The following is a 144,179-nucleotide window of genomic DNA, read 5'->3' as shown; positions in this document are numbered from 1 at the left end:
AGGCACGTGTGATACATTTTTCACTGTGTTGTTGTGAGATGGAGAGGATACACAGCCGTTTACACTGTATACAGGACTGTTTTCTCCTCACACCAATCACACTATTATGTGAGTTTGGTGTGCACTGAGCGCATCAGCAACTCTGACATTACACCACACTGGGTCTACAACTTGCTTACTATATAGCAAATAATAACAGTAGTTATTGATAGGTGTTCATACATATGCAACTAGGTGTGTGAGTCACGTGCAAGTTGCACACAGCTTTGGCTATTCACCATTCACATATTATAGCCATTATAGCACCCTTTCCACTGGTTATTTACCCAGCATAGTATCTACACAGAACGTGATACTTTGTATGGGCAACCTGCCGGCAGTTATTATTTTTTGGTGTAACTTCATTTGCTTCATAGTACTTACCTGGGACTTATAGTAGTCTGGCGACACTTATGCGCTCTAGTTTGGTTTTTAATGTTATTTTTTGTTTATAGTTCAGATTTCAATAAAATGTTATTATTTTTGTTTATTAGAGCAGTGTGTATCTCCAAGGGTTCTTTTCTCTTCTCGTGCTGTCCGGGACATTAGATGATAATGATGGAGTGGACGGGGATGAATGAGATGATGATGATGATGATGATGATGATGATGATGATGATGATGATGATGATGATGATGATGATGATGATGATGATGAGAGTGGGAAATGAGATGGGGGTGGGGAAATGAAATGATGATTATGGGGGAATTGAGATGATGATGGGCGTGAGGAGATGATGATGAGTTTAGTGGTGGTGGTGTGAGAGGAGGATGAGGGGGGTGAGAGCATGAGGGGGATGAGAGGATGAGGGGGATGGGAGGGAGGTTGCAACAATCTTGGATTTAGTGGGAGAGAAGCATTAAGATCAGTATAGCTCGCCATGTATTACTGCACGTATGTTATTTATAAATTATCTGACTGTTATGTCATTTTTTTTCTAAATTTCACTCCACGTATGCACCGATTTGCAATATTTCATATTCTATTTTGTAAAACATGCTGGGAGGGCGCTCAATCTCCAAACCCCTCCCCAGAATTTTTTTGAAACAGTGCAAATTGGTGCATACGTGGAGTGAAATGTAGAAAAAATGACGTAACGGTCTGAGAATTTATAAATAACATACGCTCCGACGTTTTGAGCGTGCTGCATTTTTGACCATTGTGTCCAGGATTTTTGGTGAAGCCACCTTTCAACCCTATCTAGATATATTATATATGGACATTCAATTATCACGGACTACAGGTTTATTTGGAGGGACTTATACTTCCTTCTCTACATGTGAACCGACACTTACTGTTAACAAAATTACGTGTATGGCAACACTCATGTATCTTTGCTCATAGCCATGCATGAGGTTTTTTGATGTACTGTTCCGTTTGAGACATTCTCAAACATTCTTTTCTGTTTGGGGAGGGGGGTTTATTTGTGTGTGTGTGTGTTTGTGGAGAGGGGCTTATTTCCGTGTGTGTGTGTTTAGGGGGAGCTTATTTCTGTGTTTAGGGAGGGGGCTTATTTCTGTGTTTGGGTTAGGGGCTTATTTGTGTGTGTGTGTGTTTTGGGAGGGGGATATCTGTGTGGGTAGTAGGGGGCTTATTTGTGTGTGTGTTTGCGGAGGGGGGTATTTGTGTGTGTGTGTTTGGTGAGGGGGGCTTAGTGTGTGTGTTTGGGGAGGGGGCTTATTTGTATGTGTGTTTGCGGAAGGGGGCTTATTTGTGTGTGTTTGTGGAGGGGGGCTTATTTGTGTGTGTGTTTGGGGAGGGGAGCTTAGTGTGTGTGTGTGTGTGTGTGTGTGTGTGTGTTTGGGGAGAGGGGCTTATTTGTGTGTGTGTGTGTGGTTGTGTGTGTGTGTGTTTTGTGTGTGTATTTGGAGAGGGGGCTTATTTGTGTGTGTTTGGGGAGGGGGGCTTATTTGTGTGTGTGTGTGTGTGTGTGTGTGTGTTTGGGGAGAGGGGCTTATGTGTGTGTGTGTGTTAGGGGAGAGGGGATTATTTGTGTGTGTATTTGGGGAGGGGGTCTTATTTGTGTGTGTATTTGTGGATGGGAGTTATTTGTGTGTTTTTGGGGGAGGGGGCTTATATGTGTGTGTTTGGGGAGGGGGGATTATTGTGTGTGTGTGTGTGTGTGTGTGTGTGTGTGTGTGTGTGTGTGTGTGTGTGTGTGTGTGTATTTGGGGAAGGGGCTTAGTGTGTATATATTGGGGTGGGGGTTATTGAGTGTGAGGAGGTGGGGAGAAATACATGGGAGGAGGGACAGTTTTGGAGAGGTGGGTGTAGGGTAAGAGGGGGGGAGATAAGGGTGACGGGGAGTGTAAGAGGGGGTGAGAGCGCGTAGGTGTGTGAGAAGGCTGCTGTCACGATGGTGGGGGACCCCGGTGGAAACTTTAGTCTGCTTTAGGAAAGCTGTCTGCGGCCATGGGCCCACTCATTGTAAGGGCTGCTGAAAGGGGGGGAGAGCCGGGATAAGTGTCCTAGGCCCGGTGGCTGCGGGGGGCCCTACCGGGCCCAGCTTCTTTTTCTGGCAGCCAGGCCTCTCTTTTCCACCGGCCATGGCTCTCCCCAGCTGATGGAGGGGGGTGAGAGGAGAGAGAGGGCATAAGAGAGGGGGTGAGGGGGGAGTGAGTAAGGAAGAGAGTGTGTAAGAATGAGACAGAGGTACAGATACATAGGAACAGGGGGGGAATAGAGGCGGGGCTTGTGAGGTGTGAATTGGGGGGGGGGTTCGCAAGGCTACCAAAGTGGTCATAATGCTAGTTATGGGCCCCGGGAAATCTATTGGTGCCCCTGACTGTACTGTACGTTTACCTCCTTACTTAGAAAGTAATAAATCAATTCTGTAGCCGTGGATCTATTTATTTTCTTACATAAAGTTTTCACTAAAATTGGATTTTCTGAATAGGGATCACATTCATAGCTATGTATAAGTCATGTAGGATCCCTATTCAGAAATGGACTTTGCAAACACAATGATATTAAGCCCTATAATGTAAACAACAGCAATAAATAGAAACTACTATATAAAAACTAAATAAAGAGAGTGAAGAGTCCCAGTAAGTAGCCTCCGGAAAGCACAGCAAAATTCAGCAACAAACAGGAACCAGACTGAGATGCCAGCAAAAAAGGTAGGTGTTTATTCCATAGAAAACTATATCAAAACATGGTTGTTCTATGAAAAAATCCTCTTACGCGAGATAAAGTGTATTTTATACATGAAACGCGTAGGGGGGTGTTCACCTCCTTTTTTATTATGGATCAATAAAGGAATATTTTTTATACACCATTTTGCGACCCACTCCGTTGGCTGTGCCCAGGTTTTCTCTTTTTTCTCCGATATGGATAAGTGCACTGTGCTGAGTGCTACCATTGGGAACATACAGGTAAACACTGAGTTGTATAAACATGAATGAATCCATGTATGCTTTACTTTTACAGGTGCTGATGGTAAAAAGGCAAGTGGGACATAACTGCACAGCAATGTCACAAAAGTGACATTATTGTACATATCTAGCATCTGTGCCTCACCACGTTTTTTGATAAATAATATTCTTCTGCCCTTTCCATATCAGAGAGAAATGATCACCATCCCCATTGCATACATCCAAATACAGAAGCAGATTAATCAGGGTCTAGCACACCTAATCTAGTGTTAAAACCCATTCACTTGAATGGGAGGTAGTGCCATGTTAAGTGCCCTAGCCCGTACTTGTGCTTGATGAATTTGCCCCATACGTTTCTCAACATAATTAAATACATACAGTATATACATTGCTCTCTATACATGTATATAATGGCCAGCTCCTACATACATTGCACCCTATTGTGGGGCACAAATCTTCACCATATGTGATAAAAGGACAAAGAACAGGATTTCTTCTTTAAAGCAGCAGTCCAAGCTGCCGTTTTTTATTTTTTATTTTATTTTCCTTTAATATGTGTATCAATACAATCCACACAATGATAAGTAATTCGCCAAGTTGCTGACCGATCTGTTCTCCTGTGATCAATCGGCGAAGATTCAGCTCGGTGGGTCACTAACTGGCCGTCAGTGCAGCAGAAGGGCACCAAAGATGCAAAGTTCTGTGGGGAAGATCATGTGACCAGGCAGTCACTAGATACAATTGGTGAACTGCTAGAGAGAGGGCAGGGCTCAAAAAGGGGAGTGCCAGAGCCTGTTTCAGAAGAGGAAGGGGATGTAACTTTGTAAATGGTTGCTATAAAAAAAAAATGCTTGTTACATTATAATACATTACAAATTTAATTCAGCGTTGTTTAAAAAAAAAATGCTACAACTATTTTCTCATAGTACAGAACTGATTTATTTAAAAAAAAACATACATGTAGGATATTGCTTGGTCTGCAGCTTTAATATACTTAATTTGCCTCAGAATTGTACCACTTTTGCCTTGATAATTAAGCCCCACATTTTATATATTCTGCTTATATATACATTTAAATATGTTGTTCTGCATGCATTTTAACTCTGTACATATAGAGACATTTGGTCTGCATATAGCATATCCATACAGATGCACATAGCTCCGCAGATAAGAAGACATATCTGTGCACACTAAGTGGTGCTGTGCCATAATATATGTATATCTTTATTTATATAGTGCCATTAATGTACATAGCGCTTCACAGCAGTAATACACGTGACAATCATATAAATAACAAATAATACAAATAACACATAAAGGGAAGAAGTACTTGAGACATAAAAGTAACATTTAGGAAAAGGAGTCCCTGCTCCGAAGATTAATCAGACACCTTTAGACACCTTCCATACACGTCAATGGGCTACAGCCAGTGCATGGGTGTCATCCAGTGGCAGAAGCTTTCTTATGGTGTAGCAGCACTTAGTAATATATGGCCTTACTGTGCTATCATTCATAGTAACCACTCATCAATATGTCAGAAAAAAATCACATGGAAAGTAATTGTTCTTTTTGTTTTGGAAAAACGGGTGCTTTCTTTTTCACAACAGTTACAGTACAGTATGTCTCACATTTGCGCCCAGGAGACTTTGTATATAACTTTCTTAAGTTTGAATCAACTCTGTCTAACCCCTTTTGAGTTAAATGCTACTTTTGAAGATAAGAGTAATGTCTCATCATGCACAGGAAACCCCGGTGGGGATTCCACATTGAAATGAGAACATCTGCCCCTTTGAGTTTTTAGCACTGGAAGTTACCAACTCTTTTTTAGATTTTAATCCCACTCAGTTTGTAAACTGTGTAAAACATGAGTAATTAAAATGACGAGTTCCATCTATATTGTCAATCTTACATTTCTAAAAATAGGTGCATGAGCAGACTGATAGCTTTAAAGACAGAATAACACTGCGTGTCAAACTGCCCATGCATTTCCAAGTTGTTGGTTGAGGATGTAAGACAGCAATGTTTATATAAATTGAGCCTAAGGTAAAGAGGGACTGGCAATGACTGACAGGCTGTCAGTCATGTTGACAGGCAGACCAAGTAACAGAGCCGGAAAAAGGCTGGTGCTCTGAAACACTAACATGGATAGATGTGACAGACTGCAGTGAAAAACAAGAAGTACAAGCACACATTTCAATGCCTGTTCCCTCCCGTCTTGCTCATGAATTCTGCATGAGCCCCCTTGGGCTGCCGCAGTCTGCGTACAAACCCACATCTCCCCTCCCCCAGTGGACAGGAACCACAGATGGGGATTTCAGGAATTTCCTCACTCCACATTGTTGTGACAAGTTAGCAAAAGCAGCTGAGAAGGATCGGGGACCTATTAAACTGGAGACTCAGGAGTCCAGAGGAAAGGAAGAGGCAGGAGAAGGAGGGACAGAGTTTACAGAAATAGATAGAGGGAGAGAATGAATTAGAAAAATGCTGTATAGCCCTTTTGCAAGCATGTGTGTTCATGTGTGTGAGTTACATAACACGCAAGAATTTGGAAACACAGTGGGTGCTAATGTAAACGCCAGAGTTTTGCATGTCAGTTTGGGATGCCGTGAGAGCCAGCGGGTGTGGTACTTGGCTGGGTACCTTTACATACACCCCTCACCAGCTAGAGAGAGTACAGACCACAGTACTAGCATGAAACACAATTCAATGTCTCCTTTTACATAAAGCTATGCCTCTACATGGCCACTTATTCCATGCAGCACTGTCTGCTATTCTAGTCCTGCCATCAGAACAATTGCAAGGTCCTGCATTGCATTTCATCCCTGCCCTGCAGTACTATTCCTGTTTCCCACACATACAGATGAGGGTATCATTTACTTTCATTTTGGGCGTAAGGAAACTTGTAAGGAATCTGTTCCTGGTTTTGGCTGGAGCTCACTCTTGCAGAGTTGGTGAGCTGTCAGAACAGACCTTCCCTTGGATTTGCAAGCACTCACCTGTGCTTGCAATCACTGCAGCTCTTTCTCTCTGCTCTGGCATTGGAGGAATTCCCACACACCCTTGTCTTGGGATTGGCTATCTGTCCTTCTTATACTGGCTTCTCCCTCTTACTCATTGCTGAGCATAAGCCTAGATTGACTAGGATGTAACTGTGTTTGCCACAAGCTACTTTGCCTTAGCCTTGCTTTGTTCATGAGACCTCCTGCATTCACCCCAGGTAGAGGTCTGCATTTTGGTTCCTGTACTGAAGCACTGGATCGCCAGTGCTAGTCTTGCCTTGTTACAGAGACCTGCTGCATTCACCCCAGGCAGAGGTCTGGTTCCTGGTTCCTGTGCTGAAGCGCTGGGCCCCCAGCACCAGCGTTACCTTGTTCCAGAGACCTGCTGCATTCACCCCAGACAGAGGTCTACTATCTGGTTCCTGTGCTGAAGCGCTGGTCCTCCAGTGCCAGCCTTTCCTTGTTCCTGAGACCTGCATTCTCCCTTTGCAGAGACCTTATCATGGGCCGCTCCCGCTCCTCACGCACAGGCCATTCCCATGCTTCAGCTGCTACGCTGAAGCGGTGTGTTCCTGACTTCCTGTTGCCGAACTCCAGCCTGGACATTGACTACTCTACCGTCTCCAACCCTGACCCTGGCGTGTCAAAGGATTACCCTGGCCTCTCCAACCCTGACCCTGCTACGAATGAGTACGAACTGCGCCATCCCGAACCAGCTTCGTGGTCTAAGGTCGTTGTATTCACATCCCCACCTCAGCCCCATGGTCCGGTCCCGGTTTGTGCGAGCACGTCCGTTACAAAATTGCAGCTGAACGAAGCCTGACTGCGGCCCAATTTCGGCTTCCCGATGCCCCAAAAACTCAGTACACTAATTTCCCATAATGATTATCCCAATGGGGGCCCCTGGTTCTGAATGGGACTCCCACTGCATTATTTCTGCTGGGCCACACCACTCTGGAATCTCTGCGCAGAGAGAGCAGAGCGACACGATCCCTCTCTCGATTTCTCCCTGCACAGCTCTTTAAATTTTTTAATTACATTCTTATTTTTAATAAATACAGTAGGATTGAAGCAGGGGTATCGGGAGCTTGATTGCATGACTTTCAGGTCCAGGGACCCCCTGCTTCCCGAGGTACAGGCCTCCGTATCAGGTGCCAGTATTTCCTGCAAGTTTAAATGTCCTGGTCACGTGACCAGGACATTTAAACTTGCAGTCGATACCGGCACCCCCTATTGGGGCTGTACCTCGGGAAGCAGGGGTCCCTGGACCTGAAAGTAATGCGGTTCAGGTCCAGAGACCCCTTGCTTCAATCCTATATTATTAAAATAAAAGCAGAGCTTCATTACCTTAGTGGCTAACCGCTAAGGTAATGATGGGGTTAACCACCAGTACCCACTTTGTTGGTGGTAGAGGGGTGGGTGAAGGTTGTAGTTGACCCAGGGTGGGTGGTTAGGCGTCCCAGGATTGGTGTAATTAAGAGATTATGAGGTTAATCCCCTAATTACATAAAGTAATGTAGGGATTACCCCTCCCGCTATTCCCCGGGAGACCTAACCATCCATCCCAGAGCCACTACACCCTTCAGCCACGCCTCTCTACCACCAACGAACCCCCCCCCACCACCACCCCCAACACCATCACAAAGGAATGTGCAAAAGCCCAATTAACCAAATATGGCTAATAGCGCTTTTGCCCATTCAAATATACAATACTGCACATTACAATAAAATAAAATACAATACTATCAAAAAAACCGACTAGTCATTTAATCCATTGATTGTCACTGTGGTTATGTATGCCCTCAACGGGGGCTCCGGAGACCCCCTGCTTCAATCCTACGGTATGTAATAAAAATATAATAACAGCAGAGCTTCATTATCTTAGTGACTAACCACTAAGGTAATGAAGGAGTTAACCCTCCTGCTACCCCCCCCCCCGAGCCCCAGAGGCTTAGCCTCCCACCCAGGGGCAATTATCCCCTTCGCCCACCCACTCTACCCCCAGCATCACACACAGGAATAGGCAATCGCCCTATTAACCAAATATGATGAATTAAGGGGCTAATCCCTCCCACTACCCACCTGGGATGTCTAACCACCCACCTTGGGGCAACTACACCATTAACCCACCCCTCCACCACCAACAAACCCCCCAAACACCACAACCACCACCACACACAGGAATGGGCAAAACCCTATTAGCCAAATATTCCTAATAGTGCTTTTTCTCATTCAAATATACAGTACTGCACATTACAATAAAATACAAATTACAATACAATCAAAACACACACTAGCCATGTAATCCATTGATTGTCACTGTGGTTATCTATGCCCTCAATGGGGGGGGGACACGTATTCATCAATCGGATTGGTGGATGTACCATGTGATTCCATCAAGTTTAGTAGAGAAGTCATTATCTTCCAGATGTGATGCCTGTTCACATGGTACATCCATCAATCGGATTGAGTCTGTCAAATGTGACATCACAGGCCTTATATAAGGCCTGTCACATCTCACTTGACAGGAAGGAGATGGCGAGGAAACATCTACTGTAGCTGTAGAAGAAAGTCGAAAAGAAAGATGAAAAGTAAATCTCCTCACCGGTGACATCTCTTCAAGCAACGGAGGATCCTGGATTTCTACGCATGAGCTGGACTTCAAGCTGAGGATCATTGCTCCGTGGTTCAGGAGTTGATTGGTGCCAAAATTGGATGAGGATGATTAGCCTTCATCCCGGCAAGAGTAAGATACACATAGGGTGTGTATATAGGGTATGACTATAGGGTGCCCATTGATTGCCAATGTGGTTATCTGTGACTCCGTTGAGGGCATAAATAACCACAGTGACAATCAATGGATTAAATGGCTAGTGTTTGTTTTCATTGTATAATAATTTGTATTTTATTGTAATGTGCAGTTCTGTATATTTGAATGGGTAAAAGCGCTATTAACAATATTTGACTAATAGGGCTTTTGCCTATTCCTGTGTGGGGTGGGGGTTGTTGATGGTAGAGGGGGTTGCGTAGTTGCCCCAGGGGGGAGGGTTAGGCCTCCCAGGTGGGTAGCAGGAAGGGTTAACCCCTTAATTATCTTAGCAGTAGTAACTGCTACCCACCCGGGAGGCCTAACCTCCCACCCTGGTGCAACTACACCCTTCACCCACCCCATTAAAACACCAGTAACCCCTTAATTACCTTAGAGAGTCTCCGGAGGTGAACCAATTTACGTTCAGGTCCGGAGACCCCCTGCTTCCTGAGTTACAGGTTATGGGGTACCCTTATCTCCTGCAAGTTTAAATGTCCTGGTCACGTGACCCGGACATTTAAACTTGCAGGTGATTCCAGAACCCAATACGGAGGCCAGTACCTCAGGAAGCAACGGGTCCTCAGACCTGAAAGTAATGCGGTTCAGCTCCGGAAACTCCCTGTTTCAACCCTATTGTATTTATTACAAATAAAAATGTAATTTTTCATTTGTAATAACTGTGCGGGGAAACTGTTTCTCTCTGTTCTCTGTATGCAGCTCTTTCAGACTGGTGCGGCCCAGTAGGATTAATGCAGTGGGAGTCCCAGTCACAAACAGGGACCCCCGCTGCATTAATCCTTATGGGAAATTCATCCTTTTGTGGCCAGTGTAGCCCTCTTTCCCCCCCCCTAAGTGAGATTGGGGTGTGTAGGTGTATCTGACTACTTCTCAGTGTGGTGCTATACCTGTTGGCTCACAGGAGGGCTGAGCTTCCGCCATGGGGAACCTGGGGCATTTATACTAGGGGTACTTACTTCCAACAATGCAGCGCCTCCACCTGCGATGGCTCCCACCATAGGGGGAGTGGTTCCTCGCAGGACAATCACAATAATCGATACTCACACAGATATATATATTAACTAGGGACTTTACTCAACATGCAAGAAACAGATGACAGCAATATCAACATCATAACCTGTGTCCCTCTCTAGAGGAGACACTTACTGCGTCGCGCAGGACGCTTCCCAACACTAGGTGATCCCACCCAGTGTCCCGAGAATCCCCACCCAATGACCGCACTCTAGTAGAGAACGTGGGTGACTGCGCAGTCACTAATTAATGTGTTAGGTCTGTTGGTGCACATAAATAGTGAATACCTTCCGAGCACTCCGATGCTCGGGCCTGCAACACTCTTCTCAAAGGGTCAGACGTGCGATGCATCCGTCTGATCCTTTCCAGGTACTTCTTCAGGAACCCCAACGAGGGTCCCACTGCTTCACGGGAACACAACCATCTCACGGTAACAGCAACCGAATCACGGGAACAGCAACCGCCGCTATCCCTATCTATCCCTAACTAACCCTAACGTGACAGGAACCCTAACCTAGGGCCTGTCCCTGATGAACCGCAACCTGGGGTGGCTTGGGGAAATCTCCTAGGGCCTGCGGAGTAATAACCTGCCCCACTCCCCTAACTCATCCCAGTCCTGACACTCACTGAACCCTAACACTAACACTAGCAGCTACGCACTAGCAGCTACGCACTGCAAACTTCGTAACGCGTACAGCAACTTGCTGCACACTAGCACTATGCCTTCTTGTCAGGCCTCACAGCCCTGCCAGCCGTGATCCTGACAAGACAGCACACACATACGCACTAAGGGCAGCATCCCTATCTGGGCCGTCCCTCAGCACTTACCCACTAACCTGGTGGGGAGTTGGGGCCTTACTTGGGATGTGGGGGACCTTACTCGATGCAGGAGCTGCACATGCTCTCTGCACCCTTCCTTCCCTCACAGCTCCCCAGCTCCAACTGACAAACGTGCTGCAGTCCAAACAATGTATCCACTTTCCTTGCCTGGCCTTCCTAAGCCCTATTGGCTCCCTGGTGTCACATGGGGCATACAGATACTCATGGGACTCGTAGCCCCTGCTCAGAGTCTTCCCTGGTAGGCTAGGGGTTCGCGGGCTTTCCTTACCCTCCACTGCGCGTGCGCAATCTTTCCCGGGCTTTCTCTCTTCTCCCTGAGCTGTCCCTATGCTCGCGCGAGCTATCCCTAGCTCTGGGCCTTTCCCTGCGCCTACGCGTCCACTGCGCATGCGCGAGACGGTCCTCAATGGCGGCGCCCTGCTCTGCAGCCGCCGGGACCTTAGAGACGCGATCGCGGCCTTAGCAACGGCCCGAACGCGTCCCCGGCAACCGGCCGCAGGCAGGGGAAGCCGCGCTACTCCCTGCTCCAGCCCCCACCCTTGGAAGCAGCCGTCAAGTCTTTCGGCACCCGCGATCGAGCTGATCAAGGGGAGGGGGGTCTCAAGGAGCTGCGGGAGCTCCAGGCTACACCAGTTATGCGCTTGGCCGCATCATGGACGAACTTGGGCCGCGGTCCACCCGTTCCAAGTGCCACGCAGGGTGAAGATGAATCGTGCTACATCTGTACACACCATAACCACACTTCAATTTATTTATGCCCTGCACCAACTTCTGTAATGACATAAAAATCCCACACTAACACACTTTACTAGTGCTTCTTCATCTTCTCCATGTCACAGTAATCCAACCAAGTGGTCGCTATTTAATATATTGTGAAACCATCTTCCCCATGTTGGAGAAGAGTTCAGCTCCATTCACATGAATGGGATAAAATCTCCTCCATTACAGTGAAGACAGCCGCATGGCATGTTGAATAGGGATCAACATGTGCTATGAAGCTGCTGCTTAGAAAAAGTAAATAATAGAGACCGATTTACACAAAGTCATATATTACATTATTCCCAATAATGAGCCAAGTTTCTAGAAATGTATTTCATGTGATTAATTTATTTACTGCATACTGAAATCACTAATTTCCACAAACCAGCAGACGAGAGAATAATATTTGTTTCAATTGTAAAAAATTAATCTTATCACTAATTAGACTATCGGAGTGTTTTTAGATGGGAATGGACAATTTTGTGTTAAAACAGCAGATCTATGAATAATTTCTTCAAATTGTTGAGGAATTTGTTCGTTTTGTATAATATAAAATTGTATTCCAAATTAGTTGCAAACGTTTTAATGTATTAGGACAATAGAAAATAAGATATACTAAAGTGCAAAATTCTTTGTTACAAGACCAACTTACAATAAATACTGTATATATGAATGCTCTAAATATCTCACCAAAACGGGGAATACGTGGGACTCCTAATTCGCTAGGTACAGGGTGCTGCCAAAGCTAGCTTACCCTGGATGCCGTCTCAATAGTCCATTGCACAATCCCAGTAACTAGGGATCACCACCCATGGTTGCACAGTTCTCTATACAGTTGGTCTCAAGACACTGAGACAACCAAGAACAACTGTGGAGCTCTAATCAGCGTCGGTTTGTATACTCTCCCAGTCTCCATTTAGAAAAATGGTGCTGACCAATCAGCGGAGTGCCAATGAGCCAATCAAGAGCGAGGTAATGTCTGGAACAGACCAATCAGGAGACTGGGTGGAGCCAGTGCCTTTGGACGGCCCCCAATGGGCATGGCCTGGGAGCATAGGAAATTAAAACTGACCAATGGGAGCCAGGCCGACGGATTTAGGACCGAATTCAGACGCAGACCTCCCGCTGGGTTAGACTCATTGCTGGGGAGAGAATAATGATCCGGCCTCTGCCAGTAGGTGCGCGCATCCTTCCCCAGCCTCCCATTGTCCCTTACCACTGCACCTGGCCCACACAAAGGCTATCCCTCTGACTCATTGTATGCAGGCCACTTAGCCATTTTTTTAAAATTTCAAATAGTTTTTATTAGTTTTCCGCATAGTACAAATCACAGACATCTGAGCTCCAACAAACAACTAAGCGAACTTTCTCATACATTGAGTAGGAATAGTATCAATGAAATACTATAGAATAATCATACAAACACTCTTAACTATGTACTTATATTCTCGTTATGCTTAAATTGTAGATGATTAGGCAATAAATCCACTTTAATACGGTTACTGTTGGAGACTCAGTTCTAACAGGGTGATTTATATACTATGCGCATGGTAATAAGAACAAAGAGGAAGAATACAGAGAGAAAGAGGAGAGAAGACAACCTAGGACAGGGGGGAGGAGGGAGGTGGTGGTGGGAGAGAAGGGGGTGTGGCAGAGAGGATACCTCCTCCTTCTCACGACCATTTTGATTTTCTGTTTGACTGTTTTGTATTAAATTTTGTGTTACATTTAGTGCCCCAGCCAGGGATCCCATGTTTTGTAAAATTCGTCTATAGATTGTTTTAGGAACGCTGTCATTTTTTCCATCTGAATCACCTCATTTATTCTTTCTCTACAGTTCGCCTAGAGGAGGGGGCGATCTTCTTCCAGGAAGCTGCCACGGCGCATCTGGCCACCATCAGTATAAATGATACCAGCCTCCTCATAGGCCGGCTTATATCTTCGACTGGTTTTGCCAGGAGATAAGTCAATGGGTCTATGGGAATCGAAAGATCTGTTACATCTTTAATAATAGTTTGGATAGTGGTCCAATACTTCTGAATCGCTGGACATGACCACCAAATGTGAGCCATGTCACCTCTTTGTCCGCATCCCCTCCAGCACAGGTCTGATGTTGCCGGGTAGATCTGCCTTGGACGACTTGGTGTGAGATACCAGTGATATAGAATTTTATAAATATTTTCTTTGATAGTTGTACAAATAGAGGTCTTTGTAGCAAACTCCCAGATATCTTCCCAGTCATCTCTATCAATTTCCAGATTTAAATTGGCCACCCATTTGAGCATATAATTGTGATTTGGGGTGTCCCCTGCGGCCTCCATACCCGCATATATTTTTGTGATCAGGCCTTTTTGGTAAGTGCCTCTTCTACATAATACTTCAAAATTTGAGAGAGGGGGAATTCTAATTTTAGGGACATTTTTTTGCAGAAAATGCAGAATCTGCAAATATTTAAACATAGAGAGGCCTGGGGTCTCATATCTGGTTTGTAGGTCCTGAAAACGAAGGCATTTCCCGTTATGTAATAAATCGGCAATTGTCCTAATATTTTTAGCTTTGAATTGATCAAATTGTTTGGTATCTCATCCTGGGGGAAAATGTGGGTTGTTAAGAAGAGGAATAAGTTGTGAGGTGGTTGAAATAAGTTTATATTTGCTCTTAGACTTGAACCATAACTCCCATGTACATCTCCTCGGTCCCAGCTCAAACTGTTTAACCTGTAGCTCCTTTTTTTCCAGGAGCCATAAGGACATCGGCAGAGAAGACGTTCTGGCGTACTGAGATTCAATGGCTAACCACCAATATTGGGCTGGGTCAGCATTCCAAACCACCACTTGTCATAATTGGGCCGCCTGGTAGTACTTTAAGACATCCAGGACTCCCATACCTCCTCTTATTTTTGACGTGAGCATAACTGATCTGGCTGTCCTCTGCCTTTTGCCCTGCCAAATATAGTGGAATATTTTTTTTTGTAGGTTTTTTAATTCAGATCCAGGTATCCGGACCGGGAGGGTCTGGAAGTTATATAATAACCTTGGGAGTATATTCATTTTGACTGATATTATTCTCCCGATCCACGACACCTGGAGTCCCTCCCAGCCTGCCAAATCTGTTTTGATCTTATTGAATAGAGGTGGGTAGTTTCTTTGATATAGAGAATGGTAGTACCTAGTCATATTTACTCCTAAATATTTCATATTTAATATGAGAGGAACTCCATCTATAGTTGAAATTCATTTTTAACAGTTTAACCTCAGGGTCTGGGAGATTCAAGTTTAGGGCCTCTGACTTATCATTATTGATTTTATACCCAGAGATCTTCCCAAAATCCAACATGGCTTTTAGGAGATTGGGTAGAGAGGTCTGGGGGCTCGTTAGTGTTAAAATAATATCATCTGCAAATAGAGAATCTTTGTAATTTGTTTTTCCAATTACTATACCCCGAAAATTTTCATTTGCTCGTATATTCGCGGCTAAGGGTTCAATCATTAGGGCAAATAGAAGAGAGGACAATGGGCATCCCTGTCTTGTGCCATTCTTAATTATTATTGGGTCCAACCTATTCCCTGGTAGCTTAACTAAAGCAGTTTTGGTATAATGTGCGTACTCCTTCTAGGAACGCGTCTTTAAATCCAAATTTCTGCAATGTTTTATCTAAGGCTACCCAGTCTATTCTATCAAACGCCTTCTCTGCGTCTAGACTTAGAAGGATAGCTCTGGTTCCAGTGAAATGTACATGTTCCACTATATTTATTATTTTCCGAGTGTTATCTGAAGCCTGTCTACCCGACACAAATCCCACCTGATCTATGTGGATCCATCTCGGCAAAATAGGATTGAACCTGTTCGCCAGGATTTTGCTGTATAATTTTAGATCGTTGTTTAGAAGATAGATCGGGCGATAGATACCGCATTGCATGGGGTCTTTAACCTCTTTGTGAATAGTGGCCAGATTAGCTGTTGACATAGTTGAGGGGATTGGTTTCCCTTCTAAGAATGAGTTATACATCTCTAGTAGGAAGGTGGAGAGTATAGCTAGAATTTTTTTATAGTCCCTCTGGCCCTGATGTTCCGCTCTCCAAATGTCCGTCAGGGAAAAATCTTTTATTATATCTCTAAATTGCCGTTATTCTGAGGCCAGAGTCACGTGTGATGTGTGAGTAGCCCCCGATAGCATTAACTCAGCCCCCTTTCCAAATCACTCCAAGTCCTATAATATTTCCTTCACTTTATTGGAAAAGCAGCAGTAAATACAGGCACTTGTGGATGGTGTGTTGTAGTGATTTGTAGTTAGAAGCAGGTAGAAAGAGATGGCCTTGCCATAGGAGAGTAACAGAGAGGTACTCACTCAGCCAGTGTTGAATGTGAAAAGGAAGTGCCAGTGTATTCTGGGTAACAGCCCCTGCTGAGCCCCTGCATCCTCCATGAGGATGTCTTTAGAGGTGTGTGATTTTTAGCCCCTGCATCCTCCATGAGGATGTCTTTAGAGGTTTGGGATTTTTAGCCGACAGCCAAACTGTTTTTCAGAGCGCTGTCGGCTGAAAACATCCAATCAGTGCGGAGCAGCGTCAACGTCACGGCGCCGTGACGTCGTTGACGTCGGTGCGTCGCGGGCAATTGACCCAGCGACGTTACTGCCCCGCCTCCCTCAGTCTCCCCCGCCTCCCGATCGCGCCCGCTGGCTCGTCTGCATGGGCATGAAATCGAGCAGATTTCAGCAGGCGAGCCTCAGCGTCAGCGCGGTCCAGCCCTGCTACCCCTTCTATGGCCCCAGCCTTAGAAGGATCTCAGAAGCTGCAGTAGCAACTCACTCATTAAATGCCCAGAGGCAAGAAATGCAACATTGTAACATATCACACAGGCACAGTGTGTGTGCATGCAAGCTCCATGCAGCTGAAAATAAGAAAGTGACAGGCAGAAGCTGCAAGGAAAGAGGGAGGTGAAACAGAGATGTGATTCTTGTTCCATGACAGCCGTTTTCTGTATATGACTCGTGTGAGACTGACCCGGGGATGAGGATCTATCCACCTCAGGGTTATAGACAATATTTAGATCTTCTCCTACTATAAGAGAGTCCAGAAATTTGGGTTCAATTGTTTCCAATACTGATTTCAGGAAATCTGTCTGATTCTCGTTTGGCGAGTAGAGATTAATTAAAGTAACAGCCGCACCTGAGAGAGAACCATGGATTACAAGGAATCTCCCTTCTGGGTCGGTGAATGTTTTTTCCATAGGTTTGCACTCAACTAATATATAACTCTGAGTGTAGGTATATATATATATATTTATATTAAACCATTTGGGTACCAGGAGGTTTAAAATACAAAACAAAAAATTATTTATTAAATATTAATGGGTATCACATCTATCAAAAATAGTATATCTAATTTAAAAGTAATCTAAAATCTCTAAAGAAAGTGATGACGGAGTAGGTCGGCAAACACGGTGAGGTGTATGGGTATATAGCAGTAGGGGTATATACAGTACAATCACGGTGGTCCCATATGTAAGTGACACTGCCTATAGACCCTGTAGTATAGGTCTGTAAGGTGTAATTCTGCGGTATGCTAGCTAAATTAGCCTATGTGCACACAAGCCTCTGTATCACAGGGACTCACAAATCGGCGTCACTGAGCAAATAGCAGCTAAATATCCCTCGTTTATATACTCCTCATAGTGGAGGGATAGTACTCTAATGAGTATGCTGTGTGTAAACAGTGCGCCGTATATCACCCATATCCGAGTTGTAGCTCTTAGATCACCGGGGATGCCTCATGCTCCGTCTCACGCTCCACGAAAAAAAACGGCTGACGTCATCAGTCTGTGCGTCGCCTAACACCCGACGATCGTTTCACGCCTCTTGGCGCTTCTTCTGGGGGGGAGGAGTGTCACTTACATATGGGACCACCGTGATTGTACTGTATATACCCCTACTGCTATATACCCATACACCTCACCGTGTTTGCCGACCTACTCCGTCATCACTTTCTTTAGAGATTTTAGATTACTTTTAAATTAGATATACTATTTTTGATAGATGTGATACCCATTAATATTTAATAAATAATTTTTTGTTTTGTATTTTAAACCTCCTGGTACCCATATGGTTTAATATAAATATATATATATATACCTACACTCAGAGTTATATATTAGTTGAGTGCAAACCTATGGGATCTCCTTTTGTTGGTCACCCTTTGACCAATCCTATCCACTTGTTAACAATTCCTTGCACCACTTTTTATCTTAGCATTTGATTATTAAGGTGAGCAGTGTTCATACAATCCTTATCCTGAATGTTTTTTCCACACTGAAGGGAACACCCTGTCTGATTAAGATTGCCACCCCTCTTTTTTTACTGCTGAAAGAAGATTAGAATGCTTGTGAGAAAACGCTCCTGAATGTGTTAGGGGGGTCGCGGACATCAAAGTGAGTCTCTTGTAGGAACACTATATCTCCTTTTGATCTTTTAAGTTCCTGGAGCGCCAATCTCCTTTTTTTTGTTGGTCTGGAGCCCCTTAACATTTCATGAGATCATTTTTATAGAGGTGGAGTTAGCCATAATTGATTTTGTTAGCTTGAGGGACTGAGACTCCTCCTCTCCCACTGGAGGGGTCTTTATATCTTACTGGAGGCCTTCCAAAATTGTTATCTTGGATCTTCCCACATTTATACGTGTGGGTTTTTGCAGTCGTGGGGAGAGGAGGTTGGGGAAGTAGGGAGGGAGGAGAAGGAGGAGGGGAGGGAGGGGAAAGGGGAAAGAGAAGAAGAGGGTGGGGAAGAACAAGGAGGAGGAAGACAAAAAGATTATAAGAACAGTGGGGGCATAGGAAAAGCCCCAAAATAAGGGAACCGGTCATCCTAGTGACAGGACTGGAGGGTATAATTCCCTTTGGAGACATCCCTGGGATCTAGTGTCAGTGAGGGGATGAATAAAGAGACCCTCCTTTGGCATAGCGGGGAGTACAAAACCTTGGAACTTATAGACTTTATCTTCAAAGTACAGGTGAAATACAACTTGTTCTCAACTTAGCCGCTTGTTTTAAATACAGGGCAGTGGAATAGCAAAATTTCCCTTGCTCGGTGTGCGGGTTAATGGAGGAGCGAATGGGAGGGGGGATAGAGGGCTGGGAATGGAAGGATGAGGGGGGAGAGGTTGGAATGAGGGTCCGTATTACATGTTGAGCCTAGTTTGTGGCATAAGACTTAGCGAACAAGACCTTGAAACCTATAGACATACATATCTTCATCGTGCATATTGAACACATCTGGCTCTTTACATTGCAGATAACGTTAGATACAGGGTAGTGGCATATCAACATTTCCCTTGGTCTGTGTGTGGAGTAATGGGGGTGGGGGAAGGGAGGGGAGGAAGGGGGGAAGGAGGGAGGTAGGGGTAAAGGAGAGCGAAGGAAAGGGGGGGGGGAGATCTCTGACATCCGTCTTCGTTAACTGTCGACATACATATTTTGTAGAACCGCTATATTACATTTTAAGCCTAGTTTGCGGCGTAAGACATTGCACACAAAACCTTGAGACCTATAGACAAACATATCTTCATTGTGTAGATTGAATACATCTTGCACTTTACAATGCAGATAACTTTAGACATATCAACATTTCCCTTGTCTGTGCTCGGGATAACAGCAGAGTGAGGGGAGAGGGGGGTTGGGGAAGGGGGGGAAGGGGGGGCAGGAGGGGGGGATCGTAGCGGGAGGGGGGAGCCCAATGGGGGGCAGTGGGAAGATGTAGGTGGAGGGAGGGGGGGTAGGAAAATAGAAGAAACGCATCCAATGACAACTTTTTAACAATATCTCTTAATTAATATCTCCTAACTAGTAAAAAATGAACTAGAGCTCTATCAATTAACCCCTTCGTTCAGCAACTATATTTAGCAACTTGTGGGTATCCGTCGGTGTTAGAAGACATTATTCAGTATAATAAGCTCAAAATTAAGGGCAAGAGAGAAAAAAACCCCACCTAACCTGTCGAATTTAGAAGAATTATACTGTTTAAGCCAGGCTTTAGGGCTCCGGTACCCTGGAGTCTCTTTAAACCCTCTGAACACTGATGAATCAGAACTTAGATAAACATTGTCAAACCTTAACAGCAACAGCATGGAGCCAAAAATTGCACCGCTCCTCCCCACCGGTCCATAGACCAGATAGTAAAGGGTACGAACCTTTGGCCATTCCAGAATAACAGCTTGTCATGAGCTGCTTGGCCTCATCCAGGTCCCGGATCGGTGGCAAGAGGACACCCCGTCGGTGAAGCTGCTCCAAAAAAACCCTCACTCCCCAACCCACCCCCCCATCCCCAGGAACCCTGGGAAGAATACCCGAGCAACGTCCCAACTGGACAACCGACCGGAGGGGTAGTGGTTTGGCGAAGCAAACCCGACCGGGCCCGATCCCTCAGAAGAACAACATAAGGTGGCCCAGATCATCCGGAAACTAAGAAGAAGGCCTCCCCGGACCCGTGGCTTGAATCAAACTCCGCTAATCATAACGAGTAGTCATCAGCTGGAAGGAGTAGAAGCCAGATCCCATACGTGATTCAAACGTGTCTCCCAGCAGAACGGCGGTTCCTCGGGTGATGGCTTTCTCAGGAACATTGTTGCTTCATCCTCAACAGATGAGTAGTGCTCTCCGCTCTGTCTGCTACTCTGGTAGGTTAAGCAGCGAGACCAGGTCCGGGACGAGCAGATAAATTGTAAGGCTTCTCTTTTCTCTTCTGGTTTCGTTGTAAATGGCATATTGGTCGGGATGTAGATTCGTGGCAGTGTGATCGATAGATTATCAGACCTTACCTCCGTTTTTTTGAGAGTTTTGTCCCGCCAATCTCTCCGAGGCCCGCAGCGGCTCCGTGCCGCAGCCAGCTCTCAGAGTCTTCGGGGGTTCCTTGGATTGCTGCGTCAGGGGGAGGCCCAGGGATTTTAGCAAGTGTTCGCTCCCCTCTGGGTATCTGATGCTGTGATGCTTGCCATTTCTGATGACTATGAGTTTGATTTGAAAACCCCATTTGTACCGAATATTATTCTCCTTTAATATGAGGGTTAAAGGTCTGAGTTCCCGTCTGCGTGTTATGGTCACCTTTGATAGGTCATTGAATACTTGCAGTGATTAATTTTAAATGGTACAGATGCAGCCATGAGTATTAGAACTCTTGCCTAGGAGAATTCTGGGGCAGTCTCACAGTAAATACCGCAACATTGCTGCAACATTGTTTGAACATTGCCTCAACATTTCTGTGAGATTCTTAATGGCCCATCGGATTAACACAGCAGGGGTCCCTGCAGTCCCATTCAGTTTGAAGGGGTTTTGAATCTCACAGAAATATTAAGGCAATGTTGAGACAATGTTGCAGCAATGTTGCAGCATTTACTGTGAGACTGCCCCAGAATCTCCCAGAATTTTCCAGGTAAGTGTTCTAATACTGGTGGCTGTATCAGTATGTCACCTTTTTCTCTGCATGCATTTATAATCTTCTCTTTGGTGCCATAACTATGAAGCCTCAGGATGATGTCTCTTCTGTGTTTGGGGTCTTCGGAACATGGGCCCAGAGCCTGGTAGGCATGGTCAATTTCAGCCCTCTCCTGGAGTTCAGGGCTAATTGTAGTTAGGAGCTTGTGTAGGTAAGGTCTTATGGCATCAGTGGTGACTGACTCTGGGACATTCCTTATCCGCAGGTTCTGCCTCCTGTCCCTGTTCTCCTGGTCTTCAAGCCTATCTTTAAGGTAGCTTATTTCTTTACCCAACCGTAGGATTTCATCATCCGCAGTACTCTGTAGCTGGAACGCTTCATCCATTTTTGTTTCCAACTCGGATGTTCTGTGGGCAAGGAAGTTGATCTCTGCTTTTAACTCAGTCACTGCACCTTTTAAGTCATCCTGAAATGACTGGTGCATTTTATCACACATCTTTGACAGCAGATCCTCCAGGTATGCTCGTGTTATTTCTCCGCCTTCCAGGGCACTTGTATCTGTCCGTCCCTGCTCTTTGTCGAGAGGGGCTCCACGTGCTGTGCCAGCGCTGGTACTGTCCATGGTGTCCAATCTAACAGCATGATTTTATATCAATTATATTTTAAAAGAGATCCTCTTTCAACTTTACCCAGGTGAAAAGTTATTGTTGTGAGAGATTTAAAAACCGCACTTGCTGTTTGTGTTCAGTATTATCAGAATCCATCTGGTGACCTTATGCCTGGCACTATTTGGCAGGCTATGACAGTCACTGGTAAGGTTTAAATGCTCTCCAGCAGGAAATTCAGGGAAAACACAATGTTCTCGTGGTAGGTTTACCAGATGTTCCTTTTAGAGCTCAGTGCACTTTCCCGTAACATACATCTACTGGAATGAGACATGTAAAAAAAAAAAAACAGGATTGACTAATCTCATTCACAATATACTAGAGGTGCACTACATGATCACTCTCGATTTAAAGTTAAAATAACTACAGTATATAGTATCTGTCCTTATTAGCAACTTCTCTTCTGATTACATGACAATGTGAAACACTGAACAGAGGAGGTACAACATGGATGTTACTATTCTTATGAGCTACGCACAGCAAAACTTACAGGTCTGTTAACATGATTATAGTATGCAGTAACTTAGACTTGTAACGCCAGATTTCGTTAGGTTGGTATTTTCAGTGTTTTATTTCTTAAGATGTGTGTCAAGCTCTTTTTAATGTATCTTTCCTGGGAGTACTGGGTTTTCTTATAAAGGAGTACATCTCATAAAATAACTTTCCGTGTTGCAGGAACGTAGGAGAAAAAAAACAAAGCATGTACCGTGCTAAGCACAGACAATCGTAATGTTTATCCTCATTGGCTGATAATTAAGGTGACTGCTAGAGGTGTGCAAACTTGGTTTTTTTTTCCTGTTCATCATTTTTTTCCCCCACAACATGTACATTTGTTTTTTTTTTCCTGTTCATCATTTTTTTCCCCCACAACATGTACATTTTTATTTAAAATAATATTTTATTTTGTTTGGCAACTCAAAGCAAAGAGAATTCATGAGTGCATCTTAACTCTCTCACAGGTCCACCAAACCTGTTTCATTTAAAACATTTTCATCTTTGAAAAAGCGCCCTGTGCGTGAAACGCGTTAGTGGATCTGCCAGGACTTTGTTCATATGTTTTTAATTTAATACATTTTTGATATAGTCTATTAGTCCACCAGTGCACTTTTTTCAGTTGTGCTTCGGCTTTTCTACTTTTGAAATTCTTCTACTGTTTCATTTACCCCATTGTCATATGTCCATATGGAATAACATTTTATAACATGTGGTAACTGTATTAGATTATTCCTTAACTGTATGTTGGAGATAAGGAAGGCACACTGTGTGCTCTGGAAAAGGGACTTTGTGTTTACTTGTAACACACTGTTCTTGCGTAATGCACTGGGATAATGTTTGGAAGAGGTGGCTTCATTAATATTCTTAACACAAATCCCTAGGCCGTATTGAATAAGTCAGACAGCAGATATCTGGAGAATTTGGCAGCAGAAGCTGATGTATAAAATGTGTACTAGGGCACCTGCCAGCAGTAAAGTAGTTAATCCTAAACAATTAAATAATATATAATGTATTCCAGCATTGAAAACAGTGATGCCTTAAGAAGGGTGCAGCAGAAACATGCATTAAGGTTTAGGATTATAAATTGTGGCACCACAATTCAATGGTTGGTTATTACTCATAGTGCTGACAGTGTGCTGGTGGACCATACTGCCCTACCACATGACACACACAGACCGCAGCATTGCCAGCCTGTTTCAATGTCATCAGGAGTTTCAAGGCAAGTCATAGGGGCCTATTCTATAAGCCTTCATAACCCACTTATCAGGGCCTTTTCACCCAAAATGCCTACTGCTATTCTGTTAGCCTCGATAAGTGGGCAATAAAGGCATAAATCTACCATTTTTTCAGCCGTCAAAAACAAATTGCCGGGTGAGCGACGATAAGCCACTTATCTGCTGGTTCTGAAACTCGTGCAATTCTAGTAGCCTCGATTAGTTTATCGAGGCTAATCGCGGCTCTAGAATGGCGAGTTTCTCCCAAAATCCTGAGGCTGGGGAAAACGTGCAGAGAAGGCGGCGAGAGAGGAATCAGAAAAAAATGAATTTTTCCTGCCTCAGCCTGATAACCATTAATATCAGCACCGGAGGCCCCCGCATGAATCAAATGCAATAAAAATGCATTTACAGGCAACTTCATTACCTTAGCGGCTAACTGCTAAGGCAATGAAGGGGTTAATCACCAGTGCCATGTTTATTGTGGGTAGCGGGGGTAGGTGAAGGTGGTATTTGGCCCTTGGTGGATGTTTCGGCCTTGCGGGAGGGTTGCGGGTGGAGTTAACCCCTTCATTACCTTTGTGGATATGTGGATATATATATATATATATATATATATATATACATACATACATACATACATACATACATACATACATACATACATACATACATACATACATACATACATACATACATACATACATAGTTAAGTTATGGTGGGTAAAAAAAAGTGACAAAACCCCTCCACAGCAAAGCATATAGCAAATGGAAATAGCACTGTATGCTCATTTGCATGTCTTAGACAGGTCTGCAACCCCACCTTTCACCATTATCACCTAGCACACAGCACTTCCACTGCAGCAAGGGATTCTGGGAAATGACATGCAAATGAGCACACAGTGCACCTTTTGCTTCAAAACCATAAACATGGTTCCCTATTGGCTTAAGCTTGCTGCATGATCACAGCTTTAAGCACAGCCAGGGTTAAGATGCATAGCCAGTAAACCCACCCACAGACAGCTGTTTCGACCTTAATGTGTCTCCTCAGTGTGGGGTTGGTTATACTGGCTATGCAAAGTGTAACCAACCCCACACTGAGGAGACACATTAAGGTCGAAACAGCTGTATATATAAATATATATTGAGGAAACATATAATAAAAATAAATAAATTGTGTTAACCTAATAAATTAAGAATGATGTGAAGTGAGTGTGAAGAAATAATTAATTAAATTACAAAAGATGTTAATAATAACACACAATGCTAAATCTATATACAAACAGTGATAAATAAATGAAATATAAGAACCAGTCCTTATAGAAAGTCCATCAGGGTGTAAACAATTAATTTCTGGTAGAGGGGTCACCGGCAGCTCTCAAAAGGATTAACCACATCCGATTAAGACCTAGAGGAGAAAATGAAGAGAGAGCGCACGCCCCCCAGCATAAAAAAAGTACATTTATTGATGGGAAAGGAGGGAAGGGGAGAAGAATATCACTCACAAGGATAGGTTAAAAATGAGCAGTTGTGAATAATTATCACCGTCACCAGATGGTTCTGCAACTGGAATCCAAAGTCCCAGATCTCACTCCGTAGTTTGGAAGGATATTAGCCCGCTGGGACATCCACAGGTAGCCTTAGATGTTCACAAATGGTCCGTTTAAGGTTCCAATACAGTGTCCTGTGATAATAAGCCACAATTCTGTTTCGCGCGCGATCCGGCCTGATCGTGCGCATGCGTAGTGACGTAATGCCAGTGCGTAATGCGTAATGACACTCTCTGACGTTGTACACTGGCTAAGATGTTCTAGTAATGAGAACACTTAAACTTGGCAATATCCAGTTGAAATCATTCTACCAATAAAATTACAGATCTAAAGGTTCAATATAAGTAGAACCTGTCTATCTGGATATTTGTGTAAATGTGTATGCTCTACTTTCATCACCACAGTTCATCTCAGGTTAAAGTTTCAATGCACTATAACCTAGACTCCTGAGAAAACAAGGTTATTTCGAGCACATTACTCTTAGCTCTAACATAAGAGAGCAACACAAGGAAAATAAATATATATATATATATATATATATATATATATATATATATATACATTTTGATCACCATTGTTCTACCTGATATACCCATAAATTCATGGGGGCTGCGTTTTGGATCCATTACTCACCTTAGACACATGAACGCACTTAATGTGAATTAACTGGGTTATAGTCAATTCAATAGTATGACTATGACAATCAATTAATGCAACAGACAATATCCCATTACTTTGTTTAGCTTCCTAAGTAGCACCTTTGCCTCTCCTAGTTTTAATTGTTTTTATTATATTTTGGTCCACTTTATTGCATCAACTCCATAGTAACTACCATAGTATTGGAGTTTCTTTATACTGCATATGATTGACACTAACGCCTTCCTTGGCGTTCGAGCAGGGTACACACACACCCATTAGGGGGACTCCCTATGCCTTTAGGAGTCTTCACACTCCGAATCCCGACATTTCAGGATTCTCTCGACCCCGACGTCATCCACTGCAATCTGATTCCATCCTCCTTTAAGAACAGCATCAGGTACAAAAATCTTCTTTCTTTCATCTTCTTTCTCCTTCTTCTGTCGTCATCTGTCACTCTCTTCTTCTTTTCTTTCATCTTCTATCTTTCAACCCAATAGAGCCCCATTGTAAATACACAACGGAAGTTGTCTCGTCGTCTTCTTGAGCTAAAATGGAGCAGAGATAGGTGTATGCGTGTCTCGAGTGCGTCACACCATTCACCACTGTGTCCAGTATTTGTGGAGAAGCCACCTGGCAAACCCTATCTACAGTGCAGGAGACACAATTATTAAAAAATAAATATCTTTCTAGCCCAAGGTTAAAAAAAAAAAAAAAAAAAAAAAAATAAAGATGTGGGATTTTAAGCAGGTTCTTGCATATTAATAAATCTTCCCATTACCATTAGGCCAGAAAGAGAGCGCGGTGTCTCTTGCCTTCTCCAGAGCGGCCCTCCTCCTGCAGCATCGCATTGTCAAGGTGCCGCAGTGCTGTAGGAGGAGGGCCCCCAAAGTCTTGATGCCTAGGGGTCTTCATTTGGTACTGCAGTAAGTTATAGTCATGAGGCAATCAGAGACTTGGACTGGATAGCAGTTGTAAGGTTAGGGGTGAATAGAATAGATATCAGTATCATGTGCACAAAGGCGATACCTAACGCCAAAGCAGTAGGTTTTGTTCCCAGAATTTAACCATTTTTGCCTTGATACATACTGATGCAGCGGCCGTTATTCGAACACTTCACGCGTCATGTACATCGGAATTCCGATTTGAAACCGCGGGATGAATCCCAGCCTTCCCGCACTAAGATGCGAGCGCGGCGAGTGCAGAAAAACAAATTTTAGTGTTCTGGCTTTTAAAAACATGAAATTGACACAGTAGCACAGTAGCACAGTGGCACAGTAGCACAGTAGCACAGTAGCACAGTAGCACAGTGACACAGTAGCACAGTGACACAGTAGCACAGTAGCACAGTAGCACAGTAGCACAGTAGCACAGTAGCACAGTGACACAGTAGCACAGTGACACAGTAGCACAGTAGCACAGTAGCACAGTAGCACAGTAGCACAGTGACACAGTAGCACAGTGACACAGTAGCACAGTAGCACAGTAGCACAGTGACACAGTAGCACAGTACTGTACACATTACAATTCATCCATTTTATTGCAAACAAAGAAACAGAATCCATGAAATTCAAACAAAACATCCGCGATAAGCGCGGGTGCCTGGGGCGATTGGCCGCGTTCATGCTGCGTGGGGAACAGCAGAGAACTCAAAATCGGCGCCATGATTTGTTCGAATAACGGCCGCTGCATCAATATGCCCCTGAGGGTTATGTACAGTATCAAAGTCTCCTGGCTGCAAAACTAGAACAAAATACTACACCAGATTTATCAAAGAACATGGTCTTCACTCTCCCTCCCTAATGTTTTTTTTTGTTTGTTTTTATCTACTTGTTGCAATTTTTACCCTAGCCTTGCAGCCGGGAAACTTTGATAAATGAACCTCACTGATATTTAGAAATAAAAATTACAGCTGGAAATACTGGGGCAGAAATACTACACCCGATGTCTTGCTGACAAAATGGAGACTATGGCGCCTATTCTATAAGCCTTCATAAAAAAATTGCTGGGACGTTTACACCGCTAGTTTTTTGAGCGTTGCTATCACCGTATTCAGAAAGCCTTGATTATGTGTGATTGCAAAATTCCCAAAACGGGCGAGTAGCTGGCGACGTGTTGATCACCTCTCTCAATAGGGCTCACCTGGAGATTTGTTCCAGCTGCAGAGAGAGAGCTGCACAGAGAGAGACGTCTCTCCCTGCGCAAATCTCACCAGCGATCAATAGTTTTTAATATAAATTTTATTACTAGGGTAGATGAGCAGGGGGTCTCCAGAGCAGAACCGCGTTGATTTTAGGTCTGGGGACCCCCTGCTTCCCGAGATACAGGCCCCGTTATAGGGTGCCGGTATCCCCTATGCATTTAAATGTCTTGCGTCACGAGACCGTGGGAATAAAATACATAGGAGATACCGGCATCCTATAACGGGGCCTGTATCTCTGGAATCATGGGATCCCCGGGCCTAAAATTTATGTGGTTCTGCTACGGAGACCCCCTGCTCATCTACACTAGGATTACAATTTATATTAAAACTGCTTCAGTACCGTAGCGGCTAGCCGCTAAGGGAATGAAGGGGTTTAAACCTCAATAGCCTGTTTTTTTGGGACAGAGGGAAGGATGAAGGGGTAATAGTCCCAGGGTGGGTGCTTAGGCCTGCTTGGAAGGTTGCGGGATGAGATAGCCCCTTCACTACCATAGTGGTGGGAAGCACTATGGTAATGAAGGGGTAAACCAGTCTCGCTAACCCCTGGAAGGCCTAAACACCCACTCTTGGGGATACTATCCCCTTCACCCAATCCCTCAACTTCCACGAAACAAAAATAAACACAACAACCCTACTACCCACCTCCTCTACCCCAAACAACCCCCCCCCCCAACACATACAGTACATTCATGGCAAAATAACTAGTATCCAGATATGGATAATAGCTCATTTGACCATTACAAAATCAAACATTAGCCAGCCAGCATAAATAAAGTAAATAAAAAACATTCTACTTACCCCTGCCATCATGAAGGACATCATCATTAGCAGCATACTGCAGGTCCATGTCCTCCATAGCCAGCAAGAGTACATAAAAAGATACAATCCACTGGCCAGTAACCCCTTAATCACCTTAGCGATTAATAACCGCTATACTAATTAAGGGTTTAACCCCTATCCCCCGCTACCCACCGAGAGGCCTAACCACCCACCCCAGCCCACTATACCCACCCTGTACCCCTTGATTGGGACAGGGGTATGCCCATATAATATGGGAATGATAAGCCACTATAGCACTCAATGGTCAATCTAATAAAAATCATTAAGGCCAAAAATACACAATAATAAAAGAAATACACCAGGAGCTAAACACCCCAACAATAAAAGAATTAAAACGCCTAATAGTACACATGAATAACATTTATATATCACCAATAAAGCAAAACAATAAAAATGATGTTATTTCAAAACATAAGAATTAAATTAAATAATCACCTATCCAATCAATTAAATAAATAAATTAAAGCACTAGTCAACCAATCAATGAAATAAAAGCACTTACCAACAAAACAATTAATTAATTTAAAACCCTAACCAATCCTAAAATGTACTAAAAACAAGTCAGCCAAATTCAAAACAATTTTATCTAAACAATAAACAGTAATAGAAACTATACCAATCAATACAAAACAAGCATTTGCCAAAAAAAAAGCATTGCCTGTCACTATATTTATCTGGACCCTAAAGGGGCACAGATTAATACATTAGCAGTCAATGGGCAATGACAAACATAAAAATAAATAATTACAATAAAAATACCTGAAAAAAGACACTTGTATACATTCAATATTTTTCTTACCTTTAGAAGTCTTCACCCTCCGAATCCCAGCGTTTCAGGAACCCCTCACCCGTGACATCATCCGCTGCAATCTGACTCCATCCTCCTTGACGAACAGCATCAGGTAGAAACATCTTCTTTCTTCCATCTTCTTTCTCCTTCTTTTATCTTCATCTGTTATTATTTTCTTCTTTTCTATAATTTTCTAACTTCTTTCTTTCAAGCACCTGTGAGGATCGGTGTTGGGTCCCGCCCCCCCCGTGATGACACAGGTGATGCGCCGCAGACCAGGGAAGCTACCCACAGGCGCCGCACTACAAGGCAGAGGGATACCTCCACGTTCGGGCATATGCCCCACCCCGCATCACGTCTCGTGACGACATGGGTGAGGCACCACACCCGCAGGAAACCACGTGCAGGTGCTGCGCCACGAAGAGCATGCGAGGGGTTAATCCTTAAACTCCACACTAACCCAGGATCACCTGCACCTGCGTCTCACTCTGCCTCCTGTCTACCATTTGGCGCTTGTCTACAGAATGGGCGCTTCATATCAGCTCCTGTCCTTGTGCACCCGGACCATGGTTTACCCTTCACCCTTTAAGTGGACACATCTGACGGGGCCAGAGCAGTATAGTCCCAGAGGAAGACACATAAGGCCATTGATGGGAAAGGAGGGAAGGGGGGGGGAGAATATCACTCACAAGGGAAGGTTAAAAATGAGCAGTTGTGAATAATTATCACCGTCACCAGATGGCTCTGCAACTGGAATCCAAAGTCCCAGATCTCACTCCGTAGTTTGGAAGGATATCAGCCCGCTGGGACATCCACAGGTAGCCTTAGATGTTCACAAATGGTCCGCTTAAGGTTCCAATACAGTGTCCTATTCTGTTTCGCGCGCGATCCGCCTGATCGTGCGCATGCGTAGTGACGTAATGCCAGTGCGTAATGCGTAATGCGTAATGACGCTCCCTGACGTTGTACACTGGCTAAGATGTTCTAGTAATGAGAACACTTAAACCTGGCAATATCCAGTTGAAATCATTCTACCAATAACATTACAGATCTAAAGGTTCAATATAAGTAGAACCTGTCTATCTGGATATTTGTGTAAATGTGTATGCTCTACTTTCATCACCACAGTTCATCTCAGTTTAAAGTTTCAATGCACTATAACCTAAACTCCTGAGAAAACAAATATATATATATATATACACACTTTGATCACCTTTGTTCTACCTGATATACCCATAAATTCATGGGGGCTGTGTTTTGGATCCATTACTCACCTTAGACACACGAACGCACTTAATGTGAATTAACTGGGTTATAGTCAATTCAATAGTATGACTGACAATCAATTAATGCAACAGACAATATCCCATTACTTTGTTTAGTGTCCTAAGTAGCACCTTGGCTTCTCCTTGTTTTAATTGTTTTAATTATATTTTGGTCCACTTTATTGCATCAACTCCATAGCAACTACCATCGAATTGAAGTTTCTTTATACTGCATTTATCCTTGGCGTTCGAGCAGGGTACACACACACCCATTAGGGGGACTCCCTATTCCTTTAGAAGTCTTCACACTCCGAATCCCGACATTTCAGGAATCTCTCGACCCACAAGGTCATCCACTGCAATCTGATTCCATCCTCCTTTAAGAACATCATCAAGTACAAAAATCTTTTTTCTTTCATCTTCTTTCTGCTTCTATCGTCATCTGTCACTCTCTTCTTCTTTTCTTTCATCTTCTATCTTTCAACCCAATAGAGCCCCATTGTAAATACACAACGGAAGTTGTCTCGTCATCTTCTTGAGCTAAAATGGAGCAGAGATAGGTGTGTGCAGGAAACCACGTGCAGGCACTGCGCCACGAAGAGCATGCGAGGGATTAATCCTTAAACTCCACACTAACCCAGGATCACCTGCGCCTGCGTCTCAATCTGCCTCCTGTCTACCATTGGGCGCTTGTCTACAGAGTGGGGGCTTCATATCAGCTCCTGTCCTTGTGCATCCGGACCCTGGTTTACCCTTCACCCTAGAAGTGGACACATCTGATGGGGACAGAGCAGTATAGTCCCAGAGGAAGACACCTCAGGCCAAACTTCACCCGTGCGCTTTCTTCTCCAAGAAATTTTCTTCTGACGAACAAAACTATGATGTAGGCAATTGGGAACTCCTGGCCATTAAAATGGCTTTAGAAGAATAGCCTTTCACTTGAGAAAGACCTACTAAGGTCGAAACGGTCATTGTGTATGGCGCAATAAAATTGAACTTTTAAAATCCGTAGAGCGCTGGATCTTTCCATTTATTTTAGAAGAATATAGGCATCTGCTCGAGGGCACTGAAAATCCAGTCACCATACTTACGGATCACAAAAATCTCCTATATATTGAAGACGCTTGTCGGTTGGGACAAGCACGATGGTCACTTTTTTTTCTCGATTTAATTTTATTATTTCGTATCTACCAGGCTCAAATAACTTGAAGGCAGACATCCTCTCCCATCAATTCCTGGTGGAAGACAAGGCTGAAGACCGAGAGGTGACTATAGTGTACTTCCCCCCCAGCATGCATCATTTCCGCTAATACATTTTGATTCTTTGGAGAACATCGTTCAAGGTCATTCCGATATTCCTGAGGGTCTCGAAATCCCAGAAGGACACTTTTCACCGCACCTGCATATCGTAGGAAGGTACTGGAATGGGGTCATTCCTCCAAGAGCTCCGGACACCCAGGAACTAGGAGATGTGCTCAAAATAAGACTCCCCGTAACAGACCCACAGAGTTGCTCCAGCCTCTTTCGATTCCAGATCGTCCATGGACCCAAATATCCATGGAATTACTGATATCCAAAGGTATGAATACCATCCTCTTTAGTGGTGGACCGATTCTCCAAGCAAGCCCATTTTATTCCCCTTAAGGAACTGCCTATTGCCCCCAAACTATCAGAGGTATTCATCAAAGTAATTTTTCGTCTCCATGGGGTACCCCAGGTTATTGTCTCGGATCAGGGGTCCCAATTTATTTCTAAACTTTGGCACTCCTTTTGCCAACAATTGGGGATCTCTCTCCATTTCTCTTCTGGTTATCATCCCCAGACCAATGGTCAGACAGAACGGACTAACCAATTGCTAAAACAATTCACCTGATGCTTTATTTCAGATACCCATGACATCTGGACGGATCTTTTGCCTTGGGCCGAGTTCTCTCACAACAATTTACGGAATGAGTAAAAAATGGACTACCATTTTTTTTTATCAATAATGTCTTTCATCCTTCAGTTCTTCCCACTACAGGACCCAGATCCGGGGTGCCAGCAGCTGACAACAGGATTTTACAACTACAGAACTCATGGGAAAGGATTCAAGAGAATGTCAAGAAAGCAGTATCCATGCAGAAAAAACAGGTGGATCAGTATCGACGGAGAACTCCAGCATACAATCCAGGGGAGAAGTTATGGCTATCCACCAAAAACATTTGTGTGAAGGTACCCACAGCAAAATTGGCACCTAGTTTTATTGGTCCATTTACCATCATTGAGAAGATCAAACCAGTGGCCTATCGCTTACGCTTGCCAGCTACCATGCGAATCCCATCGGTTTTCCACACCTCTCTCCTTAAGCCATTTGTACATTACTCCCAATGTCCTGCCCCGGTCTCGCCCCCTGAACCCCTCCTTGTAGAGGGTCAACAAGAGTTTGAAGTACAGACGATTCTGGATTCCAGGATAACCAGGGGAAGTCTCCAATATCTGGTCCATTGGAAGGGTTTTGGGCCCGAAGAGCGATCTTGGATCTCCAAGGACTAATTACATGCCCCCAGGCTCGTCCGGACCTTCCATTTGAAGTACCCCCTCAAACTATCCCTGAGACACACGGAGGTCGCTCCTGAAAGGAGAAGTACTGGGAGAATCGGCGTTAGATCCCGCCCCGTGACGACACAGGTGACGCGCCGCAGACCAGGGAAGCTACCCACAGGCACCGCACTACCAGGCAGGGGGATACATACACGTTCGGGCTTAGGCCTCGCCCCCGCGTCATGTCCAGTGACGACATGGGTGATGCACCACGCCCGCAGGAAACTACGCCCTGGCACCGCACTATGAAGAGCACAAGAGGAGTTAATCCTTAAATTACACACTAACCCAGGATCACCTGCACCTGCGGCTCACTCCGCCTCCTGTCTACCATTGTGCGCTTGTCTACCGAGTGGGCGGTTGATGCTAATGTGTCAGCTGCTCATTGGCTACCTACCCCTTATATGCTCAGCCAACCCTCTGGCAAATTGGTTGAGCATAATTCTTCGTTGATGAACGTAGTGCTTACCCATAGTGCTTGCCTCTGCTGCCTTGTCTTGTTGTCTTGTGCATTTTGATCCTGTCTTGTCTTTTAGTATTTTTGACCTCGACTTGTACCTGGACTCCCGACTTCTGTCTACCTCGACCTTGGCTTGCATCTGGACCTCTACCTTCTCTACACCTGGACCCTGGCTACCCACTACGACCATCCGACTTCTCCAATTCCTGACCACGGTGAGCATCACGACTATTCTCACTTCTCCAACCCTGACCCGGCTATACAACTATCACCCTGCACCCTGGACACGCTCTCGTGGCTGGAGGTCGGTGTACACTAACTTCCCCACCTCAGCCTCGCGGTCCCATCTTGTTTGTTGTGAGCACCCGTTACAGCCCTATGGTAAATCCACAACGGAAGTAGTCTTGTCATCTTTTTGAGCTAAAATGAGACAGAACAGGCCTTATAGAGGGCCTGTGACGTCATATGTTAAGGCAGTGAAATAAAAGGGATTTATTCGGATAAAACCTCATTTATTACAACAAAACACAAAATACAGAAATATACACACTTACTGGGGTCTGGGGAATGAGATCTAGCCTTTCCTAGGTTCAAGGCACCCGCTTGCAAGGGCTTACTGTACCCTGATCGGAACCTTGTTCTGGACATCCTGGACCAGGATTCAGCAGAAACTCCTGACCACGTACGCTAGATTCTCAAATGAGAACTTGGTCCTCGCGTCTGACTTAGTCTCTGCAGGGCAGACTTTCCTAGCTTCAAAACGAAGCTGGTTGCTCTGCTATTTGGGACAGGGCAACTTTGAAAAGCCTGTCCTAGCTTCATCGACTCAAGCCACAAAATCGTCTGGTTCTCTGACTTGGGCTTCTCCTTACTTACTCTCCGCTGAGCTATGTTCAGCATGGAGGAAGGAGGAGCGACCAATCAGAGCATGGGAATTCCTCCCTGCCAGCCAATAGAAACAGAGAAACGTCTCTGGGTTGACGTCAGTTGAGGAGGCGTGCCAAGCTGGCTCGAAAAGCCGGGTGAGCAGGAAATATGATTTATCCAATGGGAGAAGTGCCTACGAGCTGTATCTCCCCCAGCTAACTCATTGCCACCCACTGAGCAGGCTGCACCAAGTCTGGCAGATACAAAAGGTATCCCTACAGGGTGCCCTTTGTTCTCCGGACTGGACAATTTGCCCTTCCTTGCCCACTAAATGGTCTTCAAACCTCTGGGCATCCTCTCCTCTTTGAACTACGGACTCTATATAGACATGCCGGCGTCAATGCTGATACCCTGGCTGACTGTATAGAGCCTTATAGTTAATGCCTAAAACATTATAATGTGTACTTTAATAAAGTTTACACATTGGGGAACCTTATTCCCTTATAAGGGAAATGGATTTGGAATATTTGGGCTCCAAATACAGGAGTCTGGGGGACACTGGGTTGCCCCTGTGTAATACACCCCACGTACTGTACTAGCAAATCATGCCTGCTCACCGGGGAGAATTAAAAGGACTACCGGTAACTTTGTCCTCTGAACTCCTGCAAACAAAATAATTGTATTTCTACCTAAATATCCCCCCTACAATTGACACACACGAAATCTCACAGTTCTAGGATCAAGGGAACATGAAAACAGAAAAAAGCAGGGGTCACTTTATTTTCCACATGTATTATCCCTGGTCTCTGGCTTATGGGGCTTATGTAGCTACCAGGGACCCCACAGTCTCAGGGGTAACCAGAGGGCTTAACCTTTATTATGTAGCCTGGTTACCCCCTACCATCACACCTCCCCCCTCAAGACAAAGGCTCTGGGATAGTCACCCCATCAGGTGGCTCTGCAGACTTGGATATCCTGGAGGTTTCCTGGTCATTGGGGATGTCCTGTCGGGAAAGTCCACCTGCATTGCCATGCTCACTGCCCTTCTTGTGCTTGATAGTACAGTCAAATTCCTGCAGGTCAAGGCTCCAGCGCAGCAGTTTTCCATTCTCTCCCGACACCCTCTGTAACCAGCTGAGGGGATTGTGATCAGTGATCACCGTAAAAGCTCTACCATACAGGTAGGTCTGGAGCTTCTTCAGTGCCCTCCCAATTGCTAGGCACTCCTTTTCAATGGTGGCATAAGCCACCTTCCAAAGCAACAGCTTGACGCTCAGGTAGACAATTGGGTGCTGTTGCAGGGTAAAGGCAACTACACATGCAGGTTCTTTGGATAAGGCTTATTTATTTAGCCTTAATTTATACAGCACACAAAACAAAAATAGCTTTTCATCAGCAAACAAAAGAAAAATGTCTTTTTCTTCAGCAGACAAAACAGTTTCTCTTTATCAGACAGTAAAAATAAGGCAGCTACTCTTTTCTATGCAGGAGACAGACAGTTCATAAACCATGTACTTTGCTAACAGACCTTGTATCAAGCTGTTCTCTCTCCAGAGTTTCAGGGGATTTTCCTGCTTCAGATAGCATACAATAGACAGACCTTCTATCAGTAATCTCCAGTCTCCTGAACAGCTAGGCAGCATGTGTCTACAGCCTGGGTTTTTTAACATACCTTGATTAGGCAGCTGGGATCCAACTAATTGTCCTGAGGTTCCCAGCTGAAGTTAACCTAGTCACTGCTGCACTGCAGACTAAACATATGTCTGCCAGGAATATAACTGGTGGCTTTTATTTACCCTGTCACATTCCTCCCCTGTTAGTGTGTGGCTGGGGCTATGCACGGCTGAAGCCCGACCATCCACCCCCTCTCTAGAAAAGAAGTCAGCATTTGCGTTCTCTTTTCCCGGCCTGTTCTGAATCTCAAATGAGAAGGGTTGGAGGGCCATATACCACCTAGTTAATCTAGCATTGGAATTCTTCATACTATTTAACCACTTCAGTGGAGCATGGTCCATCACCAAAGTAAAATGGACTCCTGCCAGGTAATGCTGGGGTTTTTAACATACCTTGATTAGGCAGCTGGGGTCCAACTAATTGTCCTGAGGTTCCCAGCTGAAGTTAACCTAATCACTGCAGCACTGCAGACTAAACATATGTCTGCCAGGCATATAGCTGGTGGCTTTTATTTAGCCTTTCACATGTGCTCTCCCTCATCTTTGCCTACCTGGCTTAGTACAGCACCAACACCATAGTCCGAGGCATCGGTCTGCACCACAAACTACTTGCTGTAGTCAGGGACTGCCAGGATGGGAGTGCTAGCCAGGGTAGACTTCAGAGCCTGGAATGCCTCCTCACAAGCGGCAGACCAGTTAACCAGAACCAAGAGTTTCTTCTGGGTCAGGTCGGTCAGGGGTTTGGCCAGGGCGCTGTACTGGTTTGACCAGGGCGCTGTACTGGGGAACAAACTTCCTAGAGTAGCCAGCGGTGCCTAATTAAGCCATAACCTGCTTATTTGTTCAGGGCACTGGCCACTCAAGAATTGCCTCTACCATAGCCAGCTCTGGCTTGAGATGCCCCCCTCCTACTCTGTGCCCGAGGTACAGTACCTATGCCATCCCGACTAGAGACTTAGATGGTTTGAGTGTCAGCTCTGCTTCTCCTATCCTTTTCAGCATCGCTGATACATGTACTAAATGGGATTCCCAGGAATTGCTAAATACAACTGTGTCATCCAGGTAGGGCCTTGCGAAACCCTGCAACCCTTCCAGTAACCTATTGACCAGGCTTTGGAAGGTAGCCATGGCATTCTTCATCCTGAATGGCATAACTAGGAATTCATTAAAGCCACTCGGAGTGATGAAAGCTGACTTGTCCTGCACCTCCTGGGTCAGGGGGATTTGCCAGTACCCCCTGGACAAATCCATGGTAGACGGATACCTTGCCCCCGCAAGCTCATGTAGCACCTCGTCCATGCGGGGCATGGGATAGGCATCCCACACCATGTGAGTGTTAAGCTGCCAGTTGTCCACATAGAACCGAGTGGTCCTGTCCTTCTTAGGTACCAGGACTACCGGTAAAGCCCAAGAACTCTGAGACGGTACAATTACCCATAGGGTCAGCATCTCTTCTTCCTCCTCTATGCTATGCTTCACGTATGCTGATACCTGATAGGCATTGTTATTCAGAGGTCTCTGATCCTCTATGTGGACTGGGTGATCAGTGATATAGGTTCTGCCCGGCTTATCCGTGAACAGGTCCTGGTATTGGTCTAGCACAGTTCGTGCCTGCACCCGCTGGGGTGCCTCGAGCTCGGGACTTATTCCTGCCTGCTCTACTGTGCCCCCTTTCCTAGCTTCCCCAAGAAGGTCGAGCAGAGCTGGGCTCGCCGGGTCCTCCATCGGTGGGCTACAGATAGCCAACACTGATGCCGCACTCTGGAATTGCTTCTTCAACATGTTAATGTGATAGGTTATATGTCTTCTTGTCTCCTGATCTAACTGTACAACATAGTTGCACTCGTTCATCCACCGGAGAACCGTATACGGGCCAGCCCAGGCAATCATGAGTTTGTTCTGCATTGTGGGCTTCAGAACAACCACTTGTTCTCTATTGCGGGGGCATTTTGATCATACCAAGTCTTCTGCTTGGTCTGAGCATCCCTGAGGTTAGCTTGTGCTAACCCCAGGAGTCAGTCAAGCCGTTCTCTGAGAGTTACCACATACTATAGCACAGAAGCATCAGTAGTAGTTGTCTCCCCTTCCCATCCCTCATGAATGGGTCAAGCAGTCCACGGACCCTGCGACCGTATAGATGCTCAAAGGGGGAGAACCCGGTGGATTCTTGTGACACCTCTCGGCAAATGCTGTAAATGAATCTCCCAGTCTCCCTGTTCAGCTTCTACATAGGTTTGCAGCATCTGCTTCAGGGTACCATTGAACCGCTCACACAGTCTGTTTGTCTGGGGGTGGTAAGGGGTCGTGCGGAGGGTTGTCACCCCACACGCCTCCCAGAAACAGTGGAGCAATTCAGATATGAATTGGTTAGAATCTCGCTAGGGAAACCTACCCTAGAGAAAATCCCTATCAGACTACTGCCACCTTCTTAGCTTCGATCGAGGACAGTGCCACAGCCTCGGTATCGGGTCGCAAAGTCGACCACCGTGAGGATGTAGCGCTTCCCCGTCCAGCTAGGGACTTGAAGGGGTCCCACAATATCTATTGCTACCCTGTGGAAAGGTTCACCTATCACGGTAGTGGTTTCAGGGGGACTCTCACATGGTCACCCGACTTGCCTACCCACTGGCAGGCATCACAGGAGCGACAAAAATCTGCCACTGCCCGCGATGCTCCCATCCCGTAGAAACACTGCAGTAGCCGGGATCTAGTTTGGATGACCCCCTGATGCCCCGCTAGTGGGATGGAGTGGGCTACCTGCAACAACTGCTGCCTATACTCCCTGGGTACCACTAACTGTCGCCTACCAGCCCATACCCTATCTGAAGCACCAGGAGCTTTCTCCCTCCCGGTATAAGAGACCACGGTACCAGAGATACCGATCTGACCCACCCTCAGAGGCAGACTCAGACAGCCGAAGTCTCATGCCCTCTAAGCTGGGATTGGACCGCGCTGCTTCTCGGAACCAGCTACCCAGCTCCAGCCACTCATCCTCAGTCACTAAGTCAGGGGATGGGAAAACAGGGACATTGGCCTGAAGGTCAGGATACAGTACAGACTCGGTCTGGCTAACCTTGTTGGTCTCCACAATAACAGCAGGAATCAATGGTCCCAAATGTAGGGGGACGGTGATCTCCTCAGTAGGCAGGGGTATCCAAGGCTCCCGTGCCTGGGCAAGTGCCCGACTTTAGTTACTTGTGACTGCATTGAATGGGTTCCTTGTTGAGCCAATCTACCCGAGGGTTGTGTACCTGTAGCCAGGGTAGCCGAGGATCACGGTGATGGAAGGAGTATGGATAACATTGAATTGGATCTTTTCCAGGTGTGTGTCTTGTACCTTGAGTTGAAGCACCTCTGTCTCCAAGGAGATGAATGCCGGCTGCAGAGGTCTTCCGTCAATGGCTTCAAGAGCGATGGGCTTCTTTCTGTGCCTGGTCGGAACAAGATGGCGCTCTGCGAAAGCTTGATCTATAAGTTTCCTCCGGCACCTGAATCAAGAAAAGCAAGCATAGATACTTGGAAGCCCTCCCCATAGCGAGAAGGGTTGTCAGTAGAAATAGGGGAGAAAAAAAGCGTTCCCAATGAGACTCCCCCGGGTCTCATGGGAACTTTGCGTTTCCCGACTTTTGGAGACAGAAATATGCAAAATGTCCAGAAACACTTCAGTAAAGACATAGGCCGGCATTCTTGCGTCGTAATTTCTCCGTCGTACAAACGAAGCACGACCGCGGTGCTGAGGTAGGGAATTGGTTAACGCCGACCCACAGCCACGCGGGCACGCCAAGGATGTAGAGTAGTCGTTCAAGCCAGGTCAGGGTTATAGATTTGAGAGTAGCATAAGAACTTGCCAGGTCTGGAGTGGAGAGTTGCGGATCGTCAGAGTGCGTAGCCAAGTTCGGAATTGGAGAGTAGCGGATCGTCAGGGTACGTGGCCAGGTTCAGGATAGGAGAATATCGGATCGTTGGAGTACTTAGCCAAGGTCAGGACTGGAGACAGGAGAATGGTCATTCGTTGCCGGATCAGGAGAGGAGAGGTGCGGAATCCAAGAGACAAGCAAGGTCAGGCAACAAGGGGTCAATCAGCAAGGCGAGGCAAGGTTACAGGAACAGGAATGCAGCAAGGCACGGCATCACACTAGATTATGCTCAGCAAGGAATGAAAGCAGACTCAAGGTCTGGGCCTCCAATAGCCAGCCAAGGCGGAACCAGGAAGTAAGCACTGATAGGCTGCTGGTGCACCCAGGTATGCCCTATGATGCAGCCTAATCAAGGATGGGGGCGGAACCACTCGAGCGTTGACCCGCGCGCATCACAGAGGTCAGGGGGCGGAGCCTGGAGTGCGCGTCACTCCCACGCCGGTTCTGGATGTCCTTAGAACAAGAGGGGGTGGGAACAATCGCGTGCCGACCCGTGTGTATCACAGAGGTCAGGGGGCAGAGCCCGAAGCGCGCGTCACTCCCACGCCGGTCCTGTCCATCACCAGGCCAGAGGCGGGACTTGGAACGCACGTCAGCGGGGAGGCTGGACGAACACACCCGTCGTGCGTCAGAGCGGGGGGCGGAGACAGAATTCACGGAGGGGGAATCAGGCCGCGCAAGATCTGCATGTGCGTATTGGGGCCACGGGACAGCGCATCCTGAGTGTCCATCACGGAAGGTTTGTTGAGGTGAGGATTGTGAATCCTCACACATATGTGTCAAAGAACAAATCCTATTGAAATTAAAAGCTTTTTTAAAATATATATGTGTAGCCTAGCCTCCGGCCGCTACTTATTTCCCTGGGCCCTACCAGTGTAAGTCCTGTTAGGTACAGGCAGTGGAAGGGTTAATTCCTTCCTAAGGCCTTGTTTGCTCCTGCAAGCTTAGATGCAGTAGCTGTATCTAAGGGCGGGCCTAGCAACAGCCAGAGAGTATCAGCCTGGGGGATGTACTGGCTGGTGTCATGCTGGATTGTGTCAGTATTAGTCCTGCTCTGTTATGGGGCAGAGTTACAAGCCCAACTCCAGGCTATAAATACTGTCTCTCTACCAAAAGTGGGTGTGTCTTTTTCCTCCCTCTGTGGAGTGAGCAACAACTTCCCTGTGTTCCATAAGGCTCATTAGGGGGAGCACCATGCAGGAGGAAACTTGGATGGGCCTCAATCCTTGAAGTGACCCTCTTAGTGGAAGCAAGGAAAGTGATGTACTGTCACGCTTGTGTGAGCCCACAGACAAGACCTGACCCCGCCACTGAGGTGGAAAGGACAGAGCCACACACCCACAGTAGCGAAGGCGGGCCCAGTAGGTGGTTTGTAGCGTTGCTGGGTCTGGGTATGAAGAAAAAGTGTTAATCCAATACTTGCCAGGTTCCAAGGGTAGGAGAGGTACACGTAGTCGTTATCCGTAAGCCAGGGGTAAAGAGCCAGAGAGAATCCAAATGCAAAGCCAGGTTGGTAGACGAGAGGTTAATCCATAAGCCAGGGGTCACGATCCAGAGAGAATCCAAATGCAAAGCCAGGTTGGTACACGAGAGGTTAATCCATAAGCCAGGGGTCACGATCCAGAGAGAATCCAAATGCAAAGCCAGGTCGGTACACGAGAGGTAACTGTAGAAAACAAGCAAGACAGGGCTGGACAAGCCAGGCACACACAAGGCTACACAAAGTCTATGTTCAGCAAGGTATGCCAGGAAGAGGCAGTCTTATATAGGAGACAGGAACCAGAAGGGGAGGGAGCGGAGGCGGGGACTCTGCAGATGCCAGGATAGGCTGCAGGAGACAAGGCTCATAGCAAAGCTTGACACGTAGCTGGGGCTCGTTGCACGCCATCATGCGCGTGCACTGCGCACAGCGGAGGTGCGGCGCGTCCCGAGGGGACAGAGCTATGCTCAGTGACCGTGCATAGAAAGAGCGGGTGCGCGCACGCTCTGTAACAGGAACAGTGATGCGCACATCAGCGGGGGGCGAATCTTCGGCAGCTGCCGCTGCAGTACTATAGATAGGCGAGGAGGGAACGCGCCGCAAGGGACGCACTACCCGATTCCTCACATGTACCTGCTGTGTAAGATCCTAAACACTGCAATAAATACCATGGAACCATATACCAGTGTGATTCACTGTCTTGGGCTAAAGAAAGGTGTCAGTCTGGCCCATCCTACTGGGCTAAAGAAAGGTGTCAGTCTGGCCCATCCTACTGGGCTAAAGAAAGGTGTCAGTATGGTTCATCCTACTATCCAGAGGATCCACGCTGACTGGAGGCGCTGCAACCAATGAATAAAGGTACCCTGTCAATCCTGTCCTGATGATTCCCCACACCACCGCTCAGTGCTCAGCCCTCCTGTTACCTCACAGGTATGCACCATTCTACACCAAAGACACTAGTAGCTGACCAAATCTCACTTAGGCCTCGGACACACTTACCGCTGGCGTGCTGAAGCATGCTGAGGCTCAGGGAAAGCGGGTGCTTTCCCTGGCCTTGCGGTTGCTTACCGCAAGCGCTCTCAGCAGCCGTCACGGGGCGGTCCGGGGACAGGCGCGTCACTGGCCGGGGGCGGGCCAGTGACGTAACGGAGCTGGTTCGCCCTCATTGGGCGAACCGCTCACGTGACCGGCCTGTCTCTCCGGCAAGCGGGGGAATTTTAAATTCCCCCAAGACCTGCGCTTCTGCCGTAGTTCCTCAACCACGTGACCCTACGCGTTTCTTCCCCTGATGAAATCCGCCGAGTCGGAAGAAACGCGTAGGGTCACGTGGTTGAGGAACTACGGTGGGGGAGCAGTCCAGATGCCTAAACACAGACACCAGCACAGGAGTTCCCTGTCCTCTCATCCAAGAAGAGCTGTGCCAAATAGGAACTGCAAGTTACTCATTTGGGTTGCTGGAGAGACGCTGAGACGGTGACACCAGCAGCAGTGAAGCCTTGCGGTTTGCACAGCCAGATGGAACGGAAGGAACTTGCTGCAGTCTGACATCTGTTTGGTGCATGGGTTTGTCCCATACAACGCTTTTAATACACTGGCAAAGTGTGAATGTGCAATTGTCTATGTTCATGGTAAATGAAACCTTTATTGTTGGATTTTACACATGGATCGGGCGCTTTTTCTTTCTCTTGTTTTCTAACAGGTATCGTTTGGGAGGTTGTTGACCCAAGAAAGAAGCTGCCCGGACCACATTTTTCCTTCAAGGTTTTTTACACAGTTACAGGACAATTTATTAATATTTTTTGATTGTTTATATTTTTTGAACATTTTATATTTTTTATGATCCCATTTTTTTATATTTTGATTATTTTCATGGTTATATTTTTTGTCATTTTTTCATTTGCACATTTTTTCACTATTTTTATTTAACGTGTTATTTACATCTCCACCATCCTGGTTCTTACCACATTTTTTATAAACTATACATAGTTTGTATATAGGCATCTGTGCAGGGTGTGGCATTTTGTCAATCAGATTCAGTGGCAGCAATTTGGGTGTATGCTATCACGGGCGCTGTCTATTAATTTCTTTATTACACACACACACACATATATATATATATATATATGTATATATATACATACACACACAAACAAACAGATACCTCATACACACCTATAATCACTTGCTATCGAAAAGATTGGCAATAAATTCCTCTATAATAAGAGATGCCAATCGGTGCTCAGGGACAAGGCATAATAGTCACACAAACAAAGAAAAAAAGAAGTCCCATAGAGAGCACTCTCAGTATTCAAAAAGATATAGCATGATTTTATTGAAGTCTAGCATCATACATAAAAAAGAATAATTAAAAGCACAGAAAGCACACTGGACGCCACAGAGACTATAATGCTAATGCCTCCATTCAAATTCTAATGAAAACTGCAAAACACAAGCTCTGCTACAATAATAGTGGATCTCAATAGATAAGTAGCTCAAGGTAATAAATGACCCTAAGATCTAAAGACCGGACAGTCAAGAATGAATAAGCATAATATAATATCGATGGAAACTCCTAACTAAGCATCCTAACTCTGTATTCATACAGTAAGTAGAATATACTCCTTAATACTAAAACAAATTTATATCTCAAGATAGAATATACTGTAAGCCCACTTATAACACGATACACTCATACAGTGATCACATCTGATAATGAAAACAGAGTAGATCATATCATTTGACAGCTGCAAGAGTGCTAGAGATTTGAACTGATGTTCATAGCTGTACAGGCAAGCAGACAAATGTGTCCAGAATATAGTTTAGAAAAAAACATATATCCTTTGATGCAAAGTCCTGAAAATATGTAGCCCATGAGGGGCAAATATAGTCCTGAATGAGATACTGACAATAGTCAAGTAACAATTAAAGATAAGAGTTGGTACACTTATCAATCACAGTGGACTGTGTCCAGGATAGCAGGAGAGAATAATCAGCTTTGCAGTTCGAAAAGGAAAAAACTGAAGTTCCACATAGCAGAAAAAAGGCTTGGTTAACCCATCCCCAGCTGATAGTGCAAGAGCTTGTGAGCAGTAGACTGCAGGGTCCCAGTAGTGCATGCACTCAACATATGTTTCACCAGGAGGCTTCTTCATGGAGTAAAAGGTAAGCCACACAATGGCAGCTATTTAAGTGTGAACGCAGGTTTAGTTTGGAGTGTAAAAGATACTAGGGGCATATCAGGGGCATATCTGGCGCAGGTGCTTAATTGCAGAATACAAAACGGAACCGTGAGAAAGCTAGATGCATATCACGTGTCATAGTCCAGCTGAGACTCAGGGTCTCCCTTAATGAGATGCTGATGCGCATGCGTGAAAGGACGTGCGTCATCGATTGGCGGCGTGTCCATGTCACGCGTCATCAGCTTCTCCGGAGCAGAGCAAAAGAACAGCTGGCTATTGTGACGCCCCCCTCCATCAGCTGATCAAGCAGATATCTCATGCTGCATGTTTATTTATTTATAAAATATTTTATTTATTTATAAAATATTTTACCAGGAAGTAATACATTGAGAGTTACCTCTCGTTTTCAAGTATGTCCCGTCAGGAGCCTCTCCATGCGTGCGCAAGACGAAAGCATCCCCATGGGGCCGCAGGACCTCAGCCGATACACTGCTTCTGATCTCAAACAGCATCCCAACACAGTGAAGCTATATGATTTCTCCCCAGAAAAAGAATAAAAATGACAGAACAAAATACATGAGTAACATGAAAAAAAACCTAATATACCCTATTTCCTCGATTCTAAGACGCCATCAATTCTAAGACGCACCCTTGATTTAATAAAAAAAAATTGGGGGGAAAAAACACACTATATTAAATGTGCAGAATTTTTTTCTGGGTGAGAGAGGGGAGAAGAGAGAAGAAGAGGGGAGAAGAGAGAGAAGGGAAGAGAGAGAAGGGGGGGAGAGAGAGAAGGGGGGGAGAGAGAAAGAAGGGGGGGAGAGAGAGAGAAGGGGGAGAGAGAGGGAAGGGGGGGAGAGAGGGGGAAGGGGGGAGAGAGAGGGAAGGGGGGGAGAGAGGGAGCGGGAAGGGAAGGGGGGGAGAGAGAGATGGATGGGGGGAGAGAGAGGGAAGGGGGCTAGCGCGAGAGGGGAGGGGGAGAGAGAGGGAAGGGGGGAGAGAGAGGGAAGGGGGGAGAGAGGGGGAAGGGAGGGAGAGAGAGGGAAGGGTGGAGAGAGGGAAGGGGGAGAGAGAGAGAGAAGGGGTAGAGAGAGAGAGAAGGGGGTAGAGAGAGAGGGATGGGGGTAGAGAGAGAGAGAGGGAAGGGGGAGAGAGATTAGAGGGAAGGGGAGAGAGATAGGAGGAAAGGGGGGGAGAGAGATAGGAGGGATAGGGATAGGAGGGAAGGGAGAAGGATAGGAGGGAAGGGGGGAGAAGGATAGGAGGGAAGGGGGGAGAGGGATAGGAGGGAAGGGGGAGAGGGATAGGAGGGAAGGGGGGAGAGGGATAGGAGGGAAGTGGGAGAGGGATAGGAGGGAAGGGTGAGGGATAGGAGGGAGGGGGGAGAGGGATAGAAGGGAAGGGGGGAGAGGGATAGGAGGGAAGGGGGGGAAGAGGGTTAGGAGGGAATTGGGGAGAGGGATAGGAGGGAGGGGGGAGAGGGATAGGAGGGAAGGGGGAGGTGGATAGGAGGGAAGGGGGATAGGGATAGGAGGGAAGGGAGGGAAGAGGGTTAGGAGGGAAGTGGGGAGAGGGATAGGAGGAGGGGGGAGAGGGATAGGAGGGAAGGGGGGAGAGGGATAGGAGGGAATGGGGGGGGGGTGAAGGATAGGAGGGAAGGGGGAGAGGGATAGGAGGGAAGGGTGGAAAGAGAATGGAAGGACACACAGACAGACAGAGATACACACACACAGAGAAGGGGGGAGAGAGAGGGAAAGGGGGGGAGAGAGAGGGAAGGTGGGGAGAGAGTGGGAAGGGAAGGGGGGGAAAGAGAGGGAAGGGGGGAGAGGGAGGGGGAAGGGGGGGAGAGAGAGATGGATCGGGGAGAGAGAGGGAAGGGGGCTAGAGAGGGAAGGGGAGAGAGAGAGGGAAGGGGGGAGAGAGAGAGGGAAGGGGGGAGAGAGAGAGAAGGGGGAGAGAGAGGGAAGGGGGGGGAGAGAGAGGGAAGGGGGATAGAGATAGGAGGGAAGGGGGAGAGAGATAGGAGGGAAAGGAGAGGGATAGGGATAGGAGGGAAGGGAGAATGATAGGAGGGAAGGGGGAGAAGGATAGGAGGGAAGGGGGAGGGATTTGAGGGAAGGGGGAGAGGGATAGGAGGGAAGGGGTGAGAGGGATAGGAGGGAAGGGGGAGTGGGATAGGAGGGAAGGGGGGAGAGGGATAGGAGGGAAAGGGGAGGGATAGGAGGGAAGGGGGAGAGGGATAGTTGGGGAGGGGGAGAGGGATAGGAAGCAAGGGGGGAGAGGGATAGGAGGGAAGGGGGGGAGAGGGATAGGAGGGAAGGGGGAGGGGGATAGGAGGGAAGGGGGGGTGAAGGATAGGAGGGAAGGGGGAGAGGGGGAGAGGAATAGGAGGGAAGGTGGAAAGAGAATGGAAGGACACACAGACAGACAGACAGACAGAGATCACACATACAAACACACACACACACACACACACACACACACACACACACACACACAAACACACAAACACACACACACACACACACACACACACACACACACACACACACACACACACACACACACACACACACATACACACTGTCAGGAATCCACTCCTGGCTTTGGCTGGAGCCCTTCCATCTGGAGATTTGCAGGTTCCAGACAATCTATTCCCTGCTTCTGCAATCACCTGCCTCCTGCTGCCTCCTGTGCAGCTCTGGCCCGATTGGCCTCCTGTGCTATTTAGTGCCTGCCCCGCCCTCAGGAAGTGGCTGGACATAGACTTTGCAATCCAAGTTGCAAGTAACTGTGCATGTCACAGACTCCGTGTTTGGCCTGCTGGGCTCCTTGTGCCTTGTATCCTGCTTCCAGTCCCCGGCATCCCAAGGCCTTCTTGCATAGCAGCCCCGGCGCTGCTTTTCTTGTTCCTGGCAGACTTCGCCTTCGCCGCGCTGTAGCGGCTACGCTGGTTTCCCCAGCGTTTCCTGTGGCGTGTCTGCACCTCTGGTTCCTGCTTCCTCCAAGTGGAGTCACTCCTGGCCTTTTCCTTACGCACTGCAGCACCTTCGCTGAAGCATCTCCGCTGCAGTGGCTTCTCTCCAGGTTCTAGCCTCCTGTGCTGAAGTACCTTCACCCAAGATTTCCTGTTGATGACCTCGGCTTGTTTCCTCGACCACCGCTCCTGTGCCGCCTGCCTTGACCCCTGCCTGGATAACGTTAACCCTACCTTCTGCAATCCTGACCTGGCTATGTCTGATTATGGAATCCGCACTCCGGACCTGACTCCGTGGCCTAAGGTCGGTGTTTATGCATCCCCACCTCAGCCCCGCGGTCCGGTACCAGTTTGTGGCAAGCACACACAGATACACACACACAGATACACACACACACAGATACACAGACAAACACACACAGAGACTCACACAGAGATTTGACAGGGGGGCAATGTGAAGACAGACCCAGGCCGTCCGGCATCTCAACTCTCTGCACCTCACGGAGGGGGGCCGTGATCTCTCTGCACGGAGGAAGTGGGGAGGGGGGGGGGGCGTGATCGCAGCTATGCTGTAGACCCGGCCGGCATGTCCAGCATCTCTCTCTGCACGAGGGGGAGGAGGGGAGCCGTGATCGCAGACATGTTTGCTGCACACAGAAATCCGTCCGCATCTCCAGCAGCGCCCCCTGGCTATTTTATTGTTGTTGTTTTGTTTTCAGTACATCGATTGTAAGACGCAGTCCTATTTCAGCCAGGTGAAAAAGGGAAAAAACCTGCGTCTTACAATCAAGGAAATACGGTAATATATATCAGACAATTCAAAAAAACACACAAAGTACAGATAGAACTCCAATTATCTAAATTGAAAAGAAATAAGGAAAAAGAAATAAACAATCTCTAAAACCCTATATAAAGAAAGTCAGAATAAAATAATAGATACAGCTTACAGGAACATGGCAAACCCAAGGTAGTCATTCAGACCAAAGGGTATCATAGTTCCCAGTTGGATAATCTACCTAGTTTCCCTTTGCAAAAGTTCCCTATCCATGTCACCCCCTCAGATGCCTAAGGAGACCTTATCTATAGTGCATACCATCAGGAGTGTATGATCTGAGTGTTTTTGGAGAAAATGTCTCAACAGTAGTTATTTTTTTTTTTAAAGCATCAAATCATTCTGTGCGGTTTTTATGTTTCTGCTATGTTCCAGAATTCTAAATCTCACCTCCCTTGTAGTCATACCTACATATAGGAGTCTACAAGGACAGGTGAGATAATAGACAGTAGATAATAGACTTGCTGGTCTTTGAAAAATATCTAGAAATTTGCAGACTGGTTCACAGATCCCTCCAGTTCCCAACACAGGGCCTCATGCAGTAAAGTCCGATAGAAATGATCGGCAGGGTTTTGAAATCGCCATTTTTTTGCCGTGTTGCTCTCACGGTATGCAGAAAGGGCCGATTACCAGTGAGAGCAACATTTCCAAACATGGCGAGTTTCCGGCGCCGAGATGACCTGCCCTCCAAAAAGGGCTCACCCGGCGGCTTGTATCTGCTGCAGAGAGATCCGCCTCTCTTTGTGAAAATCTCGCCGGAAATAAAAATATTTTAACATGTAAATGTTATTACTTGTGCATTGTAGCAGGGTGTCTCCGGAGCAGAACGCATTGATATCGGGTCCGGGGACCCCCTACTTCCCGAGATACAGGCCCTGTTACGGGGTGCCGGTATCTCCTATGCATGAAATTGTCCCGATCACGTGACGCAAGACATTTCCATGCACCCTATAACGGGACCTGTATCTTGGGAAGCAGGGGGACCCCGGACCTGAAAACAACGCTGTTCTGCTTCTGAGACCCCCTGCTCATCTAGACTAGTCATAAAATGTAAAAATATTTAATAAGCACCAATACACAACCTACCCCCTGTGCCCCCACATACTGTAAAACCATTTTTTTTTACACACACAATTAATACCACAGGCCAGCGGCAGTCCCTGGTGGCCCGGCTGGTGTCCGCAGGTCCCACAGTGCACCCCGGGGGTACCCACGGGTGTCTGGGGGCCCTCGGGTGGTTCCCACGTGTGTCTGGGGGGCCCTGAGGTGGTCCCTGCGGGTCCCCGCAGCCCCCACAGCTGAGGTATCCCCGGTTCTTCCCCGCATGTGTCCCCGTGGGTCCTCAGGTGGTCCCCGTGGGCGTCCGGGTGTCCTCGGGTGGTCCCCGTGGGTCCCCAAAGGCCTGCGGTACCAATCATGTATTTAAAAAAAATAAAACATCGCCTACATTTCAATCAATACCCCCCCACCCACCACCACCATATATACCACATATAGTACAGTAATGGGCAAAATAACTATCATCCAGATTTGGATAATAGATTATTTGCCCATTATTAATCACAATATTAGCAAGCATACATAAAGTAAATAAAACCGTTCTACTTACCCCTGGCAATATGAAGGGCGTCCTCGTCAGCTTACAGCAGGTCCATGTCCTCCGTTGCCAGAAAGAATACATAGCAGAATACATTCTAATGTCCCTTAGTCCCTTAATCACCGTAGCGGTTAATAACCGCTATAGTAATTAAGGGGTTAACCCACCCCAGACCCACTATACCCACCCTGTACCCATTGAGTGTGATAGTGGTACATCATACCCATAAAATATAGGCCTGGTAAGCCACTAAAGCACTCAATGGGCACCTAATCAAAATGCATTAATGCACATAAGACACAATAATAAAACATTCCAAAACACATAAACACCCCAATTCAATAAATTAAAACACTAGCCAACAAATGCAATTAATACAAACGCTAACCAACACAACAAGGAATTAATTCAACCATTAACCAACAAAGCAATGAATTAATAAAACAACTCGGTACCACAACCATTAAAAGCATTACCCAACACAATACATCATTAATTAAAAAAAGAAAATCAATCGCCAATTTTTTTTAAATTAAAGCAGCAAAATGACAAACAATTACATCCACATAATAAACACAGAAAAAAATCCCACTCAAAACAAAGCAAGCAATTAAAAAAAAATATTGACCTAATAATGTATTGATCTGTACCCTAAAGTAGGTCTGAAACTGCATCCGATGCCATCCGCCATGAAGATCCGGATCAGCTATTCAAATTCGTCTTTCTTTCTCATTAATCCGCTTCTTCAATCTTCATCTATAATTATTTGTCAATTTTCTATATCTTCTTTCTTCATCTGTCAATCCAAAAACCCAATGGTAGATCCACAACGCGATGTTGTCTCATCTGCATCTTGGGCTCAAATGAGGCGTCACAGCCTTAAATATGGCTTATGATGTCACATTTGGGCGGGAAATGGTTCAACAGCCATCTGATTGGCTGTTAAAACCATGTGCCCTTTTTTAATGACGTCATTTAAAGAGAATGAAGCCAGCAAATCAGAATGGCTGTGCTTCATTTCCCTTTAACATGACATCACAAAATCCAAGATGGCCTGCGTCACATGGTATTTCAGCCAATCAGATCATGGAAACTAATTCCTCAATCTGATTGGTTGTAGTACACCAATAGTACACCTGCAGTAAGGACGACCTTCAAAATGCCAGGGGTAAGTAGAACTGTTTTATTTACTTTATGTATGCTTGCTAATAATGTGATTAATAATGGGCAAATATTCTATTATCCATATCTGGATAATAGTTATTTTGCCCATTACTGTACTGTATGTGTTTGGTTGGGGGGTAGGCCATATTTTATTTTTTTAAATACAGGATTGGTACCTCAGGCCTGTGGGGACCCAAGGGGACCACCCGAGGACCCCGGATGCCCACGGGGACCACCTGAGGACCCACGGGGATATCTGCGGGGAAGAACCGGAGGCCCCACGGACCCCTAGACACCATCCGAGGGCCCCCCAGACACCCATGTGGATGACCCGGAGACCCCCAGACACCCACGGGGACAACCTGCGGGGCCTGCGGGGACAACCTGGAGGCCCACAGAGCCTAGCGGGGACCATCCGAAGGCCCCCAGACACCCGTGGGTACCCCCCCGAGGTGCAATGTGGGAGCTGCAGACACCCGTCGGGACCACCGGGGAACCCTGCCGGTCTGGAGTATTAATCGTGTGTGTAAAAAAATAAATAATGGTTTTACAGTATGTGGGGGCACAAGGGGTGGGTTGTGTATTGGTGTTTATTAGATATTGTAATGGTTTATTGTGGACCTAGGAGGTGGGTAGTGGGGTTGTTGTGTGTGTTTTTGTATTGTGGGTAGCAGGGGTGGGGGAAGGGGGTATTAGCTCCAAGGATGGGTGTTTAGGCCTACCGGGTGGGTTGCGGGAGGGGTTAACCCCTTCATTACCTTAGCGGTATTACAGCCATCCCGTACACATTCTGTAAGGACCCCCTCTGTAAATGCGAACTGTAAAAAACAGTCCAGTTCTTTCTTAAATTTAACAGTAGGATCACTAGAGAGTTCAAGATAACATTTTTGGTCCTTTAATTGTTTGAACACCTCTATGATACAAAGTTTTGGGCCAAACAACTACAGTATATTACCTCCCTTGTCTGCTGGTTTTATCTCTACTGTAGAGAGATTACGAAGTATGGTCAGCGCCACCCACTCTGCTTTCAATAGATTGCCCGGTCCTGTATATACTTGTAAATTCTGTATATCAGTTGATACCAAGTTGGAAATGATCTCAACCAAGGAGCAGGTCTGCAGTGTAGGGCAGAATCTTGGGCTTAATATGAGAAGCTCCCTTCAATTCGCATGGTGGTTCCTCTTCTTCACCATCATAGATAGACGTCATATCCCAAATGATCTGAAGTTCAGCACTGTTCCAGTCCTGAGTGTTACAAGTCCCAGTAGAATGTTCCTCAGATCTTGAATAAATGTTTAATCAATAGTTATTTTCTGCAAAAAAAGATTAAGGTCTTTAACCCACTCAAATTTGTCTAATTTATAAGTGGGAGAAAATGATGGAGGAGGTCTGTTTGGTCCTGAGAAAGAACGACATTAGATAAGTTTATAACAGTTAATTGACCAGTTACCGCCGGGAGCGTTATGTGTGCCCCATGTAAGGTAAGCGACTGCGATCTCTGAGTTGACGGTTTCCACCGCCACGTCCTCCTCCTCGGCCACATTATGCAGGACCTCTGCCTAAAAAATGACCCTCTCCATCAGATCTATAATGATAGCCGGACTCATAATCCGATGAGTCCATGTTTGATGTTGTTGCTCCTGAGGAAATATTTACATAAACATCATAAGCTACATTAACATTTTTTTTTTTAAATCTTTTTGCCTCTATTCCATTTATACATTGTTTTAGCTTTGAAATCTGCCAAATCCAGTGTAAACTTTCTTTTTTTTTTATATATTAACAATGTCCTCTTCATATTTTACAAATTCTGATTCAATCTTGGTAACTAATGGTGCATCCAGTACATCAAGATTTTTCTGGGTTTGATCAATTTGTTTTGCAACCTCAGCTAATACACAATCATTGTTTGCAATCAATATATTCATAAGTTCAATGAACAGTTACTGAGTACATTTTCCTATTTTGCTTTTAGTGTAGGTTCAGAAAATTCATAGCCTGGAAAGGTTTGTAATCTTAAGCCTCTTGGAATTAATTTGTTCTGGACGTAGCGTTCCAAAGCAGTTTTATTCCACCAAGTTCTGACTCGCTTCTGCAGAAGTAATTGAAGGTTTTTAACACTCTCTTTCCCTTTAGGAGTGGGAGTTACAATATCTGGACTAGTATCGTCTGACATAGAAAAAACAGTATCTGCATTTGCCAAACGTGGCTGCTCACTTTCATTAAAATCCATAATGATGTTAGTAAAAGGTGGAGCTGGTACAGAATCAAGAACTGACAAGCAGTAGATAATAGATAGACACAAACAACCAGATACCGCATACACACCTATAATCACTTGGTATCGAAAATACTGGAAATAAATTCTCTATAAGAGATGCTCGGTGCTCTGGGATAAAGCATAATAGTCGCACAAACAAGAAAGAAAAGAAGTATTCAAAAAGATGGCCTACAGTATTTAAAAAGATACAGTATAGCACAATTTTATTGAAGTCTAACATCATGCATAAAAAGAATAATTAAAAGCACAGAAAGCACACTGGACGCCACAGAGACTATAATGCTAATGCCTCCATTCAAATTCTAATAAAAACTGCAAAACACAAGCTCTGCTACAATAATAGTGGATCCTAATAGATAAGTAGCTCAAGGTAATAAAAGACCCTAACATCTAAAGATCGGCCAGTCAAGAATGAATAAGCATAATATAATATCGATGACAAACTCCTAACTAAGCATCCTAACTCTGTATTCATACAGTAAGTAGAATATACTTCTTAATACTAAAACAAATTTATCTCTCAAGATATATATATACACAGTGCTCCCACTGCAGCAAGGGATTCTGGGAAATTACATGCAAATGAGCACACAATTTGTCTCCCTGTCTCTCTCCCCTCTATGTCTCTCTCCCCTCTCTGTGTCCCTGTCTCTCTCCCCTCTCTGTCTCCCTGTCTCTCTCCCCTCTCTGTCTCCCTGTCTCTCTCCCATCTCTGTCTCCCTGTCTCTCTCCCCTCTATGTCTCTCTCCTCTCCCATCTCTCTCCTCTCTCCCTCCCCTCTCTCTCTCCCCTCTGTTTCTCTCCCCTCCCTGTCTCTCTCCCCTCTCTGTCTCCCTGTCTCTCTCCCTCTCCCCTCTGTCTCTCTCCCCTCTGTCTCCCTGTCTCTCTCCATCTCCCTTTATCTCTCCCCTCTCTATCTCTCTCCCTCTCTGTCTCTCTCCCCTCTCTGTCTCTCTCCTCTCCTGTCTCTCTCCTGTCTCTGTCTCTCTCCCTCCCCCCCCCCTCTCTCTCTCTCTCTCTCTCTCTCTCTCTCTCTCTCTCTCTCTCTCTCTATCTCTCTCCCCTCTGTCTGTCTCCCTGTCTGTCACCCTGTCTGTCTCCCTGTTTCTCTCCCTCCCTCCCCTCCCTGTCTATCTCCCCTCCCTGTCTCTCTCCCCTCCCTGTCTCTCTCCCCTCCCTGTCTCTCTCCCCCTCTGTATCTGGATATCTTATTTACCCGGTATATCTTAACTGCCCTATACCTACACCGAAATAACCTATACTGCTTTCTTCCAGATCTGACTCTCGAGCTTCAGACGGGAGACATCGGAATCCCCCCTAACCCAGAAGACAGGTAGAGAACACCTCCCCTCCAACATATAACATTGTGGGAATGAGGGATTGAGGGACTGCGTATCAGGTAAGATCCCAGGTGGGATTGCTGCTTTAGATATTGTGAAGTGGGGGCATCCAAACACTGGTTAATGGGTGCAGGAAACTAGTCACACAAACACACGTAACAAGGACTAATTGTAGTAAAGTATAAATGTAATACAATAAATAAACTTATGTCAAAAACGAATGTTGTTCTTACTAGGAATTTATTCAATTTCTCTTTGGGGGGGGCGGGGCTAAAGGCAGGGCTAAGTGGCGAGTAGATTTTTTTGTTCGGAAAGTAGATTTTGGGGTGATTTGTCAAGCACTGCATATATATATATAGTGTTAGCCGAGCTTCAATAATCAAAAAATAAATAGATGATACCGTTCTGTGGCTAACGAAATGCTTTTATTTGTGCAAGCTTTCGAGATACACTGATCTCTTCTTCCGGCGATGTCGCAATGAATGAAGCAAGCAAAAGGTATACTTAAAAACAGTGTCTCTTGGAATGTTATCTGTGCTGGTCCTTCCCCCGGTGTGGATGTGTTTTATGGCTAGAGGTGTCAAAAGGTTCCTGAAAGCAAGTGATGTAAGAGTGTGTGTGTGTGTATCAGTGTGAATAAAAATGAATGGAGAGCCCACAGTATATACAGTGCTATACAAAAGGTGTGTGTGGAGTGGGAGTGGATATAAATGGTGTGGGTGGGTGTGGAAATGTGAGAGATTGTAGCACAACTAAAAGTGTGTGTGGATACTTTGTGGTCCCTATTGGTGTATAGGGATGGAAAAACAAGGAGTATTAGTATGTGTGAGAGACAGCTGTGTGAGCATACATATAGCACAGTATGTACAGACATGGCCTTTAGCGCTCATGGGAAGAGAGTTCACTTGTGTCAGTAATGACTCATAAAATTTCGATCTCTGTTTAGGCCACTGCTAAGTGTCCCGAACAGTTGCATAAATTTGTATTCATGCAACCGTCTCTCTTTCGGTGTTTTAAGATTACCTTTGAGTATGGCAACCCTCAGATTGTTCATCTTATGGCCAGAGTCAGAGAAATGTTCGCCAACAGGACTGTCTCTTGTTCCGCGCGTGATGCTGTGGCGATGCAGGTTCATTCTTTTGTTTAGCCCCTGCCCTGTCTCACCTATGTAGTAGCAGCCCCCTGGGCATTTCATGCACATGATGAGGTACACGACATTGCTGGATGAACATGTGAACCTTCCTCTCTTTTTTAAACTGTAAGACTAAGGGAGTGGTGTACCATCTTGCATGTCCTTGTGGCCTTGCCTATGTAGGCATGATCACAAGGGAATTCCGCTTCCGTGTATTAGAACACACCCGCAACATCAAAAATGCACAAAGAGATGTTGATTCTTGCAAAAAAATTAGTTCAGTTGCACGCCACTTCATGCGTTGTCATGGGTCCGACAGTACGGTCCTCTCTGCATTTGCCTTCGACAGGGTCTCTCTCGGTGCACGTGGCGGTGACCTTGAGAAGGCTCTGTTAAGGAGGGAGTGTAGATGGATCGTGCAACTGGGCACCATGATACCACGTGGTCTGAACGATTACCTTGGCTATGCCATGTTTTTATAAACATTGCCTCCCTGTCCTGTTTTGTTTCCTTCCGATTTGGTTCTGTGATGCTCTAACATTTGGATTCTTCACTTTTGTCTTTCCCATGTACGTCTATGCTGTGGATTAGTACCTATGCCAAGGGTCTGGCACCATGGCTACCTGTTAGAGAATACAACACCATCCCTACAGAATTTACTCTAACTCTGGAGGACCTACCGTCTCTACTTGGAACTTCCTTTTACTTGGACGACTCATGTACCATAGTCTTACTTGAGGGTCTCTATATTTGGACTACCCATACACCTCCACCCTATATCAATCGGTTGGATGGGACCTTTATTAGGGATGCCTCTGTCTACATGTGGACCATTTAAGTACTTTGGAATAACTACATCACATAAGGGCACTGCTTTTTCACTCACATCAAGGATCCTGCTGGGTGGCCATTTGTGTGATAACGCAGCTTCATCTTCTCAGGACCCATCTCATCTATGAAAGACTGACCATGTCTATGCGGGACTTCCTACTTCACTTTAGAAAGCTCTACGTACTTAGCTTTCCAATTGTGGGTACAACTGTGTGACACTCTAACATTGGAGTTCTACCAACCAAGATGTCTTATTATGGTTACTCACAGAAATATGGACCATACGTGATGCATGCCTTTTATATTTGCCATAACAGGACATCATTTTTATGTTACATTTTTGAATTTATGACCTTGTATCAATTAGGAATATTTCTATCACGTACTTATACTGTCAATAATCTACATTGGTTGTATTTAGCATATAGATTGTTACATATTAATTATTAATACCTGCTACAATTTAGACTCTAGCATATGTATGTCTTGATAAATTTCTTTTGATTTAGAGGTATACTATGCATTTATTTGCAGTTCTGTCATGCCCATAAATTGTATTTGGGGGAGATCCTCTCATCAATTTATGTATTTGCAACGTATCCATTCGCTATGGTCTTTTATCAACATGCTTTCCATTTTTGACAATTTGTACTCTGTATGTTACAGGGTTTCTTTTGTCTCATTATACCCCTTCAGTTATTTGTGACCATGATCACATGTATATGCTCTATATGATATTTTCAGGTAATTATATGTATTGTGTTATAACATCAATTGGTGTCATCCCCCGATTGCATATTATATTAGTTTGCATGGTAAACCAGGGCTTTTGATCAACATGGGACTTATATGGCCCACAGTTTCTTTGTGGTATTAGCCTGTGTACTTGCAGCGATTTAGGCAGGTTTTTTCCAGATATTTGTGGTCTCTATGGTAATGTAACGTCATGACGCACCATGCGTGATGACGTCATTACGTCAGATTCCGTTTTTCAAACGGGTTTTTTTATTTGTGCCACCCGACTTTCTATACCTCAGAGGTAATCTTAAGATTTTATACCATTCCAGTAGGACGTTCAACAATGGCCTTAGAACCCCATGGGATGGATATAGTCAATTGAACTTCCATTCCTGGTTACTTGGCCTGCTCTCCGTTATCGGAGCTGCTGCATCCCCATTTCAGCTATGTGGTTACCTAGGTAACCCGACGTCATGACGCGCTATGCACGATGACGTCAGCAAGATACATCCAACTTTCTGCACGGCACCTCTCAGGGGCACCACCTGACTTCATAGACCAATGAGGGCATTTGTGTAGTTCTCCTATGTGAGTACGCCTAGTTATTACAGCTGCTTTGTATTTTAAATCAATTTGGAGTAAATCCACCCCATCCATACTATCTATATATGCTAGCTCATTTCTCCCCTCACCACTCCCCGAAGAAGACGGTTTCAAGTCGAAACGCGTTGGAGTGGGAGTCTGCTGAGGGGGGCCCCTACCTTTTTTCTCCTTACATGAGGTTTTGATCTACCATCTGCCCGTGACATGCACATATTGAGTGGTGATGTATATTCTATATTGCTGCTTGCACTATTTTTGCTTCCACTCCATGCAACCTGTTAATACCTTTTTGATTGTATGTTAAATATTCATTTGTGGATGCACTTACCCCACAGGTGTGTTCCTACAGAACTCCCTGTGTTTTGTGTATGTCAGACTTGGCTCCATGTTTAGACCCTTGCCTCAAGGTTCATATTATGTGGTAGAGTTGAGCCCCCCTCACCTTTTAAAATTTCATCCCCTGTTTTATTCACTCCAATAAAATCCTTTGTATACACTTGCAAGGTATGTCCGAGTGCTAATTACAGGTTGCTTTCTCTGTCGGTTCAATATTTATCCACCCTTTAGCACCACTGTTGAGTTTTATGTATATATACTTACTTACAGTCCTGTGGACACCAGTTATTTTTAGTGTTGAGCAATATCTCTGTGTGTTATATATATATATATATATATATTGTTTGTCTCTTCAGGACTCAGTGGTGCCCCCAGCTGTCATCATTTCTCCCTGCCGCATCACGTGTTTCTGCCCTGTGCTTCCATCACGCAGGGAGCATGTGCAGTGTGGCGGCTGCGAGTCATTTTCCCTGAACTCACGAGTATTCTTCTCGGCTGTGGACTAACTATCTTGCTGGACTTGTGCTAAGTACCTTTACGTATCCTACTTGACTTTGTTGCATGTCATCTGTCTATGAGTTTATCTCTATGTGTGACAAATCATACTTGTTTCACAACTGTATTACACTGCTGCTATTTACACACTGACACCTTATACACAGGGTTCAACCTTGGCAGTTTCTGACCGGCCGGTCTGAGTTTCTAAAGTCAATCATTGTTTTGCCTTAATGCGCCCAGCGCCCTACCCAGCCAGGCACCTCAGGCTCAGTTCCCCCAATCCAGCAGGCCCTAACGGCATCCTCGAGCCCCCCAGGCCCTACCGGCATTCTTTGCTCCCGCCCCCCCCTACAACTCTCAGGCCCTTCTGGAATCCTACGCCCCCCCTACTGGCATCCTCCGCCGAGTCGTCCCCGTTCCCCCAGGGCCGGTTGAAGCCTTCCCGCGCAGGCCGATTGAAGGGTTCCGAGTACCCCCCCACCCCCGGACCGGTTGAAGCCTCCCCCCACGGACCGATCGAAGGCTCCCCTTGCGGACATGTTGAAAAGCCCCCCGAACTGGTTGAAGAGGTACTGTAATTAATACTCATCAATACTGTACCCCTTCACCTATACTTAACCCCCCCATGCCTATACTTAACCCCCCAGGCCCATACTTAATCCCTTCCCCCAGGCCAATATTTACCCCCCCCCCAGGCCTATACTTAACCCCCCCCAGGCCTATACTTAACCCCCTCAGACCTATACTTAACCACTTCCCCCCCAGGCATATACGTAACCCCCCCACCCCACCCCTCCAGGCCTATACTTAACCCCCTCAGACCCATACTTAACCACTTCCCCCCCAGGCATATACGTAACCCCCCCCACCCCTCCAGGCCTATACTTTATTAAAATAAACAGACTGCATTGTAATGTTTTTTTCATTATTATAATAACAAGAAAACATTTAATTTAAAGTTGCTTCTAATTTTTTTTTTTCGTATTCAAATTGGGGGTGGGGGGGGGTAGGGGCTGCTCCTTTCATTTGTCCTGGACGCCATGATTTCTGTTGGCGGCCCAGACCGCATCATTTCACTATGATTTGTATGAGTATTATAATGAAGTTTTTCTGATGTTGTGCTACCCCTGCACACAGAGGTCAGCCAGGGTCAGTGAGTCTGTGTCCCAAATAACATACAGTATGATTTTTGTGCCCGAGGGACAGTGATAAATGAACTTGCCCCAGATCACAAGGAGAGCTGACACAGAAATCTGAACTGGGGTTCTCTGGTTCAAAGGCAGCAGCATTATGATTACAGTATGTAAAAGTAAAGGCAATCATTTGTAATTGCTTGTAAGTTCTTTTGCTCATAATGATTACACCCCTGATTTGAATATTCCGATGTATTTGTTTGTTCTTGTAGGTTTGGAGAAAATGTTGGGGGAGCACAGGTGGAATGGTATATAGTCTGAACTCAGATATGTGAGACTCTGAGCTGCTGGTGTGGGTGATGTAAATCTATATATAATCTCAAACACTCACACGGCCTTGTGCAAATGCGTGTGCATCAAAGTATCTTTACGTCCTATGTTCTTTTCTTTAAGGATCTCGTCTGTGCTTTTCCTTCTTCGTTGGTGTGGATTCGCCTGCTTTGTTCTGTAGTACTCCACCTCTCGTTCGGGCTGGTTCCTCTGTTTCTGGTATTCGTTGTTACCCTCGGAATTAAAGAATTAAAAAACACACAGGTTCAGCGACAATGGGATGACAAGCAAAAGAGGACAATCTAGGTTGGGGGTGATCTATGAGGTAGATGGTATATAATCAAACACTCACACGGACATGTGTGGGTGTACTCAAGGGCTAGGGTATCTTTTTGCTCCCTGGATTGGTCTCACTGTTCCAAATAGCAAATTGATTATAATAATAATAAATATAAAGTATTGTTACTCACACGGCCAAGTGTGAGTGCACACTTGGAAAGGTATCTTGGATTGGTCCTGGTGTCCTATGTTGAAGAATTTCTAACCGCTCCTGTTCTGGATTCCTAGCTCTCAGGTGGGTAAATGAAGATATAAGTCCAAGGATACCGGGCAGAAACTTTATTGAAGTGTTAAACAATTAAAACAAATAAATTGATAAAAACAGGGGTATAAAACAAACCCTCCGCTTGCTCAACTCGTGAGCTGCGGTATGGGAAGGGGTGGGAGGCCCGTCTCTGGGATGTTCAGCAGTCTCGTGGTGCTACAGCCGCTCGCTCCGCGTCCGGTTGGAGCTCTGTACTTCCCTGTTCCTGCTCCCGACGGTGGCCGCAAAGTATCAAAACAGTGGGGGGATTTCGAGCAACGCGTTTCGCCCTATGGGCTTCCTCAGGCTCCGTAGTTAGGAAGGGTATGGTACACTGCTCCACTTTTATGTGTTGTGGACATCCTAACTGCTACGCCCCCCTCGATCTAAGACAGCTGGGCTTTATTGCATAGATAAACATTGTGTGTGGTGGGTTGATTGGCCCCAGTTGGAACTTTCATTAGTTCAGTTCTTGTATTAAATAGGCTTTGTTTTGAGCATGCTTCTGCGCAGCCCTCTCATTAGAGACAGGTGATCTCTAATTGCGTGCCTTCATTTTTACAGTCCATTACCCACCTGAGAGCTAGGAATCAGGAGCGGTTAGAAATTCTTCAACATAGGACACCAGGACCAATCCAAGATACCTTTCCAAGTGTGCACTCACACTTGGCCGTGTGAGTAACAATACTTTATATTTATTATTATTATAATCAATCACTTGCTATTTGGAACAGTGAGACCAATCCAGGGAGCAAAAAGATACCCTAGCCCTTGAGAACACCCACACATGTCCGTGTGAGTGTTTGATTATATACCATCTACCTCATAGATCACCCCCAACCTAGATTGTCCTCTTTTGCTTGTCATCCCATTGTCGCTGAACCTGTGTGTTTTTTAATTCTTTAATTCCGAGGGTAACAACGAATACCAGAAACAGAAGAACCAGCCCGGACGAGAGGTGGAGTACTCCAGAACAAAGCAGGCGAATCCACACCAACGAAGAAGGAAAAGCACAGACGAGATCCTTAAAGAAAAGAACATAGGACGTAAAGATACCTTGACGCACACGCATTTGCACAAGGCCGTGTGAGTGTTTGAGATTATATATAGATTTACATCACCCACACCAGCAGCTCAGAGTCTCACATATCTGAGTTCAGACTATATACCATTCCACCTGTGCTCCCCCATCCCCCCTTTTTCTGTCTCCTCTATCTTTGAAGGATCCTGGGTAGATCCTCCTTTGGGGTTTGAGCCGCAGGAGGAACAGCAACAGAGGGACACTTTGCCCACTCTCAAGGTGGATAGTATACCCCATTCCAAAATCCTATTTAGTTCCAGGTAGCGCCCGGGTTTCCCTGTTCTATTGGAGAAAATGTTACCAAGACAAATTATTTTATGATGCTTCCAGTATAGCTTGTTAATTGCTATTGTGGCCTTAAGGTTTTTGTTTAAGAATGTTTACAGAGCTCCCCACTGAATAGGACTTTTTATTAGCCAGTGCTGTTTGAGTGCACTTGATGTACAAATGTCAAAGGTATGTACTAAAAAAGAATAATTCTGTGTGCCACAAAATCAATTGCCCTATATAAAGCCACCATAACTGCTTTAGCTCCTCAAATTACAGCCCAAACGACGTAAAGAAAGGTTGAAGAAAAGGATCTTGATACAAAGATCAAAATGATACTATATGCTTTAATTTAGCTGCAAAATTGCCTTGATACATCACTCTCCATTGCTTGCGTCCTACCTGTGCATTTAATCATCTTCGTTAATATTGTATAAGCTCTTGTTAAATGCAGCATGGTTGGGGTTTCCAGTAACATGCAGTACAATACTGTACATGATCGACTGCGGTCATAAGGCTAACAGAATTCCAATTTCATGACAACAAGTAACAGGAAGATTTCTGAAGACACATAAGGAGTGATCCCACAATGTCAAAGCGCAAAGAGACCTTTATTTTGATGCCCTGCTCCATTTTCCTCTTGCGTTTGCATCAAATGTTAGGAGCAGGTTCCTACCAGTGATGCAAATGATTGGCTGTGGGAGTTTACGCCACTTTAGACTTTATATAAAAATGATGCCGAGTGTTGCAAACGGTCTGTGTCACCGAAACGTTACATGTTTTGCCCTTTTTATCGAGTGAAATGTTACTGATTTTTGCACTTTGTTCCTGTGTGCCTCCATCTTTCTTTTATCTTGATATATTAATTCAGCTCTCTTTGGAGCTCAGAGCTTTCTGATGGGATAGCCTGCACCAGGATATATTCTCTAGGACAGTGGTTTCCAAAACATTTTTGGTGAAGGAACCCTATGTGAAATTCTGAGGAACCCCAACCCTCTCTAATACTGCGTCTGAGATCAGATGCATTTTAAGGAATTCCAAACCTCTCTAATAGCAAGTCTGAGATCAGATTAATCGTAACGAACCCCAACCCTCTCTAATAGTGTCTGAGATCAGAATTAGAATCAGCAATTGTAAAGCCAGTACAACCAACCTCACACTTATGATACCCATTAAGGATGAAACATGTCTGTGAGTGGTTTCTCTGGCTTTGCATCTGATTCCCATGCTGTGCTTAAAACCTGTGTTAACAGCCAGCATTAGCTTATAAGGGTTCCATGTAAAAATGGATTTCAGACAAAAGGTGACACGGTGTGCTCATTTGTATGTCATTTCCCAGAATACCTTGCTGCAGTGGAAGCACTGTATGCTAGGTGATAATGGTGATGGGCAGGGTTGCAGACCTGTTTAAGACATGTGAATGTGCTCACAATTGATCTTTTTATGTGATATATACAGCTGAACCCCGTTATAACGCGATCCTCGGGGGCCACCCGATCAGACCGCGTTAAAACCGGGGTCGCGCCAATTAAAAAAAAAAAAAGGCTGCCGCGCCTGATCGGAACAAGGGAGGAGGCAGGAGTGAGGCGCCGGCAGAGCCAGCACGTTCCCCAGCAGCCCGATCACCCCAGAGGTGTGTGTGTGGGGGGGGGGGGGGGTATGTATGTGTGTGTGTGTGTATGTGTGTGTTGCAGGAAAAAAACCGGGGCGCTAGTTACCGTGAAGAAGGAAATAGTTACCGTGGGAAAAGAAATAGATACTATCGTGTTGAAAACCCTACAGTGACCACCCTAGAGGGTCACTATAGGTGTAGAGGTCCTGCTGCTCACCCAAAGGATCTACCTGGATCCATAGAGACAATATGACAGAAACAAGAGGGGAGTGCTGGTGAGCTGGCAATACTAAAAATCACAATAATAATAATAATAATATCTGGCACACAAATGGGGGAAGTGGAAATGTCAGAGATAATAACATTACTCACGCGGCCATGTGTGAGCACACGGGAAATACTGGTATCTTTCTGAGGTCCTCTCTTGTCTTGAAAAAGACCCAGTGACTGTGAGACCTCCACAGATGCGATTTACTTCATGGCAATGTTGGGATGAAATACAGGATACCGCCTCCCTTGATAGGAACTTCACTCAGCAGTAGTGAGAGGCTAGCGTCTCTCCCGCGATTCAGATAGGTCAGACGCAGGTCAAAAGTATATGAAGTTTATTTATACAACAAATAAATAAAAGCACTCACACTTAGGAAAAGCACTATTCAGCTCCGATGCTCCCCACGAGTCTTCCAGGTCGCGGTGAAGCCCTGCAGACCGCGTCCGACCGCAGGACCACTTGTGGAGAACTTCCTGGAGAGACGGTAGCTGATAGCAGACACAACTAAGCACGCACCGGCACCTTAGTTTTTCACACATGGCTTCTCCATTTTGGCTTTATTTTTGTTAAATAAATCATGACACGGTGTAATATGTCATGTGTTGTTGTTCATCTGAGGTTGTATTTACCTAATTTTAAGACCTGCCAAGGAACAGATGATTGTTATTATGGGCCTCATGCACTAAGCGCCAAAAAGCGTTTTATCGCCATTTTCTCGCCAAAAAAGCCTTTCCGATTCAGTAAGCGCCGATAAGTGGCCAAAATTGGAAATTTTTGTTCCTGATAAAAACTTATCGGAAGCCGGGTGCCGATAAGCCACTTATCGGCACTTTTGGAACTCGGCTGAATTCAGGTAGCCCCGATCAGTTTTTAGCTGCTGATCGGCACTCCCGAATTGAGATTTTTTCGCCAATCCATCCCGCCAACTAAAGTTGGCGGGTTGGTGGGGGAGGAGCATCGGCAAGGTCGACACTTAGAAAAAATCAGGCCTTTTTCCTATCTGTGATTGATGCTGGGGGTCTCCGGAGCTGATACCCGCTAGTACCAGCACCGGAGCCCCCCCGGCATGCATCCGAGGCAGGAAAAATGCATTTAAAGGCCACTTCATTACCTTAGCGGCTAACCGCTAAGGCAATGAAGGGGTTAACCCACTGTGCCAGGTTTATTGTGGGTAGCGGGTGTGGGTGAAGGGGGTATTTGGCCCTTGTTGCTTGTTTAGGGCTTGCGGGGGGGTTGTGGGTGCACTTAACCCCTTCACGACCGTAGCGGTTAATACCGCTATGGTCATGAAGTGGTTAAACCCTCCCGCTACCCACCCGCAAGCCCTAAACAAACCACCGTTGGGGCCAAATACCCCCTTCACCCACACCCGCTACCCACACCAACAAAAAAACACACACAAAAGCCCCACACTAAATAAATAAATAAATAAATAAATATATATATATATATATATATATATATATATATATATATATATAAATAAATATATATATATTGCCCCAACAACCCCTATACCCCCCTAACATACACATATATGCACATCAATGATACTATAGGCCGGCAGGGGCCCTTGGGTGTTACCCGCAGGCCTGCAGTACCAATTCTGTGCCCCCCCCCACCAATTAATGTCAAAACACATACATACTTATAAAGAAATAACAACCCCCCCCCCCTCTAACACACACAGTATAGTAATGGGCACAATTACTATTATCCACAAATGGATAATAGTGAATGTGCCCATTTTAAACACATAAAGAACAATAAATACAATAAATACATATAGCACTCACCCATGTCCGGCTGCCACGATGAAGGCCATCTTCATCTTCATCCTGCCCATGCCCCCTCCGATGCTGCAAAACAGAAACAAGAATGAAAACATCCAATGTAATGTCCCCTAACCCCTTAATCACCATAGCTTTTATTAACCGCTACAGTCATTAAGGGGTTAAACCACCCTCACCCACCACTCGGGAGGCCTACACACCCTCCCCCACTAACCCCCCACCCCGTGAGGCCTAACCACCCTCATCCACTACCCAGCCGGGAGGCCTACCCACATACCCTTGGGGCCAATACCCCCTCCCCCCACCCCTAGTACCCTCAATAAAAACAATACACAGCCCACAATAAACATCATTCTATTTATTAAATACATAACCCACCCCCTGTGCCCCCCCATCAATACATGATTTATTCTTTTACATTCAGGGTTCATACCCCAGGCCCACGGGAGTTCCCGGTGGGCCCGACGGGTCACCTGACAGACCTACAGGTTACCAGCAACTTGTTTCATACAGGTTCTGGAGGCCTGTTGGTGGGTACCGCCAGGCGCCATGGCCCACCAGGTGGTCTCCGAGGGGCACCGTGGGCCACAATTGGGTCCCCACGGTAGGCCCGCGGATGTCTGGGAGTCCAGGGTCAGACCCACAGGTGTCTGCGGGGCCTCGGGTGGTTCCCACGGGGGTCTAGGGACCCATGGGTGGGCACTATGGGTCCGCGGTGCCCCCACAGATGTGGGGCCACCGGTTCTTCCCCGCACACTACGGCTCTAGTAGACCATGTGACAGAGGCTTGGGGGAGAACGGATGTGACGTCATTGAAAGCCTGTCACATGGTACTAGAGCCAATCAGAGTTGGGATGTATTTCCCACGCTCTGATTGGCTACCGTACCATGTGAGGCCGGACATCTTTCTTTTCATGACGTCATCTTAAAAGGCAATTGAAGCACAGCCATTCTGATTGGCTGTGCTTTCATTGCCTTTAAATGACGTCATCATTTTTTTTATCGGCCAAAACACATGGTTTTCACGGCCCAATCAGGGCCGTGGGAACCATATGACGAAAATGTGACGTCATAGGCCTTTAAAAGTCTGTCGTCTCATTTTGAAGCCAGACGCCGAGGAGGAAGGACCTCCTACAGAAGAAGAAGGCCAGGGCGTGGCCGAAGAAGACAAGAAGACCCCAGAAGAGAGCCGCAGATACTGTACAAGAAAGAAGAATACAGATGAAGATGGATTACAAATAGAAGACCCTGGATTGTTTTGGTTTTTATTTTAATGTTTATTATTTTATGGGTTCCTGTGCGTGGATTGGTTCGAGAGTAAGCTGTTCAACAGAAGTCGGTGAGTGGGTCAAGTAATAGTAAGTGAACAAAAGAAATGTATTTTATTTAACGTGTTCTTTTTTTTTTTTGGATTTTTACATGTGTTTTTTTTTTTTTTGGTATATCATTTCTTGCCACTGTATGTATGTATGTCTAGATCGATATATACATAAAGGGTAAGAAATTATGTTGTTTTAAAAGCTTGTTTTGCTGTGTTTAAAATGTTATTGGCTATGCTGCTATGCATAAATGTGTGTGTAAATGTATTTTAAAATGTGATAGATGTAATTTTTGGTCTTGTAGGGTGTACTTTAGGTCAGGGTGAGGCTTGCTTTTGTATGTTGTATTCTTTTTGGTACTTATATTTTGTATGATGGTAACTTGTTCTGTTTAACGATTGAAATAGTTAATTGTTTAATTGTTATGGATGGGATTTAAATTGTTTAGTGATTTAATTAATGAATGCTAATTGATTTATGGTTACTTGATTGGTTTAAATAGTATACTTGTTTGGATGTATTGGTATTTTGTTTGGAATATGTTATTGTTAACGTTCATTGGCAGAGTATGCATGGTGCATAGATTGTATGCATCATGTATACAATGTAAATGCAATGTTTTGATTTGGCATTTGAGGCTTTTGATTGGCATTTGAGGATTTTGATTGGAAGATGAGATTGGATTTTTAAAGGAAATATGATTTTATTGTACTGTGTTTGTATGGAGAAGTGGTATTTGTAGTAGAGCATGTTTTTTGATAACCCTTCTACATTCATTTGTATATTGGTTCATCATGTGTGTATATATATATGTGTATATATATATATATATATATATATATATATATATATATATATATATATATATATATATATATATATATATATATATATATATATATATATATATATATATATATATATATATATATATATATATATAGTTGCATGATGAAGCCACTGTACAAATGAATGGGTGAAGGGTGTGTATCGGGCCAGGGTGGCTTAACCCTTCATTACCTTTGCGGTTATTATCCGATAAGGTGATTAAAGGGGTTAATTGATATCTGAACATTATTACTATGTATTGGCTATCTATTTTGTGGGCAACAGAGGACAAGGATTGTGCTGGCGACGGGGGCTTCTTATTGATGAGGTCAGTAGTACTTTATTTATTTAAATATGCTAGATAATGTGTTTAATAATGGGCAAATAATCTATTATCCCTATCTGGATAATAGTTATTTGGCACATTATTGTACTGTATGTGTTGGGGGGGGGGATTGATGTATTGAATGTATAGGTCAGGTTTATTTATTTTACATTCAGGGCTTGTTCCTTTTGGTTCTGCGTGAGACCTCTGGAGACCACCTGCGGTATCCTCAGGTATCTCACGGGTATCAGGCTGGTGGGTCCACGGGGGGCACCTGCGGGGAAGAACCGGTGGCCCCACATCTGTGGGGGCACCACGGACCCATAGTGTGCGGGGAAGAACCGATGGCCCCACATCTGTGGGGGCACCGTGGACCCGTAGTGCCCACTCGTGGGTCCCCAGACCCCGTGGGAACCACCCGAGGCCCTGCAGACACCTGTGGGTCTGACCCGGGGCTCCCAGACATCCGCGGGCCTACTGTGGGGACCCAATTGTGGCCCACGGTGTCTCGCGGAGACCACCTGGTGGGCCATGATGCCTGGCAGGACCCACCAACAGGCCTCCAGACCCTGTATGAAACAAGTTGCTGATAAACTGTAGGTCTGTCAGGTGACCCGTCAGGCCCACTGGGGACTCGCGTGGGCCTGGGGTATGAACCCTGTATGTAAAATAATAAATCATGTATTTATGGGGGGGGGCACAGGGGGTGGGTTATGTATTTAATAAATAGAATGATGTTTATTGTGGGCTGTGTATTGTTTTTATTGTGGGTACTGGGGGTGAGGGGAGGGGGTATTGGCCAAAGGGTATGTGGGTAGGCCTCCCTTGTGGGTAGTGGGTGAGGGTGGTTAGGCCTCATGGGGTGAGGGGTTAGTGGGGGAGGGTATGTAGGCCTCCCGAGTGGTGGGTGAGGGTGGGTTAACCCCTTAATGACTGTAGCGGTTAATAACTGCTATGGTGATTAAGGGGTTAGGGGACATTACATTGGCTATTGTGATTGTTGTGCATGTTTTGCAGCACCGGAGGGGCATGGGCAGGATGAAGACGGCCTTCATCGTGGGTGCCTGTAAAAGGTAAGTGTCATATATATTGACTGTATTTATTGTAATTTATATGTATTTAAAATGGGCAAATGCATTATTATCAATATGTGGATAATAGTAATTTTGCCCATTAAAGTACTGTATGTGTTAGGGGGCAGGGGGGATGTGTGTTGTTTATTGGGGGCAATTGTCCCCATTAAACATGCTAATATGCCTTAACCCCTTCATTGCCTTAGCGGCTATCCGCTAAGGTAATGAAGCTGCATTAATGTAAATTTGAAAAATAGTGTGCGGGAGCAGGGGGTCACCTGAGCTGAACCGCATTGATTTCTGCCTCAGAGACCCCCTGCTTCCCGAGTTACAGGCCCCGGTTTGGGGCATCGGTGCCAGTGTGCACGCCATCTTTATAGAGCCCACGTCGCGTCTTGGACGCTATAAAGATGGCGGTGACACTGGCACCCGAGTGGCTCAGTGAGTAAAGTCAACTGACTGACTGGCACTGAGAGTCTGAAGCAGGGGAGCCTGGTTCAATTTCGGGAGTCGGCTCCTTGTGATCATGGGCAAGTCACTTTATCTCCCTGTGCCTCAGGCACCAAAAAACATAGATTGTAAGCTCCACAGGGCAGGGACCTGTGCCTGCAAAATGTCTCTGTAAAGCGCTTCATTTAATTAGCAGCGCTATACAAGAACATGCTATTATTATTATTATTATTATTATTATTATTATTATTAATGCAGCTTCATTACCATAGCGGATAGCCGCTACGGTAATGAATTATTATTTATTATTATGTGTTTTTTAATACTAGTGTAGATGTGCAGGGGGTTTCTTGAGCTGAACCACATTGGTTTCAGCCTCGGGGACCCCCTAGTTCAGGAGATACAGGCCCCTTTATGGGGTGCCGGTATCCCCTGCAGAATTTAAATTTCCCGGTCACGTGACGCGGGAGCTTTAAAGTGCAGGGGATACCGGCACCCCATAACTGGGCCTGTAACTCCTGAAGGAGGGGGTCCTCGGACCTGAAACCAATGCGGTTCAGGTCCTGAGACCCCCTGCTCATGTACACTATTATTAAAATGTATTTATTTAGTGTACGATCACCTGTAACAGCCTTGCATGGAGATACAAAATCTCCATGCAAATGTTACATGCAGCTAGCGTACGTAAAGGTTAAGAACGCTAGAAGGGGGAAAAAAAGTATCACGTACACTGTGGCTGTTCTGAGCTATTTTGAGCAGGTACGTTAAAAAATGGGCTCAAGGCCTTAGTGAATCGCGTCCCCGGCCTCACTTTTTAACGAACCTGCTTTTTTGCAAAATCAGAACGCAAAGCCATTGAGCTTAGTGCATAGCCCCCATTAAATGCTACATTCAGAGATTTCTACACAATCTATAGGCGAAACACGCTCATTGTTGATACCTAGAACTCAGAGCTAAATTTACTAGCATAAGCTCAAAAGGATGTGACATTGGATGTTGAATTTAGATATCTTCAGAAAACTTGACATGTCCTTTTCCCATAGATCAACATTGCTTAAAGAAGGAATTAAATTATCGAAGGAAGGACTCGGGCCCTGATTTTTTTATTTTTTTTCAAAAAGCTGATACTTCATTTATTAGGTTATGTAGTCGCTGCATGTAGTAAAACATTATATTTATTTTTTTATTTATAAAATATTTTACCAGGAAGTAATACATTGAGAGTTACCTCTCATTTTCAAGTATGTCCTCGGCACAGAGTTAAGACAAATAATACATGTTTACAAATACAGTTACATAAATGAGCAGGGTATATATTATATACATGACATTGCATGCACAGTTAGAGATAATATATATTATGAGCGTATGAAACAGTTACAGACCAGATTAAAATGTGTGACAGCCTTAGATTTGAAAGAACTTAAACTGGTGGTGGATATAAGAGTCTCTGGTAGGTTGTTCCAGTTTTGGGGTGCACGGTAAGAGAAGGAGGAGCGGCCGGATACTTTGTTGAGCCTTGAGACCATGAACAGTCTTTTGGAGTCTGATCTCAGGTGACAGGTGCTGCATGTGGGAGGGGTGAGGAGCTTGTTCAGGTAGCTGGGTAGCTTGCCCATAAAGAATTTGAAGGCAAGACAGGAAAGGTGAACTTTGCGCCTAGACTCGAGTGATGGCCAGTCTAGTTCTTTGAGCATTTCGCAGTGATGTGTGTTATAGTTGCATTGGAGAACAAAATGACAAATTGAATTGTAGAAGGTGTCAAGTTTGCTAAGGTGGGTTTGAGGTGCTGAGCCATATACTATGTCTCCATAGTCAATAATTGGCATTAGCATCTGCTGTGCGATACTTTTTCTGACCAGGAGACTTAGGGAGGATTTGTTCCTGTAAAGTACCCCTAGTTTGGCATAGGTCTTGGTTGTCAGGGTATCAATGTGCATCCCGAATGTTAAGTGGGAGTCAAACCATATGCCCAGGTATTTAAAACTAGTAACAGGAGTTAGGGTGGTGTTAGTGTTGGTTCTAATCTGGAGCTCAGTCGCTGGAAGCTTTACAAATTTAGTCTTGGTCCCAAATACCATTGTTACAGTCTTGTCAGTGTTTAAAAACAGTTTGTTTTGGGAAATCCAGTTTTCGAGTCTGAAAAAGTCAGACTGAAGTATGTGTTGAAGGTCAGAGAGGCTATGGTTGTGTGCATATAGGATTGTGTCATCTGCATACATGTGTATTGAGGCTTCCTGACAAGCTGTGGGAAGATCATAGATGAACACTGAGAAGAGTTGGGGCCCCAGAACAGAGCCTTGCGGGACGCCACAGGTGATGTCCAGGGGGTTAGAGTTAGAGCCAGAGATGGACACATGTTGGGATCTACCTGATAAGTAGGACTGAAACCAGTTTAAAGCATGCTTCCCTATTCCAGAGCTCTGAAGTTTGTTAAGCAGGATAGCATGATCAACAGTATCAAAATCCTTTGCAAAATCTAGGAATACTGCACCAGTGAGTTGTCCCCATTCCATTCCACACTGGATTTCATTGCAAACTTTTAGCAGGGTAGTTACAGTAGAGTGTTTGGGGCGAAAGCCAGATTGGAATTGGCTAGGGAAATTTGTCTTGTTATAGTAATCACTTAATTGGGAGTGGACACATTTTCCCATGACTTTGGATAGGATTGGGAGAAGGGAGATTGGCCTGTAGTTTGAGAAAGTGTTTTTGTCCCCACTTTTGAAGATTGGGACAACTCTGGCAGCTTTCCAGGTCTTAGGGTTATGGCCTGCAGATAGGATAGAGTTGACTATGGAAGCAATTGGTTTGGCAATTGCTGGGGCACCAAGTCTTAGGAACCTAGATTGTAGTAAATCAGGTCCACATTGGCTGCTTAGTTTTAATTTGAGAAGCGCTTGTGTAATCTCCTCTTCGGATACTGGGCCAAATTGAAAAGTGTGGGCAGTGTTGGGAGGGGGTGGGGCTATTTGGGTACTCCCAGGATGAGATTCAGGTTTGTGGTTTGGGTTGCGTTTCGCTAATAAATTAGTAGCACACCCCACAAAGTAATTTTTGAATGCATTTGCAATGTCCATGGGGTTTGTCAGAGTAATATCGCCCTTAGTGATATTACTTGGCTGTTGGTGGTTAGAAGGCTGGAATATGTTGTTGATAACCTTCCATAAGTTAGCTGGGTTTGATGTGTTCTGAAGGAGATTGTCAGAGTAATATTGTGCTTTTGCATGCCTTGTGCACATGTTCCGCAGGCATCTGTAGTGATTGAGATCCTTGGTAGTGCCAGATACTTTGTGGCTTTTCCACAAGGCATCCCTGAACTGGTAGAGTGCTATAAGGTCAGGTGTAACCCATGGAAGGTGGGCACCCCGTACCCTTATTCTGCGTAGTGGAGCATGGGTATCACAGAGGTTTAAGAACTCGGATTGGAAAAAGTCTAGCGCAGAATCAGGGTCAGGAATTAAATCGATTCTGTACCAAGGGCAGTTGGTAAGGTCAGCCAGAAACTGTTGTGGGTTAAAGTTTCTAAATGTTCTTGTGAGGAAAACTTTAGGGCTTGATTGGGGTTTGATTCGGGGGAGAATATATTGGAAATAATTTGTTGAGAAAACTGCATCAATTTCAGTTGATTAGACAAAATTCATGTCATTTTATTGTCGCTCATTTATATTAGATGTTGATAAGCAAAAGTAAGGTAGAAGTGATACCTTTAATAGCTAACTTGGTAAAAAAGAGTGAAAGCTTTAAGGACTGCAAAGGTCCTTTCTTCAGGCTTTTTTTAACCTAAACAATCTGCCTGAAAAGAGATCTTTGTGGTCCTGAAAGCTTACCTGTTTAATACAGATATGTGGAAGGCTAAACTCTTGATGGAGAAATATTTATGAGTGCTTGTGGACAACGGGCTTAATAATAGTGCTCAATGTCAGGCAGTTGCTGCAAAGGCTAATAAGATATTATCATGCATAAAACGGGGTATGGATGAAGAGAAGACAGCAAACTTTCCACACTGTATAATTAATTCTTAGTAAGACGACAGAGTAAAGTGGAATACAGAGTACAGCTTCGACCACAGCTCTATAAAAAAAATCAGAAGTGTTTAAAGTGCAGAGATGAGCAACCAAATTAATAGATGTGGTGGAAGGTTACATAGTTACATAGTAGATGAGGTTGAAAGACATGCGTCCATCAAGTTCAACCAATGCTAAATTTAGATGACAGATACTTTGGGGGCTATGCACTAAGCTCAAGGCTTTTGCGTCCGGATGAAAACAAAAAGCACGTCTGTTAAAAAGTGAAGCCGGAGACGCGATTCACTAAGGCCTTGAGACCCTTTTCTAATTTAAGGGCTCAAAACAGCCACAGCGTACGGGTTGCTTTTTTCCCCTGCTAGCGTTCTTAAACTTTACGTACGCTAGCTGATAGAAAAAAAGCCGCTTGTAACATTTGCATGGAGATTTGGCATCCAAGGCTGTTACAGGCGATCGTACACTAAATAAATGCATTTTAATAATAGTGTATGTAGCCCTGGTAAGAAATGGGGCTATAGTTCTATCCTCCTCCTGTGTGTAAACTCTGCTAAGGGCAGATTGCCAGGAGTTGACATGGGGTTTCCCCGCTTATGACACTGGGTTGTGTAAGTGAAGGTAGGTCATGTGACCCTGTGTCCAACCAAGAGACGCAGGGGCAGTGCCTACTGGAGGTTACATAAAGCAGTGTCACTTCCTATTTAGAGGACAAAGTAGAAGTGTGTTAGTAGTTAGAAGTTAAGTGATAGAGTTGGAGGAGTGGAGTGATCAGCTCATGAGTAGAGCTGATCCAACTATAGTTTAGTGAGATGGACAAAGTACCTCTCACCCTGCTTAGGAGGTGAGGGAAGAGTAAGCCCCACTTTGGATGCCCTTGATCCAGAGTGGTGGCAGGGAGGATCATTACAAGGGAGAACAGTTAGTGGACTGTGCATCACTGTACCTGTCGGCTGCTGCTGCTGCTGCCCTGCTGAGAATAAAGACTGCTGCTTTTAAAGACAACCCCTCTGTGAGACTGGAAACTCTGTGTGGGAAACTCTGTGGTAAGGATTCCACCCCGCATTCCTGGGGCTTACTATAGATGGAGGCGCTGCACCATTGAACCAGAACGAAGGCATCCACCCCAGTAACCTGTTCCTGTTATCCCCCATGTCATCGCGGGAGACTCAGGCCCTCCTGTTGCCAGCAGTTATGCACCACACAGAGACATATAGCAGACCCCAGAACACCTTAGGGGGCCAGATCTGCAATTGGGTGGGGGAAGAGGGGCTATATGTACATGAGCAGGGGGTCTCAGGACCTGAACCGCATTGGTTTCAGGTCCGGGGGCCCCCTACTACAGGAGATACAGGCCCTGTTATGGGGTGCCGGTATCCCCTGCACTTTCTATCTCCCGCGTCACGTGACCGGGATATTTACATTCTGCAGGGGATACCGGCACTCCATAACGGGGCCTGTATCTCCTGAAGTAGGGGGCCCCCCGAGGCTGAAATCAATGCGGTTTAGCTCAGGAGACCCCCTACACATCTACACTACTGTCAAAACACACATATCAGTAAACAATAATTCCTTACCGTAGCGGCTATCTGCAATGGTAATGAAGCTGCATTAATGTACATTTTAACAATAGTGTGCCGGAGCAGGGGGTCCCCTGAGCTGAACCGCATTAATTTCTGCCTCAGAGACACCCTGCTTCCCGAGTTACAGGGCAAGATATGGGGCATCGGTGCCAGTGTCGCCGCCATCTTTATAGCGTCCCATACGCGACGTGGACGCTATAAACATGGTGGCGACACTGGCACCGATGCCCCTAATCCGTCTCTAGCATAAAGATTGCACCTCTCAGAAAAGGAGTCCCAGTGCAATAAAAACTCCAAACCCTCTTTCTTACACCACTTTCTTAGCCATGCATTAACTTCCCTAATCTCTGACTGTCTCCCTAGGCTAGGGCATGGCACTGGTAGTATTTCTGAAAATACCACCTTGGAGGTCCTTGCCTTAAGCTTTTGGCCTAGATCCCTGAAATCATTTTTTAGGACCCTCCATCTTTCTCTAACTTTGTCATTGGTGCCAACGTGTAGCAAGACCACCAGGCCAATCCCAGCCCCCCCCCCCCCCCCCAACAAGCAATGGGCCTAACACGAGCACCCGGGAGACAACAAACTGTTTGGTTCATGCGGTTATGGAAACAGATTGCCCTATCTACCTTCCTAATAATGGAGTCCCCTACCACCACAATCTTTCTTGGTATCTGAGCATCTTGAGTCCTCTCTGTGCTGGAGGAACTATTCCCCTAGCTGCTAGAGGAATCAGTCACCCTCAGCCTTACCATTTCTGCCCTGACACTCCCAATATCTTCACTGAATATGGCAAATCTATTGGGATGGGTCAGCTCAGCAAGTCTTCAGCTCAGAACTGGCCTGCCTCCCCTTCTAACTGTTACCCAGCTACCTACTTGCTCCTCACTAACAGCGCCACCATCTGCACCACTAGTCAAAGCAAGGGCCTGCACTAAACTGCAAGTGAGCACTAAACTCCATTCAAGATTTTCAATGTCCATCAATATTACAAGTTTCCTCTTCAGATCAGCAATCTCTGACTCGTAAGAGACCACACGCTCACACTTCTCACAGCGGTATGCTCCTTGGAACAGCTGCTCCAAGTGTACATACATGTGGCAAAATGTGCATTGAGTGGAATTCTCAATCCTGCTCATTCTTGCAACAATGAAGTTTATAAGTACTGACAATAAACTGTACTTCAATATACTATACCTTGTTTAACCCCTTCCTTGTTCAAACTCCTTCTGGTTCTAACTACACACTTAATACAACCAGCACTTGAAATCAACCAGTCACACAGATCAGTACACACAAGCAAATTAATAGATGTGGTGGAAGGTCTGATTTACGCAGGAAGGCTATTAAAATTAGGTTTCTTCACATTAAAAAAAAGAGGCATCTAAGATATATTCAAGGTTAATAAAAAATAACTTTTGAGGGAAATTTTCATTCCAAGGACAGTACAAACAACACATGGTCATCCCTTGAGATTGGAAGAAAGGAGATTTCCCCAGCAGCAAAGGAAAGGGGTCTTTAGATCAAGAGCAGATAAACTGTGGAATTTATTACCGAAGGAGACTGTGGTGGCAGACACAATCGATATCTTTAAGAAAAATACATACATTTTTAGAAGGGAAAGGGATATGCCAAAAAAGTTACATGGGAAGGATGTTGATCCAGGGAGCAATCTGATTGCCATTACAGGTGTCAGGAAGGAATGTATTTTTCTTCCTTATTTGATATATTGGCCTAGTGTTTCACTGGGGTTTTCTGTTCGCTTTCCTTTGGATCAATCTAAATACAATCCTAGCATGAATATCTCAGTCGACTAAATTTTACATATTTCTTTTTTTTAACCTCATCTACTATTTAACAATGTAGATTATGCTAGATCTTTCAGAAGAATTCACAGGAACTTCCGCCTGAGCACATGGTTGAAGTATGACCGCCTGAAATTCCATAAAGAATAACCATGTTCTGAATTTTAAGATTCACAATCTTCCCTTGGATACACGGAGTAATGCTTATTTGCATAAAGTGCACGGAGAGCTTTTATGCATCAAAGATAAATGGAAGGAAAACAAATTACAAAAAAAGCCGGATCCTTTTAAGATTAGATCAATAGTAAGCAACAGACACAATCCTTTCTACTTGCCTCCAAGTCTCCACTTGGAGGTTTCAATAATATATTGTACTCCTGTGAAGTATGTTCTTGGATCTCTATCTTCCCATTACTTTTATATACATAGACTAAACACAGCATAATAATTAGAACTTGCAGTGGAGTCAGTTTGTAATATCAAGTGTCCCAACGTGAGCAGTAGACATAAATCTGCATTGTACACAGCTGATCATTTTTTGGCATAAATAATCTAGAATTTATCTTCACTGAACATATCTTTTTGCTGACATTAGGATATACAGAACCTCATGTCAAGTATCTATTAAATTTGTGAATATTTTATAGTTTATTTAAATATATTTCATGGATTGAAGATCTCATGGTTTCAGATTATGCCTAAAAAGAACTCTTTGGGAATATTTATTGCTGTTTCCAGTTTAAATCTCAGATATCCAGTATCAGTCTTTTTTTCTTTAACAAATTACAAGTAACACATGCTATCAAACTAGGATTTCAGTATGATTTAACAATAGAAACATTGTTTATCGGTCATTTACCATCAGTGATAATTTTTTTTTTTTTTTAAAGATCAATGTTTCATTTATAAATAACATTAGTAGTGATTATGGGGAATTATTTATTGTTGCTGAAGAATTTACTCATTGTTAAATCTATCAGACGTAAATAAATGATCAAAATATGCAGTATCTGATGTTTCGACATGCATTTTTTTATTTAAATAATTGAATTGGCTGGCTATTTTTTTTTTTGCATGAAAGGTAGCAAATGACCAAATTAAAGCCCTGTCTCGCATTTTGTGTGGGACATGAGCTACAAAAGACGGTATGATGGTAATCATTGTTCCTTCCCACTGAAATCATAAAGTCCGCTAAGACTCTAGGGAGATGTCTTTATAATGAGGTTTCCCATGCAGTCAGAATAAATTGAGAGGTATTATCATCCACCTCCTGACCTCATTAATCTGAGGTCACCTCAGATTCACACCTCATCAAATGTATCTTTTCATTTGGTACAGGAGTTATGTACTTGAAATATGTGCTTGCCATAGGGCAATAAGGCACTGAGCCATTTGGCCACTAAAAGCTAATATAACTATAAGAAGCTGTCAATGCTGAAACGTCTTAATAAATGTGTTGGAGAGAACGTTACAAAAATTGCTACCTTAGTGTTGCCGGTGTGTATTAATGTTGCCAGTTTTGTTCCTCCTTTCCAAACTTCTGCCTGAACTAATTAGTTGGCCTTCATTCTTATGGTAATTAGAACAGGCAATAAAAATTAAATAAACACTTGTAAAAATCTGTTGTTTTTTTTAATAGTAATTTAACGTGGATGATAACCATACCCTACCGATCACAGACAGAGCATTTTCGAGCAGCCTGTCCCTCCACTGGGCTATCAAGTTCCCAATGAGGGCCAGCCACATGGTTCCCTTACTTGATTTTACATTTACCTAAAGTAAAACCAAAGCCAATGCACTCATACGTTATAAAGCTTTGTAGGTGGTCTCTATTGGTGGTGCTGGATCAAGGAGACGTGCTATCCCTCATCTGCCTGGGTTAACACACAACTGGATAGATGCTTTATCTTATTATTAGATTCATGTAACATTTTCCTTATTGCAGATAAGATGACACCCACAGAAATTTCGATTAAACATTTAGAGACAAAGGTTCTGTTGAAATAGCTCTAATTGATAAAAATTCGCTATTTTGATTTTTTTAAGTGATAAAATAGCAGCCCCCTGAATTTTTAATATGTTTATAAAACTTCAAACTTTTTTTGATCGATAGTTTGAGCAAAATACTACATAGAAGCTATACCCTGTTAGTGTTATTTGGGAGAAGGAGAGTGAGAAAGCAGGGATCAGGTAGCTAGCTAGCTGGGAGTAGGCAGGCAGGAAGCTATAGAGGGATATATTATATATACAGTATATATTTATATATATTTTTTTTAATGGAGAGACTTTTATTGAGGGGAAGTGGCCCTCCTCTAAAACTGAGGAGGGAGTTTCCAGATCTAGAGACTAAGGGCCTCATGCTATAAGCAGCAATAAGCCGCTTATCGCCAAAAAAGCCTACAGCGATTTAGTAAACCCCGATATGTTGGCGATAAGAGCAAAAATCGCTGTATTCTAGTAGCCCCGATCAACTTATTGCAGCTAATCGCTGCTCTAGAATGGAGATTTTCTCTCCAAATCGCCTCGCCACAAAAAGTTGGCAAAAAGGTGGGGAGAAGCTGCCGATGAGCAGCGAGACGGCACATAGAAAAAATCAGACATTTTTCCGGCATCGGATTGATACCGGGGTCTCCGGAGCTGATATCTATTAATATCACCACAGGGGACCCCCAGCATGAATCAGATGCCTTAAAAATGCATTTACAGCCCACTTCATTACCTTAGCGACTTACCACTAAGGCAATGAAGGGGTTACTCCACCAGTGTCATGCTTATTGTGGATAGTGGGGGTTGGGTGAAGGTGGTGTTTGGCCCTTGGTGGGTGTTTAGGCCTTGCGGGGGGATTGCGGTTGGACTTAACCCCTTCATTACCTTAGCAGTTAATACCGCTGCGGTAATGAAGTGGTTAAACCCTCTCGCTACCCAGCCGGTAGGATAAAACACCCATCCTTAGGGCTACAGCCCCCTTCACCCACCCTCGCTACCCACAATAAACACAAATACACACAACAGCCCAACTACCCACCGCCTAGCCCCACAATAAACATTACAATATCTAATAAACACCAAAACACAACCCACCCCCTGTGCCCCCACATAAAACCATTTTAAATGTCGGTGAGGGTCCCCGGGTGGTCCCCAAGGGTGCCCGCAGGCCCCACAGTGCACCCCATTGGGGTCCCCGGTTCCTCCCCGCAGGTGTCCGTGGTCCTTACGTGATCCCCATGGGCGTCCTCGGGTGGTTCCCGTGGGTCCCCGCTGGCCTGCGGTACCAATCCTGTATTTAAAAAATAAAAACATGGCCTACATTTCAATAAATACACCTCCCCACCCACCCCCACCAAAAACATACAGTACAGTAATGGGCTAGTAATTATTAACCACCCAAGGGCCCCCAGACACCCGTGGGAACAACCCGAGGGAGCCTAGACCCCCATGAAAACCACTCAAGGGCCCCCAGACCCTCGTGGAAACCACCCGAGGGTCCCCAGACACCCGTGGGGATGACCCAGGGTCCCCAGACACCCGCGGGGACCACCCGTGGACCCCGTTGGGGCTCACGGAGATCGATAGGGACCACCTGGAGGCCCACAGTGCCTAGTGGGGACCACCCGAGGGAACCCCCGGGTTGCACTGTGGGGCCTGCGGACACCCATGGGGACCATCCAGGGACCCCCGCTGGCCTGTGGTATTAATCCTGTGTGTAAAAAAATTAAATATATATTTTAATTTTAATTTTATTACTAGTGTATTGTAGCAGGGGACTCCGGAGCAGAACCTTGTTGATTTCAGGTCCGTGGACCCTCTGTTCCCAAGATCAAGGCCCCGTTATGGGGTGCCGGTATCTTCTATGCATGTAAATGTCCCGATCACGTGACGCGAGACATTTCCATGCATAGGAGATACCGGCCCCCCATAACGGGGCCTGTCTCTCGGGAAGCAGGGGGTCCCCGGACCTCAAACCAGTGCGGTTCTGCTCCGGAGACCCCCTGCTCACGTACACTAGTAATAAAATGTAAATTTAAAAAGATTTTTTTCTGGCGAGATTTGCGCAGGGAAAGGCGGCTCTCTCTCTGCAGCAGATATAACTCGCCGGATGAGCCCTTTTCGGAGGGCCGATCATCTCGCCGCCGGCAACTCGCCATTTTTGCTAATGTTGCAATCACTGGTATTCGGGGCTTTCTGCATACCGTGATAGCAACGCTGCAAAAATGGCGATTTTAAAAACCCTGGCAATTTTTTTCTATCGGACTTTAGTGCATGAGGCCCTAAGTTAGCACAGCAGGGATAATAGGCTCAGCAACCGGAGATATATCTGTTGCTTTTGCTAGCACCAGTAGCCACAGCAGCAGTATGGTGACTGCACACCCTCTGTGTGTGAGCCCCAGGAGACTGCCGCTGTTCAACCCGTGTTAGGGGTACAGGTTGTGGCTGAGTTGGGTTTGGAGGAGGTAATTATTCCACCTTCTTCAATGTCACTCGTTGGAAGTAGCTCTGTATTAGAGGAAACAGGTCAGTAGGTGGATCTGATGGTTTCTTCTATGCTGGAAAGAGAGGTTTTGCTAGGGCCACCTTTCAAAGCAGTAATCGTATCTGGGTCATCATCTTTAACTGATTCTGTTTTGGTTGTCAATGGGTGTTGATGCTTCTTATGCCAAAGCACATCTGTGTTGTTTAAGAAGCAACATGTGTTGCGGGTGAATGCAGGTCAGGGTAGAGACAGGAATGCTGGAGCCTGGCCCAGTTCTATCCGGTTGTGGATAAAAAGCAGTGTATACTTTGTGTGAAAATAATTCCACCTGAAATCGCATAACCATTCCTTGCTAGACTGGATTCTCTCTTAAAATCCCAGCAGAATCCAATCCTCTGGCTTCCTTCCTGACATTTTCCGTGACCGTGCAATAGTGTACTGTGTAAGGAAAATTAAACCACCACAATCAAGCCCTAAAGTTCTCCTCACTACAACATCTAGAAACTTTAACCCACAACAGTTTCTGGATGACTTTACGAACGGCCCTTGGCACAGAATCCACTTAATTCCCGACCCTGATTCTGCGCTCGACTATTTTCAGTCCAAGTTCTTAAAACTCTGTGATATCCATGCTCCACTACGTAGAATAAGAGTACCGGGGGGGGGGGGGGGGGTACAACTGACCTTATAGCACTCTACCAGTTCAGGGATGCCTTGTGGGAAAGCTACAAAGTAACTGGCATTACCAAGGATCTCAATCACTACAGATGCCTGCGAAACATGTGGTCAATGCAAACAAGGCATGCAAAAGCACAATATTACTCTGACAATCTCCTCCAGAATAAATCAAACCCAGCTAACTTCTGGAAGATTATCAACAATATATTCCAGCCTTCTAACCATCAACAGCCAAGTAATATCACTACGGGGGATATTACTCTGACAAATCCCACCGACATTGCAAATGCATTCAATGATTACTTTGTGGGTGTGCCACTAACTTATTAGCGAAACGCAGCCCAAACCACAAACATGAACCTCATTCTGGGAGTACCCCTATAGCCCCACCCCCTCCCAACACAGCCCACAATTTCCAATTTGTCCCACTATCCGAAGATGAGATTACACAAGTGCTCCTCAAATTAAGACTAAGAAGCCAATGTGTCACGAAGTGCTCACAAAAAACAAGGCCGTAAGGCTGAGGTGGGGATATTCATAGCCACCGAGCAGACACGTCCAGAGTGCAGAGTGGTAGTCGTGTAGCCGGGTCAGGGTAGGAGAGGTCAGATTGGTTGAGGTTCTTGCCGTGGTCAAGGAGTGGAGAGATCGGATAGTCATTGATGCGGTGCCGGGGTCCAGGTGTAGAGAGTACAATAGCCGAGTCCGTAGCCGTGGTCCAGGGGTCAGAGAAGTCAGGAGTCCGTGCCTCGCGCATCTCTTGGCAGCGGAAGGTAAGGGATGTCACATCGCGGACATCAGGATTGGTGCCAGCCTCAGGAACAGGCACCGGTAGGATAAGCGCCAACTCGGGAGTGTTGGAGGCCCCGACCGGTACCTCAGGGGTTGTAGCACCCGCGCTGGCAGCACGGATCTGTCGGAAGGCACCAGCAATGATTACTGGAACCGGCAGCTCCGCAGCATACTCGGGTACGGTGGAGGTAATGGCAGGGACCTCAAAGATGTCATTAGCCTCCGCAGGATCTCTTTTCACGGAGCAGCTCACCGGATCAGCATCAGAAGATGGAGAACGGGACCACGGAGCGGCACCTCTTTGAGTTGGGTCTTGGTCACTGGCAGGTAAGATATCACCAGAGGGTGGCAGGGAGCTGGGCTGGAAATAGGGCACTTGGCACACAGCGCACTGAGCTGATGCCTACAGTTCTCCTCCTGTGGCTCCACATACTGCACATACCCCCAGCATCTGGTAGGTCCCATCCTCATTAGTGACCACTGCTACTCCGCCAGGCAAGTGGTGAATATTGTCTGTGTCCTCAGGAATAATTTGCATTGTAGAGCAAGTAAGGCAGCTTGCAGACACAACCAGCAGGGGTGAGAGTGAGATGGTATCTGGCTCCTCACATCCTGTGTGCTCCTTCAAGGCACACTCAGCTCCTCCCCCTGGTAAACAGTATAGTCCAATCCAGAACAAGCAAAGGGGGAGGGATTTCAGTGGTTCCCGCTGTTTTCTGCAAACTGTAGAGCAGCAAAAGCTTGCAAGTGAATGCAACTTTTGCAGATAAGCACATTGCTTCCTTGGTAAGGCGGGAAGCGCCATTTTGAGATAGAATAAGAGTCCATGCGGCCTCCAGTGATCTGGAGCCGACATTTTAACGCACAGAGTCCATCACCACGCGGTCACCTTTAGAGCAAAAACCGCCATCCCGTGAAAACTTGTGAGACAGGCGTGACCCACTTTCTTCCATAAGGGGCCACGCAAAGTAAAGCACCAAATTCCTTTTCTTGCAGAGTACCACGCGCCCTGGGGTAGCTTGAGGGGGCACCTCCCGTTCATGACAGCAATAGTCCTGTTATTGCCTGGGTGCACCGGGGTCTCTGATCTCACCGCAGAGGCCCTGTCCCCATCTCGCCATCACAACGTTGGGGATTACAGAAAGGTATCCACACCCCCCAGGTCCATAGCCCCCAGGGGGTTGCCCCAACTGCAGTGTTAGTATGGGCCTGCAGGCTCCCTGGTGTAGCTTCAGGGACCCGATATTCCCCATCCTTTTCCGGTTTACTCAGAATAGGCAGGGTACCACGCTCCCTGAGCCATAGTCCCCTCAGGGAGTCGCCCCAAACCTATTACGCCAGGAGGGCGCGTATGCGGGTATCCACGCTCCCTGGCCATAGCCCTTCCAGGGAGTCCGCCCCACAGGCTAGCGACTATATGTGGGTCACCACGCTCCCTGGCACATAGCCACCAAGGAGTTGCCCCACATAGAAATATGTCCATTTCAGGGTGACCCCCTCCCTGGGGAAGCTTCAGGAAGGGATCCCCTCTCTGCAAAGTCTGTACGCTGCTGCAAAGTCTCTGACACCGCTGTGTTGTTCACCTTCCTCTTAAAACATGTCCCGTTGGTAAAACCTGTCCTGGGGAGCAGTTCATCTCAGCAGCGCCTCCAACTGTAACCTCCTTCCCCCCCCCTACGTGAGATTCCCAGGTTACATTAAATGGGTCTTGGTGCTGTGAACTGCTGGCAAACAGGGGGGCTGAGGCTCCGCGTTGTTGTGGGGAGAGCCCAGGACAGGGACAGGAGGTGGGTGGTGGCACAGGTTACATTGTGGGGTCTTCTCTTGGTGGTTGTTTCACCTCCAGCCAGTAGGGATCCTCGGGGGGCTTCAGAGGAGGGACCCCCTCTGACACTCCTCATTCACCAAAGACAGGGACTCCACACAGCAGTATCTCTTTTCTGTTGGTCTTTATTCAGCAGCGCAGCATACAGCATATCACAGCTTTGTCTCTCTGCATGCCTAGGCCCTGCTCAGCTCTCTCTCATCCTGCTCATAGCAGCATAATTCCCCTCCCTCCTTACCCAGGTGGGGTAGGAGGGAGAGAACTCTTCTCTGTACTTCTCTATCAGCTCAACCCAATAACTCAACTCAATAGAAGAGTGAAATGGTAGCGCACAACCGGAATTATCCAAAAAAAAGAATTAAAAAGAGGAAAGTGCGTTATCCATAAAAGGGTTTAATAGTCATGGAAAAAAGGGCAAGGCATTACCCTACCAACATGTTTCGTGCTACACAGAGCACTTTATCATGGACGCTGCAGCAGATTCGTGAGTTTTTTCTGCCTGCTACATGGTTATATCATTCTACTAAGGGATCAGGGTATTATCTATTGGGGTGATTATTAGCTCTTGGGTTCCTGGACAACTTGAGTGCCACCTATGCTGGCTTTCCAACTAGGATTCCACTCCCAGTACCCTCCCTACAATCAAGATACATCCCAGACCTCATACAGGATTTACCATCATTATTTCATCATTACCATGACTGTATACAGTTCTTAGCACCACGCATTATATTCCCAATAACTCAACTCAACTGACTAACTGATCTCACTACCTGATAACTTAATTTAGGAGGTGTGTCTCAATTTGGACATCTCAGGGAGTGTCTCTAACTTTGGATCATTACAATACAAAGCCGGATACAGATTGGCCCACACACAGCAGGGGGTGTTCCAACCAATATCCACCCCTTTGATTGACAAACCTCAGGTTGCAAAGGCCGCCCTTGAATATGGCTACATATTCAAAGCTGAATACACAAACAGGCTTTTTGAAGGAATTAACCTTTCCACTGCCTGTTCTAACAGGACAGACAGAGGTAAAGCCCAGAACAAGAAGTAACTGCCGGGAGGCCATGTTACATACATACATATATATATATATATATATATATATATATATATATATATATATATATATATATATATATATATATATATATTAGATGGGGCAGAACAATAGGCACTCCGTCTTGTTGAAACAATGTGGGTGCAAATCCTGTATGGTATAGAATAGGCAATACGATACCGTTTGAAGACAAATATCAGAGGCAGCACTCCAGGTAAGTGGTCAAAAGAAATTTGTATTAACAAGACATCTTATCCAACGTTTCGGTCCTCGTGCGGGACCTTTCTCAAGGTGATGTGAGAAAGGTCCCGCACGAGGACCCAAACGTTGGATAAGATGTCTTGTTAATACAAATTTCTTTTTACCACTTACCTGGAGTGCTGCCTCTGATATTCGTCTTCAAACGGTATCGTATTGCCTATGTATATATATATATATTGTGGTTATTTTGGGGGTTCAATATGAGCTTATAGGGGTTCTGTATGCTGAGCATACTGTCACAAAGTGCTCACAACAAACAAGGCGGGACCGCAAGGCTGAGGTGGGGATATTGATTGCCACCGATCAACAACCGAGCAGACACGTCCAGAGTGAAGAGCGGTAGTCATGTAGCCGGGTCGGGGTAGGAGAGGTCAGATTGGTCGAGGTACTTACCGTGGTCAAGGAGTGGAGAGATCGGATTGTCGTTGATGCGGTTCCGGGGTACAGGGGTAGAGTGAGTCTGTAGCCGTGGTCCAGGGGTGAGAGAAGTCAGGAGTCTGGGTGCAAGCTGAGGTCAAAATACAAAGAGTGAAACAAGACAAGGCAACAGGAGCTGGAGGTAAGCACACAAATGAAAACAAGTTTATGCTCAGCCAATTTGCCAATGGGCTGGCTGAGCAGATAAAGCACAGCGAGCCAATGGGGAGGCTGCAGGGTGTTAGCATCATACCTATGCTGTGTACCGATAGGCAGCGGCGGAGTCAGAAGCAGCTGTGGGATAATGGATTAAATTAACCCCTTGAGTGCCTGTGTCCTTGCGACGTCTGCTCGTAGTCAGAGCGCGCTATGTGCTGCCCATGTCGTCATGGAGGAGAAGCCTGGAGGCGGTGCCTGTGGTGTCTCTCTTCATAGTGTCGCGGCGCCTGAGCGCAGGTTGCGGCTGATGTGCGTCACCCATTACATCGTGGGATGCATCATGGGGGCGGAGCCTGGAGATGATCCCTGCATATCTACCCTTCTAGTAACGCGGCATCTGATTGTCTGTTAAAACCATGTGCCCTTTTTTTTTATGACGTCGTTTAAAGGGAATGAAGCCAGCCAATCAGAACGGCTGTGCTTCATTTCCCTTTAACATGATGTCACTAAAGCCAAGATGGCCGGCGTCACATGGTATTTCAGCCAATCAGATCGTGGGAACTAATTCCCCAATCTGATTGGTTGTTGTACACCATGTGACGGAGTCATTTTAGGTCAATTATGTGACATCATCCAAAGGTACTCAGACACCCCAAGACACCCGCGGGGACAACCTGGAGGCCCACGGAGCCTAGTGGGGACCACCTGAAGGCCCCCAGACACCTGTGGGTACCCCCCAGGGACTGTTCCTGTGGCTGTCGGTTGCTCCCTGGCATCTGGTAACACATGTCAGAGTACATGAAATGCCTGTTTAACTTCCCTTGATGTACGCAGATATATCACCTGTACCTAATATATAATTTTTATTGAACCTACTTAACTATATGCGTTGTGTGCTGTTTTTTCTTGTCGTTCACTGTGGGTAAAAGGGGTTACTAGCCCCAAGGATTGGTGTTTAGGCCTACCGGGTGGGTAGCAGGCGGGGTTAACTCCTTCATTACCTTAGCGGTATTAACCGCTAAGGTAATGAAGGGTTTAAGTCCACCCACTACCCACCCGCAAGGCCTAAAAACCCACCCAGAGCCAAATACCGCCTTCACCCACCCCCGCTACTCACAATAAGCCTGGTATGGGTGGTTAACCCCTTCATTGCCTTAGCGGTTAGCCGCTAAGATAATGAAGTTGCCTGTAAATGCATATTTCATGCATCGGATTTATGCCAGGGGACTCCGGTGCTGATATTAATGGATATCGGCTCTGGAGACCCCGGCATCAATCCGATGCAGGAAACATGCATTTTATTTTCTAAGTGCCGTCTCGCCGCTCATCCGCAGCTTCTCCAAACCTTCTAGACAACTTTTTGTGGCGGGACGATATGGAGAAGAAATCGCAATTCTAAATTGGTGATCAGCTGCGATAAGCTGATCGGGGCTTATTGAATTGAGCGTGTTTGAAAAACTGGTGATCAGTGCCGAAAAGTGGCTTATCACCACGCGTAAAAAAAAACGTCGATTTTTGCTCCAGCCAGCTTATCGGGGCTTACTGAATCGTAGTTGGCTTTTTTGGCGACAAGCTGGCGATAAGTGGCTTATCGCTGCTTACTGCATGAGGCCCTTAGAGTGGTGGAGGTAACTCCTAGATCTTTCCTTATACCTGTTTTAACCAGGTAGTGCTGACCAGTTTGTTTTCACCAGAGGAGGAGGGGGATCATTTTCTGACTAATTTCTATAAAACCTCACTTTCTGTTTTATTTATTTTCATGCTAGAAACTTTTTGCTGTTTTAGAATTTACAGCTACTAGCGTTTTCTCTGGGGTCCCACTTGCACTCATTAATAGCCTTTTCTTGATGCCACCATAGCCACACCATGTAGACCATCACCATGCCACCATGTCCCTTTCCTTTGTCAATATAATTAGACATCATTTTATTGAGTAATCTATTACGTTTACCTATGATTGGTAGCACTCCCAGTGGACAAACATGTCTCTATCTGTCCACACTCCCTCCTCAGATGCACAAGCGTATAGTGGGTGCTCCTATGAATAGTCTCTCCCTAAAGAAAATATTGCGAAATTAATGAATGTCAAATTTGAAAATTGAACTCAATTGAAACAAATTGAACATGCAATGACTTTGACTTTTACTGTTAGGCGAACTTATTGCAAACTTTTGTATCGAAGCAAACCTTTTTGTCAAACCAAAATAAGTGAAATATACAGAATTCACTTAGAATAGAAAAAAATGATTTCAGCTCAGAGGACCTCTGCTCCCCAAAATACTTACATCAGAAGGTGATTCCGGAACATCATTCTGTTACGAGGTCCCGCGGCACGCAGGCCAATAAGAAGCCGCAAGAGATGACATTGCGGCTTCCTATTGGCCCACAGGACCTTTAAGCAGACCATTTCTGTGCCCAGTTGGAGCTGCTACACAGGGCCGGATGGGAGTATTGCGGAGCTCGGAGCAGTATCACGTGGGGCACTGTGATGACGTCACATGATTTGCAGGGCCCCTTGTCTGCCATTGCACCACGGGATAATGCCATATATTACGTTGTGTCGTCAAAGTGACACGTCATCACTTGACTTCTGGGGTAGCAGGAGATGTTGGTATTTACAGATGCCGCGCACTCTCCCCGAACCAACTCCGGTAATCATATTTTAAATGCTGTTGAGGTTATTTAAAGCACCAATGGCACCTCCATCAAACCGGCCCTGTCAGGCAGCCCCTTCCAGTGTCAGTATATCAGGACGTAGGGGGTCCACAAATTTGAAATCAATGCAGTTCAGCTTCGTAGACCCCCTGTTTCAAACCTGGTAAGAAAAAAAGACATGAGGAAAAGTCACTTAAAGTGCACATCACTAATTCACAGAAGGAGTGAAATTTACCAAAAGTCCAGCAAAAGTCACAAGATTTGGTGACAGCTTTCAAAACATTAACACCATTTCAGAGAAATAGATCTTAGAGAACATGTACAAGGCTTCTCAAATCTTTAACTACCAAAGTCATAGAAAAATATGTCCACTCCCAATTAAGTGATTACTATAGCAAGACACATTTCTCTGCCAAATTCAATCCAGCTTTCGCCCAAACCACTCCACGGTAACTACCCTCTTAAAAGTTTACAACGAGTTACAGTGTGGAATGGAACTGGGACAACTAAGTGATGCAATATTCCTAACTTTTACAAAGGCTTCTGACACTATTGAACATGTTATCATGTTAAACAAGCTTCAGTGCTCTGGAATGGATAACACGCTTCAAACTGGTTTAACTCCTATCGAATAGCTCCCAATATGTGTCTATGTCGGGCTCTAACTCCAACCCCTTGGATATCACCTCTAGAGTCCGGCAAAGCTCTGTTCTAGGCCCCTTCTCCTTTCAGTCTTTATTAATGATCTACATACAGCTTGTAAGGCCACTTCAATGTACATGTATGTGGATGACACAATCTTGTATACACACAGCTCTACCATCTCTTACCTTGAACATGTACTTCAATCTGATTTTTCAAGACTTGAAAACTGGATTACTCAAAACAAACTCTTTTTAAACAGTGACAAAGCTGTTAATATGGTATTTGATACTAAGGCTATATTTCTAAAGCTACCAATGACACCTTCAGATCAAAACCAACTCTAACACCATTCTTGCCCCGGTCACTAGTTTTAAATATCTGTGCCTAATTCTCATTTAACATTTGGGTTGCACATTGATATCCTGACATCCAAAACCTATGCTAAGCTAAGTGTATTTTATTGGAACAACTCCTACCTAAGTCTGCTGGTCTGAAAGTGTATCGCACAGCAGAGGCTAAAGCCAATAGAATATGGGGACATAGTATATGTCACAGCATCCCAAACTCACCTTAGCAAACTAGACACCCTCTACAACTCAATATGCCACTTTGTCGTCCAATGTAATTACAACACATACTACTGTGAAATGTTCAAAGACCTACAGCAGATTGTCTCTCTTGACTCTTGGCGCAAAGAACATTTTTTCTGTCTTGCCTTAAAATACTTTCTGGTCAAGCTACCCGTCTATCTGAACAAGCTCCTCCCCCCTACCACACGCAGCACTTATCACCTGAGATCTGACTTTGAAAAGACTGTTTACGTTCCCAAGATTCAACAAAGAATCCGGTCGCTCCTCCTGTTACTGTGCACCCCAAAACTGGACCAATCTACCGGAGACTCAAAGCCACCAGTCTAAGTTCTTTCAAGACTTCAGCTGTTTCACATATTAATCTTGTCTGTAACTGTTAATTGTCTGTTAAATACATTCATAACATATATTGTTAAAAACAGACAAAGATGCCCAAAGCTACTTCCAATGTGACAAAAATACACAGTGCAATACCTATATATTCTCTTGAAAAAAGGGTCATTTGGTTTAACCCTTTGGCCAAAGCGTCTTAAGCCTGCTGCCACTTTCAAGGCATGACCGTAGCAGGTTCTAACACTAGAGTTGTTAAATGGTTCCTGAAAGTTAGTGATGTAAGAGTGTATCTGTGTGAATATAAATGAATGGAGAGCCCACAGTGTATACAGTGCTTTACAAAAGGTGTGTGTGGAGTGGGAGTTAATATAAATGGTGTGGGTAGGTGTGGAGATTGTAGCATAACTAAAAGTGTGTGTAGATAGTATGTGGTCCCTATTGGTGTATAGGGATGGAAAAACAAGGAGTATTTGTATGTGTAAGAGACAGCTGTGTGTGCAAACATATAGCACAGTATGTACAGACATGGCCTTTAGCGCTCATAGGAAGAGAGTTCACTTGTGTCAGTAAAGTGTCACAAGGAGTGCTAGTGGGCGTGGCTAAATGTATACAACAATTGTCCCTAGCTGTCCATGAAATGTCTGTAAATATAACATGTAACAATGTATTGTCATTATAAGTCTGTGCCCAGAACATCCTTAAAAATGAGACATAACGCTGAATGTATTACTTCCTGGTGAAAGATTTTATACATAAATACAATTAAAAAAAGCACTGCATGATATTGGGCTAAGCTTTTTATCTGCTGTAATTATTTATTCTTATCTTCCCTTTGCTCTTCGAGGAAATTCTATGTTAACCGGAGTGCCATGAATGTGTTTCTAATGTAATAACCCAAAAGTAGTTTAATCTAATGTGCAGTTGTAAAGCACTACTGACATGCAATGTTAATTAAAGGGAGACTGGCAAAATTCCCACACAAGTTCACAAAGTAGGTGAATTTTTAACTTTCTTGGCTAGCAGAAAATGTGCATACATATGAAGCTTAAAGAAAGAAAACTATTGTGCCTACCTTTCTTACAGAGCACATCAACCCCAACTTTTGCACATATTTCGCAAAAAGGTTGGCGATGGAGACGCTCCGCCACAGGTGCTCCTAATTGCGGCTGCAAGAAGCAACGAACAGCTCAGCGTCTCTCCTCCACATGTCTTGGTATCTGCCTCGATTCGACACGTTTCGCTAGAGAACTAGCTTCATCAGGAATCTGAGGCAGCCGCAATTAGGAGCACCTGTGGAGGAGCGTCTCCATTCCAAACCTAATCGCGATTCCAGGAGAGGAAGGGGCGGTGAGATCATCATATGCCTGTACCTCTGATTCCTTATTGCCTAATAACTTCTTATACTTTGTAAGTGAGCACTTGTGAAGTGTTTTTTAATTCATTAAATTGTTGCACAGTTCGCGCTATGGTGTGTTCTTGTCCTCTGCTATAGTGCAACCTATCCATCCCATCCTGGTCCCCAGATGCCCCTCTACGTGGGACTACTGTTTGTGTACACTACTGCACCGACACACTTTATTCGAGCAAATACCCGGTATGTACCTGGCAGATACCTGGAATGCGCCGCTCCTCACCTCTGACAAGCCCCGTTGCATTTGCCTTCCCAGCCTGGGTTCATGCCTGGCTGACGGGCGGCTGATCTGTTAAATGATAATGATTAGGATTTAATAGGCTGCAATGCTTCGCGTGTCTACCAGATGGCATAAATTCATGAATTGTAATGCAGTATATATATATGTACTGTGCAGTATTGCAGCCAGCGGGAATAAAATGCTTCAATCCCTGCCGGAAAATAACTCAATGCACTCGGGCAGAAAACAGTCACAAACCTCAATACACCCGGGTATACCCGAATTCGTGGGACTAGCCGAGCTCGAATAAAGTGTGTCGCCAGTGTATGTGTGAAATGCCTTTACTCACTGTCTGCTTGTGCGTATAACCTTTGCAGAATTTCATAGGATTATCATTTTTGTGCTATACAGTACTGTACTATTTTTGTGATCTCTCTTTTACATGTACATGGTGTCCCGCTCCCTTGTCACCTCTACCCACTAAGTCCCAGGGGAAACGAAGACTTTCCCATCTTGTCTAGGTTGAGTGGGTAACTTTTGTTTATTCATTTTAGTTTTATTATATATGAATATTGCACTTTTTTGGGTTATTTTCTTGTAGTGGGCACTGGTTACCAGAGGGTGTCACTATTTCACTGTTTTAATTTGGATTATTTCCTTGTGGCACTATCTCCTCTTGAGCGCCAACCCTGGTTATTTTCTTGCTACAGGGTTCCCGCATACCTAGCGGATCAGGTAAACAGGACAGGCATATTAGCCATAAGGGATATTAACCTTTGCCTCCCTGACTGATATATTTTTACACTACCCATTCACTGAAAACCTGAGGATTGTAACATCTACTCAACTTAATTACCTAAGTGATGTATATACCTACTGGATCACTATGGGGCTTATATATCACTCTCTGGTATTATTAACCCCACATAGTCCTGTCAGCCTTATACACATGGAAGCCCCCTATTATCTCCCCTCCTTAATTCCCATAGTGTAGTACACCTTATATAGCCTATATCCAAGGGGACACAGAAAGTACCTGGGGTAATACTCCATTGTAGGAGCATTGGTAATATTTTGCCACCTTATGGCATTACTAATTATACGTCTTCGGAGTATCATTACGACTTGATCCAATTGACACCAGTGATTCCTCATACTCTGTTGTGCCCCATTGCAGACATAATCAAAGGTCTTTACCAGGGTCAGCAGGCATTGATACCCCCGATCCTTATGCGGTAAACAAGACTGAGATCTGTTTTTTATGTTATTCTCCCGCCATTTGTTTAAGCAACGTTTTCCCCATGTTATTTTAATGAGCTCTATTAAAATTGTTTTTTAACTTACTCAGGGGCCGATTCACAAAGCAGTGATAACAGTGCAGTATCGCGCTATAATGGCTTTTTATCACTAATAAACAGTCAGTGAAAAAAAAGTCGCCGATAGGCCAAAAAATGGCAAACCCGCCATTTTTTGCCAGTAAGAGCTAGTCACAAAGCAGTGATAAGTTTATCGTACTGTAAAAGCTCACCATTTCTTTTCACCAGCTAAAGGCTGGCGGAAAAGAGACCGAGACATGCATAAAAGCATTATTTTTTTTTGCACAGTATTAATACAAGAGGCTGGCGCGTGTCTCTGGGTGGTCCCCATGTGATAGGTTACATTAGTTCAAAAGGATGTGATATAACTTTAAGGGATGATGTCACATCCTTTTGCACTAATGTAACCTATCACGTGGTACAACAACCAATGGGATTGTCTTCAATCCCATTGGCTGTAATACCATGTGATATAGCCATGTGGTTTGAAGGATGTGACGTACCTCCCTTGGAGATGACATCACATCCTTAACAACAAAAAAAGGGAGGTAGGCACATGATACAGCATCCAATCAGATTGGAGCTGTCCCATCTGACCATAAAATGTGACGTCACAGGCCCTATATAAGTCCTAGACACCTCATTTAACAGGAAGAAGACGACAAGAGAACATCCTGTTCTGGATTTACCACAGGGTTTTTGGATTGACAGATGAAGATAGAAGATTAAAGAAAAGAAAGAAATAATGACAGATGAAGGAAGTAGATGGTGACAGAAGATAAAAGAAAGAAGAATTTTGTTACCTGTTCCGGATTTTCAAGGTGGATGGAGTTGGATTGACTTTGATAACGTCGCTGTACGAGAGCTTGCAGAATAGCCGGGATCCGGAGGGTCAACGCTTCAAAAGGTAAGAAAAATATTGAATGCATGTAATTTTATTTTTCCAGGTTTTTTTATTGTATTTTTTTCTTTTTATGTTTTTATTGCCCATTGACTGATAATGTATTAATCTGTGGCCGTTTAGGGTACAGATCAATACAGTGACTGCCAATTCATTTTTTGGCAAATGCTTTCTTTCTGTTGATTGTTGTTTTTTAGGTTTCTGTTTATTGTTTGGCTTAAATTGTTTGTAATTTGGATGGCTTGTTTTTATTTCATTTTCCCGATTGTTTAGCGTTTTTAATTAATTATTTATTTTGTTGGCTACTGGTTTTAATTGATGTGTTGGCTAGTGGTTTTATTAATTAATTACTTAATTGATTTGTTGGCTAGTGGTTTAAATTAATTAATTGTTTTGTTGGTTAGTGCTTTTATTTATTCAATTGATTGGTTGTCTAGTGCTTTTATTTATGTATTTAATTTGTTGGCTAGGGCTTTTATTTATCGAATTGGGGTGTTTAGGTGCTTATGTATATCTTTTATTATTGTGTATTTTTGGCCTTCGTGCTTTTTTATTAGGGTGACCATTGACTTCTATAGTGGCTTATCATGCCATATTATATGGGTATGATGTACCACTATGCCAACCAATAGGTAGAGGGTGGGTATAGTGGGCCCAGGGTGGATGGTTAGGCCTCCCGGGTGGGGAGCAGGGGAGGGTGCCTTAACCCCTTCATTGCCTTAGCGGCTATCCGCTAAGGTAATGAAGCTGCTTTAATGTGAATTTTATTTATAGTGTGCATGAGCAGGGGTTCTCCTGAGCTGAACCGCATTGGTTTCAGCCTCGGGGACCCCTACTTCATGAGATACAAGCCCCGTTATGGGGTGCCGGTATCCCCCTGCAGGATTTAAATCCCACGGTCACGTGACGCGGGAGATTTAAAATCACAAGCGATACCAGCATTTTTTTCGGACTTTAAAAAATGGCCTTCACTTCTTAGTGAATCCCACTTTTAGCTTCATGTCTTATAGCACGATAAAAAATGCATTGTCGGACGCAAAAGTACTGATTTGATCACTGCTTTGTGAATTGTCCCCATAGACTCTCTCACTCAGTACCTATGGAGGATCTAGTTGCTTAGCCTCTAGTACACAGGGGCAAGTGCCACCTCCCCAATCATTTAACTCTGTAGGCCTCTTTCTTCACTCAGTCCTTCTGCATTTATCCCACTGAAGAGTATGAGTGCGTGCAATTGGGGCCTTTCCTGTCCTCTCCTCATTTAGGAGATACCTGTCCGACAGGACCTCTTACCCTGTTCAGAGCTCTTTTTTTTTTTTGCCCTATGCAACGACCCTCCAGCAAACAGTGTACCCATACAGGATGAGCTGGTATCCCTGTTCTCCGTTCTCCAAATACTAGTTAATGCTGAAGTCTTCCACAAACCTTTAGTACATTAGCTGAGAACAAGAAGACATCGTTAATTTGAAATTTCTTAACAAAGACATGAGAACAAACAGAATGAACCGAAACAGGTTCATAAATGTATATAAACAAATTAGGTCAGTATTACTGAACAGCATGTTTTCATACCATAAAGTTATCAACCATAGAGAAATACTAGTTCGTTGACAGCAGTGACCACTTGACCCACCTAGTTTGCCTATTAGACCTGATTGGATCCTTTGTTTTCTTTCATACTTCGGATAGCTTTGTGTCAATCCCAATCATTTTTTATTCCCTAACTGTTTTAGACTCTACCACGTCGGCTGGGAGGCCATTCATTGAATCCAACGTCATTTTAGTGAAGAAGGATTTCCTCCCATTTTCCCTGAGACTACCACCTCCGGAGCATGAACAGCACCAGGTTTGTCAATGAAAACATATTATTTTCAGAGAAATGTTGACCTTGTTTTGCAGGGTAAGACTAAAGGAACTAATAGACTGCAACGTGTGCAGCTTGGAGAAGATAACAGAGAGGGAGGATATGATAGAAACTAGAACATAGCATTTCTCTACTGTATCTTGTTGACATCCTAGATGCTTTTGAAAGTTTCTATCATATCCTCCATCATTGTTATCTTCTCCAAGCTGTACCTGCTGCAGTCTTTTAGTTCCTTTAGTCTTCCCCTGCAAAACGAGGTGAAACAGAGTACAAAATCCCGCATCAGTTTTATCAAGTAAAACATTACTATGAAAATAATATGTTTTCCTTGATAAATCCAGTGCTGTTTCTTTGCAGTCCGACCACAGTTTGATAACCAGGAGACTTTAATAAATAACTTGTAAAATCTTGCCTGTGTAAGAGGCCTTCTGAGGAAAGACTGAAACACCCCACGATGGGCGTTGAAAAGATGAGTGAGAAGAGATGTCTCCAGACAAGATAAATACATGTAGTGCTGTCTGAGCCTTTGACAGAGACTGAATTCAGAATTTATGATGGGTTTGAAAAAATGGCACCCAAGGGCAAACCAGGCAACTAATTAAGGGTAAAATTAAAAATAAATCAAACCAAATGTTTATTTTTTCCCCAGACTTGTTAGGTAGGGAAAGCTGCCAAAAAATGTCACAGACTTCAAGATATGTACAATAATTATTATATTTTGAAGTTGCTAAGCAAGTAGCTAAGTGTATAGATATCCAAACATGCAAAAGAAGAATGCAGAGCTATGTACGTTACTGGCAGTGATTCTCTGGACCTAAGTCATAATTTTCCTTCAGAGGAATATAATAACAATGAGATGAGAAAGGCAACAAGGCACCCTGGAGTTGGGTTAATGAAGTTAACTTTTACAGCCCCAAGGGCTAATTTTACTGTATAGTAACCTAACTCCGGACTTTTAAAATCACAGCTTACTGGGAAAGGGATCATAACAAGCACAGAAGATTTTTTGCAAATATTAACATTATTACTTTAATGTAAACAAATGTAACTCTTTCAGTGCCTGGAGACTGAGTTGGCATTAACCAAAGGGTTAAGTCTCCTTTTCGCACTTTGCCTCCAGCTTTTCACTAAGTAGAGCTTTGTCTCCCTAGTACATGACTAGACAGCTCTGTCTTGCACATTAACGCCCATTACTTCGTTTTCTTAATTATTCCCACGCCGTTGCTAGTTAGGATATTCCTGCTGCACCTCCCCTACTAACATAAGATACACCTTATTTCCCCACAAGTTGGTAAAAACCCCACAGGGCAGCTGCAGTACAATCATTGCCACTATCTTGCCAGACCCTGGATGCATATAACAGGAACAGTATTGGAATAGATTGCCACTACTATACCACAGACTGCTCATCCAACCACTCCAGTTGTATAGCACAAGTAGGGTTGCCAGGTGGCTTCTCTAAAATACTGGACAGAATGGTGAAAGGTGCGATGCGCTCAAGAGACACAAACACCTTTCATGGCTCCATGCTGTTTCCTCTCCTTGGCCCCACCACCAGGCTCCTGACACCTCCTCCTGATTGACTGCAGCCAATCAGGATGGAGGAAGTTGTCCAGCCCCCTAGCAACAGCCCTGCTCTCTCCCTGCTTGGGGAAATCCCGCATCCCCCAAAGCCGGTCTGGTCACTGTGTCCAGAGAGGTAATAGCTGACACTTACATGTCCAGTATTACCTCTAAATTATTACTGGACAGAGTGTCCAAATACAGGACAGTCTGGTTCAATACTGGACACCTGGCAACCTAATCGCAAGCAACAATGCAAACCTCACCCACATACAGACAGTACTAAACTTCCAAAACAATTATAAGCTGCTGCACAAATATAGTGTTTATTTATTTGCTTGCTCTCTATCTTTGAAACTGTAGGCTTGAACATTAAATTGCCGTTCATTGTACATTACTCCGCTTCGCACTATACTTAATAGGAGCCTGAGAATCTTAAGTATCTTGGAATCTTAAGGAAAACTGACAAATAATGATTAATTAATTGCACCAGCCTATGCAGCCAATCAAAACCACTTAATCATAACTAAGTTCAGACACATTAATGATCGTGCATTCCAGGTTTTGTTTTAAAATTCTGCATCTGTAATTTCTCTTTTTATGTTTTGCCATTCTTTTGTTAAAGCTGGATTTACCATGCCTCCAGTGACATAAACGGGCAATTCCCCTGTAGCTGGCAAGGAAAAATAAGGCACCTTTGTAAAAAATGAACAGTCTAATTGTCTTCCCTAAACAAATGCAACAAAAGTACAGTAATAGCAATAGCTGGGGTGCTTTCCTTTTTTGGGAAACGAGTTGCAAGTTGATTTTTTAGGAGATTTCTGAATGGCGAAGTGTTTGTGCATGTCACTGTATCTCCCCAATGGTCCGGCTAACTGAAAGTGATGGACATGTGTTATCCCATTTCATCATGGTGATATATAATAGATATATCTAGGGTTGTAGTCAAGACTGTGAGTGTTGGGCATTTTGATTTTGTGGTGGAGTACTAATGTGGCGCGCCACCAGAACAAGCTACTGTAGGGCCGCTATAAGCGCTCTGTGCCCCAGAGGTGACCTGGTATTGCACTAATGCAGTCTGGTTATAGTCCGTGTATAGTATAGTCAGGTTATACTCAGTCCATGTATACACCCGGAAACAGAGTATGTAACCAGACCAAACGATACACCCCGACACAGAGAATGTAACCAGGCCACACTATACACCCTGACACAGAGTATGTAACCAGATGGCCCTATGCACCGAACCAGACTATATAACCAGACGTACTATACACTGACGCAAAGTATGTAGCCAGACAGCACTATACACTGACACATACAGTATTGTATCAATGCTCGTCTCTAGACAGGAAACAACTTGCAAGGCTGGGGAAGGATATAGATCACCGACCTGAACCAACTAGATAGAGATACTGTAGAGTCCAGAATCTAGAATAGTATTCTCTGGGTCACAGGCTGGGGTTGAGACAGGAAGTAAAGGAGCAAGGTCAGGGTCACAGGCAATGGTCGAGGTAGGTGGCAGGTCGGTGTCACAGGCAGGAAACAAGGCAGTGTAAAGATCCACAGGAACACAGGAGTCAGGCAGGAATAAGCAGGAACTATGCTCTGGCAACGTCCTAAAGGAAGTCCTTCCTCTTTATAGGCAGGAAGCCAGTGAGCAATATGGCACCTGCAGTCTCAATGTGGACAGGATGAATAAAGGAGTGATAGGGAACACGATAGACATTGAGGCTTCACTGTGGCCGCTGATGGCGCCAAAGCCTCATAGTACCCCGTCCTCAGGAACGACCTCAGGGTGAACCAAAACAGGCTTGAGGGGAAATTTTCTGGGAAAACCCCAGACCATCGAAGGGGCATTAATGTCCTGGGAATCCACCCAAGATCTTTCTCCAGGACCGTTTCCCTTCCAATGCACAAGATACTGGAGTTTGCCATGAGAGCTCTGGGAGTCCAAAATCTGTTGTGTCCCGAATTCCTCCTGACATTTCACAATTACAGAGCTGGGAGGGGAGAGAGGGGAAGAGAAGTCATTTCAAATGTATGGTTTGAGGAGAAAAAAAAAAAAAACAAGACGGTTTTCTTAGGTTGGCAGGGAGTTCCAATATGAAAGCTACAGGAAACAGAAATGTCCAATGCTATATCCAATGTGACAAAAATACATAGTAAAATACTTCAATCTTCTCGTGAGTTAGGGTCATTTAGTTAAACCCGTTGGCTAAAGCGTTATAAGCCTGCAAGACACTTCACGGTATGACAAGTAAGCAGGTCCTAACACTAAACTGTGAAAATTCTCATTTACCTCTGCTGGAGGGAGAATGACCACAGTGGGTCTGTCCACACAGGAACATGAAAATGTGATTGATTTGCTTCAGAATTTTATTAGGACCATTGTACTTAGGACTTAGCTTGGCTGAGGGTAGCTTGATGCAAATATTCCTGGTGGAGATCCAGACCCGATCCCTTACTTTGAGGGGAGGAGGTGGTCACCAGGTTAACACCTCCATATCCTGGCTTGCCTTTGAAACTGGCCAGGAAGGCTTATTGAAATTCTCCTCCTCCTCCCCCCCCCCTTGCTAACAAATAGTTAACATCTCCATATCCTGGATTGCCTATGAAGTTTCCCATGCAAATGGATTTTTATCCATACTGAATGACTTCATCTGAACCTTACTTTAATAAAAATATAAATTTCTAATAGAAAATTATTTTCCACTTATACAGAGAAACCTTGCCAGATGATACAATGAACCCCCCCTTGGTTCTTTTTTTTGGGGGGGCATATACCGGGGACCTTTGAAATTAATTCAATTCCCTGCCCAGTCTTACTGTTCTGGTCTGTGCTGAAGCAGGGAGATTTGGTGGTGAGCTGCAAACTGCTTTCTAGGGAGGATTTTATCTGGTGGTCTGTGTACCTCATGTCCTCAGGAATCTGGGGGGATTCCTGAGTGCATGTTTCGGGGTAACCCACAACACTGGCCCCCTTCTACCCAAACTCATCCTGACAACATTTTACCGTAAAATCACCCCTGAAACTCACGCCCTGCACCTCTCCGCTGGTTGGCACTCCTGGAACAGTAAAAATACACATACACCTTATTACCAATGCAGGTAGAAAAAGGGGGGTCCTCCGGCGCGTTGTTCTGCTTGTGGCTCCACGGCGTTTTAGATATATAGGTAAAGGAGAGAAGAGAGGGGACCACAGTAAGGGACCAACACAGTGATTATACACAACTCTTCGTTTGATTTGTGAGGGGGCGGGGGGATGGGGGTGGTAGGAGATCAATGGAGAGATGAAAAATACTGCTGAATGAAAGGAGACACACTTACATCAGAGTGTCTAGTATCTTGAATTCTTGTACTCTTTTCTTTATGTGGCTGTATTTGGTTGAGGGTGAGGAAAAGCCTCCTGGTATCCTCCTTAGCAAAAAATATAAAGGGACAAAATTGTGCAATAAAATTTATTAACAATAGAAAAAAAGAGATTGAACACTTACAAGCGGCCGATAATTTCAGGCATAGAGAGGAGATGCTGCCAGACTCCACAACGAATCCCTTCCTGGGTTGGAGTGGTTTGTCCTGGCTGTTTCCCTGTTGGCAGATGATTGCTGCGTTGATCTTCACTTCGGGTGGCTGGGATTGAAGGTTTCCAAGAGCCCGTGCACAGGCTATGTCCTCCTCAAAACCGGCCTGTCCCTCAGCATACACAGCATACAGATTTCTGTGTGTCTCCTTTCATTCAGCAGTATTTTTCATCTCTCCATTGATCTCCTACCACCCCCATCCCCCCCCCCCCCCTCACAAATCAAACGAAGAGTTGTGTATAATCACTGTGTTGGTCCCTTACTGTGGTCCCCTCTCTTCTCTCCTTTACCTATATATCTAAAACGCCGTGGAGCCACAAGCAGAACAACGCGCCGGAGGACCCCCCTTTTTCTACCAGTATTCACACAGAGGTTGGTGAATCACCTCTGAGAGACTCAGGCTGCGGAACTGCATTGTGTCAAGGACAGGAGCAATATACTGAACAGTAGGATAACTCTCTTTTGGCGCAACTTTCCTCTCTTTTTATATTATTACCAATGCAGTTACATGCCATGATTGGGTTGAAGAGCTGACAATCACAATTCCCCAATATGGCTCAGGGGCACCAAGCCGGGCCAAATACCTTTATTAATGGCCTGGGTACCCCCTCACCATCACAATAATCATAAAGTAATATCCGGAATAGAAGAAGCTAAGGCAATGATAGTCCATTCAATAAGCCTATTGTGTGTGGAGTAATGTGACAACCACCTCACCTGAACTCCCTCAGAAGATTAAAGACCGCGGGGAACGCCAAGATGATCTGTGCCCTCGTGAGGTTGAGTCCTGCAATGACAGATCTTCTCTCACCTTCTTGTGTCTCCACCCGCGGTACCGCTACTTAAGAGTGTAGTGCCGTGACCACACTGGCGAAGAAGGACCAAAACGCTGCTGCAGGGGGTATACTCACAATGCAATAAACAGCTGTATGCCTGAACACCGGAAAGCGGGCTTCGATACCGGTAAGTATACAAAAATAGAATTGGTGGAGAGTAGAGCACAGCACATGAAGGTAAGGGCCGGAGGCAAAAAAAGTTCAAATAAATTATTTATTGGGCATATTAGCCAAAAATAAGGACACACATTAAAAATACTCTGACGGCTTTATCAAAGAGTAACACATTCTCCTCTAAACACTGCTTAAGTAAAGGTCAGTCAGAAAAAACACGCCCTAAAGATAATTGAGTAATAACTATGCAAACATTATCACACAGATGTAGGAAACAAACACCTATTGGGTAATACCAAAGTCAAACAGCTGACCATTACAACACAGTTTGGTGAATAATACATTTAAAATGATACCTACTTATTATGATAAACAATGGAATATATAAAGTATCAATATCAAGACATCAATATAGCAGAGCAACTACACTGTAATACATAAAATAGTACAGATAGATGCAATGCCAAAATGTTAAAACCAAACAAAAACAAGTGTATAGAAAATAAGATTATAAGGTGGATATCATAAAATAAAATAAACATATATAGACCATCAATAGATAATATAAAAAGTATAATATGTCTATATTAGATTATATAAATATTTTAAATTAGATCCATAAATAAATAATATAGATAATCATGTAACATATCACCCTATAATCAAATATTTAAAAAAATTATAGATAATTTTTAAATATTATATATCACCATAAAAGGAGACTCAATACATATATAATATGCATACTGTAAATATACAGGTTTCCAATATATATATATATATATATCAAAATATAAAATATATTAGTAGATAGAGAAAATATAATTCTTAGAAGACTGCACACAAAATAAAAAAAGACAATAAACACAGTGAAATATAAAAAAAGAACATAATGAGAACACGACATATGGAATCAAGAAAATATAATTCTTAGAAGACTGCACACAAAATAAAAAAAAAAAGCTGTGTGTGCTGTGCACGCGCATAGTAAGTGAAACTTCTTTGACTTTTGTCACAGAAATTGTATTTGTGTTGGTGTTGGTGATGTTTTAATTAAAAATCAAAATACAATCTCAATGACAAAACGCAAATAAATTTGACTTAGAATGCGCGTGCTCGGCACACATCCCCTGTATTAGCTATTTGCACTAAGGGCCTCATGCAGTAAGCCCCGATCCAACATTTTCGGTAAGGGTTGCGGATTGGTGGCTAACAGGCCATTTTTTGGCGATTTGCCCTCGCAGTATTCAGTAAGGGCCGAATCCTTCCGATCCCTGCCGAAGCACTGCGAAAGCAAAGCTGCCGATGACCTGTGGCGATACAGCCTGGCTCCCGATAAGGCTCCCGATAAGCCTTTGGTGCCGATAGATGTTTGCAGCTGAGAGAGACAAGCCGCTCTCTCAGCGCAAACATCGGCAACAAAAAAAGTATTTAAAAACAACTTTTACTCATAGTGTACATGTGCAGGGGGTCTTCGGAGCTAAACCGCGTTGGTTTGAGGTCCGGGGACCCCCTGCCCCACGAGATACAGGCCCCTTTATGAGGTGCCGGTATCCCTCGGCGTTTAAAGGTCCCGATCACGTGACCGCGACCTGTAAACAAACCAGAGGGATACCGGCACCCCATAAAGGGGCCTGTATCTAGGGGGGCAGGGGGTCCCCGGACCTCAAACCAACGCGGTTCTGCTCCGGAGACCCTCTGCACATGTACAGTATAAATAAAACACACACACATCAATAAAGACTCGTTCCTTACCTTGGCGGCTATGTGCAACGGTAATGAAGCAGCATGAATGTCTTTTTAATTATACTGTACAGTGATCAGGGGGTCCCCTGAGCTGAACCGCATTGCTTTGTGGAGCAGGGACCCCCTGCTTCCCGAGTTACAGGCCCCGGTATGTGTCATCGGGTGGCAGTGTCGCCGCCATGTTTATAGCGTCCCCGCAATAAACATGGCGTCCACACTGTAACCGATGGCCCAAACCGGGGCCTGTAACTCGGGAGGCAGGGGGTCTCTGAGCCACAAATAAATGCGCTTCAGCTCAGGGGGCCTCCTGCTTCCGCACAATATTATTAAAATACATTAATGCTGCTTCATTACCATAGCGGATAGCCGCTAAGGCAATGAAGGGGTTAACGCATAGTAGCATGTTTATTGGGGACAAATGCCCCCAATAAACATAGCAGCAATACACAACATACAGTATAGTAATGGGCAGAATGACTATTATCCACAAATGGATAATAGTGCAGTTGTCCATTTAAAATACATACACAACAATAAAGACATTAAATACATATAGCACTCACCCATGTCCCACTGCCACGATGAAGGCCATCCTCATCTTCATCCTGCCCATGCCCCATCCGCTTCTGCAAAACAAACACAAGAATTACAACATCCAAATTAATGTCCCCTAACCCCTTAATCACCATGGCGGTTATTAACCGCTACAGTTATTAAGGGGTTAAGCCACCATCACCCACATAGCCTCCCCCACAAAGCCCCCCAACCACCCTCACCCAATACCCACAGGGGAGTCCTACCAAATACCCTTGGGCCTAATACCCCCTCCCCCAGCACATACAGTACAATAATGTGCCAAATAACTATTATCCACATAGGGATAATACATTATTTGGCCATTATTAAACACATTCAATACCATTAAAATGTAAAGAAAATTGTACTAACCTCATCAATAAGAAGTCTCCGTCGCCAGCATCATCCTTGGGGTCCGTTGCCAACATTATAAATAGCCACAACATTTGAATATCATTAACATAACACTGAACCCCTTAATCACCTTATCGGGTACTAACCTGAAAGGTAATTAAGGGGTGAAGCCATCCTGCAATGCCTACAACAGTTATGCATAACATCCTCAGTGAAATAAATACCCATTGCCTAACCAAATTCCATTTAATCATTCAATCTGTAGGCTCACATGCCTCATAAAACATTGCATTTACAGTGTATACATGTAGCATAACATGTAAACTGCATGTACACGCTGCAAATCAATGTTAACAATACAATAATCCCACTCAAATCACCATACATCACAAGATGTATATTATTTAATCCAATAAACTCACCATCAATGAATTACCACACATCACTTACATCCCTAAACAATTAAAATACCATCCATACCAATTACACAATGAACTAAAGCTATCCTAACAGAGAACAACTTCAAAACATAGAAAAAAGTACACCAACAATTACAATATACTAAAGCAAGGCTTTCCATATCCTACTGTACGGCCTGGAAGCCCAAAACTTACATCTGTCTAAAAATAAAATACATTTAGCACACATCAATGCATAGCCACAATGATTAACAATACAGAATAAGAAGCTTTAACAACACTATCATTTCTTACCCTGTATATATCTGTACACATACATACAGACATACATACAGTGGGAAGAAATGATATGCATTATAAAAAATGAAAACATGAAAAAGCAACAAAAATAACAGTTACATTAAGTACATTTCTTTATTTAACTTACCATTACTTGCCCCCACCGACTCCGGTTGATCAGCTTACTCACGAACCAATCCACGACACCATCCACGAAACAATCCAGGAACAAATCCACGAACCAAACCAGGAACCAATCCAAGAACAAGTGCAGGAACCAAACCAGGAACCAATCCAAGAACAAGTGCAGGAACCAATCCAGGAACCAAGCCACGAAGAAATCCACGAAACGATCCAGGAACAGGAAACCATAAAAGAAAAAAACATAACAAATGAAACATTAAAATAATAAAACATGACAATCAAGGGTTGTACTAGTTTTATTCTTAGTGAATCTGTATTAAAATACCTTGTTCCGGGGTCTTCTTGACGTCCGGTGCCACGCCCTGGTCTTCAATCTTCAGGAGGAGGTCCGTCCTCCTCGGCGTCTGCCTTCAAAATGAGACGACATAGGCTTTTAAAGGCCTATGACGTCACATTTGTCGTCATATGGTTCCCACGGCCCTGATTGGGCCGTGAAAACCATGTGTTTTGGCCGATGTAAAAAAATGTGATGACGTCACTTAAAGGCAATGCCAGCACAGCCAATCAGAAGGGGCCCGAGTATAGCGACATTATCGCCCAACTCACCCTTTCCCCAAAGCCGAATGCCCCAAGCGTCTGTTTTAAGTAGGGCCAGTCAATCCTGTCAAACGCTTTTTCCGCATCCAGACTCAACATCATAACGCTTAATTTCTGATTAGTGGTTATTTCTAGCAGATCAATGATTCGTCGGGTGTTGTCCGCAGCTTGTCTACCCATTATAAAGCCGACTTGATCTGGATGTATGAGTCTGGGCAGGATAAGACTTAATCTATTGGCCAGTAGTTTGGCGTATATTTTAACATCTGTATTAATTAGGGAAATTGGTCTATAACTTTTACAGTCCTGCGGATCTTTCCCATGTTTATAGATAACTGAGATTGACGCCTGGAGCATCTGCTCCGGGAACGGGGCTCCTGCTAATATAGCATTATACATTCGGAGCAACCATGGGGCTAGGTTCTCTGCGAACGCCTTATAATACTGCCCCGAAAACCCATCTGGCCCCGGTGCCTTTGAGGGTTTAAGGTCCGTGATGACCTGGGTAAGTTCTTCTAATGTGAAATCAGCCTCCAACCCCTCCCTGTCCTGCTCGCTCAGCCCTGTTAGGTTGGACCGTGCTTGAAAATCTTCCGTGGCCCTTGCCGTTTTGGAGTTATGTGCCACTTTTTCTCCATTATATAAATTTTCGTAGAATGATTTAAATTCCTCGACTATGCTTTTTGGGTTGGATGTGGAGGAGCCGTCCTTCAGACGCACCGCCTGTATGTTATAATTAGGCTGTCTAGTGTTTAGTTTGCACGCTAGCATGGTATCCGGCCTGTTCGCCTTTTCGTAAAATTTCCTCCGTGACCAACTCAGAGACTTATCAGCCTGGGAGACCAATAGTAGGTTTAGTTCGATTTTGATGTTCTTTAACTCCAATAGGACCCTCGGATCTTGCGTCAGTTTGTGTCTTGATGTGAGGGAATTTAATTTGGATTGGAGGGCTGCTATCTTGTTATTACGCTCTCTATTTCTACGGGCGGCAATACCAATTAAAGTGCCCCTTATGGTTGCCTTATGGGCCTCCCAGAGGGTGAGGTCGGAGCTCACCGAACCATAATTAGTCGTGAAGAATTGATCTATCTCCTCTCCGACTGAGTCGCATATAGCTGGGATCTTAAGGAGTGACTCATTTAATTTCCAATTTGCACCGGGTCTATCAGGGCGAATTTGGTTGCACCTCAGCTCTATAGGCGCATGGTCTAACCATGAAATATCATGGATCAAAGCCTGGGCGACCAAGGGAACCAGTCTACTAGAAATGAAGAAGTAGTCGATTCTGCTATAGACGTCGTGGGGGTGGGCTACTCCCAGACATTTAAGAGGTCTTGCTCTAATAATCTGGAACCGCCTTAGACGTCTTCACTGGTAAGCAGAAAGTTCACTTTCTCACTGCCAACAAGAAACCTGAAACATTAAATATGAAACCAAGAGAGTTAACAGGTGGTTGAGTAACAATGGTATCTTGAACCTTTTTGTAATCTGCATCTTAAATAGAGGGAAATAAACTAATCTTAAATCTTAACTGCATGGAATATCAAGCTCAACATATACCTGAAAAATACAAACATTGTAAAAAAAATGTTTAGCTTAATAAAGACAAGTACAGTATTTGCCCAGTAGCTTTTTTGACTGTCCATCCTGTACCGATAGTGTCCTCTGCAGTTTTTGGTATTGTAGGTGTTGCTTTTAGGAAATCAGATTCTTCCTTAGGAGAGTTCATCCAGAGAACTCCATCTTCTTGAAAGATCTTAAGCCTTTCCAGGTATAACAGTGCAAATGTGAAGCCTCGTTGAAATACTGTAGTTCTTTGCATAGCGGCACAAACTCCCTGAGTTTGGACGAAACGTGTGAGTAGTCCTGAAAAAGTTATATTGGATGTTCTTTATAGGTCACTTTCTTACATTTCCCGTAGGTTTCCAATAGTTTCACTTTGTCAGTAAAATGTAATCAACATTTTTATGATTGCAGGTGGTTAGCTTGGTTGAGTTTTTGTGGACCAATCCTGTGCGCCCTATTGAGAGAGGTAAGTAATTTAGGTCATTGTCTAGGTCCTTCATTGTCCTTCATTGTCATTGTCTAGGTTTCATGATCTAATCCCACTACTCTTTTTTTTTTGAAGTGAAACTTCCTTAGTGGCACCTCATTCGTGATGGGGCAAAAAAAGTGCGTGTGACTGAGAGTGTGCGTGTGACTGAGAGTGTGCGTGTGACTGAGAGTGTGCGTGTGACTGAGAGTGTGCGTGTGACTGAGAGTGTGCGTGTGACTGAGAGTGTGCGTGTGACTGAGAGTGTGCGTGTGACTGAGAGTGTGCGTGTGACCGAGAGTGTGCGTGTGACTGAGCGTGTGACTATGCGTGTGCGTGTGACTGTGCGTGTGCGTCTGACTGTGAGTGTGACTGAGTGTGCGTCTGACTGTGAGTGTGACTGAGTGTGCGTGTGACTGAGTGTGACCGAGTGTGCGTGTGACTGTGAGTGTGACTGAGTGTACGTGTGACTGTGAGTGTGCATGTGAGTGTGACTGAGTGTGTGTGACTGAGTGTGCGTGTGACTGTGAGTGTGTGTGGGGGTCTGGGGGGGTCAGTGTGTGGGGGTCTGGGGGGTCAGTCAGTGTGTGTGGGGCTCTGGGGGGGTCAGTGTGTGTGGGGGTCTGTGGGGGTCAGGCACTGTGTTTGGGGGTCTGGGGGGGTCAGGCAGTGTGTGTGGGGGTCTGGGGGGGTCAGGCAGTGTGTGTGGGGGTCTGTCAGTGTGTGTGGGGGTCTGGGGGGTTCAGTCAGTGTGTGTGGGGGTCTGGGGGGTTCAGTCAGTGTGTGTGGGGGTCTGGGGTGGTCAGTCAGTGTGTGTGGGGGTCTGGGGGGGTCAGTCAGTGTGTGTGGGTGTCTGGGGGGGTCAGTCAGTGTGTGTGGGGGTCTGGGGGGGTCAGTCAGTGTGTGTGGGGGTCTGGGGGGGTCAGTCAGTGTGTGTGGGTCTCTGGGGGGTCAGTCAGTGTGTGTGGGGGTCTGGGGTGGTCAGTCAGTATGTGTGGGGGTCTGGGGTGGTCAGTCAGTATGTGTGGGGGTCTGGGGGGGGTCAGTCAGTATGTGTGGGGGTCTGGGGGGGGTCAGTCAGTGTGTGTGGGGGTCTGGGGGGGTCAGTCAGTGTGTGTGGGGGTCTGGGTGGGTCTGTCAGTGTGTGGTGGGGTCCGGGGGGGTCAGTCAGTGTGTGGGGGGGGTACGTCAGTGTGTGGGGGGGGTCCGGGGGGGTCCGTCAGTGTGTGGGGGGTCCGGGGGGGGTTCGCGCGGGTTGCGCCCGGATTTTTGTACCACCGCTTCCTGGGGGGCCCGCAAACGCCCGCGTCACTGGAGGGCTGAATGGCGCCGCTGCCAGCCGCTTCTGCGCATGCGCGGCATGGCAGCGGTAGTGGAAGTTAGGCGGGCCCATGTGTGGGCTGGGAGGGAGGTCCCATTCGGGTTAGGAAAGGGTGGGGGGGGGCTGTCCCGGTCGGGCGGTCTCTGCTGTCCCGGGCAGCAGACGGGGAACGGCAACACATGTCAACAGCCGTGGCAGCGGGCGGGGAACGGCGCCGCTGCCAACCGCTTCTGCGCATGCGTGGCTTTCCTCCAGTCCCCATGATTACTGAGCATGCGCGGCTTGGCAGCGGATGTGCGGGGGGAATGGCGGCCGTTAGGAGCGGCGCCGGCTGCTATCGCCACCGCCGCCGCATGTCATCAGCCATATAGGGGGAGCAGCGGCCGTTAGGAGCATCTGATTTGTGGAGCGGGTGTGATGTCAGTGTTGGGGTCGGGCTGAGCCAGAACACAGCCCGGCCTCAACTGCCAGCACTGACGTCACATCCGTTTCATTTCTGTCTCCACAATCCATTTTTGCCCCAGTTCGAATGAGGTGCCACTAAGGAAGTTTCACTTCAAAAATAGACAATAAACACAGTGAAATATAAAAAAGAACATAATGAGAACACGACATATGGAATCAAGAAAATGAACATAAATCAAATAGAAAATATATAATCATTATAAAAGGCTGACAAAGATGTATATAAAGGTTGTAAAAAATTAAAAAAATGTTACCAAGATGTTACAAAAAATGTTTGAGCTCCCAATCAATATTAATACCTAAAGGACCTAGTTACATAGTTATATAGTAGATGAGGTTGAAAAAAGACTTCCGTCCATCAAGTTCAACCTATGCTAAATTTAGACAACAGATACTTTATCCTATATCTATACTTATTGATCCAGAGGAAGGCAAACAAAAAAACCCATTAAGGGGAAAGATTAATTCCTTCCTGACTCCAAGAATTGGCAATCGGATTAATCCCTGGATCAACATCCTTCCCATGTATACTTATTTGGTATATCACTGTATACCTTTCCCATCTAAAAAGATGTCCAACCTCCCTGAGTTTGGACGAAACGTGTGAGTAGTCCTGAAAAAGTTATATTGGATGTTCTTTATAGGTCACTTTCTTACATTTCCCGTAGGTTTCCAATAGTTTCACTTTGTCAGTAAAATGTAATCAACATTTTTATGATTGCAGGTGGTTAGCTTGGTTAAGTTTTTGTGGACCAATCCTGTGCGCCCTATTGAGAGAGGTAAGTAATTTAGGTCATTGTCTAGGTCCTTCATTGTCCTTCATTGTCATTGTCTAGGTTTCATGACCTAATCCCACTACTCTTTTTTTTTTGAAGTGAAACTTCCTTAGTGGCACCTCATTCGTGATGGGGCAAAAAAAGTGCGTGTGACTGAGAGTGTGCGTGTGACTGAGAGTGTGCGTGTGACTGAGAGTGTGCGTGTGACTGAGAGTGTGCGTGTGACTGAGAGTGTGCGTGTGACTGAGAGTGTGCGTGTGACTGAGAGTGTGCGTGTGACTGAGAGTGTGCGTGTGACCGAGAGTGTGCGTGTGACTGAGCGTGTGACTATGCGTGTGCGTGTGACTGTGCGTGTGCGTCTGACTGTGAGTGTGACTGAGTGTACGTGTGACTGTGAGTGTGCATGTGAGTGTGACTGAGTGTGTGTGACTGAGTGTGCGTGTGACTGTGAGTGTGTGTGGGGGTCTGGGGGGGTCAGTGTGTGGGGGTCTGGGGGGTCAGTCAGTGTGTGTGGGGCTCTGGGGGGGTCAGTGTGTGTGGGGGTCTGTGGGGGTCAGGCACTGTGTTTGGGGGTCTGGGGGGGTCAGGCAGTGTGTGTGGGGGTCTGGGGGGGTCAGGCAGTGTGTGTGGGGGTCTGTCAGTGTGTGTGGGGGTCTGGGGGGTTCAGTTAGTGTGTGTGGGGGTCTGGGGGGTTCAGTCAGTGTGTGTGGGGGTCTGGGGTGGTCAGTCAGTGTGTGTGGGGGTCTGGGGGGGTCAGTCAGTGTGTGTGGGTGTCTGGGGGGGTCAGTCAGTGTGTGTGGGGGTCTGGGGGGGTCAGTCAGTGTGTGTGGGGGTCTGGGGGGGTCAGTCAGTGTGTGTGGGTCTCTGGGGGGTCAGTCAGTGTGTGTGGGGGTCTGGGGTGGTCAGTCAGTATGTGTGGGGGTCTGGGGTGGTCAGTCAGTATGTGTGGGGGTCTGGGGGGGGTCAGTCAGTATGTGTGGGGGTCTGGGGGGGGTCAGTCAGTGTGTGTGGGGGTCTGGGGGGGTCAGTCAGTGTGTGTGGGGGTCTGGGTGGTTCTGTCAGTGTGTGGTGGGGTCCGGGGGGGTCAGTCAGTGTGTGGGGGGGGTACGTCAGTGTGTGGGGGGGGTCCGGGGGGGTCCGTCAGTGTGTGGGGGGTCCGGGGGGGGTTCGCGCGGGTTGCGCCCGGATTTTTGTACCACCGCTTCCTGGGGGGCCCGCAAACGCCCGCGTCACTGGAGGGCTGAATGGCGCCGCTGCCAGCCGCTTCTGCGCATGCGCGGCATGGCAGCGGTAGTGGAAGTTAGGCGGGCCCATGTGTGGGCTGGGAGGGAGGTCCCATTCGGGTTAGGAAAGGGTGGGGGGGGGCTGTCCCGGTCGGGCGGTCTCTGCTGTCCCGGGCAGCAGACGGGGAACGGCAACACATGTCAACAGCCGTGGCAGCGGGCGGGGAACAGCGCCGCTGCCAACCGCTTCTGCGCATGCGTGGCTTTCCTCCAGTCCCCATGATTACTGAGCATGCGCGGCTTGGCAGCGGATGTGCGGGGGGAATGGCGGCCGTTAGGAGCGGCGCCAGCGGCTATCGCCACCGCCGCCGCATGTCATCAGCCATATAGGGGGAGCAGCGGCCGTTAGGAGCATCTGATTTGTGGAGCGGGTGTGATGTCAGTGTTGGGGTCGGGCTGAGCCAGAACACAGCCCGGCCTCAACTGCCAGCACTGACGTCACATCCGTTTCATTTCTGTCTCCACAATCCATTTTTGCCCCAGTTCGAATGAGGTGCCACTAAGGAAGTTTCACTTCAAAAATAGACAATAAACACAGTGAAATATAAAAAAGAACATAATGAGAACACGACATATGGAATCAAGAAAATGAACATAAATCAAATAGAAAATATATAATCATTATAAAAGGCTGACAAAGATGTATATAAAGGTTGTAAAAAATTAAAAAAATGTTACCAAGATGTTACAAAAAATGTTTGAGCTCCCAATCAATATTAATACCTAAAGGACCTAGTTACATAGTTATATAGTAGATGAGGTTGAAAAAAGACTTCCGTCCATCAAGTTCAACCTATGCTAAATTTAGACAACAGATACTTTATCCTATATCTATACTTATTGATCCAGAGGAAGGCAAACAAAAAAACCCATTAAGGGGAAAGATTAATTCCTTCCTGACTCCAAGAATTGGCAATCGGATTAATCCCTGGATCAACATCCTTCCCATGTATACTTATTTGGTATATCACTGTATACCTTTCCCATCTAAAAAGATGTCCAACCTTTTTTTGAACAAATCTATTGTATCTGCCATCACAGTCTCCATGGATAATAAATTCCACATTTTAACTGCCCTTACTGTAAATAACCCTTTCCTTTGTTGCTGGTGAATTTTCCTTTCCTCCAACCTTTAGGGATGGCCCGAGTCCTTTGTACTGCCCGTGGGATGAATAGTTCTTTTGAAAGCTCCTTGTATTGTCCCTGAATATATTTGTATATAGTTATCATATCCCCTCTTAGACGCCTCTTTTCTAATGTAATAAATCTAATTTAGCTAGCCTCTCCTCATAAGTTAGAATGCCCATCCCCTTTTTTAATTTGGTGGCTCTTCTCTGCACTCTCTCTAGTTCCATAATGTCTTTTCTTAGGATTGGTGCCCAAAATTGTACACCATATTCAAGGTGTGGTCTTACTAATGCTTTGTAAAGGGGCATAATTATGTTTACTTCCCTTCCATCCATTGCCCGTTTGATGCAAGATAAGATCTTGTTTGCCTTTGCAGCTACTGCATGACATTGGGCACTATTGCTAAGCCTGCTGTCTACATGCACTCCTAAATCCTTCTCCATCAAGGATTCCCACAATATATCTCCATTTAATTTGTAAGTCGCCTTTTTATTCTTGCATCCAAAATGCATAACCTTACATTTATCTGTATTAAACCTCATCTGCTATTTACCTGCCCACGTTTCCAGTCTCTCCAAGTCCTTCTGAAGAGAATTTACATCCTGCTCTGATTCTATTACCTTACACAATTTAGTATCATCAGCAAAGATGGAGACTTTGCACTCGATCCCAACCTCAAGGTCATTAATAAACAAGTTAAAAAGCAGGGGTCCCAGTACCGATCCCTGAGGTACTCCACTCACGACTTTAGCCCAACCTGAAAAAGTTCCATTTATGACAACCCTCTGTTGTCTGTCCTTTAACCAGTTTTCAATCCAGGTGCATATATTATTACTGAGTCCAACTTTCTTTATTTTGTACACCAACCTCTTGTGTGAAACCGTATCAAAAGCCTTTGCAAAATCTAAGTAGACCACATCAACGGCATTACCCTGGTCTAGATTCCTACTTACCTCCTCAAAGAAACAAATAAGGTTAGTTTGGCAAGATCTATCCTTCATAAATCCATGCTGACTATTACTAATAATTTTATTTTCCATTAGGTATTCCTGAATATTATCCCATATTAAACCTTCAAGTAGTTTCCCTACTATTGAAGTCAGGCTTACAGGTTTGTAATTTCCCGGTTGTGATCTAGCTCCCTTTTTAAATATAGGCACCACATCTGCTTTACGCCAATCTTGTGGTACTGATCCTGTGGAAATGGAGTCCTTGAATATTAAATATAATGGTTTTGCTATTACTAAGCTTAACTCCTTGAGAACTCTTGGATGTATGCCATCGGGGCCAGGTGCCTTATTAACTTTAATTTGTTCAAGTCGCTTATGAACTTCTTCCTCAGTTAACCAATTGTTCATTAATATGGAGGTTGTGGCTTCCTCCTGCGGCACTACTATTGAACTTGATTCTTCCCTGGTAAACACAGAGGCAAAGAATTTGTTTAATATCTCAGCTTTTTCCTTATCTCCAATAATCTGCCTACCCATCTCACACTGAAAGGGTCCTATATTTTCTTTTCTCATTTTTTTGTTATTAAGGTACTTAAAGAATTTTTTAGGGTTGACCTTACTTTCTATTGCAATTCTTTTTTCATTATCCATTTTTGCTAATTTGATTGCCCTTTTGCAATTTTTGTTACATTCCTTATAATTCTGATACGATGCCTCTGTCCCTTCTGACTTAAAGAATCTAAACTCCTTCCTCTTCTTGTCCATTTCCTCCCCTACCTGTTTATTTAGCCACATTGGTTTTGACTTATTTCTTTTATACTTATTACCCAAGGGTATACACTGATAAGTGTGCTTTTCTAACAATGTTTTAAAGACTGCCCATTTATCTTCTACATTTTTCCCTGCAAAAACATTATCCCATTGTATTACTACTAGATTAGACCTCAGTTTATTAAAATGTGCCTTTCCAAAGTTGAAGGTCTTTGTTGAACCCAAGTAATCTGTTTTTTGATAATTTATTTCAAATGAGACCATGTTATGATCACTGTTACCCAAGTGTTCCAGGACTTGAATATTTGTTATTACTTCTACATTGTTTGATATGACCAAATCCAGGACTGCCCCTCTCCTGGTTGGTTCCTCAATAATTTGGGGCGCATAATTGTCTTTAAGCACCCCCAAAAACCTGTTTCCTTTTGTTGTAACGCTAATCTCATTGCCCCAGTCTATGTCTGGATAATTAAAATCCCCCATTATGCAAACATGACCCTGTTTTGATGCCTTCTCCATTTGCAAAAGTATTTTAGCTTCCTCAATCTCACAGATATTTGGTGGTTAATAGCATATTCCCACAAACATTTTCTTTATACTTTTACCTCCGCTGCTAATTTCTATCCACAAAGTCTCTACATTTTCATCATTCCATTCATAGACATCATCCCTTATAATAGGTTTTAGATCCGGTTTAACATATAGACATACTCCACCTCCCCTTCTATTTGTTCGATCCTTCCGAAAAAGAGAATAACCCTCTAAATTAACTGTCCAGTCATGAGTTTCATCCCACCATGTTTCAGTAATGCCTATGATATCATACTGCTCCCTTGCAGCTATTAATTAAAGCTCCCCCATTTTATCTGTCAGGCTTCTTGCATTAGCAAGCATGCATTTCAGGTTTTTTTCAGCCTGTACTATTATCTTATCTGCTCCTTCCTTTCTGCGCCCACTTGGTTTAGTCTTTAGAAGTTTTCTAGTATTATCTGTATTTACTATGGGTGTCTCACTGCTTGTCAAACTTGCACTTGCCCCCATTCTACCTCCATACCACCTTGTATCCTCATCTATTCCATTTAGTTCATCATCTGTTTCATTCCTCTCCCCCCTCCATCCTAGTTTAAAATCTCCTCCAACCTTTTTAGCATTCTCCCCCCTAGCACAGAAGATCCCTCTTCATTGAGGTGCAATCCGTCCCTAGAATATAGATGGCACCTCTCAGAAAAGGAGTCCCAGTGCTCTAAAAACCCAAACCCCTCCTTCCTGCACCACTTTCTTAGCCATGCATTAACCTCCCTGATCTCTGACTGTCTCCCTGCGGTAGCGCATGGCACTGGTAGTATTTCAGAAAATACTACCTTGGAGGTCCTTGCCTTAAGCTTTTGGCCTAGATCCCTGTAATCATTTTTTAGGATCCTCCATCTTTCTCTAACTTTGTCATTGGTACCAACGTGTACCAAGACCGCCGGGTCAATCCCAGCCCCCCCCAACAATCTGTCTACCCGATCTGCAATGTGCCTAACCCGAGCACCCGGGAGACAACAAACTGTTCAGTTCATGCGGTCCTGGCAACAGATTGCCCTATCTACCTTCCTAATATTGGTGTCCCCTACCACCACAATCTTTCTTTGTATCTGAGCATCCTGAGTCCCCACTGTGCTGGAGGAACTATTCCCCTGGCTGCTAGAGGAATTGGTCTCCCCAGCCTTGCCATTTCTGCCCCAACATTCCCAATATCTTCACTCAACATGGCAAATCTATTGGGATGTGTCAGCTCAGAAACAACCTGCCTCTCCCTATTGCCCCTGCTTCCCCTTCTAACTGTCACCCAGCTACCTACCTGCTCTTCACTAACAGCAACCAAGCTACCTACCTGCTCCTCACTAACAGCGCCACCATCTGCACCACTAGTCGAAGCAAGGGCCTGCTCAGTGAGCTCTAATTCCCTTTCAAGATTGCCAATGTCCCTCAATATTGCAAGTTGCCTCTTCAGATCAGCAATCTTTGACTCTAAAGAGACCACCCGCTCACACTTTTCACAGCGGTATGCTCCTTGGAACAGCTGCTCCAAGTGCACATACATGTGGCAAGATTTGCATTGAGTGACATTTTCAATCCTGCTCATTATAGCAACTATGAAGTTTAGAAGTACTAACAGTAAACTGTACTTCAATAACTATACCTTGTTTAACAGCTTTCTTGTTCAAACTGTTTCTGGTTCTAACTGCACACACTTTAAACAACCAGCACTTTAAATCAACCACACATATCAGTCAGTACACGCAAGCCCAGTATTCGTTAGAAGCCTCTGTTTAAATAGGGACACCCACCAGGTGTGTTAGGTTATCAATTAACTAACCCCACCAACTGCAGGTGTGTTAGGCCAGCCAATTAACCAACCACACCCACTCTGCCTCAGGCAGGAGAAAGGAAAAAAAAGTTACAGGCTTCAAATTACAGCACACTTTCAAAATAGATTAACCCACTGCACAGTCCCAAAAAACACCCACCCCTGCTAGTATACCCAGTACTTCCCTTTCCTTCTGGTTCTAACTGCACACACTTTAAACAACCAGCCCTTGAAATCAACCACACATATCAGTCAGTACACGCAAGCTGTTCAACACCAGATAATGTTAAATTCTTGATACCACCCTGTAGACAGATGGAAAAATGTCTGGGTGAGATATATCACTTTTTTTTCATAACACGGCCATGCTCCATCATCCTCTTTTTAAGAGGCCTAATGGTCCACCCAACTTAACCCATACCAAAAGGTATACTGTACAGTATAGCTAGAATTGCAGTTCATAAAAGTTTGGATAGGCTGCTCAATTTTTGGTTTGTCCACAGGGTGGTATCAAGAATTTAACATTTTCTGGTGTTGAACATGTTCATGTCCCCCCTTGAGGAGGGGACCGATTGGGCATGGTGAATAAACGGGAAATGTTTTGGATTTTTATTTTAGATACACTAGATGCTTTAGGTATTAATATTGATTAAAGCTCAATTTTTTTTGTAACATCTTGCTACATTATATGTTTATAAATGTATAGCGATGATATTACAATTCTAGTGGTGCAATTTAATTCTCATGTAATTGGTGCATATCAAAACCAGGAGCAGTAAATAGAATACACTGTATAACTTAAATCTAGGTACCAAAGTTTTATATAGGTGGGGAAAAAAGTAGGACATTTTGAGTAAATAAGCATGAAAATGTACAAAAAAAATAAAAAGATCACATATTGTAGTTAAACAGCAACAATGACAACAAGTTTAAATATTGTCTGAGGTGTGGTGGCTCAATGTGCCTCGGATTTTGGACGTTCTGGAAGGCGTATCTTGAAAATTAAGAAAATCCTCTCTCTGCAGAGGGCTATAGAGAGTATATAAATATATATATATATATATATATATATATATTTAAGTCTATATCCAGCTCAACCCCATTATAAAGCGATCCGTTACAACGCGAATCCGCTTATAACGCGATGCAAGCGTGGCTCCCAATTTTTATATTTATGTATACTTGACAACACGATTATTGGTATTCTAAGTACTTTATTGTACAATGCATACAATTGTACATTATGTCTAACGCGATCCGCTTATAGCGCGATTCTTTGGACCCCAAGCACAGTGTTATAAGGGGGTTGAGCTGTATTTACTGTATGCTTATTATATATGGATTGGGTCTCGTATTATGGTGATTTATACTGTTTAAAAATTATCTATAATTTGTTTAAATATTTGATTATAGGTTGATATGTTACATGATTATCTAGATTCTTTATTTTTAGATCTAATTTAAAATATTTACATAATCTAATATAGGCATATACTTTTTATAATATCTATTGATGGTCTATATATGTTTATTTTATGATATTCACCTTATAATCATGTATCTATTGATATACTAAAATAGGAGAAAGGAAGAGGCACACAAATTGTAGTGGAATCAAATGATTTCAAATGTATTAATGCATCAGAGCTAACCTATAAAAGGCCACGTAACATCAGGGATAGAGTGGCCAAAGCTGATTTATTGAAAACTGCACATCAAACATTTCTGACAAAACCCCAATTTGGTACTTTTCCTTGCAGGAGCTGTATCCATTGTAATGGAATAATAAGGGGTGAGCACTTTTGTCACCCCCATACGGGGAGAAAATTTAAAACCAATGGTTTTTACACATGTCTAAGTTCTTACATTGTATACCTTCTGAAATGCCCCTGTGGGATGTTGTATGTGGGGAAAACAATTAATTCACTGAAAGAACGTATAACTCAACATAAGAGTAACATCAGGAACCCATTATCAGACACATCAGTGGCAAGACACTTTCGAGAAAAAGGACATAATATCTCGCAGCTTAGGTATCAAGTGATTGATCATGTGAAACCCCTCCGCCGAGGAGGGGATAGAGAGAGAATTATTTTACAAAAAGAGGCTAAGTGGACCCATACACTGGATACGGTTGCCCCTAGGGGTATGAATGAAAGATTGGAGCTTCACTGGTTCCTATAATTATGGGCCAGCCTCCTAAGTAGACCCACTTTTTTGCGGATGGCCAATACGGGGTTATGATCCCCAATAAAGACCAGGACTGCTAAGGGTCTCCTAACTCACTTACCACTGCCTTGTACCTTTTTAACACTCCAAGGTTACCCTAACTATTGTGTACTAAAATGAATTTTTATTTCACGAGGGTTGTCTATCCTGCCACAAAGATTGTCTGAAGAACATATGCAGTATATGTACATACAATGGCAAAATGTTCTAACAACGTTTCATTCTATTTACAGCTATCTGTCAATTATATGGACTTCTTTCTCACAAAGGACTGTCAGCAATTGATTACATTGGACACAGCAATAGAATGCTACATTGATGCATTATGGCACTATTAATTGCTTCACCTTATGCTTCCAGAAATAAGCCCTGCTACATTATCAGTTAGTAAAATGTCTCTGTTTATGTATTTGTTTGTTATTTCCCCCCTTTGGTGCCTGTTGCCCTAGCAACATGACGTCATTATGTTTTTGCGTCGTGACGTCACACCACGTGACGCCGTCAGTCACTGTGGGCAGTCATCTTAGGGTTGGCTCCAGGACTCTCCACTCTCTCACTCCTACTGTGGGCCGTCTCTGGGCTGAATGACGTCATCACGTTGTGACGTCGCGTGCGTCATGACGCGACGCCGCGTGGTGACGTCAGACGTCGGGGGCGTGCACAATTAGGCTGTGAGATTGGATGCAGCCCTGCACTTTTGGTTTTGACTGGGGAAGGTAATTATTTGACCTTTGGGGGTATATATAGATGTGCTAATGTGTTATCACTTTAAAACCACTGTTAGCTCTGATGCATTAATACATTTGAAATAATTTGATTCCACTACAATTTGTGTGCCTCTTTCTTTCTCCTATTTTGCTATTACTTTGGATCCAGCTTTGGGACGCCAGGATCAACGGAAGGTGAGCACCAAATATAAACACCTTGAGAAATTATTTCTTTAAACAGTGGTGTGCACTTATTATCTCTTTTGTATATCTATTGATATACTGAATGTTCGTTCTTGTTAGGGTTTATTTCAGTTTTTATTTTCTTTACACTGGTTTTTGTTTGGTTTTAACATTCTGGTATTGCATCTATCTGTACTATTTTATGTATTACAGTGTAGTTGCTCTGCTATATTGATGTCTTGATATTGATACTTTATATATTCCATTGTTTGTCAATGTGATGATTTTGTTGCTTAATAAGTAGGCATCATTTTAAATATATTATTCACCAAACTCTGTTGTAATGGTCAGCTGTTTGACTTTGGTCTTACCCAATAGGTGTTTGTTTCCTACATCTGTGTGATAATGTTTGCATAATTAACTCAATTATCTTTAGGGTGCGTTTTTCCTTACTGACCTTTACTTAAGCAGTGTTTAGAGGAGAATGTGTTACTCTTTGATAAAGCGCCTCCACGGCGGGAAACGCGTCAGAGTATTTTTAATGTGTGTCCTTATTTTTAATAAATAGTTTATTTTAACTTTTTTGGCCTCCAGCCCTTACCTTCATTTGCTGAGCTCTTCTCTCCACCAATTCTATTAACTCCAAGATGGCTGACTAACTTGGATTGATGTCCCCAGCATAGAACCTCTTTGTAGAAGTGTGGGGGACATAGAGTCTTGAAGGAGGTACCGGTGCTTGAGCAGGGACTTCCGACTGGGCTAGAAGAATCTTATATAACAGAAGAGATGATACCGAGGAGGTGATGCAGGCAGGGGGAACAACGGGGCCTTTATGGGTCTCGATTTTCTCTTCGGTAGAGAATTGTCTGGACAAGGCGTCAGCCTTAGTATTCTTCAAGCCTGGATGAAAGGAGATTATAAAACTGGACTGGGTGAAGAACAGAGCCCATCTGACCTGACGTGTCCAAAATCTCTTAGCTCCTTCTATATATTACAGATTTTTGTGGCCAGTGAGAATTGTGATCGGTGAACTAGTTCCTTCCAAAAGATGACACCATTCTTTGAGTGCTATGTTGATGGTGAGGAGCTCTTGGCTCCCGATGTTATAGTTTCTCTCCGCATCGGAAAAAATCTTAGAAAAGAAGGCGCAGGGGTGTAATCTTTCTTGAAAGTCTTCACATTAAGAGAGAACTTCTCCTGCCCCCACATTGGAGGTGTCAGCCTCAAGGACAAAAGGCCTGGCTGGGTTTTAATGAATCCGGATAGGTGTCAACAGAAATGCTGTTTTGAGTTTCTGGAAGGCTGCTAGGGCTTTGGAAGTCCATTTGGGGGAACCGTTCCTTTTTTGGTCAGCATTGTGATAGGAGCGACCACACGGAAACATTTTGGATAAAGTACCTGTAGTAGTTAGTTGTTTCGGCTGGAGGTCTATAGGTAAAGGTCATTCAAGGACTGTTGCCAACTTAATTGGGCCCATTTTCAGGTAATTGGAGGAGATTGGTATATTAAAAACTACTCTCAGCTCCAAGAATAGCAATAATGGGAACTCTCAAAGCTAGGCAAGGAGACCTAAAATAATGTCCATATATGATATCGTGAATTGTATAGTGTGGATCTACATCGGTAGCATAGCAGGTAAAAAACTGTAGGTGGATGATATCGCGGTATGATGATAGACAAAGGAAAAAACTGGAGGGGAAAGAGAACTGTAAGAGAACTGGTGGGGAAAATGAAGCAAACAGTAAATAATACCTCTACTTCCCCACCCCACTGCGTCGTTCTCGGTCCTCACTTCTGCATCCCCTTGTTCCAGAGGTATAATAGTAAATACCTGAGTCCTTTAATTGTAGCCGTGGAGATCCTGAGTGCTGGAGCCGAAGTGGTGACTGGGGCTTCAAACCGTCCGGGATGACTCTTGGCTAGTTCTCAATCTCCCGCTGCACATGGAGGTGCCCATCTTCCGTCTGCGTTCTCCCGTGATGCGACGCGAAAATGCAGAGTACTTGCACTACGGATGTGCGTCACTCCAATCGTCGGATAATAGAGGTAAGTATAGGATTGGTTGAACAGCAGGATCCAAAAGATAAGCACCGATCAACTCACCAGGTGTTGGAAAAATAAAAAAAGTTTATTCTTATGGGGGGATACAGGGGGTGGGTGGGTTGTGTTTTAGTGGGTGGGTAGTACAGTACATATTGTAATGTAATCTGCTACAGTACTGTGCCTTAACACCTTCATTGCCTTAGCGGGCATTGCATGGCCGCTAAGGTAATGAAGCTGCTTACATTTTTATTTATTGTGTGTGTGAGCAGGGGTTCTCCTGAGCTGAACAAAGTTTTTTTCAGCCTCGGGGACCCCCTACTTTCCGAGATACAGGCCCCGGTATGGGGTGCCGGTATCCCTCTGCTTTGTTTACATTCCATGTGGATATTTTAACATGGAGGAGATACCGGCACCCCATACCGGTTACATGCCTGTAACTTGGGAAGTAGGGTGTCCCCGAGGCTGAAATCAACTTTGTTCAGCTCAAGAGACCCCGTGCTCATGCACACTATGAATACAAATAAAATGTAAGCAGCTTCATTACCTTAGCAGCTATCCGCTAAGGTAATGATTTTTATGGGGACGGGGATGATTGATACTATTGTGAGGGAGCAGGGGGTCTCCTGAGTTGAACAAAGTTGATTTAAACCTCGGGGATCCTCTACTTCACAAGATACAGGCCCCGGTATGGGGTGCCGGTATCCCCTCTGCTTTGTTTAGATCCCACGGTCATGTGACCCACAGGATTTTAACATGGGGATACCGGCACCCCATAACAGGGCCTGTATCTCGGGAAGTAGGGTGTCCCCGGACCTGAAATCAATGCGGTTCAGCTCCAGAGACCCCCTGCTACATTACTGTAATGTTAGAATTATAATAAAGCCCCCGCGATCGCCTGTGAGAGGCGCGCAGTTAGAGTGACTGATTCAGCCTATCTCTTACTGCGCATCTATTACATAAAGGCAGATCCCGGTAGGATTCACACAGCAGGGACCCCTGCTGTCTTCTCCGGCGGGCTATTAGTCTACAACTGACCATCTGGGGTCCCAGGTATGTGTTCGAATAATGGCCGCTGCATCTGTAGAGGTGGTTGTCTCGAAGCCTTTGTAGCAGTTGCCTGACCTGTGTCCAGTGTTTGACAACAGAGTTGGAGAATATAAGTATATCGTCAAGGTAGACTATGACAAAGAGATCCAGGAGGTCATGAAAGATTTTGTTAATAACGTCTTGAAATACCTCAGGAGTCTTGCATAAGCCAAAGGGCATAATTTGATATCCGTAATTGCCATCTCATGAATTGAAGTCAGTCTTCCACTCATCACCTTCCCGAATGCGGATGAGATTGTAAGCCCTGCATAGGTTCAATTTAGTAAAAATGGTTCCACCTTGCAGATGCTCATAGAGTTCAGAAATCAGAGGAAGCAGGTTTTTATGGTGAGTTTGTTCAGACCCTGATAATCAATACATGGCCTTAGGGAGACATCTTTCTTCACAACAAAAAATAATTAATCTCCAGCAGAAGAACTTGACTTGCTGATAAATCCCGTTTGAATATTCTCCTGGATATACTCGTGCATAGCCTTGGTTTCAAGCTCAGAAAGGGAATAGGTATGGCCATTGTAAGGCACAGATCCTGGCAGGAAATCGATGGGACAGTCGTACGGCCTGTGTGGGGGTAATACTTCTGCCTGTTTTTTATCAAAGACATCGATGTAGTCCAGAGAGGGGCTATGGAGCCATGAGCCAGAACTGTCGGGAGCGTGATGAATCTCCAATATGGGATAAGGAACTTGGGGGCAGATCCCAGTGTCGGACTTTAACCCATGCCATTACCTGACCACTGACCCAGTCAATACTGGGGTTATGTTGCTGCAAACATGGAAAGCCCAGTAAGATTTAGGAGTGGATAACATCAAAGATGATCGTTTTCTTGTGAAGGATACCCACAGCGATGAGCAGTGGGACTGTCACCTGAGTAATAGTAATATAGTAATAGGAACAAGAGGTCTCCCATCAATGGCGATTACTGCCAACAGAGTTCCTTTGCGACATGGGGAATGGCATGAGATGCTGCGTAGGCTTCGTCAATTAAGTTGCTGGCAGCGCCAGAGCCCACAAATGCCTGTGTGTGCATGGAAGAAATTCTCCATGATATTTTGACAGGAATCTATAACTGTTAATGGGATCTTAGAAGTGGAATAGCAGAAACACATTGAGAGAAATCCTCCACACTCTCTAGGCACTGGAGTTTTCCCCGACTTAGCAGGGTGCTTCTGGGCGAAGTAGATATGAAATCAGGGTTAATACACACAGCTAATCTAGCCAACTCACCTTTTAGCCTGTGCACAAGGTACCTTCAATGAGTTAAGATTAACCCCTTACTCAATTGTAATCACATTTATACGCTTTCACCACCCAAGATATTTATGCAAATAAAAGATGTAAAATTAATTTGCCAGGGTCTCAGGTCCCTGGTTATGATAGAAAAACTATGCACTTAACAGAAAAAAATCTGTTGTAGCAAAATGTGTCCAAAAATGTAAACTCTCTCCAGAGCGTGCAATCAGTTCATTCAGCGCCCAAAGCATCACTTATTAAATGTTTAATATATATATAAAAATACAGTGCTTAGATTGCAGAAAAATGATTACAAGAACATACAATTACAATAAATGCATAGTTACATACTTTAGATGAGTTTGAAAAAAGACATATGTCCATCAAGTTCAGCATATGCTAAATGTATACAACAGATACTTTATCCTATAGCTGTACTTACAGTATATTGATCCAGAGGAAGGCAAACAAAAAACCCGAGTGAAATATCATCCAATGATATCTCATAAGGGGAAAAATAAATTCCTTCTTGACTCCAAAAATTGGCAATCAGATTACTTCCTGGATAAACATCCTTCCCATGTTTACTTATTATGTATTTCCCTGTATACCTTTCCTTTCTAAAAAGATGTCCAACCTTTCTTTGAACAGATCTATTGTATCTGCCATCACAGTCTCCATGGGTAATGAATTCCACATTGTAACTGCCCTTATTGTTAAGAACCCTTTCCTTTGTTGCTGGTGAAATCTCCAACCTTAAGGGATGACCCTGTGTCCTTTGTACTGACCTTGGGATGAATAGTTCTTTTGAAATGCAGAACAATTTCTCAAAATAAAAGGATAAAACAGAAGACTGTATACATTACCATATTACATAGGTTTTCTAACAGAGAGGTCACTGGCGCAGAAGTAGAATCGTGTTTGGTCCAAACACACCTCTGTTTAAATCTGTTTTTCATAATTTGTGCTTAGACTTATATCCTATTTTTTCCCCCATTGAAACAACATAAACCCACCTGGTCATAACTCAGCTGCGAGATTGACAGTTTTAAGACAGAGTAAAAAAAACTCCCACAAAACGACGTTTAAACTAATACCTCAGTATATAAATTTACTCAGAACTTTCCTTCTGTAATACTTACATACACGTGAGCTACATCAATAGATTTAGGTGGTCACTGATCATGACCGTCTTACCCCTCAATTTGAGCAACAAATGGATATCTGTCCCTATACCTCTTAACCATGCAGTGGTGGTCTTGTTACCTGCCACTCTGTGACACGATTACAGATTTGTATCTCTCAGTTGGTACAGTAGATGAAATCACATGATATTCTCATTTTTAATAGTCCTTCAATGTGGGCATAACCTGTGGGTCACCTTTCTCTGGAATATACCAGTAATTATTCATAAACTGTGACTTTGCTTTAAGGCTGGTAGAGTCATCTCTGTTTAGTGTTTAGTGTTTAGGACTTTCTAACTAACACGTGTCACTTTCAGTGGGCTATTGATGATACCCACATTAAGTTCTGTTTGAAGTCCAGCACAGACCCATGACAAGCCTGGACCTGTCATAAACCCAATATATTGTATTTTTAAACCCAAATTGTAGCACAATTAACCCCTGAAGCACCGGATGGATTAAAATACATAATATCTCATGATATTATCCTGACAGTGACAATGTATGATAAGGACAGCCCCTCTCTCCGGCTTGATTTTACTGCCATCTCCTATATAATGGTAAAAAAAACCTATATACTCACATATATTTAACTGGATCACGTTAACCTGTCCTGGTTGAGTTTTTCAGAAATATGAGAGGTTGACTCTTAGTGAAACCTGGTCATGAAATTCGAAAAACTATGCAATTTGTTTGTGGGTGAATATCACAAAAAAGTTTGCAGACCTTTTTCCCCTTTGTGAAAATCTTGTAACAGAATGTGCCGAGACCAAAGTCAGACACCTCCTCTCATCTCTACTCCATATGGCTGTAGAATAGTATTTTTATGCATAGGGTGACGGGTCTCCTATAAGTGTTTAATTGAAGGTTGTGTTCTATGTGCAGCAAAACGAAACCAATGACAGTGATATGTTAAATAGCCGAAAATCCTACAATGGATGCCATAAAAAAAGTGTGTGTTTTTAAAGCAGAAGTCCAAGCTGTCATTTTTTAAATATAATTTAATTTCTTCCTTTTAATATGTGCATCAATACAATCCACACAATGATAAGTAATTAGCTAAGTTGCCGATCGATCCATTCTCCTGTGATTGCTCGGCAAAGATTCAGCTCAGGGTACACTAAATGGCTGTCAGTGCAGCAGAAGAGGACCAAAGATGCAAAGTTCTGTGGGAAAGATCATGTGATCAAGGCAGTCACTAGATACAATTGGTGCACTTAGAGAGAGGGCAGGGCTCAAAAAGGGGTGCACCAGAGCCTGTTTCAGAAGAGGCAGGAGATATGACTTTGTAAATGGTTGCTATAGAAAAAAACCATGCTGGTTACACGATAATACATTAAAAATATAATTCACAGTTGTTTTAAAAAATGATTTCAAAGTTTATCACTGAAATGTTTGTAAACATAGAAACCTTATAGAAGCAATCTGTACTGCTCGTTTCTTTTATACACACAGATTTTTGAGGACCTTGTTTAAACAAGGAACTGAACTGCTGCACTCCAAACGATGAGGATCCTGCGGTTCCTGAGAAATTAGTTGGGTTGTTTTATTTTATACACGATCGTAATCCGAGTGCCCCTCAGCTGAACCATGCCATTTGTAGCTCTAATGATACCCTTTCTCCCGGTTCTCAAAATATTTACCTTTTTATGTGCCGGCATTTCTGGTCCTTTTTAGGAAATCTGTAAAACTGCTACCCAAGTCTCCTTACCACAGGTCTATAGGAAGTCGCCATTTGATCAGAGTATGACCTGGCAACCTCCTATTGGATGGCCCCGGTGGTCATCTTTTAATTCACTTTAATTTTAGAGGCACATAAATAGGTACATATCTCAGGACTAAGGGGGTCCACAAAGCTAGGAAGAGTGTGGTCCAGCTCTGTGGGACATTTGGTTCTGATTATTCCCATGGATAAAGGAATTCCAAAAATGAGGGGGCCGCTATCTTAAAAGAACTCATGTGTGTCTGAATTTTTAAGGTATAAATTATCTAACTTGAAATTATCATTGTTTTTAGTTCAATTTGGTCTATTGTGGTTTAGCACTTTCACAAACCTGATCTCAAACATTTACAACAAATATTTTTGTATAGCAATCGCTTTTAATTTTTATTTGCTTTCTCATCTCAATGATTACAGTACCTCACACTAATCGCCTACATTTACTTTTGAACAGAGCACTTTCTCTTTGGTCCTTGGTGTAAGACACAGAGCTACTAAATGGAAATAAGTCTGCAACCATGTGTGTACTGTCTTCTTTACATTAAATACAAATATGGAAAGTGTGACGGTTCAGGGGATTCCTTCCCCTTCTTATGCTCCTGACATCACCCTCTCTGTCCCTTCCCCTGCCAACCTCCCTTTGCTTACCCACTCCGGTCCCGCTCCGGCAACCTCTGACGCCGTTCCCTTGCCTCAGTGCGCGCCCCGCAAGTCTCGCGCACCCGCACGTTCCCCGAGCCCCTGCGTGACACTCCCCGCTCTCAGGCCCCCTCAGTGTCCGCTTCCATTCCCTCACCTCTGGTGGCTATCCCCTCCGTTACTCCATTCCCCTCCGTTCCTCCGTTCCCCTCCGCAGGTGTGTCCGCGGCGCGGCGCTCCGCACGTCTCGTGGCGCAGCCTGTGCGCGCGCACTCTCAGTTTACAGAGGGCGCGTGCACACGCTCCTTTTCTAAAGCCTGTCAGCCTCTGAACTCCTCCTCCCATGCCCTCCATTCTCTGCTGACTCCCCTGTCTCCTCCTCTTCTCCTCCTGACCTATCCCTGCTGTCTCCCACTTCTCCCTCTGCTCCTCCTCTCTCTCCTATTGGTGTTCCCTCCTTTATAATCCCTGTCTGTCCTCTCTATCATTGCTCTGCATAGTTTCTGTTATCCTTGTATGTGCAGTTCTATGCTTTGCTCTCTCTGTGTTCCAGCCTGTACCTGCTCCTGCTTATCTTTGGATTCCCCTGGTTTTGACCCCTGCTTGTCCTAGACTACCCTGCTCTCTGTTACCCTTGAACCTTGCTACGAACTCTACTTTGCTGACCTCTGGAACCCTTGGACTTGGCTTACGAACTTGACTACTCTGCTTTCTGGATCCCTGGACTTTGGCGCACAGACACTACCATTCTTCGTTATACCACCAAGACGTTGCAAGTATACTAACTATTTTCCAACAGGCCCAGCAATGCCATACCACACTCAGGGCTTGCCCCCACTGCTGTGGGTGTGTGGTAATACCGTTCCCACCTCAGTATTGGGGTTTTGCCAGGTCTGCGGGCATACAGGCGTGACATTATGCAGAGCCCAACAAACGCAGACCACCCTGAGGTGGGTACAGGTATTTCAATAGAGGCCTTACAATTTGTGAGCAACCAGCTGTCCACAGTCTCCCAGCAATTGGCTAGAATCTCCCTTCCGGAGACCCCCATGGCTCCAGCACCCTCGGTTGCCACAACCTATGCCAGCTCTGGACCCTGTATTCCTTCACCTAATCGCTATGATGGGGACCTCCTCGCCTTCCGCGGTTTCTTAAACCAATGCGAGGTGCAATTCGAGATGTCCCCCTCCCTGTTTCCCACTGGCCGTTCTAAGGTAGCGTACATCTACGCATTGCTCACCGGAGACGCCCTCGTCTGAGCTTCCCCCCTCTGGGAACGTAAAAGCGAATTAACGCAAGATTACCCTTTATTCAGACGCGAGTTTCAACAAGTGCTTGATACTCCTGCATGGCGCGAGACAGCCGCATTCTCTCTCTTCCATATTTCACAGGCCTGAAGATCTGCAACCAAATACGCCATTGAGTTCCGCACTCTTGCCGCTGAGACCCAATGGAATGATGAGGCACTCGCCACCGCATACTGGCACGGACTCTCAGATACCTTGAAAGATGATCTTGCTACTCATGTCCGGCCTTCGTCCCTGGAGGAGTTGATTACCTTGAGCGTACGCATGGATCAGCGTACTCAGGAGCGACGCCACAAGAGGCACTGTTTTCGCTCTCTCTCTTCCTCTGTTGTCTCTTACAGGTCGCCTACAGCACCTCTCCTGGCACTAGAGGCTCCGGAGCCGATGCAAGTCGGCAGTCAGCAACTTTGGGCCACGGAAAGAACACAACGCTGTCTGAATAGACTCTGTTTCTACTGTGCTTCTCCGGAACATCGTCTCCAGAATTGTCCCCTGAAACCGGGAAATGGGCACACCCAGTAAAGGTAGAGGGGCTTCTACTGGGTACTGTCTCTCCTTGCCTCTCTCTCCCCGAAACTCTCCCAAAGAAGTTTTTCCTTCCTGCCACTCTGGAGGGTCCTAACCTTTTCCTGCAGGTAAAAGCTTTCATCGATTCTGGATCTGGTGGTAATTTCCTAGACCAGAACTTCGCTACAGAGAATCAAATTCCTATGGTCAGAAGGAAAACTCCCATTGGTCTCGAGGCCATCGACGGCCGACCACTCCAGCCAGCGTTTATCATTTGGGAGTCTATTCCTCTCACACTGACCTTGGCCGACGGTCATAAGGAGGTAATAATCTTCGATATTTTTCAATCTCCTAATGTCCAACTTATTTTAGGATTACCTTGGCTTCAACTGTACAATCCGCGCATTGATTGGTCCAGTACCCTGCCCATCCAGTGGCCTTCGTCCACGGATTCTGCTCCTGCAGTGTCTCCTGTTGCAGTGCTTGCCGGCCTGGATTCCGTTCCTTCTAATCTATCGATCCTGCCAACCGTGTATCATGAGTACTTGGATGTGTTCAACAAGGTACAAGCTGAGGTTCTGCCTCCCCATCGCCCGTACGATTGTCCTATCGATTTGATTCCTGGGACCATCCTGCCTAAGTCTAAGTCATACCCTCAACCCGTTCCGGAAACCGAGGCCATGACGTCCTACATTCAAGAAAATTTAGAAAAAGGATTCATCCGCAACTCTACCTCCCCTGCTTGGTCTGGCTTCTTCTTTGTGAAGAAGAAGGATGGATCACTTAGGCCGTGCATTGACGTTCGCGGACTCAATAAGATCACGGTAAAGAATCGGTATCCCCTTCCTTTAATCTCTGAACTGTTCGACCGTCTCCAGGGAGCCTCTATATTCTCAAAGCTCGATTTAAGAGGTGCCTATAATCTCATTCGCATAAGGGAGGGGGACGAGTGGAAAACAGAATTTAATACACGATCAGGACACTATGAGTATCTTGTTATGCCCTTTGGTTTATGCAATGCTCCTGCCGTCTTTCAAGAATTCATGAACGACATCTTCGGCGATGTGTTGGAAACTTTTGTCATAGTATATCTGGATGACATTCTCATTTTTTCTAAAAACCTGGAGGAACACATGCAACATACCAAACTAGTGTTGTCTAGGCTCCGTTCTAACCGCCTATATGCCAAGATGGAGAAATGTTTGTTCTACCAGACCTCTACTGCCTTCCTAGGCTACATCATCTCCAGCCAAGGCTTCTCTATGGATCCAGAAAAACTAAAAGCTGTCCTTGATTGGCCGCTGCCTAATTCACTCAAGGCTGTGCAGCGTTTTCTCGGCTTTGCCAACTATTACAGGAAATTCATCAAAATGTTTTCTTCTATTGCTCTTCCCATCACAGCATTGACCAAGAAGGGCGCCGATACCACCTCCTGGTCCCCAGAGGCTATTCTTGCTTTTGAGGTGCTCAAGAAAGCTTTTGTGTCCGCACCCATCTTACGCCATCCAAGCACCTCCCTCCCCTTCACTTTGGAGGTCGACACCTCAGATGTGGGAGCTGGTGCTTTTCTTTCCCAGAGGTCTTATCCCCAAGAAAAACTCCATCCCTGTGGTTTTTTTTCACGGAAATTTTCTCCTGCCGAAAGGAATTATGATGTCGGTGATCGTGAACTTTTGGCCATTAAACTGGCTCTCCAAGAATGGAGGCATCTTTTGGAAGGTACCAAGGAACCGGTTGCTATCCTCACCGACCACAAAAATTTGCTGTATATCGAGGGGGCCCGACGTCTGGGATCCCACCAAGCTCGGTGGTCTCTCTTCTTTTCCCGCTTTAACTATACCATTTCATACATTCCTGGTACCAAAAATGTCAATGCAGATGCTCTCTCCCGCCAGTTCGCCACAGAAACCGAAGCTGTTGAAACCACGGAACCTATCCTTCCTGTCAAATGTATAATTGCCGCTAACAACTTCGATGTGTTGGACGAAATCAACAAAGCTCAAGCTCACATTCCCAGCAGGTTCAGGGTACCAGAAGGACGCCTATACGCAGCTCCACGCTTTCGCCATAAAGTTTTACTTTTGGGTCATTCTTCTAGAGCTGCTGGTCATCCAGGCTTCAAAAGGACAGCAGATCTTATTAAACGGACATTTTGGTGGCCGAAGATGAACAAAGACATTTTCGACTTTACTGGTGCCTGTCCTGTATGTGCCCAGAGTAAAACTCTTCACCACAAGCCTTCTGGCCTCCTCTTGCCTCTTCCCATTCCGGAACAACCCTGGTTTTCACCCACACACACGGTATCTGTGATTGGGATAGAGGGAATACCCGTTACATATGCTTTGCTCTCTCTGTGTTCCAGCATGTACCTGTTCCTGCTTATCTTTGGATTCCCCTGGTTTTGACCCCTGCTCGTCCTGGACTACCCTGCTCTCTGTTACCCTTGAACCTTGCTACGAACTCTACTTTGCTAACCTCTAGAACCCTTGGACTTGGCTTACGAACTTGACTACTCTGCTTTCTGGATCCCTGGACTTTGGCGCACGGACACGACCATTCTTCGTTATACCACCAAGACGTTGCAAGTATACTAACTATTTTCCAACAGGCCCAGCAATGCCATACCACACTCAGGGCTTGCCCCCACTGCTGTGGGTGTGTGGTAATACCGTTCCCACCTCAGTATTGGGGTTTTGCCAGGTCTGCGGGCATAGAGGCGTGACAGAAACTCAATATAATATTTTATTCAGCAGTCTGTGCTACTAATGTTTTATTTTTTTCAAATACATTTTTCTTGTACTACCTGAACTATGCGGCCCCCTGGAGCTGCACTGAATCCTGCAATGCTTGTAGTTTTCACCACTGGGCAAGCACACTTACCTGCTGAAGTCAGCTTCACTCCGATGGCAAATAGAAATTCACAAGGAGATGACTTCACGGCTTTCTATGGGTGACCCAGTGGTCATATTTGTAGGGTTTTTTTGTGTCATAAACCGGTACAAAAACAACAAATAACTGGTCCTGGTAACAACAAATATGTGCACAAAAATGGTGATTGCTGCTTTAAACTGGCTTATTGAACAGCATGAAGCAAACTACTATCTCAGAAGACTTCATACAGAACACTTGCTCTTACTTTGACTCTGTAAGAGCCCTTTAAACCATGCAGGGATGTGAGCTAATAGCTCTGACATGATGATGTGTTAAATCGAAGGTATAGGTGACATTTCTTATTGAAATCAAACAAGTATACGCAAATGAATTAATATTAATACTTCAAACAAAATGTAATAATAATTAAAGCAGATAAATGTCCAGTTATTGGGTGTCAACATAATGAGTTAACGCTTGAGAGTGGTTGTGCTCCTCTAATGTTTAACAATATGTCTTGTGTTTTATAATATGCACATCAGTCAATATGGTTTGATCAAATGTAAGTGCCACTATCATATTAGCAGGAGGAGCACAAAGGTTAAAAACTAGCAGAGGGCAAAAGGAGAGAGATGAGATGAGCTTTAATACAGAGATAAGGATGGACTCAGGGTATAAGGAGATCTAACTATTTACTGTTGGCTCTTGATATTGCTGCACTAAACCGGTTATGCTCTGTCAATGTAAAGCAGGGAACACTGTGTGGACCCACATTAGAATGATGAAAAATGGTAGAAATCGGTCTCTAATTTGCATAATCTCTCTGAAATTTATGTTTTTAATGTGTGTCAGTATGCATGTTAATGACTTTGAAATGAGATGTTTTATGTGCATGCCATAACTTTACAAGCCAGTTTACCAGGTACCCATTTCATATTCTCACACCGCTCCATTTGAGGCAGTCTGTAGCATAATTTAGGAACTTTGGATTTAAATGGCACTGCTATCTCTCTATCATAGTTAATGAAGCATTTTACATTTTGCTGCCCTCTCATGGATTTTTTTCATGTCTGACTAAATGACTTGCATGCTGGGATTAAATAGGGGGCTGACATGCTTCTGCTCTACTCTGCACCTCTGACCAAACAACGCTCTTCTCTAGGATCCCTATCCTTGCTCCTGATGTGGAAGTCAGGGCAGCATAATATGATTTACAGGGTACAAAATAGCATTCTGCCACCAACCAATGGCAGGCCAATTATGTTGACCTGCATGTTACAGCGAATCATCCCATGTTTGAATTTAGTTTTTTTTAAGAACTGTGCTATTTCTAGCTCTGGGCAACCCTCTGGTTCCCAATGATATTTATCCTTTTATGTGCCGGGGAAATCAAAGTGAAATAAAAAATAGTGGCCGAGGCCATCTAAAAGGAATTCACACTTTCATGCTCTGGTAATGACACTGCAACTTCATATTGGCCCATGGGAGTGAGGCTTGAAAGGCAGCCATATTGATTGCCTAAACGTGACCAAAAACTGGCACATATAAAGGTAAGTCAGGAAGAAAAAAAAAACAGCGCACAACTCTCATGGTGTAGTAAATTATATAATATGAACAGTGTGAAGAGGGTAAGTATTGCACGTACGTCCAATAAAGTTACTTCAAGCATTGCATATACATGTTACCATACGGCGTACAGCTGATCTCCTCATCCGATGGCCAGCACGAAGATCCGCTCCTAGGTCTGTGGAGCTGGACATCCTGTTGGTATGGAAGAACTCCCTCCTGGATCTCGATCTATGGCCTTCGGTGGTATCCTTTTCTCACAGCTGTGCAATGTCCGTTAATGGGCTCGTATGTTTGTAGGGAAAACTCCCACTCATCCGGCGTACAGCCGAATCAACCTCCTGTGTCTCTATGTTGCAGCCGCTGACCTCACTGAACTCGTCACTCTTTGAGCAACCAATCAGTATGAGTCAGGCATGCTTAAATATCACTGACACAGAGAATTGAATAGTGGTTATTGGAGTCGCTTCAAAGTCAGATATTGACTCAAATGGACAAGAATCCTACGCGTTTCGTAGATTAGATAGAATCTACTTAATCAGGGAATGTTTAGTTCACACAATGATGGTAGTTTATATACCCGACGGGCTCGTGCCATTGGTTGCACAGGAGGGAGTGTGCAGCCAATCACCAACGACGCACAAAGGAGCTACAAACCATCTTATAATTACAATATCCATAAAAAACAGCAATTAACATTTTAATAATCACAATATAATTTAAATGTTATACACTTAATCATAAAAGGCCATTTAAAATGACAAAAATACATAATATAATAAAAACATATAGTTTTGCCCATACTCTGGAACAAAAGAGACACAGAGTTAGTTAAAGCACAAATACCAGAAAGCAATAAACTCTATCTTAATAAACTGAAAACACGAAGGTCAAAAATCCAAATGGATATTCGCTTTACAAAAAAATTATAATAAGACTGAAGAAATTATATTTATTTCTAAAAGAATAATGAATACTACTAAATAAATATATATAAAAGACAAACTGTATATATCAAAGAAACATCTCTCAAGGAACAGATGGCTAGATCAAACTACACAAACATAGTGATTTAAAAATATATAGTTATAAAAACACCTATGGAAATATTTATATGTAGATAACATTTACAATAATAATATACAAACATATATAATAAAAATCCAATAAAAAGAGTAAAAAATTATTAAATATTTGAGAGGGTGATTAATATAAAGACCATATATCTATTTCTTCATTCATACCAAGGGGTGTCAAAGTTATCATTTTATATATCTGTAGCTCCCTTTCCCTATGACTTAGGGAACTACACGTGCTGCTGTACCTGTTGGCACGCAGGAGCCTTGGGTTGATCTCTCTCTCTCTCTCTCTGTTCGGTGCAGCGCCTCCACCTGTGAGGGATCCCAGCAGGGCAGGATGGTCCCACATAGGACTCAATAACCACTATACAACTGGATATATTATAACGTCTTTACTACTCAGAATATAACAATAACACACCCACAATACAATATTACAATACAATACCCAACACCCCAGTGTAGTTCCCCCAAAGTACTGTGGGTGCCCTAGGCACCCAAACACCCGGTGTCCATAGAACAGTCCCACCCAAAGTGTAAGGTAGTGCTAGCCCTGTGTGAATAATTGCCGCACTTATATACATCCCTGGGCACTCCTGTACCGAGGTACCGCCGATGGATCAAAGGGTTAGTCAGGTTCTACGTCGCGGGGCCTCTGACACCAATCCCTTCTCTCCTTATGAGTCCTGATCCGCCTTGTGAGGCGAGCTCAAGGTGGAGTGTCTCACCTAATGTCTATGTGGGCCTATGGCCTGGTCCCAGACCACAGAGCACCGCGTGGCCATCCGGTCACCGGTGCAACAACACTGCTGTAATACTAAAAGGGAAGCATCCCTATCTGTGGCCTTCCCTATAACACTTCACTGGAGTGACTCAGGACCTAGCTGGGGCCTACTGGGCAAGAGTAGGCCTGGTGTAATGCGTAGCTCACCACAAACGAGGCTAAGGTAGGGATTGGTATAGAACGCCGACCACAACCGCAAGGGCGCATCTAGAGTGTAGGATAATCTTGCAGGCCGGGTTAGGGTAATAGAGGACAGTGTAAACGTGGTACTTGCTGGGTCTAGGAGTGTAGAGTAGCAGATCGTTGGGGTACGTAGTCGGAGTCAGGATTGGAGAGAGTAGAGTCGTCGTAGAGCCAAAGCTAGGGTCAGTGCAGGAGAGAGCAGTGTCGTCGTATTCCAATGCCAGGGTCAGTGCAGGAGAGAGCAGTGTCGTCGTATTCCAATGCCAGGGTCAGTGCAGGAGAGAGCAGCGTCGTCGTATCCAAAGCCAAGGTCAGCGCAGGAGAATATCACAAAGTCCAAGGTTCCAGGCAAGGTCTGGCAGCAAGGAAAAGGCAGACAGGCATGGAGTAGCAAGGTTCATCATCACACACAGAAGTTATGCTCGGCAAGGTATGAGAGTACAGAGAGCATATTTAAAGGGCCTCCCACCAATGGGCGGTATCCAGGAAGCAGGACTGCTGTTTCTGATAGGCTGCTGGATCGCGCAGGTGGGTCCCATTACACAGCCGATTGAGACCGCATCAGAGTGCCGTGCGCCGTGTGCAACCCCCGCATCACGCTGGCGACCCGGTCGTGCGCTGTCAGTGCGCGCCACGACACCCACGCCAGTACATGGGCGGAGACTGGAGGCGGGACCCGCGGGAACAGAGGAGGAAAGCGGAGTATAGTTGTGCCGTGTAGCTCTGACATCAGGACGGGGACGGTAATGGACCGCAGACCACCGGGGAGACTGCGCACCGTGAATGCGCTGCGCGTCAATGACAGAGGACCGGGAGCTCCCCCAGGGCCCAGGAAAAGCAGAGACCAACGGGACACGCATTGTCCGCGCGCCGCTCGTAAGTACAACCGTTAGGTTGCCTTACTTGAATGCCACAGGAACTAGACGAGTGAGTAAGGGTTAAGGGGACAGAACCGCCAGAATTGTGAATCCTCACACCTAGTCCAGGGGCACTGCTCCCTGGACACTACCTACTCTCTTGCCGCCCTCCATCCGACTAACATGCGTGTTCCCTGCACTTCAAGGATATCCTGTTACACCGCTCTAGCCCTTTTGGCTGGGACTCCCCATGTGGTATTTCCCTCCCAGAGGATCCTGGGGCTTGTAGTCCCACACTTTTTCTTGCAGAGCATCTCTCTGCGCATGCGCACCTCTCTCCGTCTGCGCATGCGCAACACCCAACATGGCCGCCCCCACACTCCTTATCCTTGTGGAGCTCCGGCGAACACCGCAGCAGTTATCCCTCACCGGAAGTAAGGAGGTGGACTCTGCTACATATCCAAAAGCTTTCTTGCTTTGAAAGAGCTTTAATTCTATCTCCACATCTTCTACCATGGGATATTATCTGGATATCTTTATAATTTAATTTTGTTGGGTCACTATTATGATGAATCTTAAAATGACGAGAAACGCTGTTTGTCATAACCTATTCTAATGTTCCTAGCGTGCCCAAGAATTCTAGTTTTAAGTTCCAGTTTTGTCCAACCAATATATTGCTGTCCACAGGGATACTTCAAAGGATAAATCACATTAGTTGTTTCACAAGAAATGCAATAATCGATAGTAAATATCACTTTAGTTATAAATTAACTAAAGGTTTTTCTTTCTACATTTAATAAAGAACATGCTTTGCATTTTCCAAAACTGAAATTACCCTTTTGTTTCCGTGGTAGCCATATATTTTTTTGTTCTGGCTCACGGCTAATACCAATATCGCTGGGTGCCAAGTAGTTTTTTAAACTCTTTGCTTTACGGAATATGAATCTTGGTCTAGTTTATAGACATGGACCTATTACTGGATCATTAGAAAGTATTTTCCAGTTTTTCTTGATTATATTCTGTATTTCTACACTCACAGAGTTAAACATTTGTTACAAAAGGAACTTGAATAGTTTTATTGTTTGTTTCATCAGTTATTTTATCTCTTATTTTTAGTTTTTGAATATATGGCTACCACGGAAACCAAAGGGTAATTTAAGTTGTGGAAAATGCAAAGCATGTTCTTTATTAAATTTAGAAAGAAAAACCTTTAGTTCATTTGCAACTAAAGATATATTTACTATCAATGATTGCATTTCTTGTAAAATAACTCACGTGATTTATCTTTTGGAATGTCCGTGTGGACAGCAATAATAATAATAATAAATTAATTATATAAAAATTATTATTATTATGATTATTCTTGTTAAAAAAACACAAACGTGATTTATCTTTTGGAATGTCCGTGTGGACAGCAATATATTGGTTGGACAAAACAGGAACTTAAAACTAGAATTCTTGAGCACGATAGGAACATTAGAATAGGTTATGACAAACATAGCGTTTCTCGTCATTTTAAGATTAATCATAATAGTGACCCAACAAAATTCAATTATAAAGGTATCCAGATAATATCCCATGGTAGAAGGGTGCTCTTCTGTGTTGCCCACATGCGCACACAGATGAACATATGTCGGACCACAGCTTGGTTTTGTGACTGCTTTTCGTTTTTGTTGTGTATTTATGTAAAAATGTATATATACATGACTATAGGTTACGGTACATTTAACTACTGTGATTTAATAATTTCTGCAAATATATTAACTATTGTAGCATAGGAAAGGGATGTTGTAACAGATAGTATGAGTATTTGTGTCACACCAAACTTTGCATGTAGTTGCAGACCCCCATTTGTCTATTTAATGTGTGTATTTGTTACAAATAAAATATGTACATACAGTACATACATCAGCAACACACCTCAGTTATAGAATATGTGTACATTACTAAATCCTTCTAAATGGTCTGTGGAGGCGGTTAATACATTTAATATACTAAAGACAGGCTTCGCCTTGGTCCTAGTTCTGGTACATCCAGATCCCGCTCTACCCTTCACTCTGGAAGTAGACGCATCGGATGTTGGGGCAGGAGTAGGGCTATGTAGAAGAACATTGTTCAAATATAGTGCTCTAGTGACAAAGTTTGTAATGAACAATAATTTCTTGATTGAAGGTCATAGGCTGGGTTTAAGGTATATATAAATGAGTGAGGTATATATGGGTGAGTATATGTGTCTGAGACCTGAATAAATGTCCTGGTGAGTGTGGGTAATGGAGATATATCAGCCCCACTCCCTCACTGCCAATGTGGACTGGTACTGACAACTTGTAATAACACCAATAAAATACCTCTGTGTACAGTTTAAGGTACAAACTCACGTGACCTTGCCCATTGTGCCTTCTGGAATGCGTGCTTCTGCCAGTTGAGATGATTGAAGTAGCCACAAGTGTAGAGATGCAGCGCACAGCAAAGAACTGGATCCACGGGACAGCAGCAGTTTGATAAAAATAAAGTTCTTTATTGAAAAAACATGGTGCAGACAGGCATGGGTGCAGGGAAAAAAGCCTCTGTCTCTAACGCGTTTCACACCTGTGTGGCGCTTCGTCGGAGAGTGAAACGTGTTAGAGACAGAGGCTTTTTTCCCTGCACCCATGCCTGTCTGCACCATGTTTTTTCAATAAAGAACTTTATTTTTATCAAACTGCTGCTGTCCCGTGGATCCAGTTCTTTGCTGTGCGCTGCATCTCTACACTTTAGGAGTAGGGCTATGTCAACGAAAAAATCCTAAAGCCAGATTGCACCCTTGTCCATTTTTCTCCAAAAGATTTTCCCCAGCCGAATGGAACTACGACGTGGGCAATCAGGAACTTTTGGCCATAAAGATGGCTTTACAAGAATGGAGGCACTTGCTGGAAGGAACGGAAAATCCAGGGAAAATACTCACAGGTCTGAAAAAACTTTTGTACATTGGGGGACAAGCACGTTGGGCGTTATTATTTTCTCGCTTTAACTTCATCATCTCTTACTTGCCAGGCTCCAAAAACATGAAGGCGGGCGCTCTTTCCCGTCAATTCTTGGTCGATGACACGGTGGAGGATCACAACGAACCAATTCTTCCATCTTCACACATCATCTCAGCGGCTACATTTGAACATGTTATCTGCAGTTTTGTGTCCTAGACCCAAGATGACTGGGCGGATCTCTTGCCATGGGTGGAATTCTCCCACAATAACTTGCGGAGCGAGTCATCGCAGGAGTCACCCTTCTTTGTTAACTTTGAGTTTCAACCTTCGGCTCTTCCCTCCCCAGGAGCTGCATCCAGAGTCCCAGCCATGGATAACCGGACCCAGCACCTACAGGAGCTATGGGGGAAGACTCAGAAAAATCTTCAGGTGGCAGTGGCCACACAAAAAACACAGGCAGATCGGCATCGTCGGACAGGCCAGTATACCATCCCGGTGACAAGGTATGGCTGTCTACTAGAAATATACGCTTGAAGGCACCCTCAGCAAAGTTATCTCTAAAGTTCATCAGTCCTTTCAAGATCATTGAGAGGATCAATCTGGTGGCATACCAGTTACGGCTGCCACCATCCATGAAGATCCCGTCAGCGTTTCATGTCTCCTTGCTTAAAATCTTTGTACAGGATCCCAAATCTCCTGTGCCCGTGCCACCTCCGGAACCTCTTCTAGTGGAAGGACAACAGGAGTTCGAGGTACAGACGATCCTGGACTCCAGAGTCTCCAGAGGTAACATGCAGTACCTTGTTCATTGGAAAGGCTTTGGTCCGGAAGAACGTGCCTGGATCCCCAAGGATCGACTTCACGCTCCTCGTTTGGTACAGGCTTTCCACCGGAGGCACCCCTCGAAGCCATGCCTGGATCACCCAGAGGGTCGCTCCTGAAGGGGGGTACTGTGAGGATCAAGCCATGGGGTTACCCCGAGACAGCAGCATCAGGAGCAGACTCAGCTCCAGGCTTTGATACAAACTGACTGCTACTGCTCTTTGTCAGTGCCTGCTGTGCTGAGCTCACTCAGCAACGAATCAGGGGGCTGATTCTTGCAGCAGCTTCTGCTGCTGTACTCCGCAGCTATTGGCTGCTCTCCCTTTATATGCTCAGCTATTCCTGCTGCAATTTGGCTGAGCATAGAGACTGTTTCCTTGGGACTTTATGTTAGTATGCAAGCACCTTATATTGTCCTGCCTTGCCTTGTCTGGCCTGCTGCTCTATCCTTTATCTTGCAGTTCTACGGATACCTCGGCTTACCTCTCAACGGTCCTGTCTATCTCCAACCCTTGACCATGGCGATGGACCCCAAACGATCCATACCTCCTCCGACCAATGACCACGGAAAGTAATACGATGACCCTTCCCTCTCCAACCCTGACCCGACTACCCACAACCACGACTCTGCATTCCGGTCCCAATCTCTCGGCCTTAGGTCGGTGTTTGTGTATCCCCCACCTCGACCTCGTGGTTCAGTCCAGTTTGTGACGGGCACCCATTACAAGAAGACGTTGATAGAAGATAAAAGAAAGAAGATTTTTGTTACCTGTTCTGGATCTTCAAGCTGTATAGCGTTGGATTGACTTTGATGACGTTGTGGTATGAGAGATTCCAGAATCACCGGGATTCGGAGGGCCAACACTTCTAAAGGTAAGAAAATTATTGAATGTATGCAATTTTATTTTTACAGGTTTTTTGATTGAATTTGTTTCTTTTAATGTTTTTCATTGCCCATTGACTGATAATGTATTAATCTGTGCCCGTTTAACCTGTAAAGCAAAGAAATGTTACAACAATCCTTACATTATTGCTTTTATTGGTTTGTGTGCATCTGTGAATGGTGTGTGGGCCTCTGTATTCCTGGCCCAGTTGGTTAGGCTTGAATTTGCCAGCCCGCCACAGTAAACTGTGATAGCACATGGAAAACACCACTGAAGAGCTTTCCATGCAATAGTGCCGGAGTAGCACTATCGCAGTTTACAGAATAAGGTCCTACATTTCTAACAAATTATATTTATCTGTTTATTTATTTTTTGAATTAGGTCCAATTTGTACAACGGTATAATTTGGACCTACTCGTAAACCTTGGAACATGTAATGGTAGAAAAATAAGGTTGTGTTGGTACAAGAATGTCTTACATTTGTCAAAACTACCATTCACGGGACATAGCTGCAAACATGACTAACTAAATACTGTA

At 44.7% G+C, this 144,179-nt stretch overlaps 1 long non-coding RNA gene across 2 annotated transcripts; it reads left to right on the top strand.

Moving 5' to 3' along the window:
- The first annotated feature begins 59,349 nt into the window (after positions 1 to 59,349).
- On the top strand, positions 59,350 to 122,071 carry LOC142491123 (uncharacterized). 2 transcript variants are annotated; one of them, XR_012800289.1, is made up of 5 exons: positions 59,350 to 59,447; positions 97,356 to 97,468; positions 109,676 to 109,730; positions 112,241 to 112,295; positions 121,240 to 122,071. It is a non-coding gene; the product is annotated as an uncharacterized LOC142491123 (long non-coding RNA). The 2 variants fall into 2 exon arrangements; XR_012800288.1 differs by lacking the exon at positions 59,350 to 59,447 and adding an exon at positions 59,455 to 59,985.
- Positions 122,072 to 144,179: the final 22,108 nt, after the last annotated feature.

This window comes from Ascaphus truei, chromosome 3 (assembly GCF_040206685.1).
Source record: "Ascaphus truei isolate aAscTru1 chromosome 3, aAscTru1.hap1, whole genome shotgun sequence".
Lineage (NCBI taxonomy): Eukaryota > Metazoa > Chordata > Amphibia > Anura > Ascaphidae > Ascaphus > Ascaphus truei.
This window is presented reverse-complemented; position numbering and strand designations above follow the sequence as displayed.